Source organism: Pungitius pungitius, chromosome 15 (genome assembly GCF_949316345.1).
Source record: "Pungitius pungitius chromosome 15, fPunPun2.1, whole genome shotgun sequence".
Lineage (NCBI taxonomy): Eukaryota > Metazoa > Chordata > Actinopteri > Perciformes > Gasterosteidae > Pungitius > Pungitius pungitius.
The window spans coordinates 12,971,761-13,110,090 of NC_084914.1; the positions used below are offsets into that span (position 1 = coordinate 12,971,761).

General features: G+C 45.5%; 1 protein-coding gene across 1 annotated transcript; it reads right to left on the reverse strand.

Annotated features, from left to right (window-relative positions):
• Positions 1 to 58,045: 58,045 nt before the first annotated feature.
• On the reverse strand, positions 58,046 to 121,386 carry cdh2 (cadherin 2, type 1, N-cadherin (neuronal)). Its single transcript, XM_037457316.2, has 21 exons — positions 121,064 to 121,386; positions 119,396 to 119,504; positions 88,724 to 88,935; positions 84,525 to 84,692; positions 83,621 to 83,776; positions 82,692 to 82,836; positions 82,368 to 82,540; positions 81,277 to 81,414; positions 73,422 to 73,589; positions 72,509 to 72,664; positions 71,580 to 71,724; positions 71,256 to 71,428; positions 70,165 to 70,302; positions 69,655 to 69,840; positions 68,830 to 69,083; positions 68,077 to 68,219; positions 66,874 to 67,107; positions 65,936 to 66,169; positions 65,557 to 65,696; positions 61,418 to 61,582; positions 58,046 to 59,591 (listed from the first exon to the last, which is right to left on the reverse strand). Exons 1-21 carry the CDS (start codon positions 121,121 to 121,123, stop codon positions 59,385 to 59,387), a joined length of 3,504 nt encoding a protein of 1,167 aa, XP_037313213.2. The 5' UTR covers positions 121,124 to 121,386; the 3' UTR covers positions 58,046 to 59,384.
• Positions 121,387 to 138,330: the final 16,944 nt, after the last annotated feature.

The following is a 138,330-nucleotide window of genomic DNA, read 5'->3' on the forward strand; positions in this document are numbered from 1 at the left end:
CGTTGGCCTCTGTCAGCTCAAACAAATCTTGTTGTTGGGTTGGAACCTCTTCTTCGAAACGAAGCCTTTTTCTTTTTTTCCATCCACAGGCCTTTCACCGAAAGGAGGCTTTCATCTTTTGTTTGTTCATTTTTTCCGCTCCTGGCACCTTTCCGATCAAACGGAGGTCCCCGTTGAGGGTTGAACTGACCGGAATAGTGCATGTGGTTATGTTGGAATTAGCACATCTGGGATCAAACATCGCACCACGTTTAAAGTTGCTTGGATCACATCCTGCCCACTCTAACATTTAGTTAGTAACCAGGAGTCTCTGAACCTGCCAAGCCTGTTTGCATGATTTACACTCATGTATTATTCATATACAGTATGAGTGGCTGTCTGGAGGAGCAAACTGTTTGTGTAAATGAGGAATGTGAACTTAATAAAGTGGGTAGCCAGTGTACCGTGGAGCCTTTTCTTGAAAACAACAGTCATAAAAAAAATCCAGCCACATGCAGTTTTAAATAATACCTCGGGGCTCCACCTTTTTAAATGTTTTAAATATCTGGGAGCTCTTTTAGTCCTTGATGTCAGTGATGTCTTATGCAATTACAAGCTCAATATAACACGGTGCAAGAAGTGAGAGGAGGAGGAAGAATGTGTTTGTTCAAAGTGAAGGAAGAGAGAAGCCTGGCCACTGGAAAGGGGGAAATTATTCATATTATTTACATTCATCAGGGACATGAAGGAAGCTGCTTTTAGACATCACTTTGCTCCACACTCAAATGTTTGAAACCACCGTTGGATGGATTTCCATGGCATTTGGAACAGACAGTCGTGGTCCCCAGAGGCAGAATCACAATAATGGCGGTCCCCTGGGCTTTGCATTGAACGCCACCAGCAGGTCAAAGTTATCACTTAGCCGGGTGCAACATCTCAACATTTCCATCACGGATTGGCACAAAATACAGAAATTGATTCCCAGAGTACGAGTCCTATTGACATGAATGATCCCCTGACCTTTTGCTTTTTTAAAGCCACCAGCACGTTGACATTTTGGAATGTGAGTGAAATGTCGTGGGAAATTATTGGGGGGATTGCCATGAAATTTGTGATGGACACTGATGTCCCCCTCAGCACGAATTACAATGGCTTTGGTAAAACCCTGAGCTCCTGCACCATTACCCTCCAAAATGCATTTTCAGCCTCAGGTGTATTTTACGTGTATTCTACCTGCTACCTGCGAGCGTGGTTGCATGTAGCTGCAAACATATTGAAAGGTTCGAATATCTTTGCAAATAGAGGTACTAGATGAGTCTTTAGGAAATACGTTTGATGCTCGCTCGCAAGGTCACATTAGGTCGTCTAAAGAGGGTTCCTGACTCCGGCGTTTCATACATTTTTAGAAAAAAAAAGTGCTTGACACTTTCAAGCTGTAGTGGCGTATAGCCACAGGTGATATTTTAATGACACTGGAAATCTGATGATCTAACTAGATTTACTAATCAAAGCCGCCATCAAACTGATCGTCTTCAGCTTGATCCCGATGGATGCTTCTCTTTACGAGTTTTGAAGCGGCTTGAATAAAAAAGTAATCAAACGGGATTGCACTGGGGAGGCTGTGGCACAGAGATGCACGGCGGCAGCCCCCCCCTCCCTAACGCCCCCCTCCCACTCCCCAGGACAATGTAGCCACAACGATTGCACCGATATCTAATGATAACGATGAGCATGCAGTCTCCAGACATCTCCCTGACGCACTCGGCACGTCTTGCAGATTCAGTCACTCACATATTTTGGTTTTTAAATGAAGTCCGTGCTCAAAACTCACTGCTATCTCCTGTTATTGTTTACACAGGGAAATGAGGAAATAAGTGTACTTTTGTGTGTGATAGGAGATCTTGTCCAGAACTCAAGAGTGCCTCCTCCCTAACTCCTCTGTGGGGAATAGCATTATTCTCTGCCTCCATCAGTACCGTAAAGCTTCTTGAATTGGACAACTCCACTCAATTGCCCTCAGCTAATGACTGCTAATCCTATTTGGAAAAGCAGAACAACCTGCAACCAGTTTTTTGAAAAGAGATGCAGACTCGTTTTTTTGAAAATGACATATTTTCTCAACAGCAATGTCAGTGACATTCCTCTGATATGAGTGATCTGGTATGAAATTTGATTCCAGAGAGCTGTCAGGAGCCGCCAGAGACATCTGTGTGTGCCCCCCCCCCCCCCCCCCCCCCCTTGACTTTTTGTAAACAAATGTGGGCCACCGATTCACAAACAAGTATTTGATGTTCCGTGTAAAGTTGTTTGGAGAAACACACAAACCGAACAGAAAATAAATCAGAAGGAAATAGAAAAGATAGCTTCAAAATAAAAACAGAGCCCATTGTTTCTGTTATGTGACATTAAAGGTAGGGTTATCGCAGAGAATGTTTCAAATTCCATGTTGGAAAGAACAAAGGAAGAAACCGGAAAGATCACTCAGCTGTTCAGGCGAGACGGAATTATGCAATTGTCTAGGAAAATGTCAAACACAGATGAATACATCGTGGAGTCGTTCTATAATGTGTCTCGGATGAGGAAAAGTATTGACTAGAAAATGAGTCTGACATATTTTGTCATTCTGGGGACTGTACTTTTATTTCTGGTAGACACAACCCTTCTTTACAATCCGGAGATGGTACATGGCTCTACAGATTATAAAAACAGGTGTTTTAAATGTACGAGGCGCCTGGGACTGTAGAAGGACTCAAGCATCGGACACCTACTCTGACCGCAGATAGATTAAGATCCATGGCGGCTTTTCACAAAACCCATTTCCTCCCAGTGACGCTCAGCAGCACTAATTAACGTGCCACTCTCCCCGGGCCGCCACGGAGTCACAGCGCCACGTTTCACTCGCCGGTGACCCACAGAAGTGAAACACTCGCTTGGTATTTGTCGTCCACGTCGAACACCGGCGGCCTCAGTCGCTCCCTGAGCATCGGAGTAGCATCCTGTTTCATCCTCTGCACGGAGCGGACACAGACTGAATCGGATCGCATCTTATTTGTCCCGCGTGACGTGTTTCCGAATGCATGCAGGCCTTTATCTTAAGTGAGTCCTGGTGGTCCCCAATAACCCTCCTCACTCCTTCAGTCAAGATGAGAATAAACAAGGAAGGAATGAGGACCATTATGAAAAGCATAATCCAAAATGTTTATGGGATTTCTCTATGTCTTTTAACAACATATCACTTTAGTAAAACATTGTTGTAAAAGATGATTGTAGGATAAGCTTTGTCATGTTTATATCCTTCACAAAGGTCTCTTGTGGTTCTATTGTGACTCATCTGGAAGGATCCCTTTCTCTTACTCTGGATACTTCCAAATGAAAGATGCACCTAACAGAGCACACGGTCTCCACCCCCAGCGTGCGTGGTCAGGTTTGCCTGTGCTTTTTGCTCACTTGCTGAACTGAGACTATTTGGGTTTATTCTGCCCTTGAATATGAACAAATTCCCTGTTTAGTCTCTGGATTTATCAGTATCCAAGAGCCCTTATCCAGTGCTACTTCACACGCTTCTGTTATCAATTTCCCACAGTCATGCAGTCACGATGCTTGACTTCTTTTCTTTCTATGGCATTGATCCCGTACGAATTCAATTACAGCTTGTCCCCTGCTGCAGTGGGAGGTTAGAAAGCGGTGTCAACAACTGTCTCTGGGCGAGAGATTCGGGGTTCCGCTCAAGGCCGCTCTCAGCGGTGGATGTTTTTAAGTCAGCGGAGCTGGGCTCATCACAAAGGACGGTGTAACCGCTCTCATGGCCACCCGACTGCGGGCCCTGATGGATGAAAACTTCTGCTCCTTCAAATCTTTCAATTCAACCCAATCAAACATCTAAACCAGATATTGCCATTGTCGTCAGTGTACTTTAAATGAATTAGGGCCGCACCGAATGGTTGTATATTATGTGTTTCTACAATATCGTGATGAATTCACCATTCATTTAGGTAGATATTAAAAACTTGCCTTATTGATATTTTACTCTTGTTTTAAAAACACACATATGTTGCGACATAATAGACCGAATATACAAATTGTCAGATGATGCAAAAGGATTTTTGGCATATTTTATAGCAACAGGAGAATTATTATTTGACCTAAGTGCATACCTTAAAACATCAAATATACTCAACTAATCATTACTATTCCACTTATTAGTATTCTTCATCGAGTCGTAATTGTTCATGAGAGAATATTTTTTTCATCATGTGTGGAAAGGACTATTATTTAAATGATTTACAGACTGTAACATTAGTCTCATTCTCTCTTTGACCGGGCGATTACATCCTTGTGAACCGTTTTCCGGTTCCAAGGATGTAATCTATATCCTCAACAAATCACATGTGTGTGTGTGATTTTCTGGCTTCTTACACGATGCCTCCACCGGATTCCCTTTGTCCGACAGAAATATTTTTCTATTGTTCTGTGGAAGTGACCTGGCATGTAATGGGCCTGATTACACGTTTTTTCAAATCGAAGAATTGTAATTATATGCGGCTACTCCGAGTTATTGATTTGCCTTCAGTGCAAATATAGAATGCACAGCATCGACGTCCGTATTATCCACCGGTTTATCGTGACCTTCTGTAACCTTAAGCAAATGATTTCGGTCTCCTAATCTAAGGCATCCTTCTGAATTTGCTGAGCTTCAACGCAGTTATCTGTCTGATCTTGCAGTCCTGCCCTCGCAATACTTCAATCGCCACGATTGGACACATTAACCTTGTGAAGTCCTTGTTAGTGAGCATTCTGTTGGCGATGAATGCTCGACACGATGCCGTATGTAGTGGAGTTAAATGCGTTCCAGGTGGCTCCACATGCCTCTTTGTAGTGTTCTGTGAATAGAAAACGTGGGAGAGAATTTAGCTGTTTTTCCACTCACAGCCGTGTCAAAACCAACTGCTTCAAGCAGCCACATTAACAGCGATTTAATGAGGGCTCGCCTCGGACTGCCCATCGCTATTACTGCTCTAATTATTCTCAAAGTGCTCGGTGCTGGAACATGATCTGATCTCACGCAGAAACACGCAGAGGTTCTGGAAGTGCATTAAAATCTTAAAGGAACTCAGAGCCTCTTCAGGGGGATGGAGACTTAACGAGCTCAACAGCCTTTGAGTTGCCTGGAGACAGTGGCAGGGTTATAAAGCATTAAGGAAGGAAATCATGTCCCCCCCCTGAACACAGTGAGGGGAGGAAGAAAAAAAAAGAAGAAGGCAGCTGCAGAGACGGTGACTGAGCTGTGGGCGGTGGCTGCAGAGGTGCTCAGGACGTTGGAGGAGCCCGAAGAAGAGGTGAGATTCAGGATCATACGAGCAACGTAATCCACGATCAATAAGACAGTGACATTTAGACAGAGCCCATTTGAAGCCGTTTCTTCACTCAAATCTTTAGGAAACAATTCCCTATAAGATTCCGCTGCTCGGTAAGTCGGAAGGGGGCTCAGAAATGACATTTGGAAGTGCTGCGGTGGCACGCGATTCCTTTTTTTTTTTTAATCAGCGAGTGAATCATAGTGTTTAATGACATACTGTGTCAAGCACTGCCAAGAGGTATATTTCAATTACTAATCTCTTCTTCCTTTTTTTGTCTCCTTCTTTCTGTCTTCCATCTTTTGTACTCTTTAAAAAAAACTCCACATTTTGACAGTTGCGTTGATGGGCTTGTAGGATGGTGTGCTGCCCCGGAGGCAAAAAGCTTCTGTAGTTTGGCACGCGTCCGTCTCTCCTCCCTTCTGCCTCCGTCTGATGGTACCCTCAAAAGCCTTTGGTTGAAAAGTCGAATCCTCCTCCATTATTTCTCCGCTAGAGGTGGGAATCGCCAGAGGCCCCACCACACAATACTTGCGTCACACTGAGATGTCATTGCCATTTACATTTTTTTTCTCATGTGTTGGGTATTGCGATAACATATTTTCTGATGTATAGCTGTTTATAAATTGTTCAGGTTTTACTGTGTTCATCTTCACTTCAATCATTTTTATACAGCAGTATGGGGGAATTTCTCTCTGAAATGAGAAAAGTACTTAATCAGAAAAGGACAGACTTTTAGATTGGCCCGAATGGATCGCCCCCCGGGGGGGGAAGTAGTCTGGGGGCTTACAGAAAATAGTATTTTTGTTATTGTTCTTATATCAGTGACCAAGTTGCCAGTGGGAAAAAAATGAATAAATGGCTGAGCTTGAGGATAAGCACTTAGTTTCCCTCCAGTGATGCAAGCGCACCCCAAGTGCCACGCGTCAGCAGCCGCCTCCCCTCCCCGTGTCTGGCTCACCGCCACCGGTATCTGACTGCAGCGCGTATGAAGATACCAAAGCAATACGTGACAGCTGACTGACGTCTCAGCCTAATCCTCTGAGCAGCAAATACCCCGAAACAACATAAAGAGCAAAACATCAACACCCAGCCTCACTCCTTACATTAACATGAGAGTCGGTTTCATCCACCTAAAGGTGTCATTCCTTTAAACTATGCCCAACAAATATGCGCATCACGGGGGATTGCAGGCCTTCTTCTCCCCGGGTTGACAAGCTTCACGCGGAACAGAGTGGGGGTCCCCCCCCCCCCCCCTCTTTTACCAGAGGTTTAGTTGAGACATTAACGTTCATAAAAAAAACTGTGGCTACTGCACAAATGGCCCTGAATCGTAACGCAAGTAAGACATTATAATGTTTTGGATCTCTCCCCAGGAGCGTTTCTTTAATTGGACTTCTGAATTTGAATTTGATAACCCTAGACGTGTCGGAAGTGATGCCTTGACATTTGACATTCACATCTTCCATCTGGAAGAAAGGCGACTCCTTTGGTGATTTCTGACTTTCTGTTTAATGCCATAATTGGGTGAAGATTGGACTTTGTCCAATACTCATTACCATACAAATGTAAAACATATTCATACTCACCCTCCCTTTCTGTATGACCACAACAAACATTCTCATGCAATGTTATTTAGAAATATTTTTATATATATTTTATATTAGAAATATATAGATTTCACACAATTCCTTACAGAGCCACAAGCAGGTCTGATGTGACTCTCGGTGTTGTTCTTGTGTCCTTTCATTTGTTTTTTAGGTTCATGGAAGAGGCTAACTGCTGATACGAATCCTGGGGGGCGTTTTCTTCATTAAATTTCTCAGCGGCTGACATCCGTTGCTCTTAAGCTCGTGCTCCCCTAGAAGTGCCTCGTCATTCTGTATTATTTGTCAATAAGTAGCCAGGGTGTGTTTAAAAAACAACAACAACAATCATCATAAAATCGTTTGTGTGTATTTGAATATATTATGGGGCGAGTTCAGATGACGGGACATCGCCTGCACAAAATGAAAGCAGTAAATCAGAGGGTGGGGAAACCTTCGGGGGGTGATTGTGACAAACACAGTCTGTGGCTGCTTTGATTGGCATTTGTTTTGATGGCTGCTGAAGTGTCCAGGTGCCCTCTATTTTCTAACCCTCCGCCGGGCTGGGGAGGCGGGAGTCTATGATCGCCTCGTTATTGAAGCCCGTTGAATCCATTATGAAAGAAGGAAGCCGGAGCGACAACCAGAGCTCAGTAGTTCTGACATTCTTCGGGCAGAGACTCTGCAGGGGGAATAGTGTTTCTCGTTTTCATTAGATTTCATTAGATAACGCCTCGCTTTTCTAACAGCAGTTAAAACGATAAAATGATCTTTTTGCACTTCTGCTATATCCTTTGTCCACACAGAGCTGCTACCGACCCTGTGTCGTTTCAGAAAATGAGAAGATGAATATTTAAGAAAACCTGCATGTCGGGGATGAGAGGATTTCTGAGTGTCGCTATATTTCACAAAGCAAAGTAACAGGCAGTACAACTTGAACTAATATAATAAGCTTGATGTATCATACGGTCGACGGCGCTAACATAAAAAGGATATTTGATACGCCCTCCTGCAGTGTACCAGCAGTGCCACCCTGCTGCATTAATCATCAAGGTCCCCAACAGATCCACATGGAACGGGGTCTTTCCTCCGTAGAAAATGTGTTGGATGAAATGTATTTTCACATTTTCCAATAACAAAAATGCACTTAAATGCAGCTGAAATCAATAAGGCCCTTTGTGTAATTACTAATAGGTAACTGTGTTACGACAGAGCGTGCTACTAATCAACTTGCCACTTAGACAGCGTGCGGCGGACTGACGTTATGACGCGGGTTGCCCCGCCCACACCCGCAGGAGCCCCCCCCACGCGACAGCCCACCCGCCCGTCCCTGTGATGAGCCGTTGCATTTGTAGTGATGGGAAGTGGAATCATTAATCCCGTTGCACCGCCTTGTTTAATGGCAGGCGAAACACTGGTTTTATATGCAGGTAGCAACAGGTAGCCGGTGTTATGTTAATTTGCATTACCCATAAAAAATAAAGCACCCTTGGTAAGCTGCTTTAACTTTAACGTATTTTTAAACTCACATGGCACAATGAAAAAGAAGAGCCGAGCAGCATTAATGACCTGAAAGAACAAGGTGAGCGAGGGGCACTAATTGCAGCACATCAAAATAAATATGAGCAGAGATCTACAAGTATCACTGAAGAACCCTTTTGCTTTAGGGCTCGGTCAAAGTCAAAGACTTAAACAAGGCCGCACATCAGCCCAGATCCCTAATTATTGACGGGGCCCACGTGTGCATTAATGGGGATAATCACATGACCTGTTCTAGTGACAATAAATAATACGGCAATGAGAAGAAGAGATGGCCAACAGTCTGTTGAGCAATACACAACAATCATTTGCAAAACACACACTGATGACGCCACCTGTTCGGTGTACGCGAGGTAGCGACGCGGGAGGAAGAGGGCGGTCTTCTGGAGCGAGGGAGTCGCCGGTCAATCGGAAAATCCGTCCGCCCGTCCGTCATCTGCTTGATCAATCTGTCTGTGTCGGCGCCGGGCAGCCCGAGAGGTTGCGCCCTGTCGTGTGGATGGCGGAGAGTCGGCCCTCAGTGGAATATAATTGATGACAAACCATATTGACAGTGGCATCGACTCCACCGACGGGGGGGGGACGGGGGGGGACGTCCTCATTAGACGGGCTGCACAGCATCAAGCCGTCGCTGCGTTTCCTCCGTGTTCACCACACGGACATTTATAGGCGGAATAGGATAATGGATGAGTGACTTGCCTCCGTTTACATGGGGGTTCTTACAGCAGAGCCATCTCAGAGACACACTGCAAAACACACACTGATATAGGAGACATTGTCAATGTAGCTGGGGAGGAAATGACACTCCAATCGACACTATAATTTAGAATGTCCTTGAAAACTTCTGTACATTTAGCCATTGAACAATTGTGCAAACCGATGTAAGATCCCCAAAATGCGATGAATTAGTCAAGTGGAGAGGAGAGGTGCAGTGTGTTTAACTGAGTAAGGGCTGCCACCTAGACAGCAATATCCTCTAACATTAGCCACTGTAAGCTACCACATATACCAGAACTGATGTGGCTTCAGCCTGTCACGGGGTTCGGGCTGGAGCAGGTTGCAGAAGGAGGCAGGCAGGCAGGACTCAGACGCAGGGTCTTCCGACAAAGTGCTCTTTATTCCAAACTCAAAGGAACGTGCACCAACGAGGACTGACAAAGACAATGACGCGACAAAGGACAACTGGCACACAGGGCTTAAATACACAAGGGAGGTGCAGGTGATTGGACACAGGTGGAATCAATCAGGCAATCACAGGACAAGGCAGGAAGTGAAGTTACCCAGGAACACAAGAGACATGAAAACTACAAAATAAGACATAGAGCAGACCCAAACCGTGACAGAACCCCCCCCTCAAGGACCGAATTCCAGACGGTCCTAAAGGGGGGCAGAACCATGAAAATCAGACAAGGGGCGGGAGGGTGGGGACCCGACAGCTATGGTCCGGCGGCCTGCCAGGGCGGCGGCCGGGCCTCAGGGTCTCGGGGGGTCTGCCGGGTCGGCGGCCGGGCCTCAGGGTCTCGGGGGGTCTGCCGGGTCGGCGGCCGGGCCTCAGGGTCTCGGGGGGCGCCGAGCTGTGCGGCTGCGGCGTCGTCGTCGTGGCGGGGGGCGCCGAGCTGTGCGGCGTCGTCGTCGTGGCGGGGGGCGCCGAGCTGTGCGGCTGCGGCGTCGTGGCGGGGCGCGCCGAGCTGTGCGCCGTCGTCGTGGCGGGGGGCGCCGAGCTGTGCGCCGTCGTCGTGGCGGGGGGCGCCGAGCTGTGCGGCGTCTTCGTGGTGGGGGGGGGCGCCGAGCTGTGCGGCTGCAACCCAACCCCTGACCCCACCCCCCCCTCAAGGGCCGGATCCCAGACGGCCCCCAGGGGTGGGGGGGAGAGGACCAAGGGATGGGAGGGAGGGGGCACGATCAGGGGTCGTGGGGACGGGGCTGGAGACTGGAGTCTGGGGGCCGGAACGGGCAGAGACTGGAGTCTGGGGGCCGGAACGGGCGGAGACTGGAGTCTGGGGGCCGGAACGGGCGGAGACTGGAGTCTGGGGGCCGGAACGGGCGGAGACTGGAGTCTGGGGGCCGGAACGGGCGGAGACTGGAGTCTGGGGGCCGGAACGGGCGGAGACTGGAGTCTGGGGGCCGGAACGGGCGGAGACGAGACTCTGGGGGCCGGAACGGGCGGAGACGAGACTCTGGGGGCCGGAACGGGCGGAGACGAGACTCTGGGGGCCGGAACGGGCGGAGACGGGACTCTGGGGGCCGGAACGGGCGGAGACGAGACTCTGGGGGCCGGAACGGGCGGAGACGGGAGTCTGGGGGCCGGAACGGGCGGAGACTGGAGTCTGGGGGCCGGAACGGGCGGAGACTGGAGTCTGGGGGCCGGAACGGGCGGAGACTGGAGTCTGGGGGCCGGAACGGGCGGAGACTGGACTCTGGGGGCCGGAACGGGCGGAGACGGGCGTCTTGGGACCCGCTCAGGCTGGAACGGGCGTCTTGGGGCCCGCTCAGGCTGGAACGGGCATCTGGGGGCCGAGTCGGGAGCCGGGACTGCGGGGGTTCGTCGGCTCCTTCTCCTCGGATTGAGGAGGTCCCGGAGCCTGAAGCATTCATCCTGGTAGCTCCTGGGGCCAACAACGACATTAGTTTTCCATTGAAAAAATGGGCTTCTTACGTCGAGGTAGTCAGGCCCCAGGTCGCTCCAGGAGTCCGCTGGCATGCCGGTGTTTCGCCGGGCAGCCTGCTGCATGCTCCGTGGTCCCCCAAACGCAAGGCGAGTTCCCAAATATTTTTCATTTGGGTAAAACCCTGCTGAGTCCTTCCTTGGTCGCGTCATTCTGTCACGGGGTTCGGGCTGGAGCAGGTTGCAGAAGGAGGCAGGCAGGCAGGACTCAGACGCAGGGTCTTCCGACAAAGTGCTCTTTATTCCAAACTCAAAGGAACGTGCACCAACGAGGACTGACAAAGACAATGACGCGACAAAGGACAACTGGCACACAGGGCTTAAATACACAAGGGAGGTGCAGGTGATTGGACACAGGTGGAATCAATCAGGCAATCACAGGACAAGGCAGGAAGTGAAGTTACCCAGGAACACAAGAGACATGAAAACTACAAAATAAGACATAGAGCAGACCCAAACCGTGACACAGCCTTGACTTAAATAGCTTACATTTTCTTCAACGGCAGCAAAGTTCAACTTTCTCTCACAAATTGACCTCAAATATTGCCCCGGCGTACGTCTGTACGTGTGTGGCTGTGATGTTACTGTTTATGCCTCTGTGCGTGTGACCATCACACAGCTTTTTATTATGACATGATAAAACTAGAGGTTCAGCCATAGGTCTACTATCAAAAGATAGAATCCAGAAATGAGATGATCTTCACATTTACTGGTATAATTGTTTGGGTGTATACCACGTAACTGGAACATCAATGGTTGCATATTATATATCGTATTCATGTCTATTGAGCTGGTTGCAGGGTTAAATCTATTCCCTGTTCAGAATGCGGGTTCATGTGCTTATAGGACAGGGGCGTGTACACTAATACCGCTGTGATGGAATGACTGGGGCCGGAGTAACACAGTGTGCTACATTCAGTGAACTCAGAGCGCATGTGAGTAACGTGGAATCTCAACACACACACCTTCGACACGCTTCTACGAAGCGAGTAGAGTTTGTCAATTCGGTGACGTTGAAGAACACCAAAGTCTCGCTAGCTGAAGATTAAGCTGCATTCTTTGCCTTCTTTAACGAGTGGGAGGCGCACAATGAAGACGGTATAATTAAGATTACCATCACTGGTGGTGCTCATGGACAATTTGGGAGAAAACTGAAGACAATGGGAACGGTCGTTGAAAACGTCATCATCAATGTGCGGACAGGAAGGGGAGAAGGAATCAAAGAAGCCGATTTCACGCTCGACATTGAACATGATGATAATGATGAAGAAGAAAAAAACGGACTCAAGAAGAAGAAGTCCCAGCAGCTTTCAGAACCCACTGTCAAGAAAAGTACAGTGTTTGAAAGACATATTTCTCAGCACACCTTATATGAGAATCTGCCACCATAGAGAAATATGGGCCTGAATTCAGGTAAAGGAAGATTGGGAATTTTGCATCTTGGACAATGACATGATCAGAGACCAGATTGCATTTGGTTTGAATGGACATCCGCTCGAAAGGGAGACTTTTTATATGGCAAAATTCTACGTGAGAGAAGCTCGAAGTCACATGTCGAGCTGCAGAGACCACTGGAGCACAAGCGATGAGTGCAGCTACCCAGAAGACAGCTGTGTAAGGAAAAAAGAAACACACAAGGACAACTAACCCCGGCATAAAGGACAAGAACAGCCCATTCCACACACAGAACGGTTGGGTGGGCGAGCGAGGAGAGACACATCCCTGCAGCCGTTGCGAGACAGCCACTTGCACACTCGCCTGTCCCCGACACCGTGACCCCGTAGACACTCGGCTGACACCACTTCGGCCCATCGGAGTGAGAGCGATGCTGCTGCCGGGCACGGCGCGAAACAGACATGCTGCTGGAGCTACATGCGGCTCAGGGAGGCCACCAAAAGCACCAAAGCACTGGATGGATGGATGGATGGAAGGAAGGAAGGAAGGAAGGAAGGAAGGAAGGAAGGAAGGAAGGAAGGAAGGAAGGAAGGAAGGAAGGAAGGAAGGAAGGAAGGAAGGAAGGAAGGAAGGAAGGAAGGGCCGAGGCCGGGTGGAACATGGCAGCTGCGCTTCCAGGCCGGGCCCCAGGGGGCGCTTATTGATCCCACACAGACGTCCTCTCAGCTCCTCTGGTTCCAAATGCTAACGTCTTCTGTTGTTGGCATTACCCAGAAGGACTGGATGTTTCAAACAGCACTTCTCCAGCCCGCAGCGCCTGAGGGTGCCCACTCATCTCTCAAATCGGCAAAAAACACACCACAGCAGCGGTGCCACTGGAGAGGAGCAAAGCGGGCCTCTGGAGCTGCACCTCGGGCAGCACTGTTGACGTGGCGATTGGCTTGCAGAGGGACGAGCACCCGCTATGACAGCGTCAGCAACTACAGACGAGGCGGACGCCACCCGAGGGGGGGGACACCACGCAGCACCCAGATGAGCTCAACTGGAGGATGAGCGAAGCAGAGAACTCGAGCCACGAGAGGACGGATCAGTGGAGCGAGAGGTAAAGGTCCTTAAAAGAGAGATATTAGTGTTATAAACCATGCAAAAAGCTAAAATGTTCTTGAATTGTTGACAGACAAGGGGATAAACCATCTGTGCGATGTATGATGCTGATGCAGAGTAACACAGTGCACCATGTTTGTATCTTCACTTCAAAGCACATGCATCCAAAGTCAAGCCTCTGTATGTGGAGTTATTACAGACAGTTTGGAATCATTTCCGTTATCCTCTATGTATTTTTTGTCAAATTTCATCGCTGCTACATGATCTACTGTTTAAATACCAAAGTTACCCACATTTCTTTTCCTAACACAATGAAATGTAAACAACAACCCTCTCAAACAGCAAATGGACAAAGTTCTTATTATTATGATCGCTGCTGATTCAAAGCGGGCGTCAGCACGTCGTCCTGCTGCGACCTCCAAACACCAACCTCCTCTCTTCTGTTGTACTTCAGAGTTTGTTCCAACGGGTTTGCAGTGACCCTGCATATTATTTATTATTTATTATGTTATTGTTTTTGCATGGCGCCTTGCCATGTGGGCGCAGCTGGGAGCATCCCGTCCTGGCATGTCAAAGGGCGTTGACATCAATATTTGCTGCCCGGCATGAGTGTTGTTGACATATTCATACGTGATGATAAAAAAAGGTTACCTTTCTAAAATTAGACACCATCCCTGAGAATTAAACCATTGAGTCTCATGCTATATTAATCATTTGAATGTAAATTAAGTATATCTTTTTTGAATTATTTTTTTCCTTGACTATTTGAATACATAATTTTCCTTGTATAATTTATTCAATACCAATATTAATACTTCATACTTACTTAATAATCTGCACCCTTTCAGCCGCATAAAGAAATGCAGCAGATTTGCATTTTAATTCATCCTCGCCAGCAGGGACACAGTTTCTCACTTGTTTATGATTGGGCCATAATTCTGAAAGGCGCCGTTCAACCCCCTCGGCGTGTCATGTTTAATCAGCAGGCTGTGCCATGAAGAAGATGTAGGCTGGTGCTTACCTAAGACAAATGGCACCTCTTCACATCCTTAACTCGCATCCCCTTAAGTTTGACTCGAGAGGCAGCCGCCCCATGCCGCACCGTGTCTTTCCTCTGCCGTAAACAAAATCACCCACCCACCCGCCATGAAGTGTCTGACAATCTGTCTGATGTCATGTTTCGCACAAAGAGCGATTTCTTGACGGGCCGGGCTCGCGGTGACAGCCATCTTGCATACGATTTGGAGCCGCTATCGGGATTCCGAGCGACAATAACCCTGTTGATTCTCTCGCACGGGCAGGAAAGAAAAAGATTGTTCCGTTGAGAGGTGTTTGTTATTGTTCAATCAAAGCCATAGAAAACACAGCAACAGGGGGGGGGGGAACACTAGTTTCAAAGGACACACCGGCAGGGTTTGACGTAAGCGTAAGTCAATGTGCTGACAAATAGGAAATGGGCTCATAGAATTGATTGGTGCTCATTATTAAGGGTGAGATGCTCATAGTAGTCCTTTAATAATTTGCTTACTTGACTTTTGGCTCTGAAGACCCGGTAACACAAACAGGTCATCAGTCACCTAAGACTTGAGACGGGACCTGCTCTCTAACCCTTGTGAAATATCCAAATATGTAACAATGCACAACGGCCATCGTTATGTCCTTTTTTTTTTCCTCAATGGCTTTATTTTGAACCCAAATGCATGAGCTGTGTTCCGATGAAGCAATGCCGCCTGTCTCTGAAGTAATGAATAATTCCCAAGGATAATTAGTGGTAGAATGTAGCACGGACAAGTGGTCATTGAGTCGTCAGCGCGACTTCCTGCTCGGGCCAAGTAGGGTCCACAATGAAATGATGCAATAAAGAGCAACAGTGTTTTCATGATCAGGAAGATTACAAATCTACTGTATGAGGTTAGTTTTCACACAAGTATGCCTAATTTTGTAATCAGCACAAGTGTCGCTGCTGATAAAACACAAAAAAGATTATCCATGAATACCTTTCATTCTCTCTGCTCCTTTTTTTTTAACCATCAAACGTAGCCAGGGATTTCAACAAAGTGCTGCTATTTAAATCAATACATCCCTCATTACAGAATGATGAATATTTCATCAGTGAGCCTATTACTTCTAATGAATAATTTAACTGTATTATATCAGTCGGGGTTGGGGGGGGGTTTAGTTGGTGCCGTGGTCCCTCAGCTTTTAAACCCAACCACTTATTATGAAGCTCTGCATAACCCAACTAAAAAAGGTCCAGAATCAGGAGTACAGATGATTCTCTCTCTAAATGCCAGAGTACACAGTTCAACCCACTGACAGTAAACGTATCCTCAGCTCTAATTAACCATGATAGAAATATATTTATTAAATACTTCTATAGGTTGTATTGAGAGCATTTCCCTTTAAAATAATGAGCTCCATGCATGACTAAATCTTATACGGATTTATGGGTTTTGTGCTCATTATTCCAAAGTCTCTCATGACCTAAAGCAGTAATCTTATCAAATATTCAAAGGAGTAAAAGGAAGAAATGTCTGTGGGAGTGGAGCCATTTTCGTTGCATTCTGGTTTGTATTCTCTCATTTCAAATGAAATTAATTATTGTGCTTTTAACTTCTAGTGGACGGATGCAGTGTTGTTTCAACTTGTTTCAACAAAACACTCAAAGATTATGATAAGGGATCATTCAGATTACTCTGACAATTAAACATCGAATTGGAAAGAATATTTGTACATGAAAAATATGTGAAGAGTATTTATGTTTAGTTGCAATAAGAGTAAGACGGTTGTTGGGCATCCTCTACCTAGCAACAGTCAACATTGTCTTTGAAACCTTAAAACATCAACTCCCTAACTTACTACCCTTAAGTAGTGTTGTGTTTCTCCACAGCTGTGCCAGATGTTTTATTTTTTCCTCTTTACGTTCTTAGGACTGAGTGTATGTGTTGGTACTTGTGCGTTTGTGTGTGTCTGCAGGTATTGGGCTTATATGTATACGTATGTTTTTTTTCTTGCCTTTACTGTTCAGCCACTGAGTTTTCTTCTCTTTATTTATTTGCCTCTCTTTTCTTTGTCTTTTTCTTTGAAATGTAAAGCATATTGAGTTTCGCAGTAGTGGAAGTGTGCTCTATAAATAAAGCCGCCTCTCCTTCCTGCCCCATCTTCTGCCTTTCTCAGCGTTCACTACAGTGTCAACTCCTGCGCAGTGGAACCTCTCTGTAATGAAAGGAAGGTTTTAAAGCACAGAATTTAGATTGGAGATTTAAAAGGAAAATCTCTGAGTAATCGTTTAAGCCCCTCAAACGCAGTACCGACAAAGTACCAAAGCACGTCCTGGTACCCTACGAACGCTTTATATCACTGGTGACATCAAATTCACTATCATACATTAAATAAGGAGTGACTAGATTTGAACCTTCCAGGCTGAATCCACTTACCCCCCCTGTGAACTTCATCAAAATGAAGATAAGAATAAGAATTCAAGTGTCTGAGCTGTGCCGGGTATTAAGGAACACAAGGTCAAATGCGGGGTGCGTTTGCCGTCTTTACCCCTCCCTCCCCGCCGGGACAGCACGCCGGTGTAGCTGCGCGCGTCCACTGTGTGCGAAGCACCTATTTCAGTCACGTGACCGCTCGTTTGGAGTCCTTCCCGCAGACAGGTTATAATTTCTTCGTAATTGCTCCACTAGAGTGGATTGCTCTCGTGAAGCTCGAGTACGTAATGACATATTGTGAATGTGCACAGTGGCGCTCTGCAATCTTCCCGAAAAGGCCGCGCTGGCTCTCCGCAAATAAGGCACTTATCGATTCAATTCATCAGTGCAAAAAACCTGAGTACGTCTGCAGATTTGCAGTATATGTGTCCTCCGTGGGGAGGAACGTGGGCGGAGGTGGATGAAACAGCAGACTCACATGCCGCATGTTAATCATAGGGGGGGAGCGTTGGATTTTTTGGGTGATCATTACGTCTAATGTTCTTATAAGAAGAATTCAAACTAGCCGGAGTCATTATGCCTTTTGTGTAATTATTATCCTTCTAATGGTTTGAGAACTTTTACTCAAGGCATTCCTTCTTCTTGTCTTAATGTTGGCTCTGACTTCACCGGGTTTCTAGGTTCAGGAAAGAAGAGCATGAAAAAGGTCAGGGAAACATCTCAAACCGGCCCTGGAGCTTCTTAAACTCCTCGTCCAGCTGTAAGCTCCTTGTGTCATCACCGGTTCCTTCACATCGTGGCCTTTATTGGCTGGAAATTGAAAACAATACGCCAGCATCTTTTCCCCAAGCCATAGAAGAGATTTGAGTGTTTGAGGCTAAGCAAAAGGTGAATTCAGCGAGTGGGCAGAGAAGACTTAATCAATATGAATAAATAAAATACGGTGTAAAGTGTAAATACCGAACTTCCATCCGACGCATGTACTTAATCTAAATAAGCGAAAGCAGTGTCCTTCTCCCCATCCCAGATACTTCAGACATTTGAGCCTCTCAGCCAGTGTTCAGCAATGCTGGAAAGTGTCTTTGGTTGCAGTTCACATCCTCTGCAGCCGTACGTCCCCCCCCACACCGCACTGATAGCCCCGGCGGAAGTAACTTATCTGGATCCATCTCTCCCCGGATCCTCCGCTATCGCTCCATCCTCGGTCCGAGAGACCCGACTCAATGACAAACCGCACTGTTCTCTGCGGATCAATGGCTCATAAGTATAAACCAATTTCCTTTACAAACGGCACTCTGGGAAATAAACAGACACACTGCCTCGGGAGCCCCGACACCAACAGCCCATTATTCATTTTAATGCTGCGCAACTTCGGGAAGATACGGCGAACCTCTTAGATTAGGTTAAAAAATAAATCTCACAAAAGTACAGCTGGAGTCAGAGTAATGTTTTATACTGGAGGCTTCAGGAGAAAATAACACACGCAAAATCACTGCTTTTACCGAACATCTCGGCAGAAGATTGGCTTTCTGCATTCCCCTTTATTCTCTCATTTGGTTTTTCTCGGCCTCTTGTGCTCGCCTCACTCCCTGCCCTCGTGTGTTCCTCGCCTGCCTCGGTCCTCTTGTGTCTAATCCCTTCTGTGGGTCTAAAGCACGAGGGTCCCATGACCCCTTGTTGTGTGTATTAGGTGTGTAGCCGGTTCTGTTGTGCCCTCTGCTCCTCCAACACACACCCCCTGACCTCTCGTCCAAAGTTTGATATGGATTTTGGTCCAGGAATCCCTTTGTCTCCATTCATTTTTCCCAACATGAGAACAAAGTGTCTCGGTTTGTTTTGGTAACGGAGCCCAAACTGTTCCTGAAAACGTATCGATGCGTTCAAGGATGCGCTGACATTTGATAGCTTTACAAAAAAAAAAAAAAAACCTACAAAATAAATTAACATCCCCCTCTTCACAGCGTTCGCCTCGTTCATCCATCTTGAGTCAGACGCTCTGACAATAGAGCCGATCAGTGCTGTCAACCTTCTAAGGAGTCCTTGAAAGCATCGCCACAGCTGGAATACAACACCAAACAATGTCTGCGTGAAAGACTAATCTCATTTATACGGTACGAGTAGCATATTGAATCAAAATGAAGCCGTCCACGAGACCGGTGTGGCAGAAATGGAGATGTTGTGCCGCTCTTTGTCAGTTATTTTAGATGTTGTGTTCAATTTAGCCCCTTCTGGATATCTACTGAATATATTGCACCCTAACGAGACGTAGTGAGTAAAAAATACAAAATGAACACAATAGTAAAATGGCTGAAAAGTGCTCAAACTATTAAGAAGAAAAAAAAAAGTCGGAAAATCTATCAACATACGATGCAATAGAGGGATACAAAAGCAATTCAACACCGTGCTTTGATGAGGTAAATTAAATTAGAGCAGATTACAGTGAAACAGATAAAACAAATCACCTCAGAGACGCTGTACCAAGAGGAAGAGAGCGCCGTGTGATGTGCTTTGTTTCCCCTCATATTTGTGTTGAGTAGAATCAGGGGTCTGGTCTGGCTCTGCATGTTCCCCAATTGTTTCTCCCTTTGTCATCAGAAATGACATCTGGTGGATGTAATGGGTGTTTGTATTTTACAGCTTTTAGAATTTACTTTTAGCGTTACCAAAAGATGTTGCTGTTTTGTTCCAGGACAACTGATCAGCCTTTTGTTTTGCTCCGTCCTTCTGAAGCATGAGAATCGAGTGCAAACCTACTGTATGTCCAAATATTGCTAAAAAAAACAGCTTCTGAAACTACTCAATGAGTATTTGAAACATTCTGACACAGCAGTGAATGATGCATTAGGGGTGGTTTGATCCTTCAAATTAACTTGGAAATAAAATAATCTCTGGGGAATAAAAACTAAATCTTTACCACATTTGTGGAGTATAGATTATTCATTTTTCTGCTTAATTTACCTCTATACTAATAAACAGGGATGTACAACTATCACACACTCATAACTAATACTTCTTTCTTTTTTCCTGCAACATTAATTGCTTATCAAACAGAAGTTTGTGTCAAATAAATCTCCGATCCTTCATTAAAGACTCCATTACCTTTAAATTCACTATGGATTCCTGATAATTGAAATGCGGCAGAGAGGCTTGGCCCTATTGATTGGTGTAACTCTTACTCACAACTTTACCATCGGGGCTCTTTGTTCATGTCGAAGGAGGGATTTTAAACGTTTTCCCTTTTCTTTGCTCCTTTTTAAACTTCGCATTTGTCATTGAGCTTTTTGAATCATAACCGAATCTCAGACTCTCAGAGTCAGATTCCTCCTGATGACGTCTCATGTGTTTAACATTTGTATTTCCAGACATCTCGTGTGAATCGAGACGATGTCTGCGCTTCTATTGTTTTGCTGACAGATGTCTTGAAGACCAAATTGTCGTCCTTCGAAGGTAGAGCGGTGCCATTTGGACTCGCCTTGGTTAATGCTGTGCTCGAGGAGCGCTGTGCGGCGGACCGTATGGTAATTGCTTTTTAATGTGTTTGCTTGGCCGGCCTCTCTCAGCTTTCATCCACCTGCCTACTCCGCCTACAGTTTTAACTCTGCGTCTGACAGCATGTTTACAGGAGCTTTTTCTCCCCTCCAACACCACTGCGGGGATTCACTGAGTGCTAAAGCGCCGGGAGCTTTAACAGCATTTGCTTGAGTTCTCCCTTCACTTAATGAAGCCACTTCAGCCGTGTACACAGGGTGCTGTGATGTTGTGTCGTGAATTGATATTTACATTTTTCATTTAGCTGACGCTTTTATCCAAAGTGACTGAGCGTTCAATCAAGAGGGAACAGAACCAGAGCAACAAGAATCAAAAAAGAACAAGAAACTGACAGTATTTTGGGGGAGTATTTGAAAGCATACTGTGAAACAGTATAGATATTTGAGCATAAAATAGCAATGTTGCTGTCCTCCTTTTTGTATGCTGGAAGGGCTGTGTGATATTACCAAAATATTCTATCCCAATATTCATTTCACGAAATGACCACATAGGAAACTATAGTCATCTTTGAATTGAATAAGGCTCAAATGTGAAGTACTGCGTACTTTCTCAAAAGGAACATAGCTTTTGCAATGGAAATAATAGAGAATAGTGTTTCCAGTTATGCATTTACATCCATGTAAACATAATACTCAGATTAAGACATTGGCTTGATTTACTCACACTGTGGTGCTCTGACATTTTTGTTAGTATGTGCTCATAATCTATTAAGATGATTTAATAGTGTGATGTCATATCTCAAATAGAGGATTTCATCTCGATATAATTGCATTAAAGACGATTAAATAATCCAATTAACTACCACGTGGGCTTCTTTGATGAAAAAGCGTATTCCTTATTTTTACGTTACATTACAATTAGCTAATGACTTTGCCAATTTATCTTAAAGGAAAGACGTCCCACTTGTGTTGCTGCCACCAAGTGGCAAAAAAAATGTTTACGCATTTTCTCAGATTTGCAGGAGTCGGGTTAATGTGGTATACAAAATCATGTTTTTCTATTCTGCTATTCTAAACACCTGTTTCAGGTGGAATAAATACTCTTATACTGACGTATTTATAGTATTCATTTATTTATTTATTTTACCTACCTTTTTAGAACCTGTGTAATTGAGAATGTTTGTGAATGTTTGTCTCCTGAAGTTGTGGTCTTTTTGTGTGTCTTTTTTTCCACATGTTGTTGTATTCTGGTCAATGACAGTCCATACCTATACATCTATAACTCCTGCTTATCAATATAAACACTGGTTGGTGTTTGTTGGGAATGATTCATGGAGACGGGAAAGAGGAAGAAAGCAAGATAAAACTCCAAAATGTTTGCACTGTTATGAGATTTACACGCAGAGACACCAGTTCACACAGGAAACAGAAAGGTTTTGATATCCTGCCATTTTCTGTGAAACTCCCCCTTAATTCTTTTACACGTTTTTTCTTGTCTCTGCCCCTCGTGGTGCTTATGAATACCAAGACTTCCCTTTTCACAGGGATTGTCAAAGTAGTTTGAGATGATTTGTTATTCTTAGGTGATGCTGATTAACACTTGCCATTATTTCAGGTTATGCACTTTCACTTTAATGCCGGCGGAGGGAGAGCGACCAGAGGAGGCAGAGGGAAGGATGGAGTGGAAAACAGATGAGGAGGAAGGGAGGAAAGGGAGGAAAGAGAGGGAGGGAACGGAAAAAGAAAGCAATACAAAGAGACAGACAGAAAGCCACCAGGGGATGAGAGTGGCAAATCCCTCATAGCCATGTATTACTGATGTGCATGCAATGTGCGGGAAAGAGTCTTCAATACCACTGTTGATACGAAGCTCAGCCTTGTTCCAAAAGCACAAAGAGCACTTGTTGGCAGACATTATCAGCGCCGCGCTTAGCTCAACAAAGAGCGGATTGAAGAGAGCCGCGTTGATGTGTCACGCAATAAAAGCCGCCAGTAATTATGTTCTGATTTCCTCTTTAACAACATTGTCCTTTATTGACATTATGTTTGATTAAAAGCAACAACAAAAAAATCTGAATCTTTCAAAAATGGGATGCTTGTGGTGGTGGGGGCATGATGTGTACATCCGTCTGAGAGGGAGAAGAGATGCTGGTAAAAGGTCTCGGTTGAATAGAGAAGGATCAAACACGGGGGGGATGAGAGATTTGATGGTGGCTTTGCATCATAATTATACAATTTAACCACTTAAAGGGCCGTTGAGACGGCCATCATCGTACTCGTAATGCTTTCAGCTGATCTTACGCCGCACTGAGATATTTTCACGGCTTCCTCGCTGATATTATGCCAACACCTACCTTTGGGTAAATACCTCATTGTTTTTAAAGGTCACGTCCCCCAGATAGCGAATCATAGCTCATGCGAAAGGGCAGATGTTCTTTAATAAAACCGGAGCTAAGCTCATTTGCAAAGAGTAATATCCATCCAAACGCCGCCTGTGTTATCTGTAATCTTCTAACCGGCCGAGCATCTTATCCGCTTCTCCATCCCTACGTAGTCGGTGTGGATTTTCGGCTAGAAGGAGGGCATGCTGTGATTCCGGTGAAGCTATTGGCTTATGTTTTTTCAATACCGCAAGAGACAAAATGTAGTCGGTAGATCGCTTTTGGGCAATTTAAATTTATTACCAGCATCCGTCGCCAAGGATAAATATGTGAAATGCGTCTTTGTTGGTGACCATTTGTAGTACAGCGCGGCTGACCTTCGTTCTAACTGTGCAACTTGTTTGTACTGTGCTATAGGAAATGATTCATAGATTTACATTTTCCTAGTTATTCTCTTTTTTATGGAGGCGATAAAAAGGTTTAAAAGCTGTTCATGACTAATGGACAGAAAGAGGTTAGGCAGTACGAGATCTTTACTAAATAATCTCCCGAGTCCCAGTGATTCAAATTTTAATCAACGTAGTTTTACGGCCTTGTACAGTATTCGTCTTAATAACAAAAAACGGTACTTGACTGTTCACATAGCCCAACCCCTTCCACGCCCATAGTTACTGTTGCTATGCATATTATTTTGTCCACTCTTGCAAGTTCACAGTAACGCTGGTTGATTTAACACAGTCCAATTAAAGACTTGGACCAGAAGAGGACAACAGCGTTTCTCCTTTCTATGTGGCGGCCACGAGCGTAGCTGTAGCTAGCGAGCTAGCTTGTTAAGCCTACCGTAGTCTTTAGCTAGTTAGGGTTAGCATTAAAAGTATGACACGGTCAAAGTCTCCTTTGTTCTCACATAAGCATGTCAGGCTGCTTGGTTTGCGAATGTCCGATCAAAGCGTAAAACAACAAGTAGAAATCACTCATATGAGCCTTCTAGACAAATAAGAAGACCAGACTTTATAATGTGGTCAACCTGTATTCTGTGGATATACGTTTTCATCTCTTCTTTGTTATGGGTTTAAAAACCCAGACTGCCTGCTCACCAAGCCGTGAAATATTAATAAAGAGCTTTAGCATAACTTCAAAAAAGTTGCCCCTAGTCTTGTTTGGATTTTAGCTCTTGCAGTGAAGCCTTTTTTGCCTTAAGTGACTCACATAAAATAATTTACATTTATTTAAATATTTGCTTCAACTTTTACCGTCACAGTTAGACCATGGCCATTTACTGGTATTACCATAATACTTGTGCCACAGAAGATGTTATGAAAGATGCATTTCTAAGTGTAGGATGGTATTTTACCATTGAAACTGTACTTACAATGTCATACATTTTGACATCAAAATATCGATGACATGAAATGTTTGCTCTTGCCACATAAAGATTTAGCCATTTGCTCTAAATTGGCGCATTTTCTACTTTCTAATGGATGCCCCGGAGCAGTCAGTGCTGTCTATATTTTTTCCAAGGGTTGAGTAAATGTGCAAAGAAAAAATAAATTTGATGTGTGCCTTTTAGTGGGAAAGGCTCTTTATATTTTATTGGAGCTCTTTGACCAAAAGAAGTCAAATCGAATTACCCAGCGTCCTTGAATGTTGATATTAGCTTCGACGGGTTGACTGTGTTGGTGTGCAGGGCTCAATTTGATGTTTTTATGCAAAAAGGAATCCATGCAGAATGTTTTCTATTGCTTTAGAAATGAGAAAATACAATCGTCATTCATCCATTGCGCCGATGCGGTGGTGCGTAGAGGAAGACAAAAAAAGCACTTGGGGAGCAGGAGAAAGAGGTGACATGACTGGTATCATCACGACCAGCCAGTATCTATGTGTGGACCAACTGTGTGGGGGACGATGCGGGAGGAGGGGGGGGGGGGGGGGGGAGAAAGGGAGGCGATTAGTTGGACGAAGCACTTGTAATACACTCTCGGGGGAGCAGTGAGTCAGGCGGCTCGGTGCCGCAGTCAGGTTCATGGGGCAATTAAGAGAGGCGGGGGCGTCAAAGTGGCTTAGCCTGGTGCTCTGCAGCTCTGCGCCAGCGCTGGGAGCCGAGGGGTCACTTTCCACCCCCCGATCAGTCCACATGTGTGTCCTAATGCAGCCGTCCGCACTGGCTGGACAAGCCGAGGACGGAGCCAAAGGGACAAGTGGGGCCACAGCGGTACATGAGGGGAATTAGTCTCCCCTCTTGCCATAATTGTCTCCGACATATCCTCTGGCTTCCCTCCCAGATCACTAGCAATACTTAGATTGTTTTTTAGGCCTTTATTAATTATTTATTGTGGAACTGTAAAATGCATAATTGTCCCTTTTACTGAGGATCGGCTGTAATGGGTTCTGAACTGCAGGACAAGTGAGCAAAATGATCCTTGGGAAACACGAGTGAAACCTCGCATCAGAAGAGATGTATTTTTGTAACAAGGGCCTCTGTTTTAATCTCCATCATGATTCATTATTGAATGCACACACAATTAACGGAATTGATGAAATCCTCTTACATATTGCGTGCTGAAATACAATTTGGCCTCCAATGTTGATGAAGTTGAGGCAGAGTCATCCAACAAGCCCATTTCTCCCAATTTTAAAAGCGCGTGTCAAATATCACCCATGAGCACCTGGCGGCCAGAAACCACCAATAAAACCTGCACTCTGCAGGAAGCATATTAACAGTAAAGCCCCAGGGCAATCGTCAAAAGGTGTTTTATTCTTGTCTCTTCGCCAGTCTGCAAGATTACAAGTAGGAAGGCAGCGAGGCCTTTGGGGGAACAATTTCCAACTTACCGGCAGCACATTGTTGAGCACTCTCGGACAGAAAGGTCCTCGGAAGAAATCTCTGCATCCATTTACAGCTTCCATGAGAGTGAACAATACCTGTCCCCGAATGAGGACTCAAGCTCTTTGTTGCATTTAAATCATTTGGCCGAGAGAAAGTCAACTTCGCAGAAAGATCACTGCGTGCCGATTTAACAGCATTCCGTGGCTCTCCCTTATCGTGAATACGGCAATTCAAATTTATTCCTTAAGTCCTCCCGACAATATTCGAAAAGCGCTCATGGAGACGCACTCGCTCGAAGAGAATTGCAGGAGGAGGGCAGCGACAGGTCACAGCCGAGCACCCGCCCATTCAATGTGTACATAATAAATGTATGAGTGTGTGTGTGTGTGGGGGGGGGGGGGGGTTCTGTTCATTAATATTTGATCAAAGAGCCGGTAAATTTAGATGTGTTTGGATTAATTAATCATCCCCCCCCCCAGATGCCACTAATCGGCCGTTTCCATCGCAGTCCTGCAGACAGCGCCGCTTGTGTTGAGCCCGAGCCCATCGCTCATCACGTCTCCGTGCGTCCTGGAGCTGGCCTCAGGTCTGTGACAGAGTGATTAAAACACTATTGCCGCGGCTTCGCTCGTAGGCCGCTATGAGAACTGGCCGCAGTCCGTGTGCACTGTAAAACTTGATTACCACGTTTCCGCGACTTATTGATATTCTTTGAACTTCAAGCGGGTGTGCGTAGGCGCTCTGCAGTTTCGCCTCTCAAAGCGTTCAGTTCCATCACTGTCAGGCTCTACGATGGCCTGCTTTGTGCAGGGAGGTTTGTGAACAGTGCATATTAGAATTTAAAACAAGGACTTTAAGGAGGAGTTGATTGTGTCTTGTGAGGAATAGATTCAGCGTTATTATACCCAGGGATAGGGAGGAAACCAATAGGATTACCTAAATCAAACCCAAATACTCTGACAAACATTCTACTATACCTTACCCAAGTAAGCACACCCGCAACAGTACTGTGCAGCCAAAAAGTGAATCAATGAACAGCTGTTTCTTTGAATTTAGCAGACAAAAATGAACAGGAGAAAACTTGTCACACACACTAATTGTGAATAAATATGGTAGATCATTGAAACGCCGTCCTCCACATTTAGCGTCCCCCTCTCTGTCCCCCTGCCCTTCGCTTCATACCTATCTGTCCTCTCCATGAGCACCAAATGTTGCTAATTGGCTGAGAAATGATGGCTCTGTTTGTGCCACTTTGTTTCTCATTCATAGAGCCTGCGCTGTGTGAACAAAGGTTTTTATTTTTTTTCAGTGCACACACATTGGACAGCGAGCAGACCCAGATGTTCACTGAATTAGAAATGCTGAGTGCACCTTTTAGTCACTGAGTGGTTCATAGCCGCTCTACCACGGACAAAACCAGTTGTTTTGTATGCTGTATGCCGTAGTCTTGATCAGGCTCTTCTGTTATTGAGGTGGTCTCTAAGGACAAGTTATCGTTATTGTAATTATTACATGTTTCTTTTCATGTTTACGGCGTCCAACCTAACTAAGCTACTAGAGGAAAAGGTCATGACAAAAGGTCACAACAAACGGCGGTGTGTGCATAAGAGTCACCTGCATCTAATCTGCCTGAAATCAGAAGCCCCATCTTTAAATAAGATGAGAGTACAAACCGATGCCTTTTTATATTTGCTACATCGGTGAACATCCAGGTTAATCCAAGGAGGGATTATCTCCGCCGGGTAAGAGGGACCACTGGTGTAAAATGCTCTGAGGTGAGGGGGCTCGGTATCAGAGGGCCTGTGGACTTACAGGACGACTCGTAGTGTGAGTCCCAGTAAGCCGTGTTGGGCAAATGTCCCCATCATCTTGGTTTAAGGTTTAATATCTCAAGGCTCCGTCGCCGTTGACATGAAAATGATCAATGACAGTAGATCAGCCGCATGGGAAGTGTAAGAAACACATCACATGATTAATGACTTTGCCAGTTGTCATGAACTATCCTGGTCCAATACAGCGACGGCTTCATAAATCATAAGTGGTCTGACACATCAAGTTTTCTGCACTTTTTTTGTGCAAAAACTCAACATTCCGTGCTTTTTCATTCTTCTCTTTTCCTGAGTTTTCATTTTTTTTATTTGCAGCACACTCAGAAATGTAAAAGGATCAATTTTTCTTCCAATTTGTCTGTTTATGGTAACTGTATTCTGTCAACAGTGCATTGCAAAAGGTTCTGGTCTAATGATAAATTAAACATGAAATTTAAGAGTACAAACAAGACGTCCCTCAGGGAATTCTGTCATGTGCTGTCATACGCTAATGAATGTCTCTAAATCCTGCAGTAAGTGTTTACCACGAGAGAGGAGACAAATTCCAAAACAAATTCACGACAACGAAGGCCGGATAAACCTACAGCTTGTTAAGTGCTCGGGGCTAAAGTATCAGTCGAAAAATTGGCTGCTTTCACATCCAACAGACACAGAGCAACACGGGCATTGCATTATGGTCCTTTTTCTTTCTGTTTTTGCACCTGTCAAATGTAAAGCCAGGGTTGGTCCGTGAACCTCTTTGTTTCTTAACGCTACTGCAGAGCTTGGTCCAAGTTGAACTGGACATTGTGATGTCATCAAGGGAAGCAAAGGGGCCCTCTCACACCCAGTTTGTTTAGACTGGACGTTTTGACTTTTCAGTTGGATCTTAACCAAAACTGCAGCTGTGATGCCCTGGCTGCACTAATGTATTAAAAGAACCGCTAAACCCGGGTCTGACAACAACAACAGGTGGTCTCAGCGGGGATCATCTAGTGGCCTCCTCACATACTGAACCAAATACAGGAAGCTTGTCAGCTTATATGAGTGCTAAATTCAAAGTTGAGAGCATATCTATTGCCTCTACACATCTCTCAATATGCCGATGGCTTAGCCGGTGGGTGGCGGCTAACAGTGCATTTAAAAAAGCGGAAAGCAGCACAGGGTGATCCACTGGGGCAATAACTTGCTCTACAAGGCCGCGGCGGTGTGGGTTAACATTTAGAAAAGAATGTTACTTCCGGCGGTAAATGCCAGTCCGCCATATCTCTAAATGCACGGTGATAGCACCTTATTGGTGGGCTGTCCGTGATCGTCAATGAACAATCCGATCGCAACTTGGCAAAACATAGTGCTCACTGAATGTCAATGTGTTGGCTGGCTGTTGTAGTAGAAAGCTTATCAGAAATGGTTCCAGGAATGAGGTTATTTTTATTATTACTTGAAAGGGGAACTAACAAGCAATGCCTTGTGACATTTCAGCAAGCGATTTGATTGTCACTGCACTGTAATTGTCTTAAATAGTCAATAACAATTAGTCAGTAATGATGAGAAATGAGGGCGTCAATAAGATCTGGTGATGGTTCGTTTCTTGTCTTCTTTTGCATCTGTGTGAAACATTTTCTTATTCCTTCTAAGCACCAGCCTTGAGATGCCATTTGATTAAATTTTTTCAGCACGAGATCGTTAGGCCTCCACGTGTTCACCATAACGGCCCTTAATGGCCGTATTAGTAAGACAGGTCACCGGGGTTACTGCTTGAGAATAATAACACATCCACCCACCAAGCACCTACAGTACACATGTGTATGCATCATTTCATTACTCAAACATGTATATCGGCACATAGTTTGCACAGACACAACAACAGGAGGGGATAGAGAGAGAGAGGGAATAAGATAGAAGGAGAGAGAGGTCGATGTCAAAATGAATTGGAACGTTGAACCTTTACTAACACCGTACATTAGTGACGCTGTTACAATTATGATTATGCTCATTTCTTTAATATGTCGTCCTCCATCCGGTCCACGGTGATACGTGACTCTAGCGAGATCCATCAGCTTCACACCCTTTGGCAGTCTTTGAACATATGGTGCATTTAACGATGTGGGGGAAAGAATTCTAATTATAACTTCATATAACGCCAAAACAGCTATTTATCTCAGCAGGCTTTGATGAATTTATTGCATTTCTATTCTCGCTGATAAAATATAAAAAAAATAATTACTCTTTTTACAAAACTGCACGAGCAAAGTTATCACTTCACCGATGTGTTGATTGTACTCATTAAGTCTGCCGCTTTATTATTGGAACCACATTTCTTCATCATAATCGTGGCCTCCTTAAGGTGAGACATGCACAACTGACAACAAATGTTCACTTGCTTTTGAGCTTTAATACAGAACACAGCCAATCTAAACTGCAGCGCTTGGGTATTAATCTAACACGGTAAGGCCGACACGCGATGGAGAGCGGCTTGTATCACGGAGCGGAATGGTAGTAGAAATGTTTTCCAATGCCAAGAGGACAAGCAAAAATATAACTGCGTAAATAAAGCATGTGAAAATAACACTCGTAAGTGTGTGCACTTCTGTGTGACCTGGTAAATAGAAGAGAATAACTTTAAAACCTTAATGTTTACCGTACTCGAACATCAGCACATCCTTCTCCAATGCTCATCACTGAACTGCTTGGCTCTATTTAGTGGGTGCTTTCACCTTTCAACTTTAGAACCCAGGGGTAGAAATGCAGCTTCCGGGGTATGTGCTTCTCTGTCTAAAGGCTAACGCATGCTGGGACCGGATCTAACCCTATTGGGACCCTGAACAACAGTTCAGCCGCTAGTATTGAAAATGGATGGATGAATGAATGCAGCCGAGTTTCCCAGCTGAGAAGATCTCCGCTATCTTCGGGTTGAGAATGACAGACCATCTATTCTTACGAGTGTGTTAGGCTGCAGGTAGTGTGTGTGTCTGCTAAATTGGTTTGTTGCATTGTAGGTTACAGAGAGGAGGCTTACCTCGGGGGGGGGGACTTTTGGAGCAGCTAGCATAAGCAAACGGCAAAAGCAAACATTAGCAGCCAGCAGAGGACAACACTTCACCTGGGAGCATGGTTTAAAAGACACACAAATGTCCCCAGCAAAGATAATGACACATGCATCTCAGTACAAGCAGGAGAAGGTTTGAGGGAAGCTGGGATCTCTGGCATCTCCTCAGAGAACCATCTGGTAGCTTGCGTTCATCTCTCCACAGAGGTCCTCCGTCCACAGAAGCAGTGGAGGAAGTCCGAGCGACGGCAAGGGAGGCGCAACTGCAATTATGCCTCCACAAAGCACAATTATTTCTTCCACAAAGCCCCCCTGAAGCAACACGATTGGCCTCTTAGCAGGTGAGCTTTCTCACTCGAGAGGCAACACAAAGCAGTCGAGCCTGACAACCTTTCGTAGAGCCACACTGTAGCAGAGGGTGCTTGGGATGTATGTTCCTACCAAAAGCGGGCAATGCATGGGGGGGCCATGGTGAAGCAATTTAAGTTGGTCTGTCTGAACTGCGGCAGGCTGCAGGCTTCCTCAGCTAATAAAAAAAAAAACAGAAAAGGAATGGTTCCAATTTTGGGGGGAAAAGACCAATTTGCTGCAGCTTTAGGCCTATTTATTTCCCACGAGTCACAACCGTGCCTTGAATAGTGTTAGTTAGCTTCATGCTGTCCAGATTTGACATACGTTTAGCAGGAAACCACTATTTACACTTGTTTACATTGCTTAAATGGTCAGCTGGTCTACAGTAGCTTTGATGTTTTCCGCATTGCATTATTCATTTTATTGGCACACACATTATTTTTTAAATGCCGGCTTTTGCACCGTAAGAAAATGCTCAATTTGAGGAGCGTTGAGGCGTTTGGACATCCACCAATGAGAGGTCTCCCTATCAAAGCCCTGTAAAACCCAGGAAAAATAAACTGCTGTAATCAGCCAAATGATGTGTCCACGGGCTGACATTCAAGAGAGCGTTAGTGAGACTGAGGCAGCCAGGACGCGACATCCTCATTAAATGGTTTGTCTCAGGCTGCGAGCAGCAAGGCCTGACTCTTTGATTGCACCAGAGCCGAGGAGAAAGGACATCCAAAAAAATAAACGCCCTAAACCACAATGATTAACACCGCGCGAGCCGAGGCTTCCTCTGTGCGCTTTTTGATCACATCAGATCATTTCTGTCATTGTGGGTTGCAGAATAAATAAAAGTCAATAACAGTGAATCTGAAAACATGAAATCAGTGCATCACACACCACCAGGCTAGGTGGGAGGGCGCCAACTGCAATCTTTTGATATGAAACAGCTGTCAATGAATTTCAGGAAATTGATTCACAATTCTGAGAGAAGGCAATTTCTAAAGAAATTGCAGTGTGAATGTTTAATAGCTGACACTACAGTGCATTGTTGTCCGTCAAGGTTAACTAATAAAAGATCTATTGTGAATGATGAATATTTCAAGGTTTATTGAAACGCTGATGTTTAACTGTATTGCTGGCTTCCATCTAGGAAGCAGTTGAAGGACTATGAATGAGGTGCAAAAGTTGAAGCATGCTCAAAATGAATGAAAGACGTGGAACATTTTATGCTTTGAATGGATTATGAATCAGTAGCAGCAACAAAGCAGCTGCAGCAGTACAAACGGTTAGAAAAAGTGGAAATGGAAGGATGAAAGATGCAAAATTGAATTTTTCGAGCAAGACCTCAATTCACTTAATTTTACTAAGGAGGACTTTAATTGTCTTTGTTTAAAAAATATAAAACATTGCTGATTTCTAAGTCCTGACATGACTTAAACTATGAGTACTTTTATTTTGGTTTCCTGCTGAGATACAGTGACTGTAAGGGGCTTTTATTTGGGGTGAAACTAGGCCTTATCCCAAGCTTCTGGTTGACACGTAGGGGGGCTTTAAATTTCAAAATGAAGTCTTAGCCTAGGCTGTCTCTTGATATACACTTACTAAATGCAGATTTCAAATAATGAATAAAAAATAAAAAAGTTTGCCCTCAAATAATGAAAAAATAAAAGGTCCATCCCTAGTCTCCGTTCAGAATATAGCTTTTATTTTGAAGAACTGAACTGCCTGAGCTTCATGTTTAATTATATGGAGTACTCTCAGTAACCTTTCTTTATTTTGAAGGTATTGCCTTAAACTTGTCATTGAAGTGAATGAGACGGTGTGTCTAAGCTTTGGATTGGTACTGTATATACAGTATGTGTGTGTATATCTTTATATAAATATCAGAGAAGTCATGCTGACGATTGTTATATTAGTATTGTAGATGTAACCTTAACACTTAGCTGGTGTCAGGCTGGGTGCTGGTGCAGGCGGAAGGAGGCAGGACTCAAACGCAGGAGTTTCAAAGTTTCCAAAATGTGCTCTTTATTCAGCACAAACCCGAACAGAAGCCAAAGGACGTGCACCAACGACGTCTGACTACGACAATGACGCGACGAGGGACAACAGGCACACGGGGCTTAAATACACAAGGGAGGTGCAGGTGATTGGACACAGGTGGGAACACTCAGGCAATCACAGGACAGGACAGGAAGTGAAGCTCACCCAGAGACACGAGAGACAAGAAAACTACAAAATAAGACAGGAAGAGGACCCAAGCCGTGACAGCTGGGGTACGCAAGTCAAAGGCCCTTTCTCAATATGCGTTCTTGTGTGGACTTTTGTTCTCGTGGACTCGTGAAACGTCATCAGTCGCAGCCCGAGTACTGTTCCAAATCTAAAGTCCGCATCTGGCCGAGAACAGTCATAATACCCGGATGTGACTCGCCCCGCCCATTTTACCGGGCATGCATCGGAGCAGGCTCGTCTGTTCTTGTGAGAGCCAAATATCCCAGAATGCATTTCACCTCAGCAACAGACAACAACGACAGAGGAAAATAAACACAACTTTATGTCGAAGTTTATAAATACTACTTTTTTAAAGTAACGTAATGTAATTTTCTGACTGAATAGTAAAATATTTAAGTCAAAAACTAAAATAAAAACGTATTAGCAAGACCAGCTGACGTGGTGACGTCATCAAGTCAGCTGCTGTTCCAATTGCGGTAATGACCGTTCTCCGTTCTCCCGAACCTGCGAGTCAGGACTCCCGAGTCTGTCTCCCGAGTCTATTCTCGCGGGAACGCGAGTCCGTTCTCGCCGTCTTAGGTATTGAGAAACGGCCAAATATTTGGACCATTTCACTCGAGCCGTATAGAACTGACTAGCTCCCACTGGGTAAAAATCTGGCAATCAAATATTTAGTTAATATTCAGAGAAGTTTAGATATTTCTGAAAGTTGAAATGGGATTTTGAAAGTTGATAATGCCCACGATGTTGAAGTTTAAATCCAGTTTGTTACACAAAGTATGCATGAGTAGGGGGTTCATTGAAATGCAAGCAAATGTTTTGAAAGTATGAAAGTTGTGAGTGAGAAACAAAATAATTGCTGCTGAGTTTCTATGGTTCTGATTGTCACAGTTTTGGCTTGTCTTTGTCTTATTTTGTAATTCCCTGCCTCTCCTGAGGGTTGACTCCACTTCCTCCCCTGGTGTGTTTTTCCCTCCCTTGTGATTGTCTGTCTTGTCCCTAATTGTCCCCCCCCCCCCCGTGTCCTATTGCCTGCACCTCCCCAGAGTTTGTGGACCACGTGTGTCCCTTGTCTTGTCTTCGGTGCGTCGGCTGTTCCGTGTACCGTCACGCTCTGTGACACCACTTCTTGTCGTTACGCCATTTAGTCTGGCATCTTTCTTTGTTAAATTTGTTTCATTCAAACATTGCCTTGCACCTGATTCCAACTTCTGCCAAGAAATATGGTTGGAAGGAGTAAAGTTAGCAAATTCCTTTCACACATCTATAAAAAACATTGGAAGTAATGTTTAAAAGATGAATATGAGCTGCTGATAAAAATATATTTTTCCTATTATTTGGCCATTGTGTGCGAGACAGTGTTGCGAAGCAGTGAATAAATAAAAGGTCATTTACCTCAAGGAAGTGGTGGAGGTTTACCTATTGGCAAAGATAAGAGAAGGCCAAGTTGTTGAAAGTTGTTTCTTCACCATTTCAGCACAGCAAGGGACAAAAAGGGAAAATAAGAGTGGTTAAATGTACTATACAGAAATACACAAAACATCGTGACAGTAATTACAAACTTCATCCTCCACAATAAAAACAAAAAGATACAGAATATGAACAGATCATGTGTGTATGGATGTGTAATTCATATATTTCAAATGTATCCTCCCCTGTTCTACACTTCTGTCGCTAACATATGCGTTGAAGACCAAATGTGTGCCTCGTTTCTCCGCTGGTTGACGTGCACACGCCTGCATCTGCCAGCTACACGTTAACAGACTGTAACTGAGGCTTCTGTCCTGACACTTGGCAGCCGAAGCTCTTCTCCTTATTGTTGTGCAGCTTAGTGATCCGAAGCCAGTGACCAATGCGGCCTCCAGCAAAGGTGAGGCCCCCCTCCCTCCACAGTACTGGCGTGAGGGGATATGTTGCTATGCTACTGGATGGGATGAGCGGTCATCAACATGTCAGTGCTGCAGGTGACACCAAACCAGGGTGCAGGACGATTGACTGTATGAAGTCGTTATTAGGGGCTCTATTATTGGCACATGGTCCAAGGCATCGTGGACGTGTGAGGCCTGTGATTCTGGCTGCGTTATTTGCCGTTGACTGGGACGTTTATTTTATATTTGATTCATTTAACATGCAAACATGAGTTGGACCCCATTTCAGACAAAGAAACTATAACAAGTATATTTATATATATACTTATGCCGGGACTCGATTAAAAATATTTAATTAGAGGCTTTGTAATTAATTTATCGAAATTAATCGCATATATTATACATACAAATATTTGACCTGAGAACAGTGAGAAGTCATTTTTTTCACATGGATTTTTATTTTTGTTCAACCAATTCCAGTGTATAAATAGCATATTTAGAAATATAGTACATTCAGAAATTCAGGTAGCCTATAGGTAAGTAGACCTTCTGTAAACTATGTTTTTTTAAGTAGACCAAAACTTTCAAGTACATTCAGAACATTGGTTATTTTTTCAGACGTGGACTTAGTTACCCTGGTCCTTAAACCAGTCATCTGGTGCAGTGTGGGTTGGGTGTGGGTCCTTGAGTTGGGCTAACGTCCACGCTAGCTGCTAATTGTTTTGCGTTGAGGTGATACTTGAGGCTTGATGTGAATTCCTTGTTGCACAGCTTGCACACAACCACGCTCTTATCGACGCTTCCATCCGTGTGTTTATTATAATAAGATTTCCCATTCACGGGGCCACCCGACACGGTCTCGTCAGCTTCTTCGTTCATGTACACTGTGGTTTGTTGTTGTCTGAAGTCATGAACGCTAGTTGGTGCTCCAGTATAATCGGTCCTCGGAAACTCATCCAGTGAGAAACGTTCCGCGGTGCAAAAAATAAGTGTAAAAATGCGTAAAAAATGTTTAATGTGTTATTTTTTGTGTAATTAATTAATCTTAATTCACATTGTAATTAATTAATCTTAATTAACGCGCTAAAGTCCCGGCCCTAATATATACATAACTGTGTTCCAGGTCTACAGCTGAGGGGGGGGGGGGGGGGCATTTTCTCTCTCCGCTGGTGGGAGTGTGCTACCATAGAGAGAACAAAATGATATGCCCTCGTACAAGATGAATAACATAGGGCTATTTGGTTATATTAGTTTAATAGAAGATGAAGCGATAGACTCTGTCTCTCTCTCCACTATTGAAAAAAAAAAGCCTTCCACTGTTGCGCTGGATCATTCCATTGGCTGTCCCCTACCTGGACCGTGCCTCGTCTACACCTACTCTTTGATTTTTTCCATTTGTCGTCATCTTCTTTGAAGAGAGGGACTACACGCTGGATCTTTTGAAATTGTCTATTCATCACCAGCAGCGTGCAATCGGGAGCACGGGGAGCGCGCGGATGCTGTCGGGTCATCTGGTGTCCACGGAGAGCCAAGCCGGGGGGATGAATGGGAGCGGCTCCTCTGTTCATTGCTGTGAAAAATGACCTTTGGACGTTCTCCTGAAAGCAGACAAACAAAATGATGGAAAAGGTGTCAAGGCTAATGCGCCGGATCGTTACCGCTGTCGGGTCCCGTAACCGCACTCGGGCCCCCGGCCCTCATGCGGCTCTGATTATAAGAGGTCCGCTGGTTTTGAGAAGCAATGACCTTAACGGGCTTTAAAGCTGTTCTAAATCAGGGACCAAAAGAAATGTTACTTTACCCTTAAATATCTTAATATGATCATTAGGATGCTTTGCAGCTAGGACACACAAACAACATTGTAGAACAACAACATTGTTCAGTTGCTCTTTCGGGGTGTTTTGGTGAAAGAGGTGTTGAAGTAACCGGCAGGGTTTGAAACTTGAAATAAGTCGGCAGGTGGACGTGACGCGTATGCTAATCCCTCTCAGCCTGTGAAATATGAATGAGTGTGAGTTATGAATATGGAGCAGCGCCATCCAGCCCCTGCTGTTTCAGGACACCTGGCCATTAAGCCGCGACGTAGCTGCCACCGAGGCGAGCTTCTTCGGGGTTACCTTCTTCATTTAGCATTTAACATCACCAGGCCTTTAATCTCACACAATACAGTTCAGACTGTTACCCATCAGGGAATATGGCACAAAAGTGTGAACAAATCACTCTGCAGAATCTGTTTTTAGCCACATGATCATTATGCAGCGCCAGCCACTTGGCTGATGTAATCATTAAGAAAAGAAAAAAGGAAATTAGATGTTCATACCTTTTTGTTAGATCTAGGAGTCGTCTCCGGGGAGCTGTGCGGCTTCTCGCCCGTCATTTCCTGGGCGAGCAGCATGGGAGGAGCTGCGATGAAGAAAGCTGAAACCGTGGAGTAATCATCAGCGTTCTTTAGCGTCCAAGTCCGCGCAGCGTGAGCGTTCGGTCTGTCAGTGTCTCCCGAGGCGAGGGCAGGTTGGCAGGCGGGCCACAGCTGTATTCTACACAGCTTCCCCCTTATTTACTGGCTCCTATAATCTCCTCGACGTCTTAATCGCTGTGCGAGTGCTCACGGAGGGCTGCTGGTTTAACGGAGGAAAAGAAATCCGGCGACGGCGTTAATTATTCATTTGGAGAAATTGAAATGTATTTGGCCGCTGATTCACACGCCGCAGGACGCACACACACACACACACACACACACACACACAGAATGCATCCTGGTGGGATATTTTGTCATTTCCCACTCCCGAGGTAGTGTCTACTAGTATATCAGGGGGGAGTCCAGTAAGCGGTGCCCTGCAGCCCCCCCCCTCCCCCCAATATCCCCCACAGAGTCACAGGCCAGTGGAAAATGTAAGATAAGCATCACACTGGGAGTGAGCTTCCTCCCCCTCTATCTGTCCGTCTCTCCCCGGCAGTACGAGTAGTTTAAGAATGGCACTCGAGATGGAGCCGCTTATTTTAAGTGACACCATGAGAGGGAGAAAAGGTCACCCGAAGCACACGAGGTCAGAGCGGGCGAAGGCGGTGCCGAGTGGGTCAGATGGCTCAGGTTTTTTACGCGTTTGACTTTAACTCGACGGAGGCAGCGAGGGGACGAAGCAGAGGCCGGGTTTTACCTACTAGCCGTCTTAATTCACACCTTTGCACAAACATTCACAAAAAGGCTTGCCGTGATTTCCTGTGAGACCCTTAAAAAAAAAAAAACACACACATACGCTCACAGAAATGTCATTTCTGCTGTAGGTTTCTCTGCTCATCGACCGGTGGGAGAAGTAGGCTGTGAAACATCTCTTCCAATTTCATGACGTATTACACAGTGCTGCAAGTGGGACTCACACTATCTAACATTTTTGTCGGATGTAATAGCTTTTTCTCATTGGAGAGATAGAAATGAATTCCCTAACTTGTGAAGTATTATGTTGTGATATATTAGTGTTGAGGAACCCCGGTTCTCCATGTTATGCTACCGCGTATTATTCTATGTCCACATCTACAACATTTAAATGCAGGCACCAGTCATGAATATGGATTAGTACAACTCAGTCTGGAACTTGTGCTTCTGTCCTTCCGCTAAGTCGTCGATCTGGGAAATTCACTTGAAATAGAGTACACAGTATCACACATGTATTGTGAGTCCCCTTGTCCCCCCTTGTCTCTATCGCGGGCCATCTTTCCTCCCTAAACGCCCCCCCCCCTCAGTGGGACCTTTTTAAGGACGGCCTCGTTAGGGACCAGCTTCCACCGTAGGTGCTCTCCTGTTACCTCCTCCGGCTCCTGCCCCCCCTCCCTGGCATTCACTCCAGGTGGCAGCCGGTGATCATGGCAACGACGGGGTCTCCTTGGCGAAAGGCCGGTCAGGTCTAGACCGGTCCAAGATGCTGGCCGCTGTTGCCGAGGCGCTGTGTTTAATTAGGCCCTTCCTGCTGAGCTGCTGCTGTGTATTTCCCCTGTGACACTCCGCTGAGCAGAGAGAGAGAGAGAGAGAGAGAGAGAGAGAGAGAGAGAGGGAGAGAATCATTATGCAAGTGTCACATAATATAAATAAGTGAGCAGGTGATTGAGTTTAGTTTATTTTGTATAGTTACTTATTGTTTGCTGTGGTCTCTATATATTGTTTGCTGTGATTTTCTTAGTTGTTGCTGTGGTTCTGCGTTATTGTATATAGCTGTCAATTTGTATTTCTTTCCCTCTCACGATTAATTGACACACCTGCACCTAATTAGCTCGGATTTGCCAGCTGGAAGATCCCTGCCAATAAAAGGAGGCGAGATCTCTTTCCAGGGGGGGAACGGATAGGCGTGCTGCACGAGAAGCAGCGGCTCGGACGGCTGGACGTGTGTCCCCCGGAGTCACTGGCTGGATCCCCTGTGCCCTGCTGGAGCCGTTTCCTGGAATCCCCAAGGGCAACGTCCGCAACTCCCTAAGGGAAGGTGCACGGTCCGGCAGCTGACGGCGGAACAATATTGGGGAGACGCGAAGTGAAGGAGCAGAGTGGCGCCCCGGAAACCCTGGTCCCCGGACTCCTTCATGTATAACGGACTCATCGAAATACCGCGAGAGTGATCCATTCGGTGCCTGGGACTGAGGAAAACCCGGATCAAATCTCAGTCTGGACTGAACCTTAATAGGTTTTTTTTCGCTGGATAGAATCATCCCTTGGCTTTTATCGTCTCCTGGATTTTACTTGATGTGTTTTAAAATTCTTAAACTTATCTTAAATAGAAATAAATTATTGTTCTGATACGTATATATTTTGTCTGGCTGTTTTCTTGCTGTGTTGGTGTGGCCCGGGAATCGAGTTCAATTTAAAAGTAGCCCGCTTCTTTACGGACAAAGAAGAGAAAAGGGGGGGTTACACAAACACTACCTAACACTATAGACACTGAGAGATACACCCAGACTCAGTGAGGCGGGCACTGGCGGAAATCTGCCAGAAGATGAATGTGCATAAGTGCAGTCGGCTCGTGTGGCCTGACTGTACTTATGCACGTTCATTTTCCCGCAGATTTTATTCTGTGCACACGCGACCCCATTTCCAAAGAGACAGTACAGCAGCTCACAGCGCTCAGCCAGTGATCCTCTGGTCTTAGCCTCCCGCAGTATGGCTCTGCAGCGTGTGTGCTAGCAGCTCACAGCCTCTAAAAAGCACCCCGGAGGTGGCAGAGAGCTCGATGTGACTCGCCCTCAAACGTCTAACGAGTTAGTTCCTTTGTTGGAGGAGAAGAGCCGCCGTGAGAAGGCGTTTGCTCAGCATTTTGGCCAAAACGAGCCGGGCCTGCGCGCGCCGAGTAAGATGAGCGGGTCGATAGCGCTATCACGTCGGCGCGGTGAAGGTCCATCACTTAAGCTTAGCGCTACGACTGGAACGGGGGAAAATACGGCTCTGTTCAAACGGGACTTTGACAACTCCACGTTGGAGGAATGTGCCTGGCAAACATATTTTAGAGCAACGAACCCCCCCTGGGAAACCATGAACATTTCACACTCATCAGATTCAAATCAAACACAAGATAATGTGTTAATTAGTGAGCCCTTAAAGCACATCCTCGGTGGAGACATCCGTCCACAATGAATCAAAATGGCTGAATGTCTTCTCCTGCTGTCTTCTTCTCTGTTGGCATCCCGGCCTACTTGCGCACGTGTGTGTATGTGTGTGTGTGTGTGTGTGTGTGTGAAGGAGTGGAACGGTTCACTCACCCGATGGCCGAATCATTATTTCAGGGTCACGACATCCAAATCAACCTTCTGGTTTTGACGACAGACCAAATGAAAAGATGTGCATAAATAGAGGCAGCCTGGGTGTTACTGGGACGGATGGAACTGTATTTCTCATTGTCGTACTTAATGAACAGAAGGCTGGTTGTTGTACTCTTATCAGGAAGCTGAGTATTCAACAATCTTCTTAATGGTTCAAATGATACCCTCAATTTTGTTGCTTTTTTGACAATTTCCACTCTGCCTTTTCCTAATAAACTTCCATCTTCACAGGAAACAAAATTATATTAAGATGAAATCATCCTTTGAAGTACGCAAGGTCTGTGACAAAAAACATCAACGTTCACTTCTCATTTCACACGGTGGCAGAAACTGTGGTTCATTAATGCCTCGCTGTCATTGTTCAGAGCTGTCAATCATGATGTCAGCTGGTCTTGTCTTTCCAAATAAGCACCGCGAAACTATCGCACCGCCAGCCTGTCGTCTTGCTGCTGTCTCTTTTAAATACGGTACCTTAGATGCGTTCAGGCCTCGGTCACGCACACCTTCACCTCCCGAGCTTCATCAGCTCATCCTTCAATCAGCCTCACCAGCCAACACCCCCACCAGTGTCCGGACTCCACGGGGGGATTTTTCCTGCTGCTGCTCAAGGCAGACCAATTACACATCTCTTTGTGGAGCCTGAGCGCCAAAGACCAAGACTTTATCTTCGTCGTATCATTTATTAATAATAAACAATTATCTTTCTTTATCCGCCTTGTCTCTGCTGATTGGACCGGTGCCTTTGTGGCATGGCATTAGTTAGGAATGCTAATGTGACACGTAGACCTGAGCACACATACACCACCCTCTGTCTCACATCCGCATCCAACATGGAATACACGTTTTATAGGGAAAAGACACAGGGCGCTGGTACAAAAAAAACAACCCAATAAAAAGGAATAACTTATAGCCCTCGACAGAAGTGAAGCGAGGCAGACGCTCCATCGGGTTCTTTTAAGTATTATCCGTGTGCGTGGCTCCAGGTGAACTGGGAGGGAACAAATGTTTGTCCCTACTGGGGCTCTCTGCAGGAACTAGAAGCATCAGGTCAGCAGGCAGCACAACGCAGAGACGCAGGCGGCTGGATTGTCAGAATGCCTCGGTAACAAACAGCCCCGGGTGGAGCACACGTTTTCCCATCGTGCAATCTGAGCAGCTTAGCCAAACAAGTCCCGGGTGGAGCAAAGACACACCAACGGGATAATGTGCAGTTCACACGTTTTACCTTTTTTGCTTTTGACTAAATTGAGAACAATTGGAACACATGGCATGTTGGAATCACTTTGACTTCTCTGGCACCGTCCAAACTGTGAAAGTGGGACTGCTATAGCAACCGTATGCTGTGTGCCAGATCCTTCCTGCTACACACAGACACACATACACACACACATACAAACACCATTATATTGGGAAAAATGATTGACAAATAAATATGAGCAGCCATCTATTATTTCTGCCAACTAGTTGTAATGACTGCAGCTCGGTGTTGAAGGGAAACACGTTGCTCTTCCTACAATATCGAAGCAACCAGTGTCTGGGCCTGTGCTTCAGCTTCAGGTGTTTCGTGGCTGTTATATTACAAATTGACCCTTTGCTAAGTCCCGCCCCCTCCAACACAGCCCGGCCAATCATAGCGGTACATACTATGCGAGGTTAATCGGCGGAGTACATTAGCACGGCATTAACTAGCGTTAGCAATTCCATGTTAGCATGTTACTGAAGGTAGATGCACGATAAACACATGCTGATTTTGTTTTTTAATGATTGTAAAATAAAATAAAGAACAGTTTCATAGTCTCATTCGCCAGGTGCTGTTTTTTCGGTGATCTGTAGGCTTCAGCTTTGATTATATTTTTTGGGGAGGGGGTTCTGGCAGGTGGCTTCCCTTGGCCCTTGACACAAGAAGATAATATTTTCTTTGTCAAATAGAACAATGTGTCTCCTCTTCAGTCACTTTTCAGTATCCTGGTGTCATTGTGTCTGGATGATAAAGTGACTTGAAGCAACCAACGAGGAGATGCAGGCATTTCCTTTGAAGCGCGCAGCTGTTCTGATATCACTTGTGTATGAAGTGTAATGAGGGACCTCCTTGTCTCTGTCACCTGTGATAGAGTCATCAGGCCCCGAATCACCAGGCTAATGGAGAGATCGCCCTGCGGGATACAAAGGAGAGATATTGTCGCTCGGGCATTGAAACGGGAGGCGCGATGGCGGATTTGTTTATGCTGTTAATGTATCTGAGAGCAGCTCATTTGTCTGTCACCGCGTGTGCTTGACTGGAGAGGATGGAGATAAGCCGTGGAGTCAATGTGACCTTCCTCCCGTCATTGCTGTTTCATTTTCGCTGGCGGATGCGCGGAGCTTTGGTATTCGTCTCAGACGAGTGAGACCGTGAACCCGGCTTAAAGGGGTCCTGCGCGACGACGTGGAGAAGGAGAACGCCTCCAGGAGGGTGTTTACTTAACCCGATTAAAAAACACACGCTTATCATCGCACCGGCATGCGGGACCAGGTCTGATTTGGAAAAGGCAAATGCGGCGCTTATGCGGTGTTTGTTTAGCCTGTCATCTCTGAATGCAATGAATAGCGAGCAGATAAGAAAATATGAGACACATGCCTCACATGCTCGCGCTTTAAACAATCAAAAACAACAAACGATAAACAACAATCCCCGAGGTTGTATCACTGTACGCTGTTCTGATACGCCCTATTTATCTGTGTTTATGTAATGTTCGGCAGGGCGCTCAAGACATAACACGTGTTCAGCGCCTTGACAGGCGTCACAAGCCGGAGCCAAAACAGATTCATGGCGAAAAAAGAAAAAAAAAAACTTTGACAAATGTGTGATTAGCCGCTGTCCAACTGGCACATTCATTACTTTAATCACACTTTTTGAGCATTTCTTGCACTAAATACTTTTTTTTGGTCTCTCTGTTTGGCAAATGGAACCCAGTGTTGAATCCCCCTCCCCCCTTTTCTGCATGTGACCAGGGTCCATGGGCCTTGGGGATGATTGGAGGGAGAAAGGGGAGTGGTGACAGGCCCGAGCAGACCATCGCAGCACCATCAGAGCTGCTTATTGGAACAGAACACTGCGTGCCATTATCGCAGAAGGGCAGGATGAGGCCACTGCAGTGAAACGGGCCGCCTCGACACAAAGTTTCTCTGACACTGCAGTTCACCACGCGGAATGTGAGGTGCGGCTACATACCATTAATCATAACTAGCAGACCACAATGCCAAGCGATAGCTCCGGGATGGCTGCGACCGCGGATGGAATGGAACAGCGGCCTTTTATATCCCCGCTTCTGTTGTGTGCAGCGCGAAACAGCAGAGCAGAGGTCAGAGGGCGAGGCCGCGGTCATCCCCACGACGATGCGGCAACCTGCGCTCTCCTGCTGCAGAACGCTCACAATGTGCCCGCTGTGCATAATCACCTCCGCCGGTGTAGGGTGTGTGGACCCCCCCCCCCCCATCCCCCCCCGCGCAGAGAGAAAGCCACGCGACGAGGCGCATCCATTAGACCCTGAGTGGAGGCAAAGGTCAGCGGGCGACTCCTGCATTGGGCCTAATGGCTGCCCCTCGAGACGAGGTGCTGATGGGAGCAGGCCAAGTAAAAGAAGAAAAAAGAAAACCATAATGGGGTGATTTGTTTTCGGACTGGGGGCAAGACACGGTTAGCCAAACGGCGCCGTAAATAATGCTCTTTTTTTTTTTTAAACCGTATCCGTGTTCGCTCTTGCTGCAGCAGCTCGGGGCTCCTCTGATTGTTCCACAAGGCGCAGTGTCTCTCACTCGCGCCAATTAGGGTGTGACTGTATGGTTTTGTGAAGGGCTATGGCCAAAAGGGACTTATGCTGTTGCACTCCGCTGAGAAACTCATAACATAGTTTAAATCTACGAGAATACACCTTAAAATTTCATTTCCTGTACATTATGGATTAGGCCGATTGGTAGAAATTGAACCATTTGGGGGTTAAAGACATTTTTTATTTATAGAAATAAAAACTCTCAGGCTTCATTACACTGTATGTACAGGAATATTTGAGTGCAAGTTAAGATGACCTTTATAGCTGCAACGCTACAAGAAGACACCCACACTTAAACTCAAGTGTTGTATATATAAAATAGTGTCAACTATGGGACAGTGGAAATGCAGTCTCTTTGTTATGCACTCTTTATCAACATGACAGCTTGTCTTCTTCTCATGGACGTCTTTGATTATCCGGCGAATGTTAGTTCTGAATAAGATTTTTCAGTTTATCTGTCAACAGAACAATGTCCAAGACGTCCATATCTAACATGCTTGTTCATCTGCTCTTTATATAATTTTTGTCTATTATGAGCAAATATAGGAAAATAATTATATTGATATAGGATCCGGGTCGAGAACATTTTTTTTCCCTTGAATGTAACATTTTATTTATTGTCACACGAGTGACTTGTTATTATGGTAGAGGTATGGAAATAATAATATATAATAAGGCAGATTTTATAAAGGTTAGGGGTTAGGGTTATTCTTATGACCTTATGATTTATGATCACTGCATTAAAGATTATTTGTTCTCTGTGATAAATATAAGTATCAGTTTCTTACCAAAATGTAAATGGATTTTGAACTTTTTTCATAATTTATTGTCTAGTGATAATATTGTTGTTTTGGCCAGAAAAAAAATGGCATCTTTATATTGTCCCACTTCCATTATGTGTAGTGCTGTTGACACATATGCACAGAAGCTCCTTTTTTAGCTCAGACACTTCTGGGTTCCTCAGCAAGATTCTCATCCAATCTGTTTCCCTCTCTGCACAATTAAAACCCCGCTCAGGAATACTGCACCGCAATTATATTTCTCCAAATGTTCCCTGGCAACATTTCTGCGGTGTGCGCTCCGCTCCCCCCGTCTCGCTCTCCCACCACTTCTCTAAGTCGTACTGGCTGGTGTGTCTGTGGAGCCTTTCCCACAGTGGCCCACATCCATCACCGCAGGGCCATTGAGGCTCATTGTGTGCATCCATTAACTGTATCTACACGGGAACCTTAGAAAGGGGCCGGCTTGAAGGGGGTCGCTGGCGCGCGGGCCCCCGCCATCATAACTCTGGTGCATTCCGTAGCTGAACCTCCCCTGTGCTCAACTAGTGTAGCTCTAAACGCTCGTACCACCTTTTTTTTTGAGGGGGGGTGGGCGAAGCGCTGTAATTGTGTGTGTGGGGGTGGGTAGTGGGGGGTTCGGGCCTTACGAGCCCAAAGTAGCCCAGCTTTTTGTCTTTTCCATAAAAGTGCTTCTGCAGAGCACAAATTAGCCAACCGTTTTAGAGACGCTTCCTTTTGTCAAAATATTGATATTAATCATTGTCTTCTTCCTCTCCCCAGTGTTAATGTCCATATGAATAAAATATAGACTGCACACGGGGAATGGTCAAAGCCCCTTCCCTCGCTGGCTTTCGGATGGACCTCATTGTAGCTCATTATTGAAGTGGGTCAGTGGCTCTTCACCTCCCTGCTCATCTGCAGCAAAACATATGAGCTTAGAGAGAGCTGCAATATTAAAGTCCCCATAAAGCAGGCAACCATGGGCCACCATGACTATAGGATCCTGTTGTGTGTCAGTACAGGAAAGCAGCTGTATGGACAGTAACGTCGGTAATTTGATCCCCTGTGCTTGTGGAAGAGGTCCTCCAGGCTTTACATGGTAATATAAAACATGGGTCTGGGAAATAAATTGATTTTTATATATTTACTGGAATTTATGGTTTAAAATGAAAAATGTCAACGATCTCCCTGTGTTTTCACCTCCACCTCCCTTTGGCCGAGTAGCTTGTTTACGTGCAAGTTCTCTTCAGACCGCTTAAGACAGCGGAAGAAAATTCAACATGGCAGCATGATAATCAAACTGTGGTATTCTTTCCTCTAAAAAGGCACTGTCTCCTCGGCAGCCTGAAGCGAAACTCTGTCCGCTGTAACGTTTGTCTGAAGTCTGTGCCATCTAGAAGAAAAAGCCTCCCTGGCATCTCAAGCACTGCACGCAGCCGAGAGGGAGAACATCTTCTTCAGGGACAACGTGCATTTTTTTCAATCTCATTCTCTTATTTGCTATTTTTTTTCAGTGTATATTTTGTATGCCTTGTCTGTTTTCAAGAGGAAACAAAGACAGACAGAACATGATAAAAACAAGATTTTATTTTCAGGCCGTACCACCCAGCCCGATATAAACATTCATGATTTCTGCTAATCATCACAGCACGGAATGGTAAAACATTCTAAGCCTAATTTCTAGCATGTGCGTATAAAGAATTTGTATCTTCCCCAAATTCATAATAAGAATAATTTGTTTATGTATATGTATGTATATATTAGGAAAAACGGGCATTAAAGAAATGTTTTTCCATTTCTCTTTCCCTTGTTATGAGTGAAGCTGTGTCAAAGTGTGGAATCAGGTGTTGGTACCAAAGTCACAAATGTTACCTCGTTTAATGTGTTCCCCACGCTCTGAATGCTGAACAGCATCCCTGTTAGCATTGCCATGCAGGTACAAGCGTCCCACTAATTTGCCTGCAGGGCCCAGGGGGGAGGCTGATTTCCTGGTGCCACATAGCATCGTCCAAATTGGGTTATTTTGAGAAAGCTAAGCAGGTTATGAGAAGATTATTTAACACCTGGTGTCCCACAGTTTGTCCCTCGAAGTCAAGCGGTCTACTCTTTTTTCCATTTTGTTTTTCTGTGTTTTTTCCTTCTTCTTCTTCTTCTTCTTCTTCTTCTTCTTCTTCTTCTTCTTCTTCTTCTTCTTCTTCTTCTTCTTCTTCTTCTTCTTCTTCTTCTTCTTCTTCTTCTTCTTCTTCTTCTTCTTCTTCTTCTTCTTCTTCTTCTTCTTCTTCTTCTTCTTCTTCTTCTTCTTCTTCTTCTTCTTCTTCTTCTTCTTCTTCTTCTTCTTCTTCTTCTTCTTCTTCTTCTTCTTCTTCTTCTTCTTCTTTTCTCCACCCTCAGCTTTGTAGGCAGCTCAGTCGGAGCATCTCCCGCCAGAGTCAAGTCAAAAGGGACCTTCTATTGGTTCTCCTACTGCATCCCCCACACACACACACATGAAAAGGTTCCTCCCTCTTTGCCAATCAGTCCCTGCAAGTCCTGGCAGCCGTCACTGTGTCTGAAACACAAAAGCACCTTCATACTGTCTCTGGGTGCAGGGAGATGCAGACTGCTGCTGGTGGCAAACAGAGAAGAGTGCCTTTGCTTTAAGGTCCTCAGTCGCTCTCTCTCTCTCTCTCCTTCATATGGAGGACGATCAAACCTCAGAGGAAGATTCGAGTCGAGTGCCTGGATGACAATGTGTTTCTCCCCTGCCAAACACTGAAGGGTTACTGGTGGAATGTAGCCAGTCGTATGCTCACATCAATTAAACCATTTAGATAATGGACTGTGTGGGCACTGCTTGATGTCCAATCTCGGTATTTACTCATAAAACCCTAACGACGTCCAATATTGGGTAGATTAATATGAAAAAAAATATATCATATTACGTTTTTTTCAATTATATGTGAAAAATAAGCTGTTTAATGCAGGAAGTGTTTAATGAAAGAACATTTTAAAATTGATTTAATCTATTCAACAGAAGACATTGGTAAAAGAAAAAGAATGGAGCCATTTTTGGTTGTGACAGTTCTATTTTTTTACATTTTAGTTTTATGTCCAGAATGTCTTATTTATAATGCGGCAGTGCACCTATGCATTCTCTGCAGGTTGCAGCTGGCCCCTCTCAGGAGTGCCAGACAGGTACACTACGAAGCATGTCATTTTGCTTTGATACGGTCCGGCGGTTTTCAAATCCTTTGTCAGGTGGATTTATTAGATAGGTGTGATTCAATGGTTCCATATAAGTTTGGCTCAAGACAACTCTACAGCTGGAAAAAAAAAATTGAGTTGGATGATGAGAAATAGCTTCTGTGCCTGGAATTCATAAGAGTGAAAAGTGAGAACCGGGTGTGCTGCTTCTTCATACAACCCTTATTTGTAGAGGAGGTGTTGATCACATGATGTTTCCATAGTCCGTGTACTACGTACAGGTGATGGCATGTGGCACACCTCCTTTAAAGAGCCATGCAGGGCGGGAACAGCAGTGAAACATTTTAAAGAGAAGCTCAACTAAATACAATCGTATCATTTCAAATGTACTCTATATTTAGAATACTCTTAGCAGGTAACTAAACTGAAAGTGAAACTCATCCATACGGTTTGAGAGAGGCTTTGAAGAGAGCTTAAAGTATTACTTTTAGTAATAGCGACGGCAAGCTAAAGCACGCACTTATACTGATATTGATTTATTTTTATGTGGGTCTCTCTTTTAAAATGATATTTTACTCCGAAGCAGAATATAGACTCCTGCCTCCTTCCCCAAACGGGCATGATAATGATGATGGTGGGCCTTCATAAGTAGGCCACCTCATAAAGCCCCACTACAATTCAATCAGGAAAGACTTCTGAACACAATGATTTATTAAAACAAGCAAGAGGAAGAAGTTTTAAAAATGCAAAGTCTGTTGGGGCTTGGACTCCATCCATAGCCGTAGCCGTAGGATAGACCAGGGGCCGGGATGCCGAGATGAGACATACACCCCCCCCTTTGGGAGTCCAGACACTGGTGGTGGTGGTAGAGAATAAGTTGCTGTAACCTTCTGATATGCCAGATTTTGATCTGGCATATCTGATTGGAGGGGTGGAGGGTTGCTGGAAGGGTTGCTGAAATGCAAACAGCTTTTAACGTTAAACAGCACTGACGGTTTACGGAAACATTGCCCCCGCCCCCAATCAGCCCATGGCATACCCACATAGACAGCGGAGGCCCCCGGGGCAGGCATTAGCTTCTTAAATTCACTCTTACTGACTGAATTTACGCCTAAGCTTCATTTAATGTCAACAAGAAAGCAAGCCAGCTGGAAAAGGGATAGCGAAAGGTAGCTGCTGGTTAGCGTCAACCATTCGTAAATCATTCTGAATCAACCAACCAGACACTGCTGCTCGAGATACATGGTGACAACACACCGGTGTGACTACAAGCCACGTTGCACATGCTACTTTTAAACCAGCTAAAGGTGCTCATCAAATAAAACACACCCGTCTTTCTCTGTCGTTTCTGTAGTCAACTGTTGCTAGCTAACAGCGCTAACAGCGGCTCTTAGCTAGGTTGGCCGGTAATAAACACAGCGTACGGAGCAGCCTAGCTAATTAGTAAAGCTAAAGGCCAGATTATTTAGGCTATTCAAAGTTAGGCGGCCTTGTTGCTGAAGTTGAACTAACCGGAGTAAATAGTTAATGATGTATTATTCAAACATTTAACCGTATTTTTCCTTGCATTAGGATGAAAGAATCCTTCTAATCACAGAGTCACAATTTGTCACAGTTGGAGGCAACAAAACTTACAATATGTTAATATTTTTACCTTGCTAAGGCAATACTTTCATTAGCATCAATAATCAAAGTGACCTGTCTTGATGCCATGGGAAGTGTGTGGGCTTCTCCATATGGTTAGTTCTGAACCATATGGAGATTCTTTAACCCTACCACTAGCACCATTCGGGAGTGAAAACACACTTCATTAATCCACGCATACATCTGCATCTTAATGAGTAGTTCTTTTCTGTCTTTCCATGCTACCGCAGCTACCAGCGTTTTTGATCAAGCAGGGTATGTTTATCTTCTTGTGTCACAGATTTAGAAAATGTATCTTTTATAGCTATAGGCTGGCACTTGACTGCTACTACTACACCAGCACATGCCCCATCCGATATTCATCAAAGGTAATTTCCAATGAACATGAATGTGGTCCTTGATTGTGGTCGTTGATTGTGCCCAATAGTCCAGCAATGATGACAGATGGCCAGTGATCCACCCGCACGTTTTTCATTGCTCCTCCGAACGGACTCATCAGCTGCAGAAATTATTATTCTGCTCAGGTCCTTCTTCTTCTTCTACTTCTGTGTACCATGGCATGAAGAAGAGGCTCTGAACAAATATTAAATACAGACACAAACAAGCATGCAAGAAAATTGAATAAATAAATAAAAATATATTGCCTACCTGTTGGATGTTGTTTGGTCGGGATCACTCATGCATACAGTGGCTTTTATCAAATGAGATTCCCGCTGTGTACCTAAAGCCATTAAACTGCATGCGATTGGTGAATAGATTATCAGGGTTGTTGTACAATGTTTTCTTTTAAAACTGGTGGAGATTTTGTTTAAAAAGATGACATAATTATAAAGTAATCCCATTTCCCTCTGTTTGTAAAATGCACTAAAAATACCCTCACAAGTCACATGTATGCCCGTGTGCTGAAAACACAGCGCATGTGGCATTAATTCCCCAGAGAAGATGTTCCCAAGTTAGATACTCTAATTGGAAATGTTTCAAGGTTTACAGCAATGCCTTCACACTCGCCTGCACATGTAAATTAAAAAAATACTTGATTTTTTTTTTTTTTCACCATTGATTTGAACATCACTCTGCTTTGCTGAATACCCATGTCGTTAAGCATTACCGTTAGCTGTTCTCCTTCCATCTAATCTCTCATCAGTGATCAATCAAGGCGACCTGCCACTGGTCTGAGGAGTTACAATTTGACGGGTGACTCTAGGTCTCAGAATCACACTTGAAAAAATTACCCCCGATGAACCCAGAAGTGAGTACACAATATTGAGTCATGCTGAAACCCACTGCGGTATAATAACAGCAACGTGACTCAGAAAGCAGGGAGAAAACTTCCCACAGAGGAACCGAGAGCGACTTCGCCTCCTTCCTGTTATTAAGGTGAGCTTGATCCAAGTATCATTTGTAGTGGTGCAAGTATAAAAACTTGTGGCGCTTTCATCAATGGGTCGCCGTCGCCATTATGGTGCCTCACTCTGTGACGGATATTGACTTTAGTGTGGTGACGATTCTCCAGTTATTTTTTTCTTTCATCATCCAGTTTCATATTAATTACGAGTGTGACTTTTTTATCGCACAAGGATTTAAAAAATGTAAAATATAATCACTTAAGATTAGATAACTTAATAGTTCATATGCAAACTTGTGATATGCCTTTAAGGCTTCTGGCATGCTTTCCGTAATACGCCATGTTCCCTTTGATGTGCCATAAGAAAGAGGGAATGCCATTAATAGTGTTGGCGCTGACATGGCGCCACCGTAATAACAAGGTCGTGCTCCCCTATTGTGCAGAGAAGCTCCCTGGCAGCGAGACGATATCTGACTCACTTCCCAATCTTCCCAGTTCTGTCGACTGCGATCACAAATTGGGATTCTTAACGGCCGCAGATAAAAAAAAACGAGGCGAAGATTCTTTTGAAAGCCTGTTTTGCAAGTGTTTAATGACTGGCTTCAATCCACAGCCACAACTGAGGAAATATTGGCTTTGCATAGTCATTTCAACGCTAATGTGTCCTAATGACATCTCTATGGTTCCTGCTTCAGACCCTAATGGGCAGTAACGGGTCTCAAGATGTGGCGTGTTCTATTAAATTAATTATTGATCGCCGCCTCATACGCAATGGATGTCTTAGTTCTCGGATACCTTTTTTATTGACGGTATTCGCCGAGGCTGTAAAGCGTGTCTGAGGCCCCGGCGCGTACACACACCGAGTGCACGGCTACTTTCAGCCGCAGTGATGCAATTTGTGGTCCGCATTGAAGTACACGAATCAAAGATCAGACTTCCCCTTCACAGGGACCGGCTGCGGCATCGATGCACGGGGATGAACGGGCTCCTATTGCTGTGCTCGGCTCCGATGGTGGGCGTCGTCTCGTACTTATTGAGCAAGGAATCGTTGTAAAGGGGGGGGGGGGGGGGGGCGTAAGACGCAAATACACCGACTTCGTAGATGAGGGGACGGCGTGAATTAATGTGTGTTTTTCAATTCTTTACTTTCCTGCGTCTCTCCGCGTAGCTCTGCAGCTCGCTCTGCAGCTCGCTCTGCAGCTCGCTCTGGTCACATGCCGCAGCACAACATGGCGCCCGTGAAGCGCACGTTTGTGCCAGACAGCAATATTTGAAGAGCTCGCTTGCGTTGTTGTGTCTTTGTCTTGTGCGCCGTGCCTAACCAAAACCACGACGCTCTCCACACTGATAATAGTTCTGGGTTCTGCAGCTCTAAAGCCAGGAAGAAAATGTATCCGTCTTGGCAGGCCCTCATCTCCGCTGGCTTTGAAAACCAACACTTTATGGGGTTCTTAGCTTTGGCACCGCTGTCTTCATTTGTCTTTCTTTACTGTCTTTTTTTTGTTGGAATAATCTCCACGCTGCGACAAAAGAGACGACAAAAGATCCTGACATTGTTTCTCTTAAAGCCTGTGAGAGGAGGTGTTTGAAGATACGCGCTGACTGAGCTGGCAGCAGCTTTGGACAAGGTGGCACACAAAAAAAAAAAAAAACTGTTTGACCAATAAGACGAGAGAAAAGTGGGAAGGCTAATTTAGTGAACTGTTTCATAACCGTTTCGGCCTCGGCATACCTCTGCGTTGTGCGAGCCTGTGCCATTGTTTACCCCTCTCACAATTCCTCCGCCCCGTTAACAAGACGAACGAGCAAGGCTTTCGGTCGAGGATCCTTTCTTTATGCTGATGGTCAGCACAGTTTGTTTTTTCTTTTTTCTTCTGCAAAAAAATACTTGTGTAACAATAACAAAGGGAGAGGGGGATTCATATTCTACTGCAACACATTAAATGTGGTGGAAATATGCAAAACATCTCCATTCAGACTCCCATTCCGTGTGGGAGTTATTAAGGTGTTATTATACCCCAAGATATCCCATAAATACACTCCGAAAAGTAATTTAACTCTGTAACGTGCAGACTGTGCAGACTGTACCAACCCTCATTCTGCGAAAGACTTCATCTTCTGCAGCAATAGCTGGATATGATTTTTGTATCTCTTCTGCCCACAGCGGACATGCAAATGAGCCAATGACTCCATGGCAATAAGGCTCAATGTGACACTCCGGAAATGTACTGCATGGACTTTGGACTTCAGAAATACAGAGCTTGTAAAATGCTGCGCCGGAGAGAGGAGACGTTCCGAGTGTCCGAGTCTGGATCTCCTCTCCACTCCGAATCGAGGGGCGAAGGGTCGAATCAACAGAAGAAGGCGTCCAAAGGGAGATTAGCCCCAAAGCTCGTTTGACGTCATCCAGTCGCAGTGTGAATCTGTTGTACACCTATCTGAGGGGTTGCCGGGGCAACGTCTTATTGGCAGAACATACGCGTTGAGCTATTCATCACATCAAGGAAGTTTTGTCACCTGGATTTCAGGATTAAGAGGGAGCATAGAACCTCTCCGTCACCGCCACAGAGGACGCGGCGGTGTTGACTCTTGAATTATCAGCTGCTAATTAACCTGCGTGTGTTACAGTAATGAGGATCCCATTCATGTCTCCCCTTTTATTCACAGATGTCTTACAAACAAGAGGCCGGAACACACTGACGCGCCGACGCCCCCTGCGACGGGAGCTGTGCTTCTGCCCCGACTGGCCGCCCGTCACTCTCGCCTGAGGGGGGGGGGGCATGCGAGTGGGCGACCCACAATGGAGTCAGTAGACAGGAAACACTGGCCCCTGCCCAGTGGCCTGCTTTCTCCTCCACGCGGACAACAACAATGCGCCGACCCCCTTCGAACAATCAGCCGCACATTGATCTCGGGGGCCGCCTGGCCTTCGGCACATTTGTTAGCCACCGATCAGCGGATGGCCCTCTGTAGTCGGCCACAGCAGATTTGCTCTCATTTGACGAAACGATCCGGTTATTGTGTGGATGTGGCCTGGGGACATAAAGGCCTAATGACAAGAGGGTGATGGAATGTCAAGTGTTTAAAAAGCACGAATAAATCCAAAGGCTCTCGGGGGACTCTTTGTTTTCCCTGCCGCTCTCTTCTCCTCGCTCTACTTTTGCATATTTCTTTTCAGAGGAGAATAAAAAGTATCTCTGTGGAGTGCCCAGTTGTCGTTGGGCTTGAGGTAATTGATTTTGGGGGGTTTTCAGGTTGTGATAAAGAAGGTAAGTGCATGTTGTGTGTGTGTGTGTGTGTGTGTGTGTGTGTGTGTGTGTGTGTGTGTGTGTGTGTGTGTGTGTGTGTGTGTGTGTGTGTGTGTGTGTGTGTGTGTGTGTGTGTGTGTGAGAAAGGAATCAACACCGATACAAGGGCCTGGCGATCTCCCAACAAAAAAAAGTGTGTGTGTGTGCTTTCTGATTACCTTTTGTGGAGCACATCAACCATTCAGGCAGGAGGCACCGAGGACAGATGAGAAACGTCCTCCCTCGCATTCGTCGGCAGGAAAGAGACAACGGAAGTTTGTGCACAAGCTGGAAATCTCCCGCTCGCGAGAAACGGCGTTCATCAGTTTTGTGTAGGTGCATTCGCCCCCCCCCCATCCCCCCCTGCCCCCAGGTCCCGTGACCACGGTGACGACCGAGACTAACGGCAGGATGGGGCCTGGCGAATGAGGGGCCGATAAATCAGCATCGCCAACAGGAGGCAGAACAATATCTGCTGAAGCAGAAGGGGAGATATCCGCCTGCATCGCGGGGAGCCGTAGATCAAGGCTCCGCGTCGGCGCGATGGCCGGGAAAAATACCGGGGCCGCCACCGCCAGTCTCCGAGGGTGAAGCAATCCAAACGAATCGATCTAATACCACACTCAGAGGGCCACCGCGTAGGAATGAAATTGATTGATTGTACACCAGTGACGAGGTTCACACACACACACACACACACACACACATGAAAGGCCTGCACGGCCCTCGCCGTCATCTCGCCTGCTTACTTATTCATTCGAAGGTAGCATGCAGGGAACCGGGGGGGAGGTGGCGGGGGGGGGGGGTGCAGAAGAAATACGGTTTCGCTGCTGCAGGCTAGAAATTTTCTATCGACCGCCATCTTCCCAAAGTCCACCAAAGGTCAGGAGCGGCGTGAGTCAAGGCGGCGCTTTGCCCCGCATCGCGGGCGGTTATTCTGCTACTTTACCTGCCACGCTTTGCTCGGGCCGCCAGGTGCGCGCCGGGGAGCCGTCTAGTAAATCGGTGCCGATGAGGGGGGCGTCGGTGGAAGCGTTGTTTCGCAGTCAATAAAAGGCTTGTAATAACAGCAATCTGCAGCCATTTGCCAAGGAGAACGTCGTGGGAGTCCTCAGGGGGTCATGAGTTGAGTCAGTACTGTGGAGTTCATATTTTGACCCTAGAATCAAAACTCTGTAATGTGTAGTGTGCCCGGCACACATTGAGGTGTCTTATGGGAAAAGTCACTGGAATGCACCCTGAGAGCCAACACATAATTGTTCATTATTCATTTATCTAATTTTTAGTTTGCTTCTTTCGTTTTTTTTCATTTTTTTTATGTGCTTGACCATGTCAAAGACATAAACTGGCAGAATGAATTAGCTTTTCAGATAACTGCGGCCTATTTGCATTCCTTTGCATTACTATTTTTATCTGTGTGTCAGCTGGCTAAAATATGCAAATGCAATGAGTATTTTGAGCAATTACTTCACACATCCTCGCTGGACCATATGCCAAGTAAACGATGAAAATAGGCTTCTCGCACAATAGTCCTTCCAATCACCGCTCACTTAGTCAATGTCAATGGCGATAATCCTCAAACCAGATTCTCCTTTAATTTCCCATAAAATACATTGCTGCTGCTTGCATTGTTTATCAGCCCTGCATGTCTATAAATGGCACGCGGCTGACTGTGTGTTTGGGGGGGGGGGGGTGGAAGGAGCCTTTGTGTCCTGGGCTCTCTTGGATTGCCAGCTTTCCTTCGGGGATAATCCATGTGAAATTGAAGTACAGTGCTGGAATATCAATGGTGCATTTGCTTTTTTTCCTTCTCCCGCTGAGGGTTGAAAGAAAAAAAAAAGGAGAGAGAAGAGAGGGAGAAGACAGGACTTTACTGCTTGGAGGATACGAACCAGTTGGAGCGGTCTGAACATCAATATGACAATAAGGCGGAGGAGCTTGAGGAGGAGTAATAGCTGTGTTTAAAAATCAGACCAGTGTGCTCTGTAGTCCCATAATGCACCTGTAAAGCCACTCGTGGCTTGTGTGCAACATTGAGGAGTAGTTTGAGGGCTGAGATTGTCCGGCTGGAAAGATCGATGAGACTCTCAACTCCGTCCGTTAAATGTTACAAAACATCTCACTACTCCATGTAACGCTGTTCAAGGCGCCTCTGGAAATGCATCCCGCTAGTTAAAGAAAGCGTCATGACGAAGGCCCTTTTTTATCCCGTTTTTAGATGTTTATTCACTAACTACATCTGTGCCGACCACAGGTCGAAAGGTTTAAGGGATGCTTCAATCTGCAAAAGCAGAAACCAAAAGGAAGTACGCTCAAGTTTTAGGAGGTGAATTGGAAAAACAAATCACATGGTGGTCCGACAAGTCCGTTCTGTAACATCTCACCCGACGGCAGGAAATACATAAAAATGTCACGTTGCTTCTGGCTTAATGGAGCGCGCAGCGTCACATACTTTGAGATAAGGGAAAGGCGCCGGACAAGGTCACCTGGAAACAAGCAAGTGAAAAATAATGAACAAAAAGCCCCGGCCTCACGCAGGAGGATGCGCGAGAGCGACTGTGTTCTTCCCCAGAACACTACCGACACCAGATTGAACCTGTCTAATTTGGTTGGATTAATGAAGCTCATCTCATTCAAGCGGGAAGGGGAGGGGGAGGGGGGGGGGGGGGGGGGGGGGTGCATTAGAAAAGTCCCGCAGTGCCGGAGGAGAGAGGAGAAACGGGACATCCTTCCACGTGGCCCTGCGGGAAGTTCTTTGAGGTGCGCTTCATTTCGAGGTCAAGTCCAATCTGACCGGCACTAGAGTACGGTACGAGTGGCTGATAGCAGACAGGTGCCAGACGGATTGGGCTATTTCCTGTGACCTTGACTTAGCTGAAAAACACAGATAGTGTTTCAGAATGAGTTCCTTGTTGACGCCTTAACTTGCGAATGGCACTTATCGCCGAGTTTGGATTGTGAACATTGTGTGGAAACAAATAACTAAGTGTGTAAATGATTAATTCTCCCCTCTGATAAAATATTCTAGAATACATTATTTACCTTTTTGGTTCTTGTTTAAATGTGCCGTCCTCAGAGATTTCAGAACGACGCCTCTGCAACAATGCCGAGTTTGAGTAAAAACCAAATGAATAAAGAGGTTTAGTCATTAGCGCCCAAATTTGCATTTTATTTGAATTGCCGGGGTCAGAGATGTAGAATGTGCTTTCCAGTACACACGGTTATCCTCAAGGCTTAAGTCCAAAACCTTTTTTAGTCTTAAAGCCGATTCAGTAATTAGTGCCTAGCATGTCGGCACCCCCACCCGCTTTTTGGTACAAATTCAACACTTGTGCTGACAAGATCACTACTTTTCCATTTTTAATAAATGCATTTTTTTCACATTTTATACAAAAAAAAAACTTAACTTCTACACATTGAATGTCACCCAGATTTATTTTTATTTATTTTGTCACTTTGTAAATAAATTTCAGGAAACAACATTTTTAATTTTCTGTTGTCATGAAAAGATAGAAACATGCAAAAAACTTGAATTTGTAGTCCAAATTAAACATTTACAAGTTTGGAACTTTTTGCACTTTTTCATAAACTACAATCAAAGAAAAAAAAGATCAAGGAGAAAAAAAAGAAACATTATGTACACACATCTTTTTACAGTGAAGTAAAGTTGGAAATATCAGATGATGACTAAGGCAAATGAAGTGTACATAGATTAGACCGAAACAGGGTTTTTTTTGTTGTTTTTTGGAAAATACTACATCACCTCAGAAACAAATGAAAAAGAAAATCTGCTACAAAAGTATGATTCATAACTCCCTTTATTTGCAACCAGCTGCATCATTGTATTTTTTTAGGTGAAAAAGCCTAGCGTAATGTACAGTGCTGCTCTTAATCAATTTTCCTTCAGTCCAAGCCAACAGAAGATCCTTCATCTCTTCGTCTTTGTAGTTTCTTTAAATAATCTTCCAACAAACAGGAGCGTTGTGTAACCAAAGAAAGAAAGCATGGAGAAGCATACCAGAGTGTAACATACTTGAAACCACTCCAAAAGTCAGTACCATTAAAGCCTTGAACATAAAACTAATCGTTTAGATCCAAAAAATGTACAAAAAGGCACATTATATCCCAGTGCTTCTGTACTGTGAAATTCAAGTGTAACTGAGCGCATTCAACACCGACTTTCCGAGTGGCGACAGCCCACCAGTGTTCCCTCCCCACAGCCTCCATTACGGGACCACCGCCTATGCCTAAGCTTTCAACAAGCATATGTATGCGTAGACTACAACAATAAGCCTAGGTTGGTAGTTTTTGAAAAAAATTCTGAATCACTGTTTGTTTATTTTCATTTTCATTTTTTTTTTTTTTTTTTTGTCTTTTCTGCCACAGTTCCGTCACTCTCGGGGAATATCAGAAGCCGTCCGTGTCCATCGACAGGAAATCCTTCCTTGGGTTGTTGCTTTTCGTCTCCTTCCTTCGGGGCGGGGGCCCTAGTCGTCGCTGCCTCCGTACATGTCTGCCAGCTTCCTGAAGCGCGGGCCCCAGTCGTTGAGGTAATCGTAGTCCTGGTCCCCCCCGCTGCTGGAGGAGTTGAGGGAGCTTAGCGAGCCGGCGGTGGAGCCGCTGCCCTCGTAGTCGAACACGAGCAGGGAGTCGTAGGGGGGGGCGGTGGGGTCGTTGTCTGCCGCCTTGAGTCCCTGGAAGGAGACGAGCGCACCAATCAAGCCCCGCAAAAAGACAAGATGAACCCCTTCCCCAAGCCATCTTCGAACTTCTAATCTAGATACGACACGGGACGAGAGGAGCGACGTGTTGACTTGGGGCTCGACGTGCCGCTTTGTGTTTTGAGGCTCTACAGGAATGAGAGGGGACTGGTATTGATTTCCAGCCTCGTTCCCTAAGCGAACTCGTGAGACCTGATGGATCGCTAATCACGGGGTGGAGATGTGCTTTGGCCACGAACCACTTTGGATCTAAGCCTGGTTTCTGCCAGGTAACCCAACAAATAAGAAATGAATTAACAGAAGTGAGAAAAAAGTATATGAATAAAAGGGTTGAGGCTTCGGCCCATCGGGAACTTGTCAAAAGATTTATAGCTTCCTCTGTGCTGCCATTACGCCGCTGAAATGCTCTCAAATAAAAAGACGGATTGAATTAAAGTGCCTGTGCACTTAGCGATTATTTTCCACTTGTTAGCTTCCGTTAAGTATTTGCTCGGGGCTGCGATGCTGATAATTTGGCGAGAAATATGACAGACGGATCGTTCATTTCAATTACAGCCATAATCGCTGCGCTGGTTAAGGCTCCTTCATCTATAACCAAAGACCCACCAGCAGTTCATAAGGAAAGTCAATTCCAGCCTCGTCCTTTCTGAATAAGTAACCAGGACGATCACGACTCTCTCGGTGCGGTGTTGGACCCCCCCCCCCCCCCCCTCCCTCCCTCCCTCCCACAGGGGGGACGTAGCATAAAACCCACTGGTGTTTCTGTTCAGAGAACAACCTTGACAGGGCTGCGCGGTGTTAAAAATAAAATAAAAAATGAACGTCATCACTTCAGCTCTGTGTCCCTCACCGGGTCCACCTTCGTCGTCCTTCACCCCCACCCAAAAGGTGGAAACGGGTCCAACAGATTCTTGTTCGTCTGACCGGGAGGTTAAGGTCCTTATGCTAAACTGCTGCCTAATTCATTTGTCCCACTAATTTAATTAAGAGCCACGCCCCCCCCCCCTCCTCTGGCAGCGTGCCCTCATCAGTTTGGGTCAGATTGTGTGCCCTATGTGACTGAGCTTGGACTTTTTCAAAGCTCTTTAAATAACGGACCTGATGAAGTCCGGCGCTCATTGAGCGGCGCAGAGCGGGACAATTTTGGCTCCGCCCCATTCGGCCGTTGCGCCGAGCGCGTCCGGTGAAATGACGGCCGCCGGCGGGAGGAGGGAAAACACAGCGGCGTCCGGGTGAAGGGATCGGAGAGACGGGTCGCTGGAGAGCGGCGCCGAAAGAGCGAGTTCTAATTTAAAAAACATGCCGTCCAGAAACTGGGGGGAGAGAACTCCATTTGTAATGCTGTGAAACTCTTGTCTGTTGGAGCTTGTGAAAAATACATGACTGCTCTTTTCATTTTACATTCTCCCTTCATGCTGGAGTCAACGCGGGCCTCGGGCGAATCGAGGGCTCGGTGGGTAGCGCACTCCGGTAGAAAGCCAATGCATCGCTCCTCTCATCGCCCATTTCTACGCTGACACATCTATGCCTCTGAAAGGGAGGGGAAGAACAATTATGTCTGAGGGAGTTAGCGTGATGTACTGTTTGGGCTTCACGTGTGCCTGAGTGGAATTATGAGCATCCGATGAGAACTCTTTAGAAAAAGTCTCTCCCCCCCCCCCCCCTTAAAGCCTGACGAGTCCTGCAAACCAAACGGTTTAGTATCTAGATACGTTCATGATGAGAAAAGTCAAGCTCTGAAACCTCGTCAGTTTTCCTGACAAAACGATCAGTGTGCTGGGTTTCAAATTCTTTTTTACCTCATTGATGAAGTCTCCGATGTCTCCAGGGTGGGGGGCTGCTGACCTCATGGGGTACTGTGGCTCAGGGTGGAGGGGTCTCTCGTCTAGACGGCGGATTCCCACTGGCTTGATGACGTCAGGCTCTATCGTGTCCGGCTGCTGGAGCTGACTCAGGTCGTAATCCTGGAGGGGGAGGGGGGGTGGACATCGACAGATGGGGGTTAGCTTAGCAGGCGCCTGACTGGAGTCTCCTTATCGACTCGGGTAAACACATCCTGCCCTGCACAGAGGACGAGTCGGTTCAACCGAGTGGAGGAGAAGAGATATTTGCAAGTTCGAATGAAGCTGGGAAGAGTTGAGGGGACTTTACATCTTCTCGTCTGTGAAGCACAAGCCCGGGGACAAACCGACACATCCAAAAAAGGCAGCACTGAGGGGGTCCGAGCCGAGGAAACGCATCACACGCCACAAAGTGTTTGTACTCTCACCGTGTGCTGCGGGAAGGACGTGCAGGCGACTGCTTTGCTCTAATCAATGCCCAGACACGGGACGGTGGATATGCATAAGCCTTCTCTAATCCTATTAACATTACCAAGGCAACATGAGTGGCTCGCAGTTTGTGCAAAGTCATGGGCTGAAGGAGGAGGAGGGGGAGGGGGGAGAAGAGCCGAGCTGAGTGACTGCGTGGCGTCCCGGTGACAGCAGATACGATGGAGAAAATGTCATTTGAGAATCAGGGTGTGTGCCTAATAAGCGCGCATGATGGATTGTGCCTCTTTGGAAGATTTTCCGTAATCCGTCCATCTCTAATATCCCCCTTCAAAATTGCCTTTGCTCAGTTGTAAATGCACCTACACACATTACGCTCACTCCCGGGGGAGGAAAGAAAAGGGGGAAAAGAGAAAAAGGTAAAGAAAAATGTCCCAACGTAAAGATAAACCCAAGAAGGATGCACAAACAGCACAGCTACACAAACGAGACGAGGCAAGCGGCCACTCGACAAACAGCAGCTCAAGCCCACACTCATACGTATCATGGCGCATCCAAAACAAACACATTGATTATTCATGGCCAATTTGATTTCATGGGGAATGGCGACGAACCCCTGGAGGCCCTCTGGGGATGAAGAACAATAGTCCTCACGCATCGCGTCATCTTTCAGTCGCACTATACGCGCCGACCTTCTCCGAGGTCGCACACCGGAGGGGTCAGGAGTCAGTGACAGGGAAGGCAGGACAGACGTGGCATGGCTGGACTCAGCAGGAAGGTCTAATGACATAGCAGCCCCCTCCCGGGGATTGACTCCTTACATGGCCTCAATGACCCACGTCCATATCCCTGCACACTCGATTTATTCGTTTATTGATTTCAGTCAGATAATTCCCACTGGAATTAATGAAATTGTACACACAAAATGTATTCTGGATTAGCAATCACCCCCCCTCTACAAAACTCTCTCTCTGTGTGTGCAGTGATGGATTATCAAACATTTCCTCTGTGCTCACTTTTGACTTTACCTACCAAATATGAGACGTTTATATGATGCTGGCTTTTTCTTATGTTAAGATGTCTGAAATAAACAAATTAACATTTGGGGAGATTTGCTTGGATGAGAATATCTGCCACTCACTCGGCAACGAGTCAGCCTTGCAAAGTATACAAAACCAGATGTGCGGGTAGACAGATTCTGTAACCTTTATGAAGTCTCCCTCTCTCGCCTCGATTCATCTGTATGCACCACAATGTTTCTGTACACTTTTTTTAACTTTCTGCTGTTTTCGAAACTCTACATAGTCGCAATCATTCCTAATTAATAAACTGATTAATTTATTTTATATTTTTATGGTCACACTGTGGTAACAGATGTGCACCTGCAGCGTGTTGCTACATCTGACCCGCTTCCCTCAGTCTTTGGTTCTGTTGTCTAGTCGAAATGAAATCATATCTCGGGTCGAAAAGTTGCAACCATGTTCTCAACGACTGGGGGCAAAAATCCTCCCCCTAAAAAGTTTTACAATTTACTTTGTGCTTTGCTTGGGCGCAGCAAAATCCTTCCAGAAATGATCTTTTAAGCCAGGTGGAGCTGATCCTGGGCGGATTGCAAGGTAAATCCAGGACTCCTTGTACCCCGTTGCCCCGTACCTGAAAGGAGTTTTTACACCCCTGGTGTAGAGGGACAGTGCCTGCTACATTATGCAATGCAACACTCACGACTCAGAACGTGTGTGTGTGTGTGTCCAGACCACACTTGCTTTAAAAGAGCTACATTTGTGTTTTTGCATTCTTCGCCTGTGCAGAACTGCCTCATTTGGACGGGATTTCTGTTACGGAGGAGGAAAAAAATGCCTACGCGAACAAGGCTCCAGACTGCTCGTCTTCTCAATCAGACGTCCACAGTGAAGAACCCATTGGTGTGAGTCACACCTGCTACCATCCTTGCAAAGGTCCCTAAAATATTCCTTGAATCACTAGAAAAGAGAGCTGGACCTGTGATGAGCTTCATATTGACTGTAGGGAAATGAGCAGAGACATGTTCATTTAATGAACATAAAGAATCCCAAAATGAGATGTGCCAGAATGATCTTATTAGAGAAGTTACAGGTCCCCTGACAGGTTAAACCTTGTACAATTATGCATGATCAGGTCTGATTTGCTTTGTTCCCTTCACTGAATGGGATGGATGCACAAATCAAAACATTATTTTCAAAGCATGCGTTTCCGTCTCTGAGGTTGACGTGCACCAAAGGTTACTTTACGAAGCCGATGACTCAACCGGTTCTCAGCGACAAAACTAAAATGTTTTTGACCTGCACAGCTGCTATTTCTCCATCGTTATCGTTCCTGTGTCCAGGGAGCGTGAGCCCCATCAGCCTTCTGATGAGATGCGTGCTTCACAGACAAAAAAAAAGCCGAGGAGACTAAACCAGAGCATCTGACAGCCCCGCACTTCAATCCTCCCCCCCCCCAAGCGGGAGATGGCAGAACAGAGGTGAACATTTTTTTTTAGTTAGGACAAATGTATTTATTTATTTTCCTCAACGCTGGCTCTCCTGATTCCGCAGACAAGACCACTTCCTCCAGGCACTCTGCCCTCTTCTGTGTCACTCAAAAACAGAAGCGAGCTCTCCCTCCACGGATTCAAGTGTTTTTGTTATCGTGCAACAACGTTTTCCGCTCCATATGTTCCCCCATTTCGCGTGTGCGAAACCAAGGTATGCGAATTAATTCCCCGCCCGCCTACTCACCGGCTGATGTTCAGCGGCTCTCCAGTCATAGCGTCACTGTGGCCTTGTTATTGTGCCGCAGCAGATCTATCTATCTCCTAATGACATCATCCCACCAATTACAAGTCTCCAGGGCTAATTGGCACTGTGCTGGGTCAGACCGGGGGTCGGCTGCCTGTCTCTGCTCTCCCTGAAGCCACTCAGGCACTTCTCTGCCAGCGGCAAGAAAACAGCCCATTTGGTGTATTGTTGCATCCATTTTTTTTGTACGAAATGATTCCGTTGCGCTAACCAGGGGTCATTAGAACAATTGAATTTTTTTGTCTGTGTGTGCCAGATCGGCGCAGGCAGATAGATGTGTAATTTATTTATTAACCTGGGTTTTTTGTGAAGCCAGTTCCAGTTGAGGAAGCGGTTTGTCTTATTGATTCCACATTTTGATTCTTTTTAGTAAAACGCTGCAATTTCACAATGAAAAGGGTCTGCCTCCTCATTCTGACCGTGAAGTGAAGGTGTGTGTGTGTGTGTGTGTGGTCGCGGGAAGAGTCCCGGTGGCTCCCTTTGTCTGTGCACTGCTCAAGTTCTACAGAAGCTGCCACCCCGCTGCGTGTTCCACGTGTGACCGGAACGTTCCTCCCCAACGCGCTCGCCTTCTGTCTCCCTTTCAGCAAGACTGCACAGCGCCGCGCCGCGTTCGGCCGGGTGCTGTTTGACATTTTCATTTGCTGGTACCAGACGTGTTGAAAGAAAAACTATATATTTTTCCTGATATATTCGAGCAGTCGCTGCGATACGACGTCTCACTGAGACGAGCAGACCAGGGTTAAATTTCCCCTTTAAATTCAAATTACGTTACGGTTGCCAATAGTGATGAGCAGATTGAGAAAAGACAACCTGGACATCAGAATGGAAAGAGTCTGCACTCATTCTCACCTGATCCTCCTCTCCGCCGCCTTCCTCATCGTACTTGAGAATGTTGTCTCGCACGTCATCCTCTGGGTCGATGAGGAGCTGCTTGGCCTGGCGCTCCTTGTCGCGGCGCTTCATCCACACCACGAACATCAGCACGAGAACTGACGGACGGACCAGACGGGATGTCATATTACAAAACATGATAGTGGACGTGTTTACAGACAAATGTAATCGGATCCGATGTTTTAAGGCCTGGACCGGCGCCCGATCGAGGCAATCGTTTCTGCTAATCCTACGTAATCTCGCCGCATCTCGGATAACGTTTAGCCGTCTTTGTAATCCCCCGCATGCGTCGGGGTGACGGGACGCGTCGCGAGAGGGGCACCGACGAGACACTCACTGAGGAGGATGATGATGCAGAGGAGGATGGAAATGATGGCGCCGGTGCCCAGGCCGGCAGCCATGATGTGCTGCTGGTCGCTGCAGTCTCCGTTCATGTCGCACTGGCACACTTTGATCCGCAGGTAGGAGGTGTTGGACATGGGCGGGTTGCCCGAGTCGGTGATAATGATGGGCAGCTCGTAGATGCCGCTTTCGAGGAAGCCGATCTTCAGGCTCACCTGGGCATAGTCGCCTGGGAGGGAAAAAAAGAAAAGGGCAGCAAGCGTGAGCAAGATGATCCACGGCGGCGCCTCGTTAGAGCAGGCGCGTAAGCAGTAGTGAGAAGAGAGATTAAGTTACTTTGTGTGTATGAAAATAAAACAACATGTTTCTTAAGGTTCTTTCAGAGGGGATTAAATCCCAAACTCTGAATGGTGGTTTGCTACGCAGTAAGATTACACTCCTTTCACTGCAAATATGCGGCGTAAATTCCTACCTGGAAGTTGCATCAGCATATCTAATCCAAAACATGCTCGGGATTTAGATTTGCAGCTTATAAATCTACTGAATACCTTTTTGATAATGCTGCTTAGGCTCAATTCCCGGCTGCAACAAATCCAAATGCCATTATCCTATTAAGATATATTCACTGCTTTTCCACTCACACTATCCAACCACTAAATGCACAAACCAGTTATTTCTTTCTTCAAATTAGCATAAACAATTAATTTTAATATATTTGATTGTCTCTACCTGACCCCTCTGCAGTGGGCTGTTTATGTGTCTCGGAGTCAACAATTGCTCAAGCTTTAGTGACTAAATAGACGGATCAATGTCATAACAAACATTCCTTTTATTGCCATTAATTTAATTAAAATCCCCCAAAAGGGCCCTCTTTTTCACTGTTCAGTTACAAATTCAAATGAAAAGGTGCAACCGGTGGGCTCTGCGTCTTACCGCTGACTCTCGTGATGGTCCAGTTCCTCCGAACGTCCAAGGGCCGGTGGGCCAACTCGAAGGCGAAGGGCCCCGCGTTGGGGTTCAGGTCCCCGTCCAGGGCCGTGATGTTGATGGCATTTGGCTCGGGCTTCTCGCAGACCTCCGTCTCCTGAGGGAACACCTTGGGAGCGTTGTCGTTGATGTCCCTCAGGTGGATCTGCAGGACTCCTGTGCCACTCGCCGAAGGCTTACCTGAGTGGGCCACAGAATGACAAGCAGCACACACTCAGCACATACATATTTATGGGCAGTGGGGGGAGTGCACAGGGATGGGAATATATGCCATTTAAATGCTGCTTCTCATTTTTACAGTCATTATGCCGACAGAGAAAAGTAAAGTATGGGGTGTATTCTTTGGGTCTCTTGCTTTAATAAGACACTCTAAACAGCTATTTACTCGAGTGGGAGGAGACCCATCCAAACTGCATACTGATCTGAGAATCTCATCTCAAGTGAGGAGGCAGACAGAAAGATATCAGAACGTTTGTGTGTGTGAGTGTGTCCGAAGAACGTCTTCCTGACGAAGGACGCGGGATGGGAATACTAAAGCAGACAAACAGAGCCCACTGTCGCTGCTCTCAGGCTCCTCTATGTATTCGCTCAGCTAAGAGGCTGCTTCTTCTTCTTCTCCTCCTTTTTAATTCAGAACACGCTCAAAGGAGCTAGTCATCCAATCCTGACCCATTAACGCTGAGAAACCTCTTTATTGGACGAGTTTTTAAGCCTCCTGGCCCCCGAAGCTTTGCTCAGCAGAACAGGGTAAACCTGAACAGAGGTAAATCCCACCACTGTGGGGGGGGGGGTCTCTATGCGCTTTGGGAGTGCTCGCACATTAACCTTTAACTCAGGTGGTCGACGTTGCAGACACAGAGTGCCCGGTGCGAGGTTGACCCTCGAGCATAGAGGATGTATTTATGGCTGGAAAGGAGTTGCTTTTTTTTTCTCCTACACTTAGGACTGGCTCACGTGTATTGCAGTAGAATTCAAAGGGATGTTCGATGGAAGATTGACCTTTGCGAAGTGGGCTACTGTAGACTGTAAACTGCTAGTTTTTTCCTTTTGAAAAAGGAAGGTGGCCTTTTGGCTCCCTGAACGCTCCACCAGAAACTGCGCGGAGGTGCTCGTGTTACAGTCCTCGACGAGGTGTTCGTGGTTACATACCGTTGTCTCTCGCCATGAAGGTTGCGTTGTACAAGCTGTTCTTCACAAAGGGCGACTCTCGGTCCAAAATGGCAATTGTTGTGATGCGACCAGTGTTTGGGTCAATCCTCAGCCAGTTGGCTGGATCTGAGAGTTTGGAGTAACTGAGGGAAAATAAAAAAGTGGTTTAAACAGTGAATTTGAATTTCAACTCAAAATTAATCTGCACGATCTCCTTTTTACGTCATAGAAAGTTTTCTGCAGAAGTAAATCTTGCAGGTGAATTTAGTCTCCATTTCCAGTTCTCTCATCCGTTTTATTTGTTTACGCAGGATAAATATTTATTCTGCATTTTACATTATTCTATCTTTTGAGAACTGCCTCGCATGGGAGACCAAACTGGCTTGTTGTTATCAGTAGCTCAAACTAATTTGTCGGACAAACCGAGGAATTACAAAGCTAGCTTATTTCACATGGACCGCTTTCAGGCTGATAAACTCTATCGCTGCAAAACAGCTGCGAGGCAAGGCGCATGATGGTGAACACGGAGGAAAGAAAAACTGGAGAGGTCTTTGGCAGCATAGTGTTATTTGGAGCAGGAGTGAGGCAGAAAGTGACCAATCATGATGTTACTCCTGTATGGCACAGTGTGTGATAATCAGCGTCTTTGTTTTCTGTTCCCGTGGCGAGAAAACATCTGTGCTGGAAGTATACGGGGGAACTAACATTCTACCAAATGGCAAGGGCTTCACTAGTGGTTCTTTAAAAAAGTACCTGATGCTTTGCTCCATGAAGCGATCCGGGTCCTGTGCGGTGAAGGCGATCAGCGTGGAATCGGGACTGGTTCCATCGTCCAGTGTGATGAGCCTGGGGTTGGGCTCGAAGTAGGGACTCTCGTTGACATCCAGCACTCTGATGGAGACGGTGGCGGTGGACTGGCGAGGAGAGTGGATGCCTCTGGCCAGGGGCACTTCGTTCTTTGCTTCCACAGTCAGCACGTACGTCCTGCTGATTTCATAGTCGATTGGCTGGGAAACGGTAAGAGGGAGGGTTACAGAGAGGACGAGAGGGGGTTCACGCATCAGGATGCGGGGTGAATTAAAAAGACGGGAATCAAATTACATTCCGATCGCGTGAAACTGGTGAGAGCGGACCAAAGGAACTTAAGCCATTTTCTTGCTCTAAAAATATATTCTATATTATGATGTTGGAGGCTGTATCCACTTGTGGTCAGTTAAAGCATACACTGCAGCAGCACTGCTAATGTCTTTTAAAACCAACTACAAGTAATAATAACGCATTCTCAAAATTTGAACTTAAATTCATCCAAGCTGAAGCCAGTGCAATTATGAAGCAAGTATGATAAATGTGACCAATCTGCTAGTGACCTTCATTTTGATCATTTCTCCTCTCCTGTGAACTGCGGTACACAAATAATAAGACTAAGTGGAATAAATGTTCCTTTTATCTGCATTTTGTTATTAGAAAACGTCATAGCGAAAGGAAAATGTACTCTGTTTTGTGTAATTATTACATAATGCGGGGAAAACGAGCATGCCCTACAGACTAGAGGGGCGGAGTTTGAAGAAGAGCTGTCACCTTGACGACCGTCACCAGGCCCTCGTTAGTGGTCGGGTCGGTGGGCACAGAGAACCTGCCGGTGGGGTCTCCGCCGGTGATTTTGTAGACAGCGTTCCAGGCCGGCGTGTTGGGCTGGTCCTTGTCAGTCACCGTCAGGTTGGCCACGATGACATTTACGCGGTTTTCAGCCACCTCGCCGAAAAACTGCAATGAATAAAACCATGAACAGAAAGAACAGCAGTTTGTGATACTGCAGAAGAAAAAAAAACAAGCTCCGATAAACGGACATCTAAGGTAACTCATGTCGTCTTGGCACTCTCATTCCCTCTTTTCCCCCTGATGGCACAACGGTGACATTACAAATCTCAGCGATTGGCCTCTCTCCCTCGGCCGTGCGTCCTGGTAGCTGCACGCGTCAACATTTGCAACAGGGGATAGAGCGCTTCACGCATGGCCGCCTACTTGTATATATCTGTATCTCTGTACGGCTGCGGAAAAAACATCCGCCGCCTCATTGTGTTCCCTTACCATCTCGGCAGTGAACTCTGGCGGATTGTCGTTGACGTCAGTGACTCTGATTACCGCGGTGGCCGTGTTGGAGAGGCCGTACATGGGGTTACCCTCCATATCAGTGGCCTGGATGATCAGCGTGTACTGAGGCACTTTCTGGATGGGAAGGGAGAAGGGAGACATTAACAGGATTAAAACACAATTCTGTACAGTTTTGTACGTAAAAGAAGACAAAGATTTGAAAATAGTTTGTGGTTGTTTTATATCTGAACTTCACATGTGTCCCTAATAAGCTCGTCCCTCAAAGCACACCAGTGCGAACGAGTCCGACTCAAATTAAACAAATCTGGCCAGCTTTTTAATTATGATGACTAATGGTGACTTTTTGTATAAATCCCATTTACCCTCTACGGGGGATGCCGGTTCAGGGTGTATTTGTGAAACTCACACCGCTGCTGTGTACACCATCACGAAGCCAACAAATGACTCGCTTCACATTAAAAGCCGATCAGGTGACGCACCAGTTGCGAGGTAATGAGAGTCGGGGCAAATGGCTTTCATTGTGGCAACTGGCGGACATAAAACGGCGGCCCCAGGGCCGAAGTGATTGAGCAGCCACCTTGCCAGATTGCCCTCAGAAGAATTCCACCAAATGGCTCCAGCTTTCTATATTTATTTTCTCAAATAGCCATGCAATCCAATTAAATAAAAAGGGGGTGGGGTAGCGTTTACAGCGGGCGAAGTGGAGAGGTGAATGTGAGTAAAGCTTCTGCTTTGGAGAAAGAAAGACAGAGAGGGCGAGAATGAAGGAAGGGAAACATTTAGCTGCCCAGCGATACATGTCGCCTCCTTGTGCGAATAAATATGTGTGAGCGAGCCAAGTCCATTTATACTTCTCATTTAGTCGGTAATCAACGGAACTCACTTTGGCTCATTAGTTCTCAGACAGTCTGGATATTAGAAAATATATTCCAGCTGTGCTTAAAAAAAATTTCAGCACATTGATGTTAACATAAAAAACGGACACGTTGACATTCGTCCATAAAAGGCAGCAAATTAATTGATATAATACTTTGCTAATGTAAGCCTCCCTTAAATGCACCAGTCACCTCTCTGTCCAGGCCTGCCGCCACAGTGATGATGCCCCCCGTCTTATTGTTGATGGTGTACATATTGGAGGTCGGGCTCTCTGGATTCTGAGACAGGATCTTGTAACGCAGCATCCCATTGGCTGTTCTCGGGTCGTCTTTGTCAACAGACGTCACGGTCATTACGAATGTACCTAGGGGACAGGAAGAGAGAGCAAATACTTGAACTGGCTCTGTAATATAGATCCAAGTGTTAAACACTTTTACAACGTTTACAAAGTAGCCATCTATGCGGCTTGATCTGCCAGTCGGCTGCTCATGCGGTGCGTGGCGTGGTGAAATTACCTGGCTTGGAGCCCTCTGGAACCGTGCCGTTCCAGATCTGATGAGTGAACTCGGGCCTGTTGTCGTTCATGTCGATCACATTGATCACAATGTCAATAGGGTTTTCTACCTGGTTGCCGTTCAAGTCGACTGCGTGAGCCCTCAGCTGGAAGGAAACACAAACACATCTGGGCTGTGGAACCGCTCAAGCAGGGACGATTCTCAACTGTGCAAACCACGTCGGGACGGCGCGCCGGACGCTCGCTCTTTGCATTTTATTCTGGATTTGTAAAGGCTCAATTCTCCCCACAGAGAGTCTGAGCATGTGAACGGCTAAAGAGAAGGACTTTTTCAAGTGTAATGCCATAACCCATTGTTGACGTTTTTAAAATGTAATGAATTGTAAGTGTTGAGAAACTGCATAAAGTACGTTTAATCCTAAAACTGCAGGTCAGCGACAACTACAACAAGCTTGTGTTGATCTACAGTTAAGAGTTCATCGAGGACGTCGGAGAAGGTTTTTTGGAGAGTCTTTTGTGCCCTTTAAAGATCACGGCTTGGCTGAATGTCCACCATTTTGTGTTAAAGCTCATGCTTGAATGGAATTGAAAGCTAAACTATATTATTTCAAGACCACTGCAATGTAATGGGAGAACCACTAATGAATAAAACAGCTCTGAAGGAGCTGGAGGGTTATCATAATGCATCCAACACACTCAGTCTGCTTAAAAACATTATGGTAAGTCCTCCACATTCTCAGACGGATAAGTCAGTCTTCCTCGGAGACCCCAACCTTTTTATGGGGTCCAAGGGGACTGCGTAGGCTAGACAAGACCCTCGAGCACATGACAACTGCTAGGAATGCACAGCACGGACAGAGAGAACACCACTTTACAATCATGAGGACACCGTAAGAATTGTTTTTCCTTTTTAACTGCAGTCTGACGTACATGGAAGTTGGAGATGTGCTCTCGATCCAGGGGCTTGTTGACAGACAGCTCTCCGGAGATTGGTTCAATGATGAAGATGCCGGTGGGGGGCTGGTCAGCTCCAGGACCCGTCACGCTGTATCTGAGGGAGCGGTTCTTGTCGTGGTCCGACCGGATCTGTGGGTGGAAAGATGCGTTAATGACAGCTGCAGGGCAATACTGACCGCACCATGCCCTCTAGTTAGATTTTTTTCTTCAAAAATATATTATTGACTAATCATCATCGAGATCTAAACACTATCACACAGGCGTGATGTTTATTTCTGCACCTTTGACAGTATTGGTTTATAAATAGGTTGTTGTGTAAGTAAAAGAGTGCATTTTGAAGAGAGCGAGCGTCTGTGCACAAATGATCTCGGCCGTCTATCCTGTTTGCAATGTAAGCAGAGCCTCTCTGTGCCCACACGCATCCCTCATCCTGCTATCACCCATTACAGCCTTCTAACATGACCGTATTAAATATAAAAAGCACACAAATAGCATGTACAGGAGTTTAAAAAAAAGAATTAAAAAAACGCAGTTCGGGAGTCAGCTTAGCTTGAGGAGAAAGGATTGACTTCTTAGCCGTCCCCTGAGAGCATTACTTGTCCTCTGTGAGCCTTCTACACCCAGCCTTGATCGGAGAATGGTAGCAAATTAATATGGTCGTTCGTGTCCTTGAGCCATGACAAAAAAGGAGTATAATATCTCAACAGGCAAACAAGGAACATATGCACTTGTGGCTACTTCAGATTTCTTTCTGATTCCGAGTAATGCAAGGTTACATTAATAAGATAAATACCTGCAAGGTTGTCATATCTAGCAAAAGGCATTTTCTCTCATGTCTTAAGATTGTTGTGCATGTGTGTGCATGTGTGTGGGTGAGCTACGTTACCCGGACAAGCTCTTGTGGGAACGGGCCTCGTGAGTTCTCCGGGACGTTGATTGGGGGGATGACCCAGTCTCTCTTTGTGCGTTTGAGTTGGCTGTCCGCGTTTCGTGATGGAAACACAATTTCCTTCAAATCCTTGGACACGACTGGAGGGGCAGCGACTTGCTGGACCTGTGAAAAGAAAACGATTAAGTTTGAGGGGTGGCCAGTGATCATATCTTTGCAGAAAAACATATGAATAGATTTATCTTTAGCCACACTAGTAGCATAGCTCTACAGATGGTTGGTCGAACAGTCCTCCGCAGACAGATAACCATGCAATGCCATCAGAACATTCATGGTGCCCAGGGGATGAACAGTGTCTTTATAGCCCTCCTTGAGCCCTCCCCATAATTTAATTAAGCGGCATAATCAGGCCAAAATCCCCATACATCCAACGCCTACGTGCAAAACTAATTTTGTTAGCCATTTGTAAAACATGCTAAACTGAGACGGTAGAGTACAGTGGTTATGGTTCATGTGAACCTGTTAGCAAATGGCTCAAAGCAATGCTCCACTGTTTTGTTTTGTTATTATGTTTATCCTGTGGGAATGAAGGACTTAATCCCGATTGTGTATCCATTAAACTCCATCCAACAGCGGCCAGAGACCAACCCAAATACTGCTGCAACACCTTACTGACGTATGTGGCTGACTGACGCCCCTTCCACTTTGGTTCCATCAAAAGGAAATTGACGGGGTGATGAAAGGAAACCGGCTGCAATTTCCTGCAAAACTAATAAGCTCCTCCAAATGTCATTTAATGTGTCTTCAGAAATGTGTGATCAATCACACAATCCATTTTTGCGACTTTCTTTGTAGCTTAAAATATCTACAGTACATGTGATGTTATGCACTAAATTGCTTTTGTGTGGTTACCACGGCAGCCGCACACGGCCAGCCGTCTTTGCTTTAAATGGCAGACCCCCTTCTTATGTCCTGATAAAATGAGCCCACATAGACAGACCAGCTTCCATAATGGATCTGCCATCCTCCCTCGGCTGTAATGAATGAGATTTGAAACAAAGGAGGATGGTACCTGCAAGCCAGACACTAAACACACAGATGGCTCAAATTGCCAATGCCGCTCCAGAGAGTGAGGAGACTGAAGTAGTGCCAGGGAAAGTTAAAATAACCTTGAACAAGATGAGGCGGTTAGGAAAACAGAAAAACAATGTGTAAAATGCGTCAATGTCAATAAATGACGGCTGGGATTTCAATGGAGCGTTAGAGTCCCTTGAAGTATCTTCACTACTGTTGCCTGCAATCATTCGAATGTTGATGGGCTGTAAAGCAATCAGGTCCTACCGAAAACTACCAAATGCCCTATGCAAAGACAAAAATTAATTACCCCTTTATCACCTTATAGTGTGACCCATACCACCCCCCCCCCCCCAAAAAAAATCCTTACATCAGGGGAGCTGTCGCAGAGCTCCCACTAATCATGTTTGAAATCCGATTATGCTGCTTTCACACGTTGGCGATGCAGAGGCAAGCGGACAGATAGCAACGGAGCCCGCTTCAGAAATATCTATTACCCCATTAGAATGGGCGCGAGTGAGAGCAGTAATTATTTGCAACCTCGCGCCTGGAATGATGAATTGTGCGCTGGGCTCGTTCAGCCCAACATGCATCTATCTGTGGTGCTGTGGAGGTCCCCCACCTATCCACGCTCTCCCAAGCCCCTCCATCTTCCCACCACGAGTCTGCTTTAGAGTCCACGAGAGTGTTCAGCTGAGTGATGACCTGTGTGTGTGTGTGTGTGTGTGTGTGTGTGTGTGTGTGTGTACTTGCAGTTGTTAGTTTGTGGGGCCATGTAACAGGGAGAACACCAATCTTGTGGGGCCCAGCAACCTTGTGGGGCCCAAAATGAGGGACCCCACTAGAATGATCATCATATATGGGCTCACAAGCCTCCCCTGACATGCCTGTCGCTTTTTTAGCACATGTCTCACAAAGTCAGAAAGTATGGAAAAGTGTGTGTGATGTGTGTGTGGATTTTTTACTCACTAGTGCCCCAAGTGTTGGAAAGGTGGTATAACATCACACACACACACTTCCTGGTGTGTGTAAGGGTTCAGCCAATGAGGGGCCACTATGAAATCTCGCGAGATTTTTCGTGAAGTCATTAGCGATATCTCATGTCTCAGCATACCAAAGCCATGCAGTGTTGGCTGCTCAACTGGGAACTTTGCAGAGAATAAGGTAGGTTTTTGTATTAAAGTATGACTTTTTTTTTATCTGTTTCTCAATCTGTACCCACAGTATATTAATGGATTAATAAAGTAGCACTTTATTCTGTAAATTACAATTTCTTGGTGCTGCTAGCTGCTAGCTAGCTATATATTGCTAGCTTCTACTGTTAGTTTTAGATCAGAAAATGCTAACTGTTAGCTACAGCATTGTTATACTTAAGATATTTTTTCTGATGAATAAGTATAATATTAACATTTGTTATGACAACGCGATTACTGCCGCATTATTTAGTCACAAAAACCGTAATCTTGTTACTCTGAACGGCAAAAGTGTGCCGCTTTGGGTGACTGTCAATCACAGGATTTTCCCGCGATCGTCACTTTCGGCCAATCGGAGGCTTTGTTTATGTCTGTGGGGCGGGTCCAACAGCATGTTAGTGTGGCTTAGACGAACGCATGCAATGTTGATGAGTTAGGCTGTCTGACTGACTGCAAAGGCTTAGAATAACGAGTGCAGCGCTGGTGAGTAAGGATTGTTATGGACTGACTGCAAATGACTGCTAAAAGGATGGTGGACACGTTTGTTTCATACGGAGAGTTACGACTCCGTTCGCTGCTACGTAATTCAACCGGTGGCCCGGAAACATGTATAACTGATAACCTCCGTGAAACACGGAAATCGGCGTTTTTTTAGCAGCGTGAGTCACTTCTTAACACACGGGGGTCGGTGTCTATATACATCTGCTTTGATGAGTTGGGTTTGTTGTTTGACTGAGGACGGCAAAGGATGGTGGACACGTTTGTTTCATACGGAGAGTTACGACTCCGTTCGCGGCTATGTAATTCAACCGGAGGCCCGGAAACATGCATAACTGATAACCTCCGTGAAACAGACGGTGTCTGTATACATCTGCGCCGTTTGTCCCGTGGGTTTTACGTGTACGTCTGTTGGCGTTGCAGCGCTGAGAGTAAACAAACTATCTCAAACAGCTGACGTGACGTGATAACAGTGCTGTAAAACTTGATTTGATGTGTGAAGTCATTCAAAAGATGTTAAAGGATTTTTTAAAGGATAATTTGCAGTGTATATAATAGTGTGGGGTTGTGTGCAGACGTTACAATGTGATCATTTAGAGGATTTTCTAGAAGGGCTCAATAAGCAGATAGCTGTGTTTTGGGGGGTTTTCATGGGGCCAGAAGTTACGATGCCAACCATGCAGACCGAATAATATAAGGATTGCACTGGTCAGACACTCAGCCTTGGTAATTGATCCCAGCATGTAGATAATAATGTGTATGTTCTCCTTTGTGCATTTTGATAGTGTTGTTATTTGCTTTCATCTAGTTTGTAGACTTGGTTCTGCAATAACAAGTGTTAAGGAAACCAGGGCCCTGTACTATATAGCAGGATTCAGGGTAACGGCTAACAGTTTCACTCTGGGTTTCTGATATTCTCTTATTACCCAGTAAATTGCTAAGATCATTTATGCTGAACTTAAAACCTCCTCTAGAGAATGTGATGTTAGAAATAAGAGATCAACTCACAGCATTTATCAGTAAGTGGAGCTTTCTTGTTCGGTAGTTAATATTACACAAATACTAAGTAGTCAAAGTCAAAATCCTGACCAAGGAACACAGTTTAAACAGATTTAAAAACAGACTTCTGGCAACAAATCACTGTCTGTGCTAATGTGTGTCAATTTATAGATTCATTATATCACTGCTTCATCTAGATCCCGATAAGGTTGGCTAAAACGACGTGTGTGTGTGTGTGCACGCAGTTACTTTCAGGCTGAATATATGTTTTAAGCCTCTCCACTTTTGTCAAATATTATAGTTGTACATTTATATGTGTCGCTTGGCTGACAGCATACTTGTCTGGGTTTTCGATTTAAAGCTGGGATTCAGAGTTGGTGATCGGAAAATTGATTACAACTATGGTGGTGATTCACAATGGCCATCGCGTCAAAAGGTGTGTTGGTTATAGGTTTACTGATTCATCGGTTTGTTAATCTGGGAGATTATAAAGTTTGAAATCTGTTTGAATTGGCTCATTAATTCAGCTAGTGTATCTGATACTGATGGTGTAGTCTCAGATCTATAATAGCTGATATATATTAGTTATTGCTTTTTATTTTAATATCAGGTGAGAAACCATCAGGGTTTGGTTGTGTCAGTAAAGACAAGGATGTTGCATTTACATCATTAAATTAAACATAAATGTTGCCAGTACAATAGTTAAGAGTAAATCAGACACTTTTCTTGACAGAGTTGTTGAGATAACTATACTATTGGGAAGTTCTAAGTCTGTTCTTTTTTTAATATCTCAATTATAGGTGACAAACTATGAGGCCCCTGCTGTGGCTATAGAGACAGAAGACACCCTTTCAAATCTGTCTTCCCATGAGGAATCCAATGGAGAGGAAGCCATAGCCCAGGTAAATATGTAATGTACACACTGCAATTCTGCACGATGCAATTCTATTATCACGGTATGATGGTGTCAAAATGGCTTTTGTGTTATAGCTTTCCGTCAGAAACCATCATTGGGTTATTCTGTAGACTTTAAATTGAAGGAACAGACCGATAACAACCCTACACATTTTGTTTCTAGTCTGTCCTTTATGGGGTCCTCCTGTCTTTATCTCCTTCTAAATAATTTAAAGTTAACCTCGCACACACACACCAATGTTTCTAGTCCACCCTTTATGGGGCCCTCCGTTTTATCCAAACTATAAGTATTTTTAAATACTTTTAACAACACATTTCAGGATCTAACCTCAGGTTTTTACATGTGTAATTGTCCACTTCCTGAGCTGATGCATGTTTAAAAGGGGTATTTTAAACATGATGCACTGCAGCCCCAAAAATGTTGTTGAGGGGTTCCAACTTTACACCCACATGTTTCTAGTCCACCCTTTATGGGGCCCTCCGTTTTGTCCAAACTATAAGTAACTTTTAATACTTTTAACAACACATTTCAGGATCTAACCTCAGGTTTTTACAGGGGTAATTGTCCACTTCCTGAGCTGATGCATGTTTAAAAGGGGTATTTTAAACATGATGCACTGCAGCCCCAAAAATGTTGTTGAGGGGTTCCAACTTTACACCCACATGTTTCTAGTCCACCCTTTATGGGGCCCTCCGTTTTGTCCAAACTATAAGTAACTTTTAATACTTTTAACAACACATTTCAGGATCTAACCTCAGGTTTTTACAGGGGTAATTGTCCACTTCCTGAGCTGATGCATGTTTAAAAGGGGTATTTTAAACATGATGCACTGCAGCCCCAAAAATGTTGTTGAAGGGTTCCAACTTTACACACACATGTTTCTAGTCCACTCCTTATGGGGCTCTCCGTTTTGTCCAAACTATAAGTAACTTTTAATACTTTTAACAACACATTTCAGGATCTAACCTCAGGTTCTATAGTCAATCAGTACAGTAGGGAGACGATGCTATGGCGCACTAAGGAGCTCCAAGGATGAAATTGTTTTATTAAACATAGATCAATATGTATTTTGGAGTCATTTCTTATAATGACTAATTGCGCCCTAGTCTGAAAGCATACAGTAATCTGAACTACAATCTATCCAAATTCCAACTAATTCATTACTGCAATTGAGGATCGATGCAATAGTGTTTCAGTGGCAATTAAAATGTACAATTCTTAAACAAGTCAATTCTGTGCTCCTTTTGTGTCTACTTAGGTAAACAAACTGCTATCAAAAGAACCTGGACACCCGAGGAAGCGGCAGCGGTGAACCGGCATCTACGGAGATGCATTACCATGAACAGTGTTCCAGGCAAAGAGGAGTGTCAACAGTGCATTAATGCAGACCCTGAAGCTCTCCGAATGCGAGACTGGAAGGCATATAGAATCACTACTTTGAGACGAAAGTATAAGTGTGAACTTGCTGATGCACCGTCATATTGACAGTGTTAACAGTCTCTTCTTGTGAGGCCTCTTTGTAGGCAATGATAAAGTTAATCTTGTCCCAGTGACTTTTATTTCTGAACACTGAACAATTGTCCAATGAGTAACTGAAACTATTCCGCGCCCCCACAATCAAACGCCCGCATGGGGAGATTTTAGCTTTTACTTTACTAAGTTAATAAAGACAAGAGAACATATTATGTGTTAAGGAGTTTATTTTATGCAATGTCGTTTGAGAAATGGTACTAGGAAAGCGTTGAGTAGTGTTGAGCTGGAGTTCATTATATTAATGAAATTTAATGCCCCATATACCTTATGATGATCTTTGGTTACAATGACATCGAGCCCTACAATTTTTTTGATAAGCAACAAAAAATATGTAAACATGTTATTTCCATCAGAAGACATTGTGTCTTGCGAAGATACAAAGTCTAGAAATGGTTGTCTTGCTAAGATATTAAAACTAGGATTGTGTATGTGTGTGTGAAAGAGGGACTCGCAAGTTTTGAATGTTAGAAACAGAACCCCACAAAGTGACAAAAAAACTAGCAAGAGAAAAAAAGTTCTGAATTTTAACAAATTAAAGTGATGGTAATTATATAGATTTTTTTTTCATCTTACTGGATTTTTTACAATGTTGTAGCACTGCCAGAAAGGGTGGATCCCATATTTGGGTAAAATAAGTTCGGGCCCTACAAAGGAGGAACACGAGTATGTGTGTGTGTGTGTGTGTGTGTGTGTGTGTGGAGAATTAAGCATGTGTGCATTTGACCTTTTTAGAAAATAATTCTCCCTTTCACATATTGACCCGTTTTCTCCTTGCGGTGCTGAGGCAGTAATCGAGGAGGTGGCCGAGGACACTTGTGTTAATGACAATATTGTTTGGTTGTCATGATTAAAATGTTTCCCCAAAACGCTGCCGCAATCATGGACTAATAAAAGAAAAAAATTGCTTATGTGATTAAGAAATACGTGATGATTCATGACAATAATTGTTCTGAGGGGCGAGGGGGGGAGGATAACAGCCCCTCCTGACCTCATCAACGTGGGAGATACGGAAAAGTCAGTTGCTAATTTCATTACGGACAAATACTTCGAGTACGGCTGCTTGTGATGCCAATGGTAATTAGTATAAAATATGTACAGCTATTGTAATGAGAGGTTCTAACTTCTTCTAAACTACGAGAAGAAATTACTTGGGGAGAAATATGTATTTGCCTTTGAGTAATAGCACCATTAGAAGCACATACCTGCCAGAGTCCCAACAGGAAATGAGTGTCAGGCTAACGGTGTTATGTGAAGCCATGAAATCATTATGGGCTACAGGTTAAATTTGGCAGACAATAACTGTTTGAGTTAACTTTTAATCTGCACCAACAATAATATCACCCCCTTTCCTTAGATACTCCGTTGTGCTGCCCCTTCAGGAAAGGTCACTGTTCATCAGGGATTTTAAAAAAAAGAATAAATAAGGGAGGCACATTGCTCTTTATAAAACAAACTTCATATCGTTATTCTTTTTTTTCAGCGATTGGCCTCTCTCCCTCGGCCGTGCGTCCTGGTAGCTGCACGCGTCAACATTTGCAACAGGGGATAGAGCGCTTCACGCATGGCCGCCTACTTGTATATATCTGTATCTCTGTACGGCTGCGGAAAAAACATCCGCCGCCTCATTGTGTTCCCTTACCATCTCGGCAGTGAACTCTGGCGGATTGTCGTTGACGTCAGTGACTCTGATTACCGCTGTGGCCGTGTTGGAGAGGCCATACATGGGGTTACCCTCCATATCAGTGGCCTGGATGATCAGCGTGTACTGAGGCACTTTCTGGATGGGAAGGGAGAAAGGAGACATTAACAGGATTAAAACACAATTCTGTACAGTTTTGTACGTAAAAGAAGACAAAGATTTGAAAATAGTTTGTGGTTGTTTTATATCTGAACTTCACATGTGTCCCTAATAAGCTCGTCCCTCAAAGCACACCAGTGCGAACGAGTCCGACTCAAATTAAACAAATCTGGCCAGCTTTTTAATTATGATGACTAATGGCGACTTTTTGTATAAATCCCATTTACCCTCTACGGGGGATGCCGGTTCAGGGTGTATTTGTGAAACTCACACCGCTGCTGTGTACACCATCACGAAGCCAACAAATGACTCGCTTCACATTAAAAGCCGATCAGGTGACGCACCAGTTGCGAGGTAATGAGAGTCGGGGCAAATGGCTTTCATTGTGGCAACTGGCGGACATAAAACGGCGGCCCTAGGGCCGAAGTGATTGAGCAGCCACCTTGCCAGATTGCCCTCAGAAGAATTCCACCAAATGGCTCCAGCTTTCTATATTTATTTTCTCAAATAGCCATGCAATCCAATTAAATAAAAAGGGGGTGGGGTAGCGTTTACAGCGGGCGAAGTGGAGAGGTGAATGTGAGTAAAGCTTCTGCTTTGGAGAAAGAAAGACGGAGAGGGCGAAAATGAAGGAAGGGAAACATTTAGCTGCCCAGCGATACATGTCGCCTCCTTGTGCGAATAAATATGTGTGAGCGAGCCAAGTCCATTTATACTTCTCATTTAGTCGGTAATCAACGGAACTCACTTTGGCTCATTAGTTCTCAGACAGTCTGGATATTAGAAAATATATTCCAGCTGTGCTTAAAAAAAATGTCAGCACATTGATGTTAACATAAAAAATGGACACGTTGACATTCGTCCATAAAAGGCAGCAAATTAATTGATATAATACTTTGCTAATGTAAGCCTCCCTTAAATGCACCAGTCACCTCTCTGTCCAGGCCTGCCGCCACAGTGATGATGCCCCCCGTCTTATTGTTGATGGTGTACATATTGGAGGTCGGGCTCTCTGGATTCTGAGACAGGATCTTGTAACGCAGCATCCCATTGGCTGTTCTCGGGTCGTCTTTGTCAACAGACGTCACGGTCATTACGAATGTACCTAGGGGACAGGAAGAGAGAGCAAATACTTGAACTGGCTCTGTAATATAGATCCAAGTGTTAAACACTTTTACAACGTTTACAAAGTAGCCATCTATGCGGCTTGATCTGCCAGTCGGCTGCTCATGCGGTGCGTGGCTTTGTGAAATTACCTGGCTTGGAGCCCTCTGGAACCGTGCCGTTCCAGATCTGATGAGTGAACTCGGGCCTGTTGTCGTTCATGTCGATCACATTGATCACAATGTCAATAGGGTTTTCTACCTGGTTGCCGTTCAAGTCGACTGCGTGAGCCCTCAGCTGGAAGGAAACACAAACACATCTGGGCTGTGGAACCGCTCAAGCAGGGACGATTCTCAACTGTGCAAACCACGTCGGGACGGCGCGCCGAACGCTCGCTCTTTGCATTTTATTCTGGATTTGTAAAGGCTCAATTCTCCCCACAGAGAGTCTGAGCATGTGAACGGCTAAAGAGAAGGACTTTTTCAAGTGTAATGCCATAACCCATTGTTGACGTTTTTAAAATGTAATGAATTGTAAGTGTTGAGAAACTGCATAAAGTACGTTTAATCCTAAAACTGCAGGTCAGCGACAACTACAACAAGCTTGTGTTGATCTACAGTTAAGAGTTCATCGAGGACGTCTGAGAAGGTTTTTTGGCGAGTCTTTCGTGCCCTTTAAAGATCACGGCTTGGCTGAATGTCCACCATTTTGTGTTAAAGCTCATGCTTGAATGGAATTGAAAGCTAAACTATATTATTTCAAGACCACTGCAATGTAATGGGAGAACCACTAATGAATAAAACAGCTCTGAAGGAGCTGGAGGGTTATCATAATGCATCCAACACACTCAGTCTGCTTAAAAACATTATGGTAAGTCCTCCACATTCTCAGACGGATAAGTCAGTCTTCCTCGGAGACCCCAACCTTTTTATGGGGTCCAAGGGGACTGCGTAGGCTAGACAAGACCCTCGAGCACATGACAACTGCTAGGAATGCACAGCACGGCCAGAGAGAACACCACTTTACAATCATGAGGACACCGTAAGAATTGTTTTTCCTTTTTAACTGCAGTCTGACGTACATGGAAGTTGGAGATGTGCTCTCGATCCAGGGGCTTGTTGACAGACAGCTCTCCGGAGATCGGTTCAATGATGAAGATGCCGGTGGGGGGCTGGTCAGCTCCAGGACCCGTCACGCTGTATCTGAGGGAGCGGTTCTTGTCGTGGTCCGACCGGATCTGTGGGTGGAAAGATGCGTTAATGACAGCTGCAGGGCAATACTGACCGCACTATGCCCTCTAGTTAGATTTTTTTCTTCAAAAATATATTATTGACTAATCATCATCGAGATCTAAACACTATCACACAGGCGTGATGTTTATTTCTGCACCTTTCACAGTATTGGTTTATAAATAGGTTGTTGTGTAAGTAAAAGAGTGCATTTTGAAGAGAGCGAGCGTCTGTGCACCAATGATCTCGGCCGTCTATCCTGTTTGCAATGTAAGCAGAGCCCCTCTGTGCCCACACGCATCCCTCATCCTGCTATCACCCATTACAGCCTTCTAACATGACCGTATTAAATATAAAAAGCACACAAATAGCATGTACAGGAGTTTAAAAAAAAAAAATTAAAAAAAACGCAGTTCGGGAGTCAGCTTAGCTTGAGGAGAAAGGATTGACTTCTTAGCCGTCCCCTGAGAGCATTACTTGTCCTCTGTGAGCCTTCTACACCCAGCCTTGGTAGCAAATTAATATGGTCGTTCGTGTCCTTGAGCCATGACAAAAAAGGAGTATAATATCTCAACAGGCAAATAAGGAACATATGCACTTGTGGCTACTTCAGATTTCTTTCTGATTCCGAGTAATGCAAGGTTACATTAATAAGATAAATACCTGCAAGGTTGTCATATCTAGCAAAAGGCATTTTCTCTCATGTCTTGAGATTGTTGTGCATGTGTGTGCATGTGTGTGGGTGAGCTACGTTACCCGGACAAGCTCTTGTGGGAACGGGCCTCGTGAGTTCTCCGGGACGTTGATTGGGGGGATGACCCAGTCTCTCTTTGTGCGTTTGAGTTGGCTGTCCGCGTTTCGTGATGGAAACACAATTTCCTTCAAATCCTTGGACACGACTGGAGGGGCAGCGACTTGCTGGACCTGTGAAAAGAAAACGATTAAGTTTGAGGGGTGGCCAGTGATCATATCTTTGCAGAAAAACATATGAATAGATTTATCTTTGGCCACACTAGTAGCATAGCTCTACAGATGGTTGGTCGAACAGTCCTCCGCAGACAGATAACCATGCAATGCCATCAGAACATTCATGGTGCCCAGGGGATGAACAGTGTCTTTATAGCCCTCCTTGAGCCCTCCCCATAATTTAATTAAGCGGCATAATCTGGCCAAAATCCCCATACATCCAACGCCTACGTGCAAAACTAATTTTGTTAGCCATTTGTAAAACATGCTAAACTGAGACGGTGGAGTACAGTGGTTATGGTTCCTGTGAACCTGTTAGCAAATGGCTCAATGCAATGCTCCACTGTTTTGTTTTGTTATTATGTTTATCCTGTGGGAATTAATGAAGGACTTAATCCCGATTGTGTATCCATTAAACTCCATCCAACAGCGGCCAGAGACCAACCCAAATACTGCTGCAACACCTTACTGACGTATGTGGCTGACTGACGCCCCTTCCACTTTGGTTCCATCAAAAGGAAATTGACGGGGTGACGAAAGGAAACCGGCTGCAATTTCCTGCAAAACTAATAAGCTCCTCCAAATGTCATTTAATGTGTCTTCAGAAATGTGTGATCAATCACACAATCCATTTTTGCGACTTTCTTTGTAGCTTAAAATATCTACAGTACATGTGATGTTATGCACTAAATTGCTTTTGTGTGGTTACCACGGCAGCCGCACACGGCCAGCCGTCTTTGCTTTAAATGGCAGACACCCCTTCTTATGTCCTGATAAAATGAGCCCACATAGACAGACCAGCTTCCATAATGGATCTGCCATCCTCCCTCGGCTGTAATGAATGAGATTTGAAACAAAGGAGGATGGTACCTGCAAGCCAGACACTAAACACACAGATGGCTCAAATTGCCAATGCCGCTCCAGAGAGTGAGGAGACTGAAGTAGTGCCAGGGAAAGTTAAAATAACCTTGAACCAGATGAGGCGGTTAGGAAAACAGAAAAACAATGTGTAAAATGCGTCAATGTCAATAAATGACAGTTGGGATTTCAATGGAGCGTTAAAGTCCCTTGAAGTATCTTCACTACTGTTGCCTGCAATCATTTGAATGTTGATGGGCTGTAAAGCAATCAGGTCCTACCGAAAACTACCAAATGCCCTATGCAAAGACAAAAATTAATTACCCCTTTATCATCTTATAGTGGGACCCATACCACCCCCCCCCCAAAAAAAATCCTTACATCAGGGGAGCTGTCGCAGAGCTCCCACTAATCATGTTTGAAATCAGATTATGCTGCTTTCACACGTTGGCGATGCAGAGGCAAGCGGAGAGATAGCAACGGAGCCCGCTTCAGAAATATCTATTACCCCATTAGAATGGGCGCGAGTGAGAGCAGTAATTATTTGCAACCTCGCGCCTGGAATGATGAATTGTGCGCTGGGCTCGTTCAGCCCAACATGCATCTATCTGTGGTGCTGTGGAGGTCCCCCACCTATCCACGCTCTCCCAAGCCCCTCCATCTTCCCACCACGAGTCTGCTTTAGAGTCCACGAGAGTGTTCAGCTGAGTGATGACCTGTGTGTGTGTGTGTGTGTGTGTGTGTGTGTGTGTGTGTGTGTGTGTGTGTGTGTGTGTGTGTGTGTGTGTGGAGAATTAAGCATGTGTGCATTTGACCTTTTTAGAAAATAATTCTCCCTTTCACATATTGACCCGTTTTCTCCTTGCGGTGCTGAGGCAGTAATCGAGGAGGTGGCCGAGGACACTTGTGTTAATGACAATATTGTTTGGTTGTCATGATTAAAATGTTTCCCCAAAACGCTGCCGCAATCATGGACTAATAAAAGAAAAAAATTGCTTATGTGATTAAGAAATACGTGATGATTCATGACAATAATTGTTCTGAGGGGCGAGGGGGGGAGGATAACAGCCCCTCCTGACCTCATCAACGTGGGAGATACGGAAAAGTCAGTTGCTAATTTCATTACGGACAAATACTTCGAGTACGGCTGCTTGTGATGCCAATGGTAATTAGTATAAAATATGTACAGCTATTGTAATGAGAGGTTCTAACTTCTTCTAAACTACGAGAAGAAATTACTTGGGGAGAAATATGTATTTGCCTTTGAGTAATAGCACCATTAGAAGCACATACCTGCCAGAGTCCCAACAGGAAATGAGTGTCAGGCTAACGGTGTTATGTGAAGCCATGAAATCATTATGGGCTACAGGTTAAATTTGGCAGACAATAACTGTTTGAGTTAACTTTTAATCTGCACCAACAATAATATCACCCCCTTTCCTTAGATACTCCGTTGTGCTGCCCCTTCAGGAAAGGTCACTGTTCATCAGGGATTTTAAAAAAAAGAATAAATAAGGGAGGCACATTGCTCTTTATAAAACAAACTTCATATCGTTATTCTTTTTTTTTTTTTTCATTAGTACTTCGGAAGGCTAATGATCTACAATCTCATGGCGTTGGCCATTAACGTGAGCACATGAAGGCTAATTCGACCCTATGGGAGGGTTAGGAGAAGGAGGGGGAACTGTAGAGGCCAGGGCTGTCAACAAATATTCTATATTCTGATATATATTCGACATTCAATATTCAAATGTGAAAATTAATGTTAAAATGTAAAAAAATAAATAAATAAAAACCACCAGACGCAACTGCGGGTGGCGCGCTGCTGTACTGACTTTATATTGCATGAACAAAATAGACTAGACAGCTTCATGCACTGATTTGATTATTTGCTGTTTCATGCCAAGGAAAAGTTCCATGTTTACCACGGCACAGCTCGCTCGGAGCGTTCAATGTTGGTTCTATGCTCCATAAACTTCTATTAATGTTAATAATATGTTTGAATCCCTGAATGAAGAATCGCGACCTTAAATTGCTTTCACAAAACTCTTGATCAGCACTCAGCATTTGTTTATTGTTGTCGTTCATTTAAACCGCTTTGCGCAGTGAATATATAAAAAAAAAATAATAATAATTTAAAGTCAATTTTGAGCAATTTTGACAGCCCTAGTAGAACCGACGATTCCCTGGAGCTCAATCATATAGCCACATGATTGGCCTGGTGCTCACAGTGGCTATTTAGAAAAAGTTTGGTACGAATAAATAGAAAAATAATACATTATTGACAGTAATAGGCATACAGAGACAGTTTGCAATAAATTCTTTTATTCTTTGAAAGCTCTTCTTTATGATGGGGACAAAAGAATTTTCCATTACTGAGGAGGTGCGAAAATGTTTGTTTGCTTTCAATTAAAGCCCTTTAAAAGTCAGTACATCACAAATTTGACAAGACAATGACAATGTGCGCATATTCAGAAACTAGCGTGTCAGTGTGTGCGTGCGGCTTCACCCCGTAGGTTTAAAGCATCAGATATTACACAATTGAGAGGGATCACATAATCCACTGAGGGGGGAAACTTCTACAACAACACAGCCTCTAGAGCTTCTTTTCATTTCCTGGTCACAAGGCGGACCGGACATGAGCTGTGTGGGTGCACTTCCTCTGATCCACAGCCAGCCACGGTGTTCAAACACGGCCATTCTAACTAATCGCAGATGACTGCGCAACACGTCCTGCGGAACGGTTGGCGCCCTTTCCTCCGCCCGCTCAGGCAGATGCTGCCGAGGGAGCCGAGTCCCTCCGTCACCTCACGAGGCACGCGCTGGGAGCGACTCTACGAGGAGCTATTCTGCATCTGCTCTCGCTACCCGCTGACCGCGTAGAGTACATGTTTGTGCTCCTACTAAATTGACACATTAAGTTTTAATTAGCAGGCATCCATCCAGTCTCTTGGAACACCTGCTACAATTCAGGAAACTAGTCATCTGTGAATGTGCAGTGTGTCTAATAAGCGCAAGTTATTTGATGCGGGGGGGGGGGGGGGGGATTTGATCATTCCACCTTTCAGCGGCAGTAACATCAGTCAACAAACAGGTCTGAGATGTTATGGAAGTGGTTTAGGTATATTCACCTGCTGGCTGGAGGGTGACAGCAGGACGTGGGCCACCCACTGCTGCTGGGTGGCGCCATCGCTGGCCTTGATCAGCAGAGGCGACGCGCCGAGCGCAGCGCGCTGGATGGTGCTGGCGGCGTAAACGACTCCGTCGGCCTCTATCCGGAAGTCAGACGGGTTACTGCATTCGAACCGCACCAGACCCGCTCGGCCACAGTCGACAAACCTCACTGCCGGAGAAAAACAAATAAATAAGTCAGGGAGAGAGAAACACGGAGGTAAAACTAGCGATGGAGACAAAAGAAGGTGGAAGACAGACCGACCGACAGAGGGTCGACAAAGGTTTTTGGATTTTCCTTTTCGCTCATACATTATTCACCTCTAGCTGTGCCCCAAAGGTATTGTTCAAAACCGGTGCAGTGGAGGAAAGAGTTAGAGGCAAAGTAAATGGGTGTGCCCCTAAGGCCTAGTAAATAAGCACCCAAAAAGCCCCAACAATACATTAAAAACCTGAAGTGTAAAGTAGACTTTCTAAATGCCCCTGCTGTGCCTGCATTTGAGAAAACATAAGCAGCGGGAATAAACGTGCGTCTAGGACTCTGGCGAGTAAGTCCTGTTTTACTTCCAGCTAAGGCCATCACATGCTCGCTTTGCCCCCATCCCATGTCATACAGGGATGCCTTCCCTGCCGAACCTCAGCTCAAGCAAGAGTGCGTGGTGTTCATTTCATCAGCATGTTCACACACAAACGCGCCCCTCCACCCCCCCTCAAACCCCAGAGGAAGGAAAACACAAACTCAAGCATTCAAACATTACACCGCAGACAGGTGGCTCATGGGGGCTGGAATCCCAGCGGGGCCTCAGTGGCAGTGATAGAACACCGGTTCATGTTTCATGTGAGTGACAGTACAGCCTACGTAGCGGCCATGAATACACACACACACCTCAACACCTAAGAACATCATTGTGTGGATAGCTTTCCCTGAAACCACCCCCCCCCCTCATGTTTATGGCATGAAAAAACAAAGCAAAAGATAGAAAGTCCTCCCGGCCACAGAGATCACATCGTTACCATCAATCACTCGGGCGCAGTCTGTGCTGGTGCCGCTTTGAATTATTAAAGTAGATGTGGAATTACTTAACAAAAGCCTTGAAGGAGGGGGGGGGGGGGGTAACCTTCCTTTGTGCTGCTACCCTGGAGACCCACAGCTGTCTCCAGAGTATCATGTGCAGTCGGAGGCGCGTCAGGTTCCTTGGAGCTCGAGGAGAGGATGCTGCAGATCCATTCGGGGTCCACAGGAAGTCATAAGTTTAGCCCGCAGACCTAATTTAATAGCATAACAAGAACACGCAATCGATTGTCCTGAAGTGCGCCACCCGCTCTAGGAGGGTTGAAGAGATGCAACGAGACCAGGAAATGAAGCGAGTCTCTTCTTCTCCTCCTCCCCCCCACCACAGGGAGACGCAGTGGCTTAAACCTAGCCACCAAAGAAAAGAAAAGCCATGGGGGAGAAAAAGTCAGCTGGTGGCTAGGCTAACTCATGCAGTGTGGAAATGCCCTATGCTTTCAGTGCCTTTTCAAGGACCCGCTATGTGGGGGGGAAAAACATTTTTTTACAGCACAGCAGGATGCATGTATTATCTTTTGTTCATGTACCGAGGTGTCTCACACAGATGCTTATGTTGGATGCAGCTTTAATTAGCATAGCCTTGTCTGATTTATGAAAGAACTTTCTAAAAAACTAAAAAAAGAGTTCAGATCTGACAGCTTACACTAACCATATCTAAGGACGGATACATGTGGCACGCATCGAGAGCCGCTGACTGGTGAATTGTAATGGTGACCACACCTCAGCGCCCTGCTGCCAATGGCGGCAGATTTTATTTTTACACGTCATCACAGAGCGCCCGGCGGTCGGAGCTCGTTGTCTTAGGTGTGTTGAGTTTGAGTCAGAACCACAATGACTAACCCACAACAAACTCTCTTTAACAGGGTAAAACACCACAACAGCTTGGGAAACAAACATTTAGTAATACTAATAATTTTACAATTATAAAAAATGTCCCTGCCGAACTGCATGCTGGGTACAGCTCACAACAAGAACTCTGTCGCTACATAAAACACAGAAAAGAGCGATACAGGAGGAGAGACCAGAGATGCACCAACACAACTTGTGCCCAAGAGAGGAGCTGTGTCTGTTTGGAGGGTTTTTGGTAAATCCGGCGTAAGTTACGTTAGATCAGAAAACGATTTATTCCAAAGTCTGTCAAGCTTCTGGTGGCAACTCTAGCAGCCAGAACAAGCTAACAAGCCAAAACAAGCGAACTCGCCAGCCAGTTGCGAGCAAGTTGTCCAGCAGCAGTGAGCAGCAGGTTTAGGCGTAGTTTTTGGGGTCAATGAATTAATGTGTTTACTTGAAAAAGCAATACCGTGATATAACGGGATGCCGTCAGAATGTTTCTTAATACCGTTTTTCAGTGGAGGAAGAAACAACGCAAGTAAGAGTAAGAGGACGTGGTAGAATTTAACAAAAATGGAAAGCTGTGTGAGGGAACAACGCCATGCAGGGTAGTCTCAGTGTATCAGCCCTGACGAGTGAAAAGGCAATCTTGGGATACCAGAACAGGGAGAAACAAATCTTATGCAAAAACCACAAACTGCACTACATTACGGCGTCTGCTAAAATATTTAAACAGCAAGGAAACAAGAAAACTTCACTACAAGGTTTGCAAACTGGCATACGGAACCAGCGGTTCTAATGATGGAGATGGAAGATATTTCCTCCATACTGCAATACACCATCTCCATGCTTATGCTCAATTACCAAATAGCTTATTTTTTTGGTCTCCTCTCGGAATTCTGCAAAGCTTACATCAGAAGGATGTCTTCTGTCTCTGGAGGTTTCAACTTAAAGCCGGCCGCCTGTAAACTCAAAGCCTTCAGGCAATCGACAGCCAGTCAAAGTCAGCCGATCCTCAGACAGAGGTGGAATACAGAGTAAAGGACTGTCAAAAGAACTCACAATGCAGCAGAGGACGCTCCATAGCTGGGTAGTGTCTCCCTCACACTAGTCTGACTGAGGCGTTTGGAGGAGAACCCAAACAGTTAGTCGATCAATTAATCGGTAAATAAAGATATTTGGACTGTTGGCGAGATAAAGAATATTAAAATACTATTTGATGGTAAAACATTTGTACTGGTAATTGTAATAAATGACAGACTTTTTAAAAAAAGAATTAAACGTCATAATGGAGGTTCTATAAATGTGTAGCCTCCGGGTAAATAAATAATTTAATATACAATGAATAATTACTAACAGGACTTTGGTTATAGAGACACATCAGATAACCACCATTGATATCTTTTAGGCAAAACATTTATTCTTTATCCTTATCAGCACAAACTATTGGGTCCACTGAAGCCGAAGCACACGTGCTTCCATTTTCTCTCCTCCCGGCACTTTTGACTACACATTTGTCGTGTGTGCGTGTGTTTTGCGGCGCCCTCGACAGCAGCGCTCCCCCTGTGAGTTATTTTAGCCCAAGAGCTGAGCCGCGGCCCTTCAACACTGTCTAAAATGTGGCCATGGGGACCCCTCTGAGAGGCCTCTATAGCGCTCGGGCCCCACTGCAATCGCAGCACTAACTCCCAGCAGGCACGGCCATTCCCAATGATAATGAATGAGCGTGTCCAGCATGTGTCTATTCATTTATCAGACGCGCTCTGGTGGCTCATAAAACCACAGGAATGTGTAGCAGGGCACCAGTGAAACCCTGGCTGCTGCAACTTGTCCATATATCTCGGTGTGTCGGCCTCCCCCAGGTGCGCGGCGAGACGACCATCTCGGCTGCCACGCCCTATCAGACATGTCGTCATGTGTGCAACGATAAAGTGTTTCGGTTTGGATTTAAAAAATGCCGATGCAGCAGCGGGGGCCCGGGGGTTAAAAAAAAAAAAAAAAAAAAAAAAAAAAAGAAGATAGAGAGGGGTGGGTGGGGGATGAAAAACAGGCCTGTCAGCAGAAAGCCCTGTCCAACTAATACCCTGCACCGGGGCACAAAATTACCTCCGACTCAATGGTTCTATTCACAGCCTAAATGCCCCCCACCCCTTCAACCCCCACCCCCACTGACAAGCAACACAAAACCCCTGGCAAACCTCTCCGCAGTGCCAGAGTGCCTCTCTATTGTCTGCGCCGTCACGTGACAACCCGAACTCAGACAGACACAAACAGTTAGCCCAAGTAGAGCGATGGGGAAAGGCAGAGGCAGAGACAGAGAGAGACATTTCATTTGAAACATGGAATGTGGGCTCCGAGGCAAAAGAAAAAGTTCCACAATCTCTGCTACTTGGCGCCTGCCTGCCAGATATACAGCGCGGGTGCGAGCGAGCGTGCAAAAATGTCCCTTTAATGTGCTGCGATTGTGACGAGGCCGCCGCGCCTCTCATGTGACATCATACCAATATAAGTGAGGCGACTGGCCGTCGAGAAATACTCAGGTGTTTCATCAGTGGCCGAGGACCAACGCAGACCCGGGTCAAACACCCCCCTCCCTTCCCGCAGGAAGACCCTCCCACCCGGCTCCCATGGGGGCAAAAGGCACAGCGCGACAGAATGCATTACTGGAAAATGAGCGTGACCAGGTTTAGTGCGGCCAGGCCAGCACAATGCCATATGAAGCGGGGGCTGATTGTGCTCCGTGACACATCCGTGCCAGCATCGCTGTTCATAAGATCCCGTTAAGCCCCGGTGGAGCTCGCACTCTGCTGCCTCAATAACAAGTGCTGGGATATGAAATTCTAATCCAGTCCAGAGTTGGCGAGAACATGCTAAATTAAGGCCGCGTCCCTCCGACCACAAAAACAACCTTCACAGATGATTCTATAATTGCCCAATTATTGCACTAAATGCTAAAAGCACATTACACACACATTTCTTTCCTCCCTAATTCTCATAAGTGTGACTGCTTGCTCGGCATAATTCTGAATGCATCTTATTCTCTGTTGGACTGTACTTTTCTGGTGCTACTATCATGAATGTCTAGTGTACGGCTCCAAGGCCTGTTGGCAACTTATTACATTCTATTCTTCACAATCACGGCCATTTCCAAGTTAATGCTCAAATAACGCTGTTTACAGCAAAGGTTTTCCCCCATGGAAAATCCCTATTGTTGCTCTTTAATATGATGCCATAAATAAAAAGATACATTTTTATAAATTGTGTAAATGCATTGTGTTAAATGAATAATTAAAAAAATACTATCATCAATAGTGCTGCGGGGATAGTAGGGAAACTTGGACCAAAGTCATTGGGATTTTTTGCAGGAAATAAACTCTTTAGCTTTATGACACGCATTGACATTTTAAGCGTAAAACAATGGGCTGAAGTAAAACACAAACATTAGGCCATAAAGGGCGTGAGGTCACGAGGGCGGACCGGTCAACATGATGGCGCTAGTGATCGCCTCTTTTTTTTTTTCAAAATGAAAACGGGCGCTTGTCACCGATGGATTTTACGCTGTAGGAAAACCGGGAGGTTCTCTTGAACTTGAGTTAACCACAGAATTTATTTGAGGAATCTACTCACAAATCCATTTATGATATGCCGACTTCGAGAAGAGGGAACCCGCAGATCTAAAACGTTAACGCATTCCTGCTGCGCTCTACTGTGTGGAGAATAAAGTCAATAAACGCTGGGCTGGGATGACAGCGCCAATCCTTTTTAATAAAACAACCTAGCGCTGGTGGGGAAGGGGTGGTGCTCCGGGTGATGCTACCAACTCAAGACCTGTCTAAGATATCCATGTATTCTAAGAAGATGAGCAGCAGAGACAAGACAAAGATACTTCTTCCCCTTTTCAGAAAACAGGGGATTGTTGAGAGAAAGTAAACAGTTTGTAGCTGAAGCTTGGATGTGGGAATGATGATACCGCCTTTTGCCAGACTAAGCCCTTGAAGGCGTTCTACTAATGTGCAGCACTTCAAACGTGCAAAAGCACTCCGTGCATTTATAGCTGGCCATAAAATATGTAAGGGATTTGCATGAAAAAACATGCCGTGTTTGTACTCTTCTCAGTGTCTCCAGCAATTAAGAAAACTAAAGCGGATTGCACCAAAGCATAAACACATTTAATAAGCGGCTGGCTCTCTTTCCTCGCCCGATTGTAGTGACCAATCTTTGTTTGTGTGCTTTGTGCATATTGTTGGAGCTAGTTTTTTCCTCACTAGAAAAATCTGAATTTAGGGGATTTTGAAGAAGGCCAAAAAAAGGGCGTTGTGATGCAACCGCCCCTCGTCACACATGGGTAGCCACACCGACCCATTGCAGAAGCGTGGGTGTCTGAGCGGGTTTAGCCAGGAGTTTACTCAACCTTAAAGATTCTCCAAGCTCTCTTGATGTGGAAAAACTGGCTCTGATGTGAGGGAAACGTGGTCATATTCTCACCCGGGGCCCAGCAATCACGTTTGGCAAACATCTAAATTACTTTACTACTAAAAAGTACAAATTAAAAAGGTATGCAGACGTCCGAGAGTCACCTCAATTTCCTTTAGTGGCAATGCTTTTTAGATTCTCAGCAACTAACAGAAACTACAGAGAGCCGCTACAGGCCGCTTTCTAAAAAGAAAAAGCAACCAGCTGCTGTGACATGCAGGGAGAGCTTCTTGTTCCTGTAGCAAAATGAGGTTTATAAAAAAATGAAATACATGACGTCACCTGGGCTATTTTGAATAAGTAATATTTGCCCTTTGGAAATGAGCTATCTGGATGGGTTGGTAGTGGCAGGGAAGCGCAGGGGGATGTCACAATTATTCTCGGGCCCTTTGTTGGGTAAATGAAATGATGCTGTGTTTTCCAGTACAATGGCAGCCGAGCATTGTGTGGATTACTGTGTCACTGGAGCCAGGAGCTGATAAGGCTAAGCTACATCCTTTCTGCGGTTATCAGCGAATAGCTACTGGGATTCTGCTCCGCGAGTGATTGAGACAAGCGGCCCAATTCGCCGGCTTTAGCGGGGCGTTCCGCTGACCGCATTACCAGGATGTCAAATCCTTCGCTCTTTATGGCGTCTGTCAGATGAATGACATAAGCGGCCGCTTACGGGTCATTATGAGAAGCATCACATGGATATGCTGGAAAAATGTCGAAAGGCGACGCCGTATAGATTGACAGGAATTCTGCCTTCCAGTGTACTTCCTCGCTCAAATTCAAAGGACAATAATTGATACTGTGTGCAGAATGAAACTTGTAATTACTGTGGACTGTGATGGGGCTAAGTGTTGGGTAATGTAGCCTCCCGTCTACAACGCCCAGCCGGCAGCACCTCGCGGATGTGGATTCACAGTTGTATCAAAATGAGGTGTTGAACTTCATGACCACATCGGCTCTTTTTCGCCCGCCTTCCGTCCTCCCGTAGAAAGGTCAGCGATTTTTAATTACTCTCCTTTTCCCCGTTTCTCCTGTGAACTTCTGGCACCGGTCACTTTGTTCAATCTACTCAAAAGGCTTTCGTGGTTAATGCAGGGACAGAGAACAAAAGCAGGTCAGGGTAAAAATAAAGAGTGAAAATAATGAGCCATCTTAGGGTGGTCGCCGGCATCTTCTTTTCATACTGTTGCTCCTGTATTGCGGTCAGTCTCTGGTGATGGTGCAGCTCGGTAATAAACATTTCAGAGGACACTCCGGGCGAGAAATGAATGAGCATGAATATTAAAACATCAGTTATTGATTGCTTTCATTTTTTATGCATCGACTGAGATGCAAGCAAAGATGCTACTCAAGAGAAAAAGAACTTGAGTCCAGTCAAACATGAATTCATTTTAGACCCACGGTCATTTCATCACTTTTACTATATTGATACACAGCGGAGTATTCGGTCAAAATTAGATGAAAGACGTGATGGCCTCTTGGATGCATTTGGCGGTTCATGTTAAAAAGAAGGCAAGTTTAAAAAAAGGCAGCAGCTGATCACTGTCCTCAGGCTCGTGATGAGGGCCGGGCACTAAAACCGCCTCAGTGCAACCCGTAATGTGACATTATTAGTTCCTTTTGATCTGGAAAGCTCAGACTCTGAGCTATTTAGTTCCTCCCCTTGATCATTTCCATCAAAATACCCTCAGAAAAATCAAAGAGACAAAGGCGGGGGCGGTGACCAGCGCTGAGGTAACCTCTGCTGGCATGCTCGCTGGGCCTTGTAAGACCTTTTAAATTACAGCCGCAGAGAGTGTGTCTTGTATTGGATTTGTTGCCGAGAGAAGACGCACAAATATACCCCTCTGCCCAGAACTGTACTGATCATTGCTCCGTGGGGACAATCGCTACCAAAGCTCTTGTTGAGAGAAAGAGAGAAAAGAGAAGAAAACTGAACAGGTGACTTATGCAATGATGTCAGTGTCTCCCTCTGCTTTCACCAAGTGGAAAAGTAACCATGTTAAAACACACTCCGCCTCGGCTTTGCTGTCTCTAGCTGTGGTAAATATCGTCTGTCAAAAGCCGGCGCCGGCACAGGATCTCTACAATGTCATCTCAGTCAGAAGTGCATGCTTATAGAAATTACAGCAACAATCACTGAAGGTACTTACTCATCTGAGAAAGAGTAAACGGTTATCATACGCCATCGGTGTCTCCGCGGTTGAAGGCGGCTGGTGCCAGACACAAATACCAGTTTGTTTGGGTAAAGGTCGGAAACGCATTGTTATTGATTTGAGACCAGAGCGCTCACGTTATGAACGAGTGGCGGTCGAAAGTGGTGCTTTAAGCCACTTTCTGGGAAAGGAGCTGAGGAATGAACACTACAGAAGGGGGAAGAGCTTAAACAGGGTTTTTTCATTCTTAAGAAACAAACAAAAAAAAAACAGAATGCCTATACGACAATATAATGAAAGCTGATTTGAAGTTTTACGCTAGAAAGGGTTATGAAAACTGAACCAAGACACATGACATTTTAACGGCAGATATTTTACAAGACAGACGGGACCTCTGCTGGGAGAAAACAAAGCACCGTTAACGAAGGGGTACATTCAAACTTTGATTGGAAAGAGGCAAAGGTTGTGCAAATGGATGCTCAGGAAGACAAAGACATCTCCTGGGAGACTGAGGGAGCCAATTGTACATTATCATCAAATAAAAAAATCGGATGCATGTCGTCTGCACGTGTTGCATAGTTCATTTAATACGGACGGGATGTGCATTCAGCCACCGTAAATAATAACCCGCATGCGTGACATGGGCAGGCGCCCTCTAACACGCATCGCTATACGGCAGCACAGGGCTAACCCTAAAGTCCTCACCTGCTTTTTTTCTATCGATCCAGATGTCGCCTAGGTTTATATAACACAAACCAGCAACCAGCTATATATTTATTCAAGGCAATGCTGAGTATCATGAATAATATTGTGGTTGGCCTGGTCTGTTGTGAAAATATATTCACATATGCACTTTAGTGCCAAGATCGCACACTGCATTCTGAACTATTATCCATGTAGAGATACGGTGGAGTACGTCCACGGAGCGTAAAACCTCTCTGGCTGCGTGCGACTCGTTAGCCGAGCTTCGCCCCTCTTTGTTGACGTTGCTTGCCTTTGAGTGCAAGCCACAGAGGTTAGCTCACAGCTGATGATGCCATCCCGACCGACAAGGATGTGCCATTGATGCTAATTAGATTTCAGCTATTTCCCTACCAAAGATGACTCAATACCAATTAAGAAAAGGGATCGCTAGGAAAAAAGCATCGTCTGTGCAGCATCTTTACCGTCGTAGGGAATAACACATGCGCCTGCTTTGCATAGCCCTGTTGTCAATCAAGCCCATGCAAATGACGAGCTCAGGTAAAGGGCGATACGGTCCACTGCATCCAATTACAAACCCAACCTCACACACAAACATACAATTTCTGTCCGCTCCCCTCGCCTTTTTAACATGCGTATACACACACACTGGCATGCATATGGAGTTTTCCTTTATCCTTCCGTGCACTCGAGGTGCAGCAATTTGAACCAGGCTGAAAAAGTGAGGGATTTTACACAGGAGCACCTTTAACAAGAAAAGGAGATGACGGGATGAGACCCACACATACCTACAGCATGAGATGTAAAATAAAAGCTGCACGGGGATCTGGGATCAGTCCTGGGAGCCATTATGTGATGTGTGTCACAGTCACCAGTTCATGCTGAGTTTTTGAGAAGAAAGCTAATGGAATTCCTTTTGGCTTTTCCTTTTGGAGTCGGGGTGCGGAGAGAAACAAGGAGAAGGCATGTGAATCCTCTTTGGTTGGGAAACAAAGCAGCAGACAAAGGAAGAGGAGGCTCACGGCCTCTAGAGAGGACTATTATACTGTAAGATGGGGGATGCTTCTGCGTCTCTCTCAGAGTAAAATGAGTTACAGAGTCATTTGCGCATGTAAAATGAATTTAAAATATATATATATATATATAGTTGAAGCAGCTTATAGCAACCTATGCAAATTCTACAAAACATACATTCATCAAAACAACATTAAAATATTCCTAGATTGAAAAGGGAAATGAGAAAACTGGCCATACAGTAATGCTGATGTTTGTTATTCGAGGCGTTGTGGTGGACAGACCATGACGGTGACTGCTACCAACCATGATCCTCATTTTACCCACATGCCCCCAGCCACACATGACGAGACACTGCAAAGCTCTCGCTCTAAACCCTCTCTCAAGACCAAAACAAAAACCCCATGTCTGGAGCATCGCTGCATTTTAAAACATGCCTCCCCCGAAAAGGTTGAGCAGAGCCGAAAATGTAAAAAAAAAATCCATCTGGAAAACAATGAGCACAGGAGAAGGGGGAAAAAAAGAAGCTTCTTCGAAGAAAGGATTAGGGCGGCTGCCAATACACGTGCTCTGCGCATTTGCCACTGCGTGTTTGAATCAATATGTTTCAAATTACGCCTGAAACAAAGAGCCTTAAAGAGAAGGCAAAAAATTCACAGTGGTGAGATTAAAAAGACCTTTCAAAAGCTTTTACATTCAAAACACATGCATATTTTACGGACGCATGACAGCTTGTTATGTGCTGCTCACAGAAAGTGTACATTTGTATGCATGCTGTCTGAAAGTGTCACCGTGGCGTATCCCTTTGCAACGGCTCGCTCCCTGGAAATATCGAGCTATGTCTGAGTGTGCGTCGCGCTGCTAACCTACTTTGACCCGCTTGACCCTCCCCCACACTGAGTCAATGCTCAAAAGGGATCGACTGGGCGGAATGGGGTAAACATTAGAAACGAGGGCAGGCAGGTTCTTCTGTGGATGGATGGATAATATCCATTCGTGCAAAGAAAAAGACCCTCTTAAAGGCCCAATGAATATTTGAAATTGATTGCAAAAGTAATAATGCTTTATTTTTTCAAATGTAGTACAATGTAGTCTACAATGACGAAGAAAGTTGGTTTGTTGCTGAACACAAACCGTACAATCCAAGGCTCCAATGGAGGTGGTTCAGCCTCTGCCGCTCTTTGCGGCGATCCATTTGTAAGAGAGACACATCTTTCTATTAGAGCTGCTCACTTTCATATGCATGACTTATTTTATATGAGCAGAAGCAATTTAACAAACTCCAACCCGACAATCTTGCATACAGTGTCCATCGGCGTGATTGAATACAATTACACAAATTCAAAAAAGGTTTTCCATTAAAACATCCCTTGACTGAAAAAGAAATGGCCTTTTGCGAATACAAAATAGAGATTAACATTTTCATAAAGATAAATAATGAGCGCCGTTCCCCTCAAGCAACATCTGCCTCACTCGTTCGAGAAAAGAAACGCACAGAAGAGTCCCACAAGTGGAACGGCCACACAACCTCAGGTGTGGACGCTTAGTCTCGGCATCGGCCCAGCAGAAGGAAGCGTCTGCGCTGGCGAGCCTTATCTGCGTTGAGGGAACAGCCGAGCGTTACCATGTGTGACCGGGCTGTGCGAGGGGAGAGCCCCATCACTCCCATCCATGTAATCAGCTGAACTGAGGGGGCTCCGAGCAGGATCCGTGCAGCTGTGCTTTATTACGGCCACAATGAGTCCCAGATTAGGGAAACTGGAGAGGGGGAGGGGGGGGGGGGAGAAATTGTGGGGGTAGGGTGGCAGAGAGCGAAAATGACTCCAAACACATCTGTCCTCGGTTTGTCTGCAGCTATAACACCGAACCGCAAGCGCGGCCGCGTACAAATCGCTCTCGTTTGGAAAGGCTTTCCAGGCCGCGGGGTTATTTTTCAGTTAGCTGGGGGGGGGGGGGACCCGTGGGAACACTCGCGGTGACGCCGATGTCCGCTGGCCTCGACGCACAGAACGAGCAGGTGGCCCAAGCGGGAATCGGCTTCTGCCGTCGTCGGCCGCTCTATTTTTTTGTGGCCCCTTAGTTTAGCGGCGAATGGCGAGCGCGCACACTGCCGCTTCCTTGCTTTTAAAGCAGCCACGATCTGTCACTGAGCAGTGTAATTGTCAAATTATGAAATGCTTCCACGCCAGGCCTGATGGCGCATCTGGTGTGAAGTGGGTTTTTTACACTTCGGGAAAAAAAAATTAAAAATGAGCCACTCGCGCTGCTGCATCCACCCGAGCGGCCCCGAGCGACCCAGATAGGGTCGAGAAGCGAGGAGCTATCATTCTGCTTCAGAGCAACCTCTCAGGCAAACACTAAATGTGGGTTCACCGCGCGTTATGCCGGGAGAGGCACGATTTGGGGGAGGGGAATAGGGGGGGCATCCCACTACCATTAGAGCTTACTGAAAAGCCGCTCTATCTCCTCAGAAGAGCTTAGGCATAAGGAGTGTTCAGACCTCAAACTGCACTGTGCTTGTCTCCTCCTTTCTTCACATATACGTACACGCCGGTAGAGACGAGACAATTTCCCAACACCACTTAGAATGAATCCCACAATGACAAGCGTTTGAAAAGTAGCAGACTGACTTACACAGTCACACAGAAAGGGTGCCCCTTTGTTATAGTTTACCAGCTACAAGAAAAGCTGCAGCTACCTTAATGATGCTATTTTGGTTTGAAAGGACGGCAATATACTTTTGTGAAACGCTGCCTATAGGTCTTGCTCGCTCTCACACAACCGCATCGCATTAAACTTTAACTGCAACAGTTACGACTCAAAGTTGGACTAGATTCTTGGTGAAACCAGGCATTCAAACTCCCGCTCCATAGAGCTGGACTTGATCCTATTTTTTAAGTAGCACCACCAGTAATGGGCGGGGGTTGTGGAGGGGCGGGGGGTTACATCACATGGTTTGCAGCTTGTTTTTCTTACCTACACTGCTACTCATCCAAGGCCGTTCTCCCGACTTAACCACATGCCTCCGATTCACTGGAGTGGGTCCAGGAATTATGTCCTGTTTTTTTTTTTCCTTTACTAGCCTAATCTCATTACTCTCATTGGCTGATGAAACCCTGCACTAAAAGGAGGCTTATTATTCATTGTTGTGCACGAAGTCTATCTGCACCAGGCGTGGGAGCATGCTCAGATGCATGCAGGGATTTAAGCAGTCCAGGGGTCATGATAATAACAACCGTACATTCTTTTTTGTTCACATCTCCTGTGGTCAGGGTGGGGCCCAGCTGCGCAATAACCAATATGATCTCCTCCGATACTCTATATCCTCTAGGACAACGCTGGACGGATCCGGCAATATACACGGGCGCCCAACGTGTCCTACCTAATAACTCACAGTATATGAATTCAATAACACGTGTCTGTAGCCCCGCATGCTATTGACAAGGAGCAGTAAAACAAACTTCAATATCTTGTGTGTGTGTGTGTGTGTGTGTGTGTGTGTGTGTGTGTGTGTGTGTGTGTGTGTGTGTGTGTGTGTGTGTGTGTGTGTGTGTGTGTGTGTGTGTGTTAGAACTGTTAATGATCAGCACCGAGCGCAGTCAGGCTATAACTCACAATTCACTGCCGATGCAGACTATAATACTCTTACTCTTATAATCCTCTCATGCCATTTACCAAGGTGGGAGAGAATCCCACAGCACCGATAAATAAGTAACCAGGTTTTATACCAATGCCAGTTCTGTGAATCAGGGACGTCCTAAACTCACCTCCTTGTTATTCTCAGTAATGCCTGATTACTTGCCACAGCTATCCATTAGAACGAGGCTGCAGTATCAGAGTGCAAATGATTAGATCATTTTCAACATGTGGCTCGAATCAAGAACAGCAGAGTCAAAAACGAGCGATGATTGTATTTGCAAAAAGCGGCATTCAATAAAATACTGAGAAATGTATTGTGACATCTGGACAGGCTGACTTTGACAAGCCCCCAAAAGCGAAACTACTTCAGTGTGAAACGTTTTAAATCTCAACAGCATCCGGCAGTGAAGTTAACTGTAACTGCTTCGATTTGACTATAATGTAGCGCTGAAGTATCTCAACACATTTCCCCCGAAATGTTGCTCAGGTGGGAAATATTCCAGAAATTCAAAAGGGGTTTAAAATAAATACAGCTATCACAGCCCATTTCCACCAGCTCATTAATTCATTTAGGTTAGGCATTCCCTTCTTCACATCCATTATTCTAAAGCACGTCGCTGCACTGCGCAAATGTCAACGTAAAAGCAGAGACACCAACACTGTAGGGAGAAGCTACTTTGTTCCAGCTGTGGACTTTCCACTACTGAAGTGGGCAGAAGGGTGCTGATGCACTAATTAACCCCGCACACGAAAGGCAGCGGAAGGCTGGTTATCAGTCTCTTGTCACAACCAACACGGCACACAGGCTCTTTTCCTGTGAACATGTTAGTAAACTAATGATTCCCTGATTGGGGTTCCGTTGTCCCTTTGACCCCCCAGACCAGGATATGACGCCATAGGTGTACACAGGTTCAAGCCCCGCCCAAGCACCGGGTCGGCTTTGAAGTCATTGTCGCCTCTGGAGTATTAAGTGAAAGCGTGCATGACGTCCTTTCGCCGTGCGACCGGAGCTGTTGCGTCAACTAGAGCGGTCGAGGTTTGATCTACATGCAGTAGAAGCTGTCACTATTGCATAAAGGGTACGGTCATATCAGCATGAGGCGTGCTATAAGAACTGGTAGCCGATACGCAAAGACTCTGTCTGGGAAAGGGCGTTTCGGTCAGCGCGGCGCTCCGAATTGTCCTACACACCTCCCCCAACCCCATCCCTTTATGCACAGGGACAATAACAGCGTTTGGATCAGGGGGGTGGGGTCCGGTTACCTTACCAACCACTGCCATAACAACGTATGCAGGGAAGCTCGGTACACAAGGAGAGGTTGATCCTGCCATATTCCGCTCCACGCTATTGCCTCAGGACACGGATTGCTGAGCAGTACACACACAAACACAAACAAAGACCTGCAGAGCGGGGAAATTCTACCCGTTTGTATCGTTCACGTAACGTCACGTTCGGCTCGGATTCATTGTGTGCAAAATCAACGCGCGCAGACTCCAAATAAACGGCGTGTAGGAAAATAATCGTATCATCCCCCTCCTTTGTACGGTCATTTACATACTGTGGGCGTAGATGGGGTCAAAGATCAACCCCATCGCGAATCCCTTTGAGTGAGGACTCTCAATGGGCAGGAGCTGAATGCTTTTAGCCTAGCGGCAAAAGGGGAGCGGCTCCTCCCACGGTGCTGCCTTCCTCCGTCCCTGTGAGCGCGCCTCTACTGCATCCTGTTCACCTAGTTTAACATTTCAAAAGAATCCCGCAGGCCGGACTGTAACCTGAAGCATATCAGTTTTCGACCAAGAGCAAGGAGAGCCGTGGAGGAGAGAACATAAAGGGGGAAAAAAGCACTGGTGAAACAAAGGGAAAGAGCTCCACTAGTAGCGGTTTTTATTGTGTCCCTGTCGTGGCACAAAACGCAGAGGCTTCTTTCAGTTGTCACATAAAAAAAGGACCCATCCGTCAGACACCGAGCGCCGTGTTGTCCCCGCGGACCGGCAGGCAGAGACGGGACACTCCTCGACCCATCTAGTGTAAATAAGACTTCCATTGGCACTCGCCATGACCGGCATACAAACAAGGCCGGAACATTCCACGGCGGAGAGGACAATGAAATTAAATAAGGGGGAGGCAGGATTTTTGCTGATTATCCAAGCGTGTCTAAGCAGAGTTACTACCTGTTACCCCAAATAACATTCAGAGTAAATTATTTAAAATGTATACTATTAGTCCAAAGGGGAGAGGGGGGAGGGGGGGGAACATCGACCCGGAAGCCTGCTGATTAAGTACTGAGCCGCCTGTCAAAATAACGGCAGATATCTTAAAGGGTCGGCAGCTGGGACGCTAGCAGATATCGTGTTGCATCCCCGGCTGGTAGGCTCGGGTAAGATAGGGGATAACATGACAGCTGTAGCAACCCGGGAAGACCTGTGAGCACAAACATTTGCCTTTCTGCATGACTGGAATCCGCATTAGGAGGTCATTGGCATTACTCAAACCCCACACACGCGTGCGCGTGCCCCGGCAGCAGCTGTGCCGGGGGGGGGGGGGGTTAACAGACCAAACCCATACAGGAGACCGGGGCGCTCCGAGGTGGATGGGCGACTGCCACGCCTGTACAGTATGACGCCGACACACTATCCGTGACCGTGTGCCGGGGTCAGAGGAAAATACCATTTCACGACAGCCAGTTCAATGGAATCAAGCCCACTTTTATATATACGTAATAAAAAAAAATACAACAAAGAGGGAATGGGGACAAGAGATGAGTTGGGTGGTAACATGAGACAGCCCATTTGCACCATAAATCAATCACAATAACATCACCGAAGACATGTGATCTTACACCAAACACTAAAATGTTTGATGTTGCCCTTGCATATGTCCCACTCAATCAGGCTAAGGTCCTCCGCTCAAGTAGACCAGTGGGAGCCGAGCTTTTTAGATCAATGCAGCATATGGAACGCACCAAACTGGGAGGGGAGTGGCGCCCAGGGGTTAGATTTTTAACACGGAGGGACAGCTGGTGCCGTGAGCTACGACAGCAGAGAGTTCCTAGTCCCTTCTTTTACGGCAGAGGAATCGTGGGCAATTTGTGGATCTTCCCTGGTAAGAACATTAAAAGCCTTTTTTTGTTAATGGGTCTCTGCAGAGAGCACGCTTTAATGAGGGGCAATGTCCAGTACGTGCCACCCCCCCCCGTCCACCATCTCTCTTGTAACTGCTCGCTGCCTCAAAGGCCACCTTGGACCCTCCGCCACATCAGGGACATCTGGCCTCTCCATCTCCAAACACGGCTCGTAATGGGCCATTACAAAGTCCAGGTCTGGGGAAATGCTTGGATTTATAGTTCCAGTGTAGCCAAACCCAGAATCCTCTGTCTATCACGGCCACATTAGGTTATATGAGACAGGAGACCCATCAGACATAATAAGCCTTATCCTTTCCAGAGGATGGCCATTAAACCCCCCCGGCACCAGGCGAGCTCGCCATCGGCTCCCAGTTTAGTAAATTAAACAAATGAATGGCATCTTCAGTATTGCAATCAAAGCATAGAATATCATGAAACTATGAAGCTCATTAAAGCCTGACTCCATCTCCTCCCCAAGCAGAGCCCGGGAAAACTCAATTATGAACCGTTTACAGAAAAGGCAGACATCCAATGTGCGTATATTGTTTCACTCTCTTAGCGCCAGGCTCATATTCACATCATCTACGTTTGCCTACATCTGAGCTGCCTCGAAGGGGAGGCCCGGGGCCATTTCCCGTTGTCCCTGACAACCCAAGGCTTTTGCCAAGTTGAGCCCTCTTCATTTAAGTTCACCTCTTCTTCGTTTGACTCTTCTTTCCTCCCTTTCTCTCCATTTGTGTGCGGGGGGTGTGTTGGTCGCCTGCTTTTATTACCCTCCAAACCCTCCTTTCGTGACAAAAACAACCGCATTATCCATGTCAAATCCATTAGAGGACAGCCGGAGGAAGGCAATAAGGAGCTAAATTATTCTTCATAGAGCGAATGCAAAGACAGCTGAAACTATCAGGGACAACTCTTTTTTCAGTTTGTTCAGTTATGACAGAGATGTTTCAGTAAACTTGTTTTCCTCCTGAGCAAAGAAAATTGCTTTTGGATTTCTAAAGGGTCTTGTGCTGGAATGAATAGGTGGACATGTGAGAGAGCTTAAGAGATATCCAGAGCCACCAAAAAAGGTCTTTCTGTCTATAAGGAACACATTCATCTGTGTTCTTAATCAAAGAGGAAAATCAGTACAATCAACTGTGAAAGCCTTTATTCCTCCAATTTAAGCTTAATAATTCTGTTCACAAGTCACACTTGGGAGAGAGGAGTTTTATACAGCGTTGCCCCATCCCCCTCCTATTTCTTTTTAGCAATTAACACCTCTTTCCAGCCATTCATCCTCCTGTCCTGAGTCGCAGGTGTGGGGAGAGCGATGTGTGACCTGATGAAAGACACACTGCCAAACGCTCCTTTCCCCCTCACTGATAGGCCAGGCTAAATAAAGAATGGCCTAAGGAGCCACAATGCAGACCAACACATGCAGGCGCAAACTCTTGAAATAAAGCCGATACCACTGGCCGCACATTAAACGAGATGTTCCCCGTCCGATGTGACAAACCAGTCGCTGACGGAGAAACACATCAGACGGGATAAAAACAGGTGTGGTGGGGCTGTGAATCCCCACCTGTAACTGCGCTGTTTCTCCCACTCTCCCTTCTGCTCACCCGATGGCCGGGACTCTAGAAGTGACAGTGACTACTAACGACGAGAGCTGGTGTCTCCTGGGCTTCTGTACAGCACACGCTGAATCAGAAATGAGCCGCTTTTGACAGAAAACACAGGCTTGTGCAAAAGAAAAGAGAAAAAAAAAGAAAGGATGTGCGGCAGAGGAATCAATGAATATAGAGGTTGGGGGGGGACTTTCGATATTTCGAGGGGGGGGTGTAGTTATTTGCTGGCAGCACCAAGCCCTTCACCAACAAAGGGCCTTTCATATTTCCTGTGAACAGAGACTCCCATTAATCCCAGAGGGAGGTCTCATCCCAGGGCTTCTCTGCACATAAATTACTCTTCTTATGCCCATTACCGCTCAGGGTTTACAGCACCAGGAGTAAAAGGGAAGAAACGTTACGGAGCCAGCTAGACATCCTTAATGTGTTAGGCCAATCTTAAAAACTCATATGTCAGCGCTAACTCGTAACACATGTGCCAACATTTGATTTACCCCGAGTAAGAGCCGGGAAGCTGCGGCTCTCCTTGTCCCCCCCCCCCCTCATTCGCTCTCTCCTGCAGTGTCTTTCTCGTGTGGGAGGAGCCAAAAAGAAGAGGGGAAAAAAAAAAAAAAGCTCTGCCCAGCTGTCACATTTCTGAGCAGATGAAACCCGCTCTGACGGGCAGAGTACACGCCAATCCCCACTTATCCCGCACAGAGTGGACTTTAACAGTGGTGCACAGCTGTCAGTGCACACGTGCTCGGGCCCCTTTGGTGGTCTGGTAGAAGGCACGATAAGAGCCTGTGGCGCCGGCGTCCCGCACTGCGAAAGGATTTGCGAGAGGTGGGGAGAGAAACTGGGGACTCGAAATAGAGAAAAACTCCCAATGATGCATGTGGCTCGTGTCTGGACCGCCTTATTCCAAACACACACTAATCAATGTTGGTCCAATCGCACACAAGCCAATAAGGGAAGAACGGGGGAGGATCATAGGGACAGGGAGAAGGTAGATGGCGAGCAGGCCGTGGGCAAGTCCCATACGAGGGTGTTCCTGCTGTCAGCAGGGTCACACATGCCGCTGCACACTCATCGGCTGTAATGAATGCTTAGCGCGGTCCCATCCGCGAGGGCTGCCGCGTGAATCAGGTGCTCAGGTCGTCTGGCGTTAAAGCAGCAGCGGCGTTTGAACTGATTATACCCGTCAGTGGCGCAAAGCCGCGGACGAATCGCCCTTAAAAACACCGGCTGCCTCATCGCTCAGGGTGACGCAGTAGTGCTTCAGTAGCAGTTTTGGATTCCAGGATCCAAGACTGCAAATATAAAAAATGGATTTGACTTTATTCCATGCAATTTCGATGATACTGAAATTTGCAGATGTGTTCCTATGGATCAACATGCAGCTAGTGTGGGATCACTGATTTCTCTTAAAATGCACAACTTCCCTTTATTGCAATTTAGGGAGACACAAATGTGTGGCTAAATGAATCAATTATAACAAATAAAACTCTTGAATAAATATTCCCTTTTCGATCAGCTAACCGATCTTTCGGCGGATGCACGAGAGAACAATGCGTGCCAGTGTTGCCCGCTCCAGACGCCCTGCACAGAATCAGCCTGGTGAGGGCAGAACAAAGCCTCGCCTGTGTGTTCTGACCTCGGCGCTCCTAGACAACACATTCCTGGTGGGACAGGGGGGAAACATTCTAACAGGATCACCACTGTTGTTTTTCTGCTAGTTATCCTATAAGATAGCCTTTAAAAAGCCAAGCTGTGTTTGTGTGTGCGCACTGAGCCGAGCTGCTCTGAACAAACACTAAATACGAAGGTAACAATGCAAACCTGATGCTTTATGTCCTATGGAAAGTTGTCCATAGTTTCCTTAATCAAGGTTCTTTCGGCTGCCCCCGCCACAAAAAAACCTAGGAGTAACTGATTTATGATAGAAGATTAGATCGTTTAAGCTTCTACAAATATTTTAACAATTACATTTTGATAAACTGATTCAGTAATATAGATAAGGATTTTTTTTAAAGGAGAATAAAAAAAAGCAGTAGAGCAGTCTGAACTAAGGACATTACAGAATGTTAGAGTAATGTAGCCTTTAAAAGCATTATAAGTAAAACAGAAATGCTATATCACCATATAAAGATGATAGTTATATAATTGACACGTTGCCGAGCAACAATTGAACTAATTTTCCGGGGATGAGAAGACTAATGGCTCATCTCCAGGGAAACAGAATCTTTGACTCTAAACGGCCTTTTGACATTTGGGGAGCATCCCTGATGTTCTCGCCGAGAGCTGATGATTGACAGCCCCATCAACCATTTACAGGGATTTTAAAATCACTCACTACATGAGAGCAAGATGAGTCAGGGGATGCAATAAACGTCTTTACCTATAAGCAACAACCGTAACCACAGCAACATTTTTTTTTGCTTTGTTACTCAAACAAACAACAAAACGGTATAATAAACCAACACGGACTTAATGTGCCTTTCTTCCTCACAACCGTAGTGCCTTTAAGCGCCTTTAGCGCCCAGTGCAGCACTGAGTCCGGGGCCACAAAGCGTCACGCCATGAGAGAAGAGAACGCAGAGCCTAGTCTACAGGAACTTGCCCACTCCTACTTGCGTTCTAACGCATCACTACGTGCCTCGCCGTCTTCTCTAACTGAACTGTGTTTGAACTGCAGCTTCGGAGTGACAACCATATTTAGCCGTGGTGTGATCGTCCCTGGAGTCCTTGTTTCCTTCAATCAGCCGGCACCCACTTGTCCCCCCCGTCCACCCTTGAGGGATAAGCTTCCGCGATACGAAGCTTTCCTAGTCCGAAATAGCCCTCCCACTCACACATTCCCCGGTTAGCCACAGGCACATTTTTTGATTTTTTTTTTGCACACGTTGTCCATTTTGATAACTAGTCAACCTTGGCATGCAAATAAGTCCCCCCGCAAATACGCAAGTAAGCCCTCCATTTACAAGCGGCGCTCTCGAGCACGCACAGTTGTGCTGCATTGGTCCTTTTACCTAATCCTCTGGCTATCACGTTGCAGATAAACAAAACTTGAAAAATTAAACAAGCTGCTCTGTGCAAATACTACAGAGGAAGTCTGAAGCACCATCAGGGGCTCCGTCCCGGTCCCCTTAATGAGGTCAGGGCTAAGCCCACTTGTACTATCTGAGGATGCGTGTGTGAAGGGAACAAATGCGTGATATTAAAAATGTCCTCAAAGTCCTACCTCACAGGGGACGTCCTCTAATAACAGACGCACACTCGCGCTACGAGATCTCTGTTTTTATCCACCAGGATGAGATTGCGGTCTAATGTACAAACAATGCATCACGGGAGGATAAGCTTCTCCAGAGTCAATAAAAATGGTTTTAGTAGAGCCCCACAAGGGAGTGGGTTTAATTATAAACACAAGTGGAGCTGGACAAAAAAAAACCTGCATCATAGCATGTTGATTTAATATAAATGCATGCCTGCCTTGCCTCCCACCAGGTTTCACAGACAGGGAGAAGGGGGCTGAAACAACATGCGCGCTGCTGTCTTTAGCTCGCACGACATACTCTAAATTCTTCATCGCATTCAAAACGTTGGTTTTTTTTTTACAGTTACAAAACCCAAGCAAAGGCGTACAATGGCAAAGAAAGATTCAGGATTGAAATAAGACGGCAAAGTGGAGTCCAGCAAAATCGGCTTTGCGTCAAAGCTTTGATTAGTGATTCTGAGTCCACAAAATCCCTCATTGGATAATAATGACCTCAGCTGAAGATGTGCTTCTGTAATGCGTTTTTTGCGCTTGGAGTGTTAATTCTTCAGGCATTTCACGGACTGGCCCCCGGATCTCTCTCCCAGACACCCTTTGAGGGGAAGCATTACGATTCACTGTAACTCTTAACGCTATCAATTGGTGAAACGCTGTAAAAAAAATAAATAATAATAATTAAAAAGGAAAATGAAAAAAGCAATGATTTAAATGAAAGTGAAATCTGGAGAGCAAAGTTGCGCCCCCTCGGTTTGATTCAAAGCCCGGCCCCTTAATAAGCCCAATTCATTTTCCCTGCAGGGTCTCGCTCCCTCTATCACTAGTGACAGGCGTGAAAGGTCAATAACCTTGGCTCATAGCGCTCATATGGTTAGCAATGCCATAAATTAACGGTTGACGCCGGTTATTCAGAACTCTCCGAGTGGGCCGACAGAAGCTTATCTTCTACAAAGGTCACAGTGCTTGGAACACTTAGGGGGAGAGTGAAGGGCTGACACATGATCTATATGAGATGGAGTGCGTTGCACTTTGGGGGGAAGTCAGATGGACGGGCTGGACCGGGGCGCTTGCACCGTACGTTACTGTTGCCAAGCTCACGGGGCACAGTAAGACACACTTTGACGCCGCAATGCAAAGCGGACTGATTGCTTTTCTCCTCTAAACGCAGATTAGAGGCTTAGAGGTTTTCGATTGCTTTCCCACATCAGCGGCTAACATTAATGCCTTGGCCACGTCGCCATCGTTTTAGAAAGTCGACGTTGTCATACAAATGTAGCCGTATTGTAAACGTGAACATACTGGACTGAAGAGATTCACACTCATTTTGATCTCAGTTTTTGCAAGTTAGGGAGAAATAATGATCGCCTGCTAATCCAAAACACAAGCAAAAATCATTGTAACGTACCAATGCGATTATTCAGTGAATATTGATTTCAAACAACTAATCACGCAGCTCAAATGAACGGCTTCTACCGGCCTCTCATGGCGGAGACGTCACCTGACCAGCCAGGAGTCAAGGAAACAAGAGGCTAGAGGGAGTCGTTTCAATTGTTGGTTTGAATTACGAACACAACCACTGCGAGCTACCGGTAACACGGCCGCCATCGGCTCCACAATAGCGTTCGTTGTGCTCACAACTTGAGGCAGGAAGTCGTTTTGAATCAAAAGCACAATTAAACTGTTGTGCCATACACTTCGGTCTGTGCCAAGTCAGACTCGACATGTTTTAGAAATTAGCACGCCTTTATCTTGTAGCAGCAGTTACACCCTTCAGTAAGAATCTGAACACCCCCCCCCCCCTTACACCCCTCAAGGCCCTGTCCTGCTGAGCAGGCATTGCTACAGGAAATAAAGTGGCGACATGCTGCACGCCATTTAATGCCTCGGTAAATATCGACAGAGGGAGAGATAATATAAACTCACACACCGCTGGCCGTGGAGCGGTGTGTCGCTCCCTGCCACGGTGTGTGCGCTCAAATGGAGGCTGTGTATTGCTGCGGGTCAATCATAATATCCGCCTGGTGATGGCAGACACTGGTGTCAGCAAGACCTGGTAACAGTAGATCACTCGAGGCAAGTAATATGACGGGCTACATCTGCTTATCTGATGAGTCAACAGCATGGATTGGAGGGAGGAGGCTGGGGGGGGGGGGGGGTCGGTGATGGAAGGCAGCGTCACAAGTCAACAATCCAATCAAGATCAAATATAAAGATGAATTTAATACATGCAAAATCCTGATATTTTCATTCTGTTGCATAGTACAAAACAAAAAATGGTAAATAAATAAAATCCAACACAAGGTTAAAAATCCATTGAACAAAAAGAAAAAGCAAAGGATTCATCAATGTCATCCCAAGAGACAAACCTGGTTAAAGAATAAACCACTAACTGCTGCAGTACTGTCCTTGCATTACTCAATTAAGTCACATCAATCACTGCACAGAGCCAAGGGGGCTGCTCCATCTTCAAGCTCACATGGAGGGGGTGGGGAGGAAGCTGTGGAGGTGATAGAGGGCTGGATATGAAGGAGGATGTATGGAGAATGTTATGAGATATCACCCAGCGGCTCATCAGAGAGCGATGTCCAGGGAGCCCCCCTCCCCTGAACACAGTAGAAGGCGTGGCCCCCGCAGGAGGTAGACATGTCTCCCCCAGGCAGGATATTGGCTTTTGTGAACATGGTTACAGTATCTGGGTCAATTAACGTGGCCCCTGCTTCAAACTTCTCTTTTGTTCTGCATGAGGAACAATGGAGTGCAGATTCATTTTGCCTCTCGAGCGCAGCGGGGGGGCTTTTAGAAAATATGAAATGTGTGTCACTCCCATAAAGAAGGGGAATAAGCACAAAGCCGCTTCTGTTTCCTTTTTTTTTCTAGGTTTGCTCAAACTCTCATTAATATATTCATTTCAGAGTATTGGCTGCGCGGTTTGACCCAGCAGAAAAAGACTGTGGCGGGGGAATCTGCATCTGGGCATTCTTCTCTCAAAGCCACGAAGCAAAAGTAGCAGGGACTGGCTTCACTTCACAGGTCTGCCGGTGTAAAAGGTGAAATGTAACGAAAAACAAGGAAAACAGAGGGAGAAACTGTGGGCAAAAATCAAAAAGGGGGGGGGGGGGGGTATTGCACAACAAACAGCTGGGGCAACATTGCAAACAGAGCTCTCTTTATAGAGACAGGATCAGTGAAGGAGATTTGGAGCCGTTTGCTCAAACAGCCCCCCGCTGTCTCACCAAGGAGAAATGGCCCCGAAACCCACAAATCAGTCTCAGCTAAAGTAAACAGTTCACTCCATACTGCTGATGGATTGTCTTCTAGGTGCAAGCTGACATTTCTTTTATAAATATATAGCCAGCCTACTTCTACAGAGGGCTGCCTGCAGAAAACCTTACTACTACTACTACTACATATACACAGCCTCATTACAGTGATCCTCAGCACTTCCTGGGTGTTCCTCACGTTAGATAAAAACCCGCCAGCTGTGCGGCGCGTCATACGCTGGGGGAAAGCTCCGGCGCCCTCTCATGTCGAGGCCAAACTGCGAAACAGGAAATGATTGTTTTAACAGAATGAATAAATCGTTTCCCTTTTGACAGCCTTGTAAATGGAGGCGCGCACATCAATTTAAAAAAAAAAAAACGTAGCGATACGGCATCGGGGCTGTGGGGGCCCAGGTGTGATCTAGAACCAAATAACCTATAAAACCCTTGCTAACCTTCACATGACCGTGTGAAGGAGCAAATACTAAGGACAGGCTGCGCTCCTTTTCTTTTTTACACATCCCCATCCACCCATCGAGGGGCATGATGGACGGAGACGCTCGGATTCGGCAAATGTAGTTACACGCAACCTTGTGAAAGACAAGCTACAGTCTGCATTTAACCAGTCACCGATTGCCTTGCTGATCGAGGTGTCCGGGGTCCATTGACCTCCACCAGCTAGTCATAGAGGTCTGCGTTGCCCAGAGCTGCCCTTCAACACCGCCACAAAGAGCCATCTGGATTGAACAAGCTAAATTGTATGCCAAGGACGCGCCACCGCCCCCCCCCCCCCCGCCCACAAGCACACACAAACACTTGCACATGAGAGGGGGACGCCTAGACCACAGCCCAATGTCAGAGCCGCTCACTGTCAGGTGCCAATGGCAAAGGGCAGGGCCCGATAAGAGCGATATGAACCCAGGTGGTGAGAAGCCATCAGGTCGCTGTCGGCTCCACTTTATCTACATTTAGCCGTTTCTCAAGTGCCTGAATGAGAGTACTCCAACTGTGGAGGCATTATCGTCAGACAAAACACCCGAAGGAAAAAAGATCTGACACAAACTGCCATGCCAAACAGCCGGCTCAGAAAACCCACCACCACAAATTAGCCACAGACGGCCGCCCGCGTTTCAAAGCACCAGAAAAACACTGTGGCCGTAGGGCTGGATCCGAGCCGCGACCCTGCGACAAATGGCCGCGGCGGCCCGGGCGCTGGCACTCGGGCAGGCGCTCCGTCCCCCCCGGTGTACCGGAGGCAAACCGCATCGAGAGCATACTTCCCAAAACCGAGCACCGCCAAGATCCAATCTGCTGTCACAATATGTGGTGGTTATCTAGGCCACGAAGCGCCCAAGAAAAATAAAAACACAGCGACAGGGAATGAAAAATAAATGTTTGCGGGCTGACAACAATGCGGAATAAGACCAATTCAACTGCGACCAGACAGCGTGGCTTTAGCTGGAGTTGGAGCGCTGCCTACATTACAATATATTGATCACTGTAAACGAAGCCCCGGGATTCATTGATCCACTTCCAGAAAAAAAGGCTGCTGCTCTCCATCTGGCCTCATCTGCTGTATCACTGCTTCTCATTTTGAGTTGGAGATTTGAGTGTTAAAATAAATCCGGTTTCACTGTTGAATTATTCAGACATCGGAGCAGACCAGAAAACACAAAGATCTCAACGGCTACCATCGTTCCTGAGAGCTGAATATTTCAAGGAGCCACAGAGCTCCAATTCTGCAATGTTCCAGAGTCGGTCTCTTATAGTCTTTTGTCCAGATCAAATAACAGTGATTTAATGTTAAACGTGCCCTTGGCCGAAAAAAATACTTCAACTTGCGATGCTTGAAAGCGGGGGCTTTTTGAACGTGCCTTTGTGCGATTCTCCCGGGGATGAGCGATGGACTCCATAGGTCACAACAACATGAGGAGGTGTTGCCTCCCCCGCTGACGGGTCGGGACCTCTGTGGCTGGTCTTTCATTCATCCATACCTCACATTGAGGACCCCCACACCATCCCAAACCTGAGAGCAAGGGGGAAAAAGGGCCCAGTTTGCAGGAGAGGGTCGAGCAGGGTCACGTCTTGCCAAACACTGGGGCCCCCTTAAACACACGTGAGTGGCCCCAGCTGTAGCCGGGGGCCGGCGGAGTCTCGAAGAGGACGCAGACAACCAGAACAACGGGGAGATGCATGCAGCCGGAGCAGCGTTTACAGGGTTTTGCGAGCGCAGTGTTATTCTTGTCAGAGGAGGTGTAACCTGGTTTGTTTAAAAAGGAGTTGCCTTAACCAAACACAGCAAAGCGGTAATTGCACTTAATGATGGATTAACTGAAAATGATGTGACTATATTTATAATTATCTATCTAACCGGACAGCAGTTTGGAGTTCCTGTTCTCGCCGCTGACGTTGACACTAATTCTTATAATCACATTATTGAACTGGTCAACTGTAAATCGACCCCCCTCCCTCCCCCGCCGACTCGTCCGTAGAGCCGGCCCCTCTTGACACGCTCACATTTAAAGCACTTCAACCAAAGGCACCAGCCATACTTTTCTTTTTCTTTTATCACCAGAAAAAAAAGACAGCAAAAACACAGCCGGGGGGGGGGGGGGGGGGGGGGGTTGGCGAGGTGATAAAAATGAAGTCAGAATACATGGTGGGGAAGGGGGGCAGAGCAGCAGCATAAGAGTTTATTAAGCTCAATTAGGCTTTTGGGCCTTTCATTAGCCCAGTTTTTAGGGAGGGAAACCTCTGCTGAATAATGCTGAGACTGACTCACTTTATAAATGGCCTCATCAAAATAAATTAATAATGCTATGTGTGTCAACTCTCCAAAGCTACCAGAATTCCATTAGACACCCAGACGGCAACCTCTCACAGCAGCAGCCTACCTTAAATTATATGCAATTTAATAAAACAAGTCACTCTAAACACAATGAGGAAAAGCCGCACAAATGTTTCAAGCCTCAAGCGGCGTGCTGGTCTGATAATGATTAACCACTCAGTATCGGGCCGAGGCAAGTATTTCCAAGATTAAAAGCAAGGTCCAACTGGCCCCAGAGAGTAGACAGTGGGTAACCCCCGAATCCTGACGTGGTCCTGCATCTGCAAACAGCGAGCGCAACCTCCCTTTAATGGACCGCCGGAGAGGAGAGTGCTCAAAACTGGAATAAATGTCTCCTCTGGCAATGCATTTTAACAAATCTATTGGAAAAAAAAAATAATCAATGGGGCAGCCCTTGGCCAACAAACAGTTAAAGTCCAGTCAAAGCTCCCCCCCCCCCCCCCTCTGGAATGTGATTAAATCTTACAAATCAAATAGCTGTGGTAACTGCTTGGCCACAATCACCGTGGTCAAAATCCACAGGATGCTTTAATTTACCACAAACAATGTCAGCTGTTTATATGCTAACTGCCCTCCATTTCCAGGTTTTACAAACTGCATGATGTGGATTCCCTTTATCAGCAACAAAAAGAGAGGGTGCAATTACACAGGACAAAGAAATCTAACAGCCTCCCCCCCCCCCCCTCCCCGCATTGCATCTCATGCACATTCTGGGGTCAAAAGCAATACGAGCATACGACTCACATTACTGGCACCTCGCACGGTGTACAGATAGTATTACACGGCTGTGCAAGCAAGATGCACTTCAACTTTGTTAAAACGCCGAGCAATAACGCGACGCGAGGTGTCAGCGTGCTGGAATTAGCTCGCTGGGTTCTTTCCAACACAACAAAGGCCATGTGTTCTGCTCAAATGGGTTTAGGCCTTCAGGTGTGGATAATAAAAGATTCACTCAATGCGTCTCTGTTCATTAATGAGGACCTTTCAGGGCACCATTGACAAAGTTAATGAAATGCAAGTTAAAGCATCAGCAGATTACATGGAGCTACAGAAGCATCAATATAAATTCACAAAAATAAAACCCCTCAGCTGTTGGTCAAAAAGAATATCCCCAAAGTTGAAAAACGTTGGGCAGGCTCTCCACACTGTGGGGGCTTTGTCTTCCAAAACACGCTGAGGGAGCTTTTCATTAGAGAATGCAGTTCCATTAACATCACCCCACGCTGCTGAGCGCCGCTGCATCACAATGACTCAGGAGTGCCCCTCTCCGTCAAGGAAGTCTCCACAGAGCAACAGATCGCTGGGGGAGGACGGGGAGGGGGGGCGAGGAGAAAGGGGGAGGGGCGCAAACAAAAGGGGACCCGATTACCCCGAGTCACGGCTCATCCACAAGCCCGACGAGGGGGGATAGATGACCCGCGGGATCAAACGGAGAGACCTGCACACGAGGTAAAAGCCAGTGAAAGCCGGACACGCCCATGTCCGCTCTTCCCCTTCCTTCACTCTCGTCATTGCCAGCGCGACACCCCCCCCCCCCCTCTCACCTTCCTCTCCACCTATCTGACTCACACCGACGACAGCGTGCAAGTTTTAGGCACACACTGTGAAATCCAACACAAGTGAGAATGTCTGCCGGTACAAATGACCTCAAGGCTCAAACGTCTCAAATGGCACTTTGGTGATATATTCCCGGTTTTATTGCCGTCAGTGGGCCTGCGTAGTCTTTCATGGTTTTTTGCATCCTCACTTTGCAAATATTAAATTCCAAACAGGCTGTATTGGCCATGCTTGCTGCAGTGTAAGAGGCTACTGCAACAAGATAAAAAAATCGTTATTTTTCGCTTTCTTCCTTGCACCAGGTTTTACATTTTATAGAGCTTTGATATACCAATTTTTGCACAGAAAGACGACCGCTGCAATAAAAAATGTAAAGATGATGAAATTGCTGTTATTAGTGCCATGGAGTGGGCTTAGCAGCATAACACTGCCGATGGATACATTACCATGGAATTCCAGCAGGAACCTTTAGGCATAAACAGACCAAAATACTTCCAGTATTTAAATCTGTACTGAAGTCATGCTGGATTAGAGGAAAATATAGCAGTGATGGAATATGGTTATAGAAATAATGAAATGCATCTGACACAAGGCATGCACTGTTTAACAGCCAAGTTACTTGCCTGATAAAAAGTTCTGCAAGTATTCAAATCTGTGTGAAACAGACTTTTCTCAAAGCACAGGGCCGGGCAATCAACAAAGTTTCCCTTATTTTAATAAAGGTAATTGATATTCCTCTAAACAAATACCGTTTAAAAAATGTATAATCTAGCCATTAGGTAACAATATGCATACGTTTGAGTCAAATAAAAAGAACAGGGGGGGGAAAAAAAGCAGCATGTAAGCAAAACGGACAGGAGCGACATAGCTAAGTTGAACCACATTTGAGCTGGTTTACAAGGAAAACTACAACACGGCTACACCGAAGCTAATTGTTTAAATATGTCAGGCTTGTTCTGATCCTCCCAGAAATGTAACACATGGCGGAAGGCATGCACACACACACACAGACAGACACACACACACACACACACACACACTTGAGAAAACACAGACGCAACAAGAATTCAGCACTGGGAATATCTCGCCACTCACCGTTAAAAAGGGGATGTCCTTTCTCCATGATTTCTGGCACCACAACCTTGTATACATCTTCAGAGAAGCCTGGTCTGCATGGTGGGGTGCCTCTGCCCTCTGCTGCAATCTGTAATGGAGGGGGGGGGGGGAATGTGGGGGTGGAGAGGGGGTTCGACAATGAGTCATAAATCAACCTTGAGAAGAAAAAAAAAAAAAAAACACTGTGTTGAACCTCCTGGTTACGTTCTGAGGTCCCCACAGTTGTACAAAAGCATCTGTTGTTTTTGCAGCAGGGACCGCAATTAGGATAATGAGGCCAAAAGGGTTAAGCATTAGCCAAAAAAGCATGGCCAGGCACGAACAAGCTTCATTTGTACCCCTGGAAGGGGCCCCGGTCCAGGGACGGGCCACAACCAAGTCCATCTGATCAACACACTCTCACTCGGGACAAACACTCCTCTTTGAGGGGACAAAGCAATAAAAAGTAAAGGCTAACGACCCACTGTTGTATGGAATAAACATTCAAGTGTCAATGGCTGAATAAACAAGACAGAACAACTGCTGATGTCGAGCATTGGCTGCGCGGTTTGACCCAGCGTATATATAGAAATAAAATAAAATATATTATCTTTTTTTCCCTTGTCTCCAAAAGGAAAACTCTGATTTAGGGTGTTGTGACAAATTACTTGAGGGGGGATAAAGGGGATGTGGCAAAACAGAAATAAATAAATAAATCTAAATCAGTGGGCCTGGCCTAACCCTAAAACACCAACAGTAAGAAACCACAAGCAAAGAGCATAACGGGTGTCCAGGCATGATCAAATGTGGTCCCATCGACCCGCAGCATGGGTCCAGAGGCCCTGTTGGTTTGCATGCACATCTCAAAGAGACCAAAAACTAGAGGACTGCAGCTGCAAAAATAAAACAAAATAAAGAGCATTGCCGGTGCCATTTTTTTTGCCACGGGAATTTTAATTGGGGAAACAGCTTTCAGAAAGGGGAGAAGAAGAGCTAGTATATGACGTTTAACAACAACCGGACCAGGATTTAAATAAAAGTGTGCACGCTGAGGCCACAGTCCTTTAAGGACGCTAAAGGCCAGAAGGGTTTAAAAGAGCAGCGACGTGGTCTAAATGATTTACTGAAAAGGGAGGAAAACACACACAACAGCCGCTGATTTATCGCAGTGACTGGGATTCTAGGCGGAGGGAAACCTGGATTTGCATCGGGATACTTTTCACCGTTGCTCATAACGGTCAGAGAGGCAACGGAGTCGCCTGCGGGACAGTGACATGCTTACGTACTAAACTAAATATAACCAAAGGAAAACTCCTTAAACGAGGCGCCGCCATTTACCAATTTCAACTCATTCGGTCAAATTATGCGTAGTGGGCTAAAACGAGCACCGAGCGCCTCGTGCGCGTATTGCACTTATTTATTTATTTTTAAACGCGAACCGTTAACGGGCGAACACAGCACGTGCACTGGACCAACGCGCGCGGCTCCGCGGACCACAAACTGCACCGCACCGCGCCGCCAACTGCCCGTCGGGAAGCTAGCGGCTCGACACGGGGACCGAGGGAGGGAGGGCGATGGAGGGAGGGGGGGTCGTAACTCAACAAATGTCGCCTCCATCGAATAACGAAAAGCAGCTAAAACCGTCCGCTAAACGTAAAGGACGTTTACCTGCAGTCCAGCCAAGACCAGCAGCAGGGACACGCCGCTGCCCTCCCGTAGCGAGTACATTGCTGCGCTCGCGACAGCTCGCTTTTACCCTCCTTTCGGAATCCGTGTGGCAGACAAAAATATGGATATATTTAGAAAACACAGCGGCGGGGGTAAAAAAAAAAAAATCAAAGCAATATCCGTCGGCCTCGGAGAGGAAAGCGAAAAAAAAAACCACAGGTCCGTTCTACGACAAAGGCAGCAGCGAGCATGTAGCAGCCTCCTCCTCTTTATCTGTCCAGTCAGTACTGAGGGGCGCGCGGTGCCTGGTACTGAGGCTGCTGCTCCCTCCCACACGGTCCGACGCGACTATACACCGCCCCTCTCACTGTCTCTCCCTACCGGCCACGCGGACAATTTCACCCCCCACCCACCGCCCCCCCCTCCATTTTAAACCATCATCCCAAATGACAGAGTATTATGGCGTTCACGCATAATAGTCATGTTCGCGCAATGCGTGTGGCGGCCGCGGTTCCGTTTCTGGTGGTCCTACCAGACATCATGGCCTTTCTGATCTGTTTATTTAAATCTGCTGCTGCGACTCACCTCGCATCTCGAAATTTTAAATCATAAATTAGTCAATATATTATACGTATATACGCACACAAATTGGACAAATCCAAACTATATATAAATACATATAATTTCTGCAAGTTTGCATATATATAATTGTTTTCTTTATATATATATATATTAAAAACAAAATAATTATATATATGCAGAATTGCAGTATGCAGTAATATGACTGTCATCGATGCTGGCCCTCCAGACAAATTGAATGAACTCTCAAAAGAGGCTATCTCACTCATTTCGGATCACGGCAACCTGCAGTAGTTTTACGCCTGTTGAGGTCCTTTTGAGGTCACCTTTGATTGCCCTATTGTCTTGTTCCATTTACCCCTGCTCACTGTATTTAAATGACTCTGGCGTGAAAATGCAAGGAAAGACTATTAGAAACAAGAGATTGCTATGTGTGAACGTCTCACCACAACAGCGTATTGTCATACAATACATGCTACTTTGGGTTGCCCTGGTTTTTAGTGTCTCATTCTGAAAGTTACGCTGGAAGTCAAATTCTAGCATGTTATTTGTAATCACGATACACCATTTTGTAAACTATGTCCGTGTTGTTTTTTCATTTTAAGTCTATGATTCCAGACTCCTCTGCTCTCAAAGCGCTTTCTGAATGTCATAGCCATGAGTAATTGGAGATCCAATCAGTTGTCTCCCTGTCTGCATAACGAAGAGCCTCTATTGATCATAAGGTGGGAGATTTTGATCACATGGCCCTTAGATAATTGCTATTTACTGCACATTTGATCATCAGGATTATTTATCGTCAATGTTTTGGTGTCAGATCTGTGTGTCTTCCTCTCACACACGCACACACACACACACACAGTACATACCTCGCACACGGTGTCCCTTAACCAACTCACACAGTTCCATTAACTATTGGAATGCATTTCATTCAATCATCTTAACTTAGTCCCAGAGTAAGGCTTTTTTCATGTTTCGCTAAAATATGCAATAAATAATTCCCTAACATTATCGTCTCATGTGATACAGGCTGATGAAGGTTAAATTACCTTGGTAGTGCTGCCGACATCTAATTAACTACAGCCAGACGACCCCATGGAAAAGATTGCCTCTGTGTAAACTGAGATATTTCAGTTTAGAGGACGAGAAAAAAAAAGAAAAAAAATACTTATTCCATCTCGATACAATAAACAAGGGCTGACTTTTCATTCACCTCCTCCTGGGCAAGTCTGTTGTTTTCCAAGTTATTGGCGTTTTGTGGCACATGTGAGTATGTGATGGGAGCGATGCTGCTCCCCTCCTCCTGCAAATCAAACCATCCGCTCCTGAGAGGCTCTGATAATCCTAAACAAACAGTGAGCAGTATCACATCCCACTTATAGTCAGGGCACACACACACACACACACACACACACACACACACATAAATGAATAGTTTGTAAATGTGCTTGTGTCTTGTAATAAGACCCTCGTGGCACTTGACACTTGTCATTGATCAGCAATCCGGATTATCCTTGTTTTGAAAAATTCAAACTCTCTGTGAAGCTGAAGGATGTAATCAAAAGAAGAAACTTAAGATAGTTACGTTATAAACAAAATGAAGACAGAGTCAAAGAAAGACTGTTCATAGTTATGTGTTTTGCCTCACAGCTTTAACGAAACTTTAAAACTTTAAAATACAAAAAGTCATGTTTTTCACCCAGCGGCTGTCTAATAAAATGTTTACTGTGGGGGCATCGGGCAAGAGATCAAACTGAATGACCTGTTGATAATTGATATCGTGTTTTGTGCAACTTTATGTAATCTAATCTAATTGAAAGTGGGATCAAAATGCTCCATCTCTTTGATTAATGCAGAGGCGGTTATCTTTCATCAGCACTTGTCTAGGAAGTGGTGGGGGCTGGTGGGAATTTAATTTGGACCACGCGCTTTCAATCAAACAATATCATGTTGCATGATTCGTGAGACCAATCACAGCCCCCCCCCCCCCCACACACACACACACACACACATCCCTCCGCCCCACCCCCCAGAACTCTGTGTGCAGCATATACCTGAATTTGGCAAGCTCTGAAATGTGCAACCCAAGGAGAGAAGTGCCATTCAAGGTCGCTGTGCGGCCTGCGCTTAATGTATTCTCCGGGCTGTGTGTGTGTGTGTGTGTGTGTGGACAGATAACGTTGCTTGGCGTTGGACATATGCGAGACAGCGGCGTGATGCATGTTGGTCGCACTGCTGACACCGCTGTTGACTCTCATAAGTGTCCGTGTCCGAGGGCGGGTGGCCCGGGGGGGGGGGGGGGCCCTCCATTCAACACCTTTTTTTCTTCGCTCCAGCGCAATTGGATGGAGGGGGCGGAGCGCCGCGGCACGGCGGCCTTGATGGCACTGGGAGAAAAATTGGGCGAGGTCAGCAGCCCTTTCACATGGGTGGCACTTCTTCCTGCTGACTTTGTGTTGATACGGGGGAAATCACACAGTTCACACCGCGGCCCCCACGTGCTGTACCGCGGAGCTCAGTCGTTCCTGCTGTAAGCCAAATATAGATGTCAGCGAGCACGACGCACATGGCCCGCTTCTCGCCGACGCATTGTCCGCTTATGTAACTCGACAAAGCCGCGGATCCCGAGTCTTGACACAACAACGTGTTCAATCAGAGACAGAGAAGGGCTTTTTGTTTTGGAATGAACGCACCTATTTTCACCGCTCGCAACGTGGCGTGTTACCTCGTCGTTGACAATTCGGTGCATGTCAGAGGTCGCTTTGGAGCAAATTACTGAATGGGAAGGGGGGACTAAAGCCATCATCAATTCCAATCTAGCGCCATTGTTATGCGTTCAATAACAGACCTCTGAGGACCGCAGCATTGCTCTGATTATTCTCCTCTTGTGCCAGATCGTCTCATTCAATCTTTTATGCCAAAGCCAAATGGAGCTGTGTGTGTGTGTGTGTGATATGGTGCATACACATACACACACACACACTCGTGTAAATGTAGGGTTCTTGATGTTGTTGACATTATTATCAACATTATTTCTGGTAAGTATGGTAAGTATTTTACATTTCATACTCCACGGAGACAATGGTATGTTGGAAACAAAACTAATGTGCCATCGCTTTGCCAAAAAAGTGGGGGTCCAAAAAAAAAAGGATCTGATTATATTGTATTATATGCAAAGTGACAGTGACAGAGACATGCAATTTCCTGCCGAGCGTTTTCTCTCTGTAATTTCTTGTGAAAAGACGTGTCAGTGAAGCTGCTTGGTGCCACCCCCTTGTCGACTAAGAAGAAGGCAAAATGCTGCTCTGTGAGCTCAGGCGACAGCTCCGGCAACATCTACTGAGTCACAGGGTTCACACAAGTGTGTGTCAGCCCCAATTTAGGCACTGTAGTTTTTCGCTGGGGGCCACATCTGCCTGCTGCGTGCTGGTGTGGCACACGGATCTAATAGTGATTGATTGCCTGATTAAAGGAAATTGTGCTGAACTCCAGAGCAACCCAAGAAGAGAAGATAGCGTCCCCCGGTTAGTGATGCAATAAAAGTGAGGCTATTGATTTGAAACGGAGCATATGTGCGAAAAGCCAGTCGTCTCAATCATTCATTGCTCACTCGTTATTCAGTATTTGCCTGCAAACAAATCACATCCAAACGCTTGTTTTGCATGTAAATTGTTTCTTGTTCATTTGTTAATCATTGTATCAAGCACATGCAGCACTTGTGATGCTAATATACAATAATAAGGTTGCAGCGTAGAATAGCGGAAATTCAATTATTATGATTTTGCTGGCATCCTGGCAGCTTCGTGGGGCTGTACTGAGGCCCAGTTGAGTTAAATCCTGGTATTTAGTATGCTAACCTCTTCACAAAGACAATGCCAACATGCTGATGGTTAGCAGCTGCAAAACCTATTTTCACTAGAGTTTGAATGTGTTGGTTCATGAAACAGACCAAATGAAAGGAATAACTTTATTGATCCAAGATGAATCGCAACAACAGACTTAACAATCGTTTTTACAGGTTGTCCATCCAACAGTTGTTTTAATTGATGAAAAATGGTCAACTAACATTGACAGGATACGTTGAATGTCGACGTTTCTGAACCAAATATAGGTTTTACATTCATGTGAAAGCATTGACACGATGTGGGAAACACAACGACTTGGTTTGGGTTTGAAAGAGAATCGTGATCTGCGTAAAGAACATAATGCAAGTAGGTAACTTTGAAAAACAGCTACTCACAGGGGACGTAAATGTAATGGGGGTCCGATTTCACACAGCGGCGTGTGAACAGTGGCGTCCCGAGACTCCGCCCACAACCCCGCTCTGACATGCAAAAACACCCACGGAAGACTCAGAGGGTATGAGCTATAACTACCGCGTGCACGGCCAAGTCAACAAATCAAGTGGAGAGCTGAGACGACAGCACACACAGAGCGACTTCGTTCTTTGCTCAGGTAGACAACACATCACCATATCTTTGCATAGCAAATAGTCGTTTGCTGCTATATCAATGGATACAAAAGGGAAATGTAAAACTACCTTTCAGTCACATGTTTGGAATCAGCGCACAGCCACCTTCCACATGGCATCACACAGGTACAGTACAATCATGATGAGCCACACATCACCGCACTGACAAGCCGACCTCATGTTGTCCACATGAGCATGCCCAAAGCATCATCTTCCACTCTACCATATATTCCCGGCAGAACATTTTAAAATAAAAGGGCCAATGGAGCTCCTTGCGCCTTAAATGCCTCTTTGGTGTCTTCACTGTTTGCAGATGAGACTGTCCTTTTTTTTAATCACTATTGATCTGCGATAAGACGACAAGGTGTTGGCTTGCGGGCCGGGCCGGACTCACTACGAGTGCTGACAGGGCCTTATGCTTTCCCCTGTCTCACTCTGGGATTCCTTATCAAGAGCTTTCATTTTGCAGGTAGTCGGGAACGAGTCACTGTTTTTTGTAACCCGAGTAGTAATGAGATTATTAGGTTACTCCAATAAATGCTTTTTTCCCTCCTGTTTTGGTTATCTTAAAGTGTTCAGTGGGGAGAGTTTCTTTCGCATTTGTAAGATTGCTTTCCTGCAAAAGGCACCGAAGCCTGATTACAAAAATGTGTTAATAATTACTGCGGCCTCAAGAACGTGGCAAAGGGCTGGCTGCCTGAAGAGGTGCAGTGGTTCATTCAAATGATTTCAATCCTGATAAAAAATGATAATGGGTTAATATTCCAACAAAATGAATTAAAAATGGATGCACAATTATTGGTGTTGTTATTGTACATTATACAGTTGCAACAAGGATACCAATAATTTACCAGCAATACCAGCAATTTTATGAATACAATGTATTATTATAATTATGAACATTAAGTTGTTGTTTTGAAGCTGATGCTGTTTGTGACTTGACACGGCATATAGTGTTTTAATGATAATGATAAAATGTAATTGTAATTTTTTCAGAATCATTATTACAAGGATATCACCTCATTTCACCCGCTAATATACTTTCTGCCATTGATTTGCCTTCCTTTTCCCATCCTGCAAAGCATAATGTTAATAATCAAAACCAAGAAAAGATTGAAAGCAGCCCAGGTTAGATTTTTCATCGTCGGGGCATAGACAATAGGTCAACCCAAAAAGCAGAACACTATTCATGGAGGCTAACTCACAAGGGCATTTTGCGGCCAAAGCAGCAGATGTTAGTGGCAGGCTGCTCAGAGCCAAGGGTGTCTCATTTGGCTCGCTCAGGAGGTGATCATGACACATATTGCCTTTACCCTCGCCCTCCACACACACACACACACACACACACACACACACACACAGGACTGCTCCCTTCTCCCGCTGGGGAATTCGTCAATGCAAATTTCAAAGGGTCGGCAGGACGCAGCGAAATAGTCTGAAGTGAACCAGTTCAAGTATTTTAGTTGTCTCCCAGAGCTCGTTGTAGTCACAGCATGGCTTTGTTTGGACAAAGGGAAGCAGAGTGATGCATCGGCGTGACTCACGCTCCCCCAACGCACACCCAATGTCCCACACAGCACTTCCAAAATAGTGACAAAGTGTGAAGCTGTCTTCATGTTATTTTTTCCAATATCCTCTTTAGCACTTAAACATAGGGGAGGATGTGTCGGTACATGGCAGAGATGTTTCATTTACTCTCTATTTTCACAAAAAGAAAATGTTGGGGATCCCTTTTTTCCCCGACTCATTCTAGGCGCTCAATTCTTCACTCACCTTTCTTGGCGCCTAATTGGGTTTCATTGATTTACTTCCCTGCGATGCTGGCTTGGCCAAGTCTCTGCTGACCCTGCAGAAAAATATCAGCCGGGCTGTCTAACAGGCAGTCCTGCAGTTACACACACACACAGACACACACACACACACACACACACACACACACACACACACACACACACACACACACACACACACAGCACACCAAATACGAGCAGTGAATGATTGTGTCAGTGAGCTGGAAGTGAGTCAACCTGCCGCTCCTGTGGCCCCCACAGCACAAACCGGAGATTTGCGTCACACCAAACAACAAAAGGCTCCAGGGGGGAGGGGGGGTACAGTGGGGTAAAAAGGGGGGCCAACTGGCGGCCTTCAGGAGGCTCGGGGACACAGCCGCTCATCTGTGCCTGTGCGACCACGTGTCACCTTGAGCCCTGTGGAGGAAGTGTCGGGCCAGGCGGCGTGTGAGGAGGCGGAGCAAGGCATCCAGCTTTAAGATGCGCCGACTGTGACTCGGTGGATGAGCTAGAGAGAGAAAGAAAGAGAGGGATAACGAAGGAAATTCAAGCAGAGTATAAATGAATAAATTCAAGAATACCTTCACATTTTCAATTTCACGTGCACCAATACAGACGGATGAGAAGAAGAGGATATAGCACAGACAGAGCTCTGATACCAGCTGTGTCCTCATTTCCTCCTCTCGACTCCTGTCCCCCTTCTGCCATGCATTATAAACGGCTGATTATGACAGTGACAGCTCCTCAGGTGTGCAGCCTTTTAGATTTGTTATTCAGCTCGCAGGCATCGCCGTCCCTCCCTCGTACCACCTGCACGGGCACACAGGCACGCACACACGAGCAGAAGGGCGCACACAAACACACGCACACACGCACACACAACTCCCGCCCACGCGTGGACGTATTGCTCACAGCTGCTGTGTCAGCGGGACTCCGGAGCCGGAGAGAGGGGAACATTACATACAGTAAATCAGCCTCGCTCAACCGGGGGAGTCACAGCGCTGTGATTCAAACTCAAACACTATTTAAATCGTGCAGGTAGTATTTAATTTAGATTTATTTGGGCCACCAGGGGATTTTGTAAACTGTCGTTTGTTTAATTTTGGAGATATTAAAACATTTTAGTGGACAAAATGGGTAGACTTGAATACCGGGAGCAGAATTGAAAATAACAGATCTTATATTATATATAGCAGTGTGGGCCCAGATGATTTCACAAAGTACAACGCGGTCTGACTGCAGTCAAGGCATTGATACAACAGTTAACAACTGTTAGGATGTGGTGGGCTAATGTCTTCCATTGAGTGGCCCTCCCTCTGCGTGCGCTGCAATCACAGCTTCTCTGTGATAGCGGCGTCCCGGCAGAAACAGAAGCGCGGTTCCCACCATCACGGTTAGCACAGCGTGCACCAATTTCACCGTCAGCTGGGAGCCGCGTTGAGGCAGTAGGAAATCCAACACTTGCACATTAACCTTGGCTAAATGATATAGTACAAAAGGTCGGCTGGTGTCAAGGTTAGGCTTCAAAGCAGTATGCATGAATGAGTGTTCTTATATTAATAAGATAAGACTCCTTTACCCCCCGTCCATTTACAGTCTCTGACTTAACCCTTTCTAAAATGAGGGCCTAAAAGAATCCCTTATACACATATTAAAGAGGGCCCTTAGTGACGACCCCACGGACGAGTTCCATCAGGTCCCGTCAGCTCCACCGAGAGCTGAAGCCCCTTTCAGCTCGTTGTTTTGGTTTGTACGGTCCACACTTTTCTGTCATTTTTTTTCCCGGCAAATACATAAAGCTCTAATCAACCCACTCCTCTACATTCTTAGCATTCTCACCGCTGACAAAGCTCGCCACTGGCCGGGGGAAGATAATGGAGCAGTAGGCAGCTATTTCCATCGGTTGTGAAGAATGTCTGACGATGTGAGCAAAACTGAGAGTGAATAGCAAAACAAGTTCACCTGGTCTCAAACAAGTGTTGTTATATTATGTAAATGTATATGTCAATGGTGTGTTTACTGGGTCTCAGAGCAAATGCTTCATTAAAAACATCAATGCTAAAGACGTTCCGCCAAATCGGAACGTAAGGCCGTCGTCACAGCCTCACTGGCTGCAGGCCTGGGCCCGTATTCATGTTAGGTCTAAGTTACAAACCCCAAAATGATTCCTGTGCCGAGCAATCGAATATCCACCGTTTCTATTTTTCGGCTGTATTTTTCCCAGCATCAAACTGCTGTAGGCAAATCTTCTCCAGTTTCAGTTCATTTCAGGATACAAATTGGCTTTTGATTCAACAGGCAAAGATGACGTGAACATGCCCCGTGGCGAGAGGTAAGGATTTCAGGGCATGTTAAGAAAAAAACAGAAGTAAAAAAATCAAATGACATTCCTGAGGGGTTGATCTTGAGAAGTGGCGTCTCGTGGCATTTCTTGAAGTGCCTGTTATTCCTGCAGAGCCGAAGGCTTACCTCCCTAATTTGCTCCAGCTTTGGCATCACTCTACCATGTAAATGCAATCAAGTTGCTGACAAAGTATTTCCGTTGGCAGAGGTGCCGTCTGCCATTAAAAAAACAAAGCAGGAGACTTATCTAAAAATAGAAATATTAATCCCTTTGCCAGGCCTCGCTGTGGGAGACCCGCAGCGGGTTCCTGCTACACCTTCTGGAGCCACGCCGGGTACGATTGAGGAGCCGCTTTTATTTGAATTCCTGTGTTCTTCCACAAGTTTTTCTTTTTAAACTAATCCAACTTGACAGGGTTAATTTTGCGAGGTCCGGTGTACAGTGAGACGGATTGCAGACCTTTTGACATGACAGAGTCACAGTCAACTTTTAATTAGGTTCAGTGTTCGCTTCGTTTACTTTACTTTTCTAACGTAGATAAATTCGATGTGATGTAACCTTAGCTGGCTAACCGAGCATTACGCCCTACATTAAGACTGATTGCCCGAGCCTTACACATGAAAAGGTTACACCAACCTTCAATTAAAAAACCCTCTCAACGTTTCACACCATACGGCGAGCGGCAATGTAAATGTTGGTTTAATGGCGGCCGGGGTCAAGAGCTGGAATGTTAATGATCCATCCGTTATCCCCCGCCTCCAGTGTTAGAGAAAGGCTTCTCACAATAGACGCACGTCACCTCGAAGCCACGTAGGTCAGTAATGCATGCAGCGTGTATATAGATACATAAACGGGACCAACCTGGTGGAAACTAAGGTATATATTATTTGAATGCTATAGATATTACCAGCTGCCAGTCTGTCTTCCTTCGACAGGCTTGAACCTCTGGGGACGCCGCTCGAGCATCTGTTAGCTCGCACCCGGCCGGGGATCGGACCCCTTGAAATGAGACCGGAATCGATAGTGACAGAGAAGCTGTCGCGAATGTCACGGCCTCCTGACGGCGATGACAAATTGCATTGTGGGCCCGGGTTTAGGAATCCCGGTGACAAAGTGTCATCTCGCATTAGCCGAGCTGTGGGGCGGCGCGTGGGGGTGCCGGACGAGGTGGCGGCGAGGTGCAGCCGGCGCACGAGGCGGTTCCCTCCAGACGTGCTCGCTGAAAGCGAGCTGGAGCGCCGAGAGGAAGTGGCGCCGTCGCCCAGCCATTTTTATCGAGTTCCCGCCGGTTTCTCAGTGCTCACCGTGAACCGCGCGGTCCCATTTTTTTTTTTTAATTTTAGCTGGATTTTGGGTAGCCACACAAACAAGTGCTTTTCATGTTTTTTCGAATCCAAGAACCCATTTTTAAAGCGGCCTCAGAGTGCCTTTCATTTCATCCAGATGAAAGCTAAAAGCGACTGTGCTTATAAAACCTCGCCATCCACGCCATCCACAGTATCAACTTGGAACAAGTTGGAACATTTCGCCTCCCCACGGCATTCCGTGTTGGAATCACAAAATGAGGAGAAACCCAGCTGAGACGTACCGCTTCCCGTCACTGCATTTCATTACGCAATCTCTTAGCAATTATTTAAAGCAAAACCCAGAACTATAAAGCAGCTAACCACTATCTACAACTTATGGTTGACATTTACTGTCAGCTTTTAGGAAGATTAGAAGAAAGCCTCCATGCACTGTAACATCTGAGTGTTTTTGATGTGGCTTGGCCTCTAGTTCTGTGCTCTTCTCTCTCTCTCTCTCTGCAGCTGTCCCCTACTCATGGTTTCCTTCATGAAAAGGCTCCTATGCTGCAATTCTGAATTTAATTAACAACAGTTAATAGAATTCCATTTTTAGCCATGTTTTACGAGTCGGTTTGCCCACATGCTGTGAATCACCTTGTTCCAACCGGCATTATTACTTATAGGATTAAAATGATTTATTTCAAAGGCATGTTATTCCTGATGCTTAATCCCTTTTTAACCCTTTTAAATGATATACTGTTGACACAGATGAGATGAGGCGTCTTAGTCACGCAGGCCAAGAAGCAACTTTGTGACTCCCCGTCAGCATTGTCTGGCTCCAGCAGAAGCGCTGAGCTGAAAAGCTGTCGTCTCCCGACCCCATTGCTGGGATTTGGGAGAAAAATAGGTCAAAAATGTGGCTGAACATGCATGGGAGCTCACTGAGGTCTTTGTTGTGCATTTGGTCTGCTGCATCAACGACATCTGAGATCAACCCACTGGGTGGAAATAACAAATGCTATCAATAGGATGCAGAAAATTGTCCTCGCAATATTGCGATGTTAATTCAATTTGTATTCCCACTTTGCAATGTTAAAGGAGAATGTGGCATCTCCCTGAATGCCAAGTAGGTGGGGGGGTGGGTGTTATCATATAATAGCTAATTAGATTTCCTATGTGTACACGGACATGTTGAACAGGCTTCTCCTACCAGTGTCCTTCATGCAGTGTACCTTCCATTAATCCCAGCAACAGAGTGTGTCTCACAGCCCTCCTCAACCTGGTCCAAAACATATTTCGTCTTAATGAATTGTTATTTAACATTTGGGCCGAGGTCAGTTCCTAAATTTTTTTTGTTGACAGATATATCATTACATTACATGTCATTTAGCTGAAGCTTTTATCCTAAGCGACTTACAACAGGTGCATTTCAACCATAAGGATACGAACTCAAAAGAACAAGAATGGGCAATTTCATCAAATAAGCCGATTTACAACAAGATAAGAGCCTTTATAAGTGCAATTTAAGTGCTACAATTTGTTCGTGTTTTTGGTCGAGGGAAAGTCTGAAGAGGTGTGTCTTTAGTTTAAAGATGTACAGGCTCTCTGCGGTCCTGATGTCATCAGAGAGCTCGTTCCACCATTTTTGGAGCCAGGACAGAAAAGAGCCGTGATCTAGTCGAGTGTTTTGCTCTCGGTGAGGGAGGAACAAGCAGCTTGGCAGATGCAGAGCCGAGTGTGCGGGTTGGGATGTCGCTAAATATCCAGCATTAGTAACAATCTGCGGATGCTGTGCGAGTAACAAAGGCTAACCCCAGTGGCGTATACTTCCTTATTAGGACATGATGTTGGTAAACATCGTCATTTAAGGCCGGCCTTTGATTGCATGCTCAAATGCAGCTTCCCATCTCCACTATCCAGCATTTCATCACAACACAAATCTTCCATAGCGGCTGCAGCCACGCGGCCGACCATAGGACATATGAGGCGAAAATAAGTTGTCAGCTTTATTGATTCGCCAACCGAATAATCGATCGATGCACGGCCGAGTCCGAGCGCCTCCTCTTAGCATGAAATGAAAACGAAAGCTTCCGGGGCCGCGTCGTAAAGCAACATCAACGAGGTTTTTTTCTTTTTCCCTTTTTAACAGATGGATGCATCTTCATGGCGGCGGTGCTATCAACGCCATGCTGCTCCGTTGATGACTGTATGCGGTCAGAGCGCGCGGCGGTCTGCAGTTGTTTACCGCCCCCCCCCCCCCCCCCCCGCAGCGTTGTTAAATGAGACATCTTTGATGCGGTCACTATAACAAAATACCGGTTGCATGTGCGTGCTGTTGTTCCACCTCCGATAATTGCTTCAAATAATCACCTGTGATTCGCTAATGGGCTTCTATTAAAGCATGTACGCACATTTGCGCGACGACATGCGGTCATCGAGCACAATCAGGGAGGCGCACAAGCAATTAGGGTGCTGTCTATTTAATGAAACTGTGACTTTCACGTCCACGTAGACTTTAGTATGGCTTTATCCAAACGTGAGAAATACCACTAACGTTTGCTTTTTAATCAGTGCTTGATCTCTGCCCGCTGAATCTCACTGGCGGATTTTTGTTGTTGTTTCCCTGCAGCCTAAAACGTGCCACAAAAAAAAAAGAGAAATTGTGTAGTTTCCACGTTTGGCCTCTTTTAGCTCGGAGGACTGCCGGAGATGGAGCACTGCAGTTAACTGCACTGCAAACTTCCAGGTGATTACTTCTCAGTTGGGGGAATAACAACAGTTAGACCAAGACTTCCCTTCAGGCCCGGTGGAAATCGTATGATCCAACATTACAACAACACAGCAAACTTTCTCCCGCACCTTTGTTTCGGATTGAAAGTTGAAACCACTACATGGAAGCTCTGTTTTCTGTCCTACTAATAGAAATACTGTGAGCGCATCGCAGCACAAATGTACTTTTCTTTAGGTTTTATACTCTCATGCTCCAGATGTCAGGAGTCTCCCTTCCGTGAAGTAGCAGAGCTTTGGGGAATATGCAGCGCAAACTAAAAGGTCAGAAGTAATCTTAGTCAGACAGACTGAGCAAATAGTTAACGCACTCAATAGCTCACTGAAGGCCGAAACTGCTGCGGTGACCGTAGGACTTGGCTGAAGCGCTGGCAGTAGCTCGGTTTCACTCAGCGATAGCTCCAAAGGCTTCGGCCCACAGGGCTTTTGTTTTTTCCAAGAATGCCTTGAACCGCCAGTGACACATCCTCCCCAACCTGGCACCACCTCTGCTAACAGTCACATGGGATTTAGTTGGGTGTAATGAGGTAATGAGGGAGTGCAAACATGATGAATGGCCATTAAAGTACAGTAGTACAAGCCGGAGTACAGCTCTTGGTGGGAAGGGAGACTCCTTTATCTTTAAATGTTGGATTCATGCAAGTTCTGTTCGTTTGAAGGATCAACAGAACGTGACAGTTCATTAGGTTTGCTAATCCTGAAAGAACCGATGAGGTTTGGAGAGTGTTTCACGAAAATGCATAAAGAAGAGGCCTGCAGACACGCTTTCCATGTCACAGTCTTTATTTGTTACTTCAAAACACGTTCACAAAAACCTGCCTCCTGCCTCTCTACCAGTCCCCGCCTATAAACCCCTGTGCTCCTTAGGTACAGCTGCCTCTAATCAGCAACTAATTGATCCCAATCAGTCGATGCGGTACCGGCGGTCTCGTCTTTACAGACAGCTTGTGACCCCATCGCCACAAATAATGAAAGGCAATCATAAGAAATGACCCAAAGTGTATTTCCAAGCAACGAATCTTTATCCCTAGATTCAAAATTGTGTTGCGATCAGCAATTATTACGTCCATTGATTTGAGCAAAATACATCAAAAGGTATTCTTATACAAATAACCTCTCAAATAAATGTATTTAAAGAAAATACAAAATACTGGTACCGGAAAAATGTAATTTCACCCAATTTGGTATAGCACATCATTTAGGTTTGGGCTATAGAATGTGAACTGTATTATCTGCCAACAATTGATATGGTATCATGACCTTCACATTGTGAAGCTGCTGCTATTGGCCTGGAAGAGGACGTAAGTTAGCTGAAGGAGAACTTTCCCCACGAGAGCACTAATGACCTGTGGGAGAGTTACCCACCGACTTCCGTTCACCGAACCCCGCAGGCTCATCTACTGCTGTGGAAAAGTTTAGTTTGATTCATTTTTTCTCCCCCTCGGATTCTCTCCCGCTGCTCTGCTTTCTGTAAATTAGTGCATCCCATACTGCCGCTGCACGTCGCCCTGCTGGATATTATTTTGTTATGTCATGTCAACATCGTCGCCGTCTGGCTTCCTGTGAAGTGGTCGGGCTCGGGCTTGTTTTTTTTGTCAGTAGTTGATGTATCTGATGGCCGGGAAGCCACCAGCTATCTATCGACTACTTACTTAGTTAGAGTTGTTCATCCGCCTGATAATAAAACATGAAAATTGTTCAAAACAGATGAGAAACACGTGTGAACGTGTGTTTTGAACATGTGAAACGACTGTAACACCGAAGCAGCAGTGGTGGAATAACACCCACAGCATTAAATTACACCAAAGGCTGCTGCTGTTAAAGCAGAACAGGGATGCTATTTAAAAGGATTATAGGAAAATGCCTCGCGCCTGTTCTCACACGGAAACAGTATCCCCATTACACAACATAGACGCCTTGAAGAAGCCAATTAACAAATCTGTGGAGTTTTGCATTTGATCCTTACTTTTTTTTTTTTTTTTCCTGCACTGGGACTCTCATATCTCTGAGTGAAGGCGATGTTTAAAATGCATTTTTCATAAAAAGAGTGGACGAGGGTTAATATAATGTCACAGTACTAGGGATGGATTAGATTTCAAATAAAAAAGCCTGGCCACAGTCAAAAACAAAAGATACAATGTACCCTGCACAGCGGATATAGTTAATGGGTGTATGTGGCTAATTCAAAGGAGCGGAGGAAGAATTTTCTGATGCCTAAATTTAGTCGAGCACGATCCTCATCAAAAGCCATTCTGATGTGGGAAACAAAAACAGGAGGCTTATTGCAGAAACACTTTTTGATGCAAAAAAATCAAAGGATCTTTTGTGTCAAACTGTCACAGAGGAGCGCTGATGAAGGTGTTACGAAGAGAACTGCGTCCTCAGACTAAGATGTGGACACCGGTGCTGTTGTCACATGCAATGACAGCTGGATCTGGAGGACGCTATCATGGAAAAGGATATTGCCGCTCACCTGACAGGGGAAATCTACCCCGCCTAATAACCGATATGATTACAGTTCCTCAAAGAAGATGCATTCAATCGGGACTTGGATTTCCAGGAAATAAAGGTTCCCTCCTCTCTTAAACAATAAAGCAGATTTGTGTCTCATGAAAAAGATGGAGCAGCATTCTGCAGGTATTTAACATTCACTAGACAAGGGAAAGGGTTTTTTATTCTATATATATATAGTGGTAACACTAAAAGGTATTTTGGTGTATTTATTTTTATACAACAGAACCAAGGAGTTTTGCCTTAGATTTGATTGTGTTTCTACTGATTGATTTACATACATTTTGTCTGAAATATAACATAATTAGATCCCAAGGTTTTTTTTCCCCCCTCCTGAAAAATCCCTGCAGTAGTCAGTGCGTTTCACTCTGTAGGGAGACTAGCTCTGCCTCATTTACCACTTTCTGTACCTGCATTTTAAGTCCACAGTAATCAGATATTATAATTGTATGCTGCTCAGGAGGCCGAGGAGGTTTTTCAGACTGCTGCTGCAGAGTAAAAGTGGTAATTACTGAGACAAATCACTTGAGTTTATCCCAACACTTTTAGCCAATTTATCAACACATTAAAGAAGTTTCAGGTACGCGCGTTTTATGCTGATATCACCGCCACATGAGATGCTGTTGGAGGACATTCGGTTTTATTGTCGATAATAGCAGATATCTAACATCGTTGTATCATTGTCCCACTCGGTCTAGTGGTACTATTGCTACAGTAACTGAAACCGATATCTGGGCTTCAGGGGTCAACTGACGCCGAGTACTGATCAGATACCAGTGATTGATCAATAAGCTGCATGCCTCACTGTGCGAAGGACACCGGGATCATTATTGTACGTGTAAAACCTAAACGTTGCTCTTCTAACTTTGTTACATGTAACAAGTGAGTACAGCCGGAAGTGTAATTTGTAATTTTTACGATATAATCCCACACACATTTTGGTTTTAGCACTCACAAAAGAATACAGTAGATAATGCTAAAAATAATATTAAATACATTTAATTTGTATAGCAATTCAAAAGGTACCCGAGGCACCAGATGTGACAGTGACTGCTCTTTGTTTGGCCGATGGCGTGATGATGTTAGAGCCGCCTCACCGCTCCGAGCACGAGCCCTGAGATTGAAGCAGTACATCATTCCCGTTGGCACTGTAAACAATAACAGGATTTGGAAGACTTCCCTTTACAATGTTTGGTCAAATGTTTCAAGGTAAATTTGCTGTGAAATCATAAATATTCAGGGTCGAGCAGGTTGCTCAAAGACGCAGACAATGCTGTGCAGGCGTCTCTCCCCCCCCCCCCCCCCCCCCCTTGAAACAGCATGGGCCCAAATTATACCACTCAATCATTACTTGTGGCTCCTTTGAACTTTGTCAGTTTGTGTATATCTGCAGGGACGCTTCATTCTGCCTGCATCCTTTTCTCGTTTTCTGCCCACCGAGGAATTAGTATTTTCACACCATCTCCTCGGTTTCTTGGTCTGATTGTTTACATCCCGGA

Bases quoted from the DNA above. Each gene is read 5' to 3' on its own strand.
- cdh2 (XM_037457316.2), bottom strand. From the start codon at position 121,123: ATGTACTCGCTACGGGAGGGCAGCGGCGTGTCCCTGCTGCTGGTCTTG. The intron at 84,693-88,723 runs GTGAATATACCT...TTCTTTTCACAG, and splicing joins TGTCACCCTCCAGCCAGCAG to GTCCAGCAAGTCGCTGCCCC. The intron at 65,697-65,935 runs GTGAGTGTCTCG...TCCGTCCGTCAG, and splicing joins CTGCATCATCATCCTCCTCA to TTCTCGTGCTGATGTTCGTG.